The sequence below is a fragment of the Gymnoscopelus braueri genome (genome assembly GCF_963280865.1).
Source record: "Gymnoscopelus braueri genome assembly, chromosome: 7".
NCBI classification, from domain to species: Eukaryota; Metazoa; Chordata; class Actinopteri; order Myctophiformes; family Myctophidae; genus Gymnoscopelus; species Gymnoscopelus braueri.
In genome coordinates, this window is record NC_137608.1 from 19,858,907 (window position 1) to 20,003,085 (window position 144,179).

Here is a 144,179-nt window from a genome sequence, read left to right on the forward strand (position 1 = left end):
AGGCCAATGTCATCTTATAAATCGGTTCTTGCTGGCAAAAAAAAGCATGAACAGGAAATGACTCATTTGTCCTGTAATAATTGCACATTATCTCACTCATGGATGCAGGTAATTGTGCATGTCAGAATGGGATGCAAAATGAACCCTTTGACCTGCTATGTGAAGTAGCCTATATTTGGGTGTAGTTTGGCATATAGGAGACGTTGCTTCAAGTACACAATAAAATACTCAGAGCTAATTTAACTCTGAGAGTGTATAAATGAAACCATGGTTTCATCTGTACACTCTCAGAGTTAAATGAACACGGAGGATTTCACAGTGTACGGGTAGGGACAGCCTCTGGAGTTGAAGGCTATAGAGGGTGAAAGATGCTACTGTACAAATCTGTGTGGAATTGTTATACTTAAGAGTTTTGGTTGATATCGTTGCTGTCAGGCAGAAACCTTATATCTCCATCTTTTTTATGTTTGTAAATTGTAAATTGTGATCTAGTAGATCTGCTATGTTCACTACTTTTGTGCGACAGACAAGCTTGTATGATGAAGTAAGGCATTAAATTACGAAAAGACATAACAAGCAGGGTTTTTGCCAGAGAGTAACCATTTGTTTAGAGTTCTGCCATGCCAAAATGGATCAAATGCAGAGTGTGGGAGGGCCCTGGCAAACTACCACGGAAATCCTTCTTTCTTTTAGTTCTTTAACAAAGAAAAACAAGATACTGTAGCAGTCTGTACAGCATACTTTGAAGCGTGCCATTGTCTATGTCAAACCCTTTCACAATTCTCATGGAAAGCCATTACGGTGTCTGAATGTAGGCTATACACGTTCATGCACAAAACCAGATACTGCTTTGTTGCCTAGCAACTCAAAAGAGGCATGAAGACTGTTTACAGTCGGAGCTTTCTTTCAGAAGTAAAGGTAACTACATTACAACGGTGGAAAACAGACTAGAAAACAATACATGTTACTTTAGCACAGTGGTTCTCAAACCTTTTCATGTCAAGGACCCCCAAATTTATATTTAGCCACGGGCCCCCAACTGAAAATGGACGGACGGACGGACTCACAGGAGTGAAAACAGAATCCCTCGCCTTCCAGCCTCCATAGTGGTATTTTTTCTCTGTTTTTTATGTTGATTTGAACTGTTTGGTTGCCATTATATATGTCTATGAAATTAATCCAAGGACCCCAACGGAAACAAGACCGCAAGGACTTTTTTGGTCGGACCTTTTAGACAAAAGTATTATAAATGTAACTGTTGTTTTACATTCTTTTGCCTAATAAAAATTTCAATCAATCAATCAATCAAAAAGAACAAATCTTAAGACTTATGTGGGCTAAAATATGCACCGCATATTTAGCATATTATGCGATGCAATGTGCATATTATGCGATGCTATACGATGCTATGCGCATATTATGCGATGCCATGTGATGCGCCCTTTTTGAAGAAAAAAAGGACCCCCGCATAATTATGCGCCATTTGCCTGATTATGCGGTAAATTATGCGATCGCATAACTGCGTTTTTCTGGAGGGTCTAAAATCTGAATTTGTCTTGTTTCAAACTCCAAGCCAGAATGAGCTCTGTGGTGCTGGGTTATCACTCTCTTGGAGTGGCACAGTGGTCAAGTACCTGCCCACCACTGTGGAGTCTAGAGGTTCAAATCCACAGTGGTGCATCCGGCTTTGTCAAGCATACTAACACAATTGGGCCGTGTTGGGGGAGGGAAGGGAAGGGTGATGTTTGTTACTGCACGTACCCCTACGGTCTGGGGGGGCGGCAACTGTCAGCAGGGAGTGTAGGGCGGGAGGAGTAGGATGTAAGGCTCTACGTCCTCCCGGTGGGGGCTCCTCACTGGCAGGTGAGCCAGTAGGATACAACAGCAGTGATACAGAAATGTGTTTGGGAAGGAACTAATTGGCACGATGACTAAATTGGGGAGAAAAAAAAGGGGCAAAAAAGAGAAAAGAAATATTTCATATTTCAACTTTTTTAAATGAATACAAGTGTCACACAAAAGTAGTGAAAATTGCCGATCTACAAGGTCACGGCGTGTTGTGAGCTTGTAGATGTAGATACTTTCACAATTTTTAAATATTTTTAGAATAATAAAAACGAAAGGTTTTGGACAAACAAGGTTTCCACCCTGACAGCAACGACGTACATCCATGTATCTAGTTTGTTGCCCTGGATTTGACAAGAACTACATTTAGCCAGGTCTCTCCAGTCAAAAATAAGGCTCTATATTGAACAGTGTTTTATGAATGCTGATTTACTGTACCAATAATCTTTATTCCATGCAGTTAGCTGCATTACACATACTCCTCAAAAGGCTCAATGTAAGCTGTGTATAGTAGTGAGTTCCTGTGACTTACTTCAACCTCTCTGTCTCTCTGGACTGTGTAACATCATAAATGTTTTAGATTTAAAAGCTAGAGCTCTGATGTAACTCAAATGAACCCTCTGTCCTTTCTGAGGTGGCGTAGGAGAGAAGTCATGGGTTACCTCCTTCCCCTGAGGAAATGTATTTTCCTAGATGATATTATAGGTATTATAGACATGGGCATAATAGCAAGTATTACCCAGAATGTAAGACCTAATTGCACAGAGTTCTGTGATTTTCTATTACAAACCACCATCCACCCCATAAAAGAAAGAGATTTTGTGTTGCATTGATTTGCTTCTTAAACCATAACACTGTCTAAAAGTAACGACCAAATAATCATCAAATTCCCAGCTCAAATGTTCCTCCTGATGCTCTGAAGAACCACAGACTGAAGTTGTTTGTTAAGGGTTGAGTATAAATGGGCCATGCAGTGAATTCTTTCTTTTGTGCTACTTTACTGGCTAACACAGTGGGGATAATTGGCAAATACATTTTAGGGAAACATACTTCGCTGGCTTTAATTTGGAGGATGTCGTTGTTTACTGCCATTGTTTACAGATCTTCTCAGGGTTCAATTTGATGGTGGTGATCCACGCCTCTGCTTTTGATAACAACTTTATTCTTTTTTTTTATTAATCAATCAAACAATTCCATTGCGAAATGTTGATCCTGGTGTCGGATAGGACATCTACTGGTTGACAAGTGGTACTGCCAGAAGCTCATAAGCACAAGCAGGGATTCTATCTCGAAAGAGCGGGAGAAGTCCAGGTTAGCGCCGTAGCATATATATATTAAATTGAATTAATATATCTCTGCTTAATGTTTTACCTTGATAAAGATGCTACAAGATAAGTCTCTTCTTGTCTCCCTTGTAAAAAGTGTACAATATCATCATCTGCATTACATAACTGAAGAAAATGTAATTTTCATTTCATTTTTGAAAAACTGATTTTTGAATTTATTATATCATCACAAGACCAAAACAACCCAATAGAGAGTCAACACTGTTGATATACATACAAAAAACATCATAACAATAGAATCCTTGGTGTTAATCCATTTGTATCTTTGAGAGTGTACAAATGTAAGCAAATGGATACTTAGGGCGTCCATTTGGTTACATTTGTACACTCACAGAGTTAAATTAAGACTCAGGATTTTAGTCTACCCAAAGTAAGCCAGTAAAAAAAAAAACGATTTTCAAAAGACAAAATGGTGGGAGTTGAAAGTGTCTGGCTCTACCAGGAGCTGAAGTCAAAGTTAGTTTTGGCTTTGGCCTTCTTGGCGACCACTCCGCTGGTAGAAGGTCCACTTTCCTCCTGAGTAGCTGGGCGCTTTCTGTATGGAAACAATAAGAAACAAGTGAATAGACTGTAAAATTAAGCTCTGGGAGTAGACAAATATAACTAATTGGATCGTTACAGGGCATACAAATGAAATCAAATGGACCCTTAGGGTTAAATGGACACTTATGGGTCCAATTGGTTAAATTTGTTACAAATGGATAAATTAACGATTTTACTGTGTACAGTATACTGTATTTATCCGTGAAATACACATTGGAACAATGACCAGGTTTGATGGCCTGTTCAAAAAAAAATTATGCTCAACATTAACTGCCGTGTGCAGACAGACTGGCATGTTCCTGCACCTTTTGGATCCATTTCCGAAATATGTAATGTTCCTGTTTCAGCTAGCGGGGAAAATTGGAGCCAAAAAAGAAGTAGTACGAATTGTGCCAGAATACAGTAATGTTACATTCTAGTTCGCAATTTATTTAAATTGATAAACTTGGACCCCCCCAAAACAAAAAGTATTGTGTTGTGTTGCATAAGTGCCCCAAATGTATTTTTTACTGTCAGCAAAGGGAACCTGCGAGAGGAACAAAGCAGCGAAGACGATAAATTCTCATCAACCACAGTTGTCTACTAAGTAGCTCATACTGTAGGTACATGGACATATCTGCAAGTGCACAGTCTGAAAGAATATTATACAGATTATTTCATTAACTAACTTCCGATTATGCATATGCAAGCCATTTAGTTTGCGCTGAGGTAAGCATATTTACTCTTTTTTATAATCAGTTTCTGCTTATAAACTAGTACGTTTCTCTCAAGGCTCGTTTCGTGCATATACAACTTTTATAAATGAGGCCCCTGGGTACTGCCTAGGGCACGCAGCAGGACATTTTTAGTTGCGTTACCGTAAAAGCAAAATAAAGGAGAGTTGAGTTTGTAGTGTGTGTGTGTGTGTGTGTGTGTGTGTGTGTGTGTGTGTGTGTGTGTGTGTGTGTGTGTGTGTGTGTTTTTTACGTTGTTGCAGGGTTGATGTATTTCCCAACACCTTCTTTAAAGGTCTTCGGGGCCTGGCCTTCTTTGGCTTTGTTCTGGGCAGCATTCGCCTGCTCTCTCTCCTCCTTCTGCTTCTGAATCTCCTGTTCTCGTTCGGCTGCGATCTGAAACACACACAAGGACAAAATGCAATTTCCCAATAGCACGTAACCGCGTGTATGCATTATAGGGCTGGGCAATTAACTGAAAATATATCAAAACCGACATTTAGAACCAATAAACTACTCAATCTTGTTCATGTAGGTTAACCGAATCATTGAGAAGCAGGGGGGGGAATATTATCATAACCCTTATATATTATATACTAACGAATCGACGCAAATAATTCAAATAGATTTTTTATAATCCACTAAATCTGATTAACAACTTAACCCTGTATTATACGTTGTTGTATAATGGTAGCATACAAAAATAATGAAAATAGCCGATCTACAAGCTCGTTGTATTGTGACACGTTGGGAGCTTGTAGATCGGCTATTTTCAGTATACGCATCTATCTACTTTTAAATAATTGTTCATTACTCATAATCGAGCCAAAAGTTTGAAATAATGGTGGTATTGATTTGAAGTCATATCACCCAGCCCTAAAGCGGAACATGAGCAAAGCTAACATCAAGCCAGAGGGGACGATCACACAGAGACGTGTAGCTGGAAAACATATCGCCAGCAAACACATTGTTTTCCTATGGTACGATGCACCTGCCGTGCGGTCCTCCCTTGCGCTGTGCGTCGCCTTTTTCAAGCAGTAATAGACTCGAATAAAAGTTTCAATATTCTCAACTTTTCAGCGCTATTCAAAAATAGCAGATGTACAAGCTCGCAGTGCGGCACAAAGTGAAGCGCTGTGAGCTTGTATATCTGTTCTAAACCACTGTTCAAATCCTGAGTTTTCTGAAAACTTGTGTTGCTATATATATATATATATATATATATATATACTGTGTAGCTAAAATCTAAAATAGACAGGTGAAAATAGAGCATGCTTGTAGATCTCCTATTTTCTGTTCAGGACACTGTCGTACATCAGAATATAAATTAAGTATACAGTATACATGTGATCAAGTGATACACATGTGGCACACAATGTATTAGTAAACTGAAAGCCTGCTGTTTATGTTCTGTGTGGATATAGAATTACGGCATCATAATTATGATCCAGGCTCCCAGTAATTTTCTACATTCAGAGATGCAGACACAAACCTGGGCATCAGCTTCTTCATAAGGGTCCACAAACACGGTGGCACTCAGGATCTTAAGTTCTGACTATGGATCAAATAATCAGAGAGTTAGACAGTTAGTTATCGTCATTATCGTCCTTAATCAACAATAGAGTACAAATAGAACACAACTGTCCATGTTCGAGGGTGGGTAAACCAGATTCTCTGTCGCTGCACTAGCAATTCCTACAGGTTGGTCAAACTGGTAAAACTCCTCACTGTCAGGTGAAAAGAAGTGGACTGGCGGCCTCACGTGTCTTCGAGGAGACGCGTGCTCTCAGATCAAAAGAAAGTGTTTTAAATTGTGTTCTCTGAGCACAAAGGGGAGAAAAAAAGCGGGTAAAAAAACTCTGTCTGTGGTGGAGGATAGATCTTGAGGTTCACACAGTAACGCTCCAATTTTAACAGGTCAGTTTTATGAGAACAGCAGATGCAGGTGCAGCAATCGGGACAAAGTACCAGGATCAGATTCGCAAAACCTCATGGGAGGAAAAAAACATCCTGTATCCACCCATGATGAAGTTATGAGAGCCAGCCAATCCTCAATGCATTTCTATTGTTTTACTTGGGAGATGTTAGTTGGTATCCTTGCAAATATTGTAGAATTCAAATAGATGATTTAAATTTTTTCATTGGAAATATTATTCCTAATTGAAAAATAAAGACAATAGCAATTTCATAACATAATGCAGGAGCCTGTTCTTTCTTAGTTTTTACATTTAGAAAATGTTTGTGAGGTCGGACCTGGTATTTCCATTAGATATCGACAGTGAAGATTCAACACTTGGAAAATGACACTTGTGTCATCAGTTATGAAGTCTCTTGTTTTCAGAGAGTTTTGCCACAACACCACTACGATGCAAATCCACTCTCACTAATTAAAAGCAATATTAGAAATGGTCTCTAGTGACTGAAATAAACAAAACAAAAAGCCTGCGTTGTTCTGTTGTAAAATATAAAGCTTTAGCCACTTAAAACCCTCTCTGTCCTCTGTCCACTCCATTTTCCCCTTAGACCAAATCTCTTAGCTGAAATATATGATAAAATATTGTGTTGCAACACGTTGTGAGCTTGTAGATTTGCTACTTTGGGCATATGTTCACCTCAGAATAGGGACGCTAGGTTTCAAGTAGTTACACGCAATATAATATCTTGCCCGGACCATAAGTAGCATTATTTCATACCTTGGGTTTGTCAGTTTTCACATCAGCCTCCACATTCTCCAGAGCTGTGATCGTCTCAAATCCACCTACGACCCTGCACAAGAGAGAAACAGATGACAAACTCTCACTCTATCAAGATGACTTGTCGTCTAGACGTCTGATAGCAAAATGACCTGGGTGTCTGATAAAGCCTCCCTTAGCTTTAATCTCCATGAATCAAGATCCGACAGAAGCTATTTTGTCTCGACAATCATGTCTACCCATTAGGGCATGCTGGTATAATCTGCTTTAATGCATGTTATTAGAAATGGCGTGTATGAGCCCTTCAAAAGCAAGTCAACAAAATTGCCTGTTGAAGGCGTGTTGCATTCAATTACTGTGAATTGTTGTTGTTTTTTGTTTTATATTCATGAGCAATAAGCCTTTATTGGTAAGTACCAATTTGCCAGTAGATGAAAAGGGATAGAATCTATTCTGCACATCTCAACAAATCTTGATATAATGGTGCTGGACCAAAAACACATACTGTAAAAAAAAGATAATTATCGTTCCCGGCGTGAAACGTTGTTTGTTTGATTAATGAAGCACAGGACAGCAGACCTTTACCTTTCTTTAATTAACAAGGAATGTGTCATAATTTTCAGCACCAATTCAAAATGAGCAATTTGTTGTGTATTCACTGACTGGTGCACTATTTACTCAGGCAACTTCAGTATATATTCCTGTGGGCAGACGGGACTAAAGATGACTGCTAAAAGCAAATAGCGCACAGGCCTTGATGGGAGGCCCAGCAAACAACTCCTGAAGATATAGAGTTGGTGTCAAATGTTAACGGCCGAGGGGGGCAGGAGGGGGGTTTTGATGGCTTATTGGCTGCCATGGTGAAGAGCAGGTTTAACAACTTGTCAAATTTCTTGACTGAAATGTTTCTATCCAGCCGTTCCCTCGGAGCCCACCGTTACCCCGTGATCAGAACTACAGTGTGTGTGTGTGTGTGTGTGTGTGTACACAGTAAAATCTGCAGTGATCATTTATCCATTTGTAAGTCAGAGAGTGTACATGTTGTACACTCTGAGTTAAAGTAACACTGAGGATTTTACTTTGTATATATACGGTATGTCTTGTCTGTACACCCACTTGCTAGGGGAGGGAGGGGGGGGTGCTGCTCTTTGCACATGTGACCCGTTGCCACGTGTAGCAATCTCTGCTTGTTGTTTGGGCTTGGGGGGGGGGGGGGGGGGGGGTATGAACTGCATGGTAGAACGAGGGCAGTTGATTTCCCTCAAACAAATAGGACCTCAAGTGTGTGAGCTGCTTACTGTCACAACAAGATGTTTTAGTCTAAAACATCTTATAGATCTAATAGATCTATAACAAAAGGGAAAGGTTTCCTTAAAAAATGCATTAAGAATATACATGTAGGTGGTTTAAAAAAACAATATTTCTGTGTGTGTGTGTGTGTGTGTGTGTGTGTGTAAATTAACCTAATTGACTTGATGCGTTTCCAACATGCATGGGATGTCCTGCCATTTGCTATGCCAACTAATATAGCCTGCAATAACAACGTTGTTGTTCAGAGCAACAGAGAATATGAGGACATATTTACATTTTCAACTAATGTTTTTTTCGTAAATAAATGCCATCCTCATGCTATAGTGTCACACAAAAGTGGCAAAAATAGCCGATCTACAAGCTCACAGCGCGTCGCAATGCCAATGAGCTTGTAGATCTGCTGTGTTGTCTATGGGTTTTTATAAATATTGAACCAATGATTAACAAGAGCTTGTGACTAAATAACTACATTGTGGCTCAGGAGGTAGAGCAGGTCGTCCATTGATCCGTGGGTCGGCGGTTCGAATCCCAACTCCTCCTGTCCACATGTCGAAGTGTCCTTGGGCAAGACACTGAACCCTACATTGCCTCCAATGATTCGGTCGGCGCTAGCTTGCCACCATTGGTGTGTGAATGTGGGAAAAGTGGGGACGCTGGCGTCGACTGTTCGCCGCTCCACCTCCCAATGCCCCCCCCTGTATGAATGAATGAACCATTGTAAAGCGCTCTGAGTAAGTTTGAGTACTTAGAAAAGCGCCATATAAATGCAATTCATCATTATTATTATTAAAATTAGTATTTTGAAGAAGGCAATGTCACATGAAGCAGTGGTTCTCAAACTTGTCAAGGACCCCCAAATTGACACTTATTAGCCCACGGACCCCCATTTCAAAAGATATGCCAGGGACCCCCATAAGAGAAGATTTTTTTACGGCTCTAGCAGTGATTCTCAACCATTTTAATTTCAAGGACCCCCAGTTTGACATGCATTAGGGCTACAGACCCCCATTTAATGGCATTTCTATCACTTGGACCGCAATTTATATTGTAAAATCTATGTCAATTTAACTCTGAGAGTGTACAAATGGAACCAAATGGACCCGTTAGGGTCCATTTGGTTCCATTTGTACACTCTCAGAGTTACAGACCCATTAGGGTCCATTTGGTGCCTAATCTATCATTTAGCTGGGGACCCCCTGGAACTCCCTCAAGGACCCCTGGGGGTCCACGGACCCCACTTTGAGAACCAATGACATGAAGGACCAGTTCATATTCACATTTTGAGAAACGTACTTCTCTGGAGAGGTCTTGCACAATTCTCAAGAGGGTCTGAGAAGTGCTACCACCTGTCATTTAGCCAGAGGGCCTAGATTAGTATGGTTTGGAATAACTGGAATAGCTGTTAAAACAGGACTTTTAAGTAGCCCAAACACTGTCAGAATCCTCAAAAGAATACCAATTTGCAAAGAGCAATCAATGTTAGGCCCGTCACATTTATTACATAATCTCCTAATGCAATTATTGGCAAGATCATTTTCATGTTCAATGTTCAACATTTTCAAAACCAGCGGTAATAGCAGATCTACAAGCTCACAGTGCGTTACGATTTTAAAGAACAAAATTATGAAATGTGTTTCGTTTTTCACACAGAACCAGGAGATAGCGCGATCCAAATATTTACTGCTCCATTCACTTCCTGGTTAAAGTATTTGGGAAATATTCTGTATCTCATATCTCATACATATGTTTTACTATGTATTTTTGGCGAAACATGCTATTTTCAACTGGGTATAACAAGCAAACGGGAGGTCGCGATGACATTTTTTTTCACGGAAGCACAGTGAAACCGTCCGTGATTAGCAACCATCAGGGGATCGATCATACTGAAGTGACTATTCTGTGGTTCTTGAAAGATTAGTCAGAATGCTTAAAAATGCTTGCAGAAGCTACAGCCTGTTTTAGAAAACCCCTGGCAGTGAATGTGTTAATATCGGTCATTGTCAGTCATTCAAGTTATTTGTCATATCTGCTCCGTGCAGTTTTTGTTTACAAAGACTGAAAGATAAACTGACATTTTATACATTCAAATGTTCAATGGCAAAAACACAATTTGCATTTATTTGCAGGACAATTAATGGTCAACTAAAATACCATGATTATGAAACCCCTAGGCAACGTTTTAGGCAGCAACAGGACACAGTTATGCTGCTAAATGAAAGCCATCTGTAACCAATAACCAAAGATTTCTCCATGACCAGTTACCTACAAAGTGAAAACTACACCGATCACATTGAAAACAGAGCCCAGACTTACAGTTTAATAGTCTACTAAACTTCCCACTGCTTTGGCCCACATAAATGAGACCAAATGTTCCAATAACCTAATTGTTCAGGCATCTGGGTTTATGCCCTGTGTCACAACTGGGGACCCCATATAACAAGTAAATGACACCTTTGAGAACGGGTGCGTGCCAAATGGCCATGTGACTTAGCAAACGGAGTGCAAAAAAACAAGTGATTATTTCAAATGTCAAAGCATGAAGGTGTTTGTCGTGGCCTGCTTTTCCAAAGCAATCAGATTCACCAGACCGCTATCTGGACAACACCGCTTCTCCCCAATATATTGTAATTAAGCAATAGTGGTTACATTATATGAACCCATTAACACATCCACTGCCAAGGGCTAATCTCATAATGTACTCACCAGTGCCAAGGTGTTTTTGTTGTTTTTTTCATGTCGCCATAGATCTTGTTAAAATCCTTAAGATTGAGCGCTACACGGTCTGTTTACATCCGCGAGATCTCCCTGTATCTCCCAGTGAAAACCACGTGTCAAACGGGGCATCCATGTTTGAGTTAGAGCGGATTACGTTAAACAGTGAAATGCGAGGAGAAAAAACTACAGGAAGAGAATTGAGTTTCAGTTTCGTCTGTAGAATGGGAGCGGGCGTGATCGTGAAAACCGGATCCCAAATAATTCTATTTCCTGTCATCAAACCGGAAACGGAAGTGGTTAAAAAAAATTCCGAAAGTGCACCCGGACCGCGCATGCGCGAAAAGACCGCAGCCCGTAGGGCTACGGTCTCGGCGCTTAACAGTTGGATTTAACGGCCCGTAGGACTACGGTCTTGGCGGTTAATGTGTTAAGACCGGAAACGCATACAGTGTCATTTTAGATTCTTTAGCTATAAGCGTTATTTTATACTTTTGGCTATTCAAAAATAGCAGATATACAAGCTCATAGCGCGGCACTGAGCTTGTAGATCTTGAACATTTGTGCAAATCTTTGAATACATATATTCTTTTGAAACAACATTTTTAACTAAAATCTTTGCTTCTGGAGGTCCCTGGAACACAATATTTGACAAATGTTCGCTTTAAGAAATGTATTCAAAGATTTGCACACATTTTCACGATTTTAAAAAAATAGCAGATCTACAAGCTCACAGCGCTTGTTATATCGGTGCCGTGCTATGAGCTTGTAGATCTGCTATTTTTGAATAGCCAAAGAAATATAAAATGACACAGATACTTTCCCAGTCTAAATGGGTTAGGCCGGCACGTATTCTCACGCTCGCTACTCAGAGGAAAAGGAGACGTACCTTCCAAATATAGTGTGCTTCCTGTCAAGGTAGGGGCATGATCGGAATGTTATGAAGCTGAGAGAAAAAAAAGAAAAAGACAAAGAAAACCCACTTTGTTAGAACACGAGACAATCAAATATACCTGAGGTATGCATTTTCTATACTCATGCTTCCAGGTGGTGGACTATCACTCATTACAAGAACAGTGCCAGCAAAAGCACTCATTTCCTGAACAAAGCCAAGGCTTAAGGCTAATTTATACATACTCAAAAGGACCATGTTGTACTGCAGAAATGCAGAGTTTTACATTTTCAGTTGAAAATTCCTCTTTTGTTGTGCGACAAACTAATAGAGAGCCTCTAGTGGGAAGAACCCTCGTAATACAAAACGCATACAAACGTAACATATACAAAATGTATAATAATCCTGATTAATTATTATTCACATCTCTTACAATTGGGACTTGTTGGTGTTCGGGCCAGAGTTGGCCATGCTGAGGACCCCCCGACCTGTGTGGGACAGGTTGGGCCGGAACTCGTCTTTAAAAGGCTTCCCCCAGAATGACTCCCCACCTGAAGATTTGGAGAGAGAGAGAGAGGAAGGCATGTACAGAGATAGCGGGATGTGACAAAGAAAAGAGTGATGGACAAAGATGAGAATTTTAGAAAATACCACCCCACAGGGTGACCCCTTTAATACTCCTCAGAAATCTAAACATTTTTGTGTCTCAGACGCTCTTATTCAATAGCATTTAACTGATCGTGAGAGTTGGTTAACTGCTACTGAATCGGACAATTCCAACATAAGTGCAACAACCTGCACTCGGGCCAAATCCATCCTGTCAGCTTATTTAGCTCTCAACGGGTAGAGAGGTCTGTTTCACTGCCCCGGGTTCTGCCAGCTGCATGCAGACTTTTGCGTGTCTGCGCATGTATAGACATTGCATACTGCCAGCCTGTCTACCCTTTATGGGCTGTGTGCAGCCATACACTTCCCCCGGTGACATTTCTGCATAATTTATCAACTGGTTGACATTTTGCATCAGTATGACTGGATGTTAGACGGTGGAGTTATGGTGGCTGGTTCACGGTCTTCATATAAGGTCACTTTCTGGGCCCTTATCTTGTTCAACAGTAATGCAATTCATCAGTCAAAGCTTAATTTCCACTGAAGCTTATTTAACTTCTTTTTATTTAACAGTCAAAATGTCAAAAGTAGAACCTTAACTTAAGCTTAACTGGGTATAAAACACAAACAATCTTGAGAATGAGAATATACAACTATAGCTATTAGTGTTTTCTTAAAGACTTTGAATGAGACTTGCTCATTAAAAGGATGACAGGGACTTTGAATCGCTCATTAAAAAAGGATGACAGGGAATACTTAATTGTCAGAACAAAGCATCGCCTTGATACCTATCATCTGTGACTGATGGGGCTCAGAAGATCAAAATCGGAAGGTTCCCGGTTCTAGCCCCGGCTCTACCTGCATTAGTATCAAAGTGTCCTTGAGCAAGACACCAAACCCTTAACTGCTGCTGATGAGCAGGTTGGTGCCTTGTATGGTTGCCTCCGCTGTGTGTGTGAATAAGTGAATGTAATGCACCTTTTAAAGTGCTTTGGATAAAGGCGATCTATAGTAAACGCTCCATTTACCTATCTGTATAGTATACTGTATGAATTAGAACGGATTTGTAGACGGACAAGGGGCAGTTGACCAGCTTGCATCTTTTCAGCATCTGACTGCAACATAGTTTCAGCTCCCTGCTGCACATTTCTTCAGGTGAGACATTTTATAAGGATTTACAGTTTGAGCAGAAACCCCACCATGTTGCCTTAAATGTCACTGATCAATATCTGCTAGCTTGCTTGATGTGTATTATTCTCCTTTACGTTAGCTCTTGAATGTGTCACTGCCATCACTTTTTGTCTTTTTCTTTCATTGTTTCGTGGGCTTTTATTTTGTATCTGTTGATTCTTGTGTAGAACTTGCTGTTTTATGATTGTCTTTGTAAAAAGTAAAATGTTCATTAAACAGATGTTTAAAAGGGGGAGGGCGTATGAGGCAAAATAACAGAGAGGGGCAAAATAGCGATAAGAGAGCAGTGTACCTATGAGCCATCAGAACACAAGAGCTTGAAAACATTCCCGGAAACCATTACCGTAGGGATTATCACTTGTACAATGCACACAATTCTCTCTCTGGTTACACTAAACTAAACAGTGGCCCAGAAAAGTTGCCTGTGAGTGTGTGTGTGTGTGTGTGTGTGTGTGTGTGTGTGTGTGTGTGTGTGTGTGTGTGTGTGTGTGTGTGTGTACGTGGGCATAGTGTGTGCACCCATTTCACACCCAGGTGACTTAAAGATGTTTGCCCAGTGGCCAGGAATTCTGCACTCTCATAAATCTGCCATGGTTGCTTCATTTTGCTGAACGCTCCAAGACACAGACGCTCTGTACAGATGACGGCAAGGACTGAACCAGCCAACCGCAAATTTCTTTTCATCAGCAAGTCCCTCTATAAATCTTCATTAACGTTCCAACATTTACTTCTTTATCAGATAAGTCAGTCCATTCTGACACTGTGAGGCATGTTATGTATGTCTGCACTCTTGTGCCATTAAGGAGTATATTTAGTAACTTTCTTGATTCGTCAAGTTATGAATGCGATCTGCACAAAAATACCAAATGGGAGCTATTAATATTGCAAAAGCACAAGGGTTATGTAAGCGATGTAAGTGCAGGTCTGACCTTACCTGTGCCAGTACCAGTGGGGTCTCCTCCTTGTATCTAGAAACAGAAATCTCACAGTTAAAAAATATTCTTGGGTTAAAGGACCATTGGTCTGCCACACTTATTCCATTGACAACTCATTGAATACTTTATTACAAATCACTGCTGACAATTCTGCACACCATAATGTGGTTTGTTTGACTTAATGCATTTTAAAACACAGATTGATTGAACTAGGTGACTATGGTCCCCGGAGAAAAGTCTGATTTATACAAACAACATTTTCAAATTCTTATCTATCCAATGATGTTTAGCCAACACTGACTCAATTATCCAGGTAAGTTCAATACTTTTTTTTATTATTTTGGACCAAATATAAACTAAGCAAAGTAAAAAAAATACAGCCATCAATGGACAAACTGTCTATAAGGCCGATGCTGTGAATATACAATGACAAGTGCTGATGCTGGTATCGTCCTTTGATTTATGTGCTTTCTTTTTGGCATGAACTTTTCCTTTACCCAGATTTGGCTGTACAAAACACCTGCCTTATCTTAGATAAACGGTGCACACCCACTCTGACTATTTCAGCCTCAGGGTGAGTGGTCTGCTGGGCCTCTCCAGAGTTATGGAACATCCTCGACTAGTTCTTGGAAGTAAAGATTTCATTTCTCACACTCACAGCCTCTTGATGAACTGCTTTAAGGGACTGTTTACAGTCTCCCGTCTGTAAACAGTGCTAATCTGAAGGCTGCCTTGCCGAAAAATGGTTCTCTGTGAGGAAATGATTTCAAAACTCACATAAGCAATATAGCAGCCACCACTAATACATACAGTATGTACGCATCAACAAACAAAACAATAAGTTCAAAGCATCACAGGGTTTCCCACTTCCCAGTCTAGGTGTGGAAGTTTAGCTTAGAAAGAGGTGCTAATTAGAGAAACATTGACTGCAGACTGTGGTAGAGAATGATGGAAATGATATTTCCTGCAATACCATTGAATGGGCGTTACCTGGCAAAGCTGATGCTGATTATTCCCATTATTGCAATGGTAGCGAGGATATAAAAGGAGCATTTGCAACTAGCTTATGTCATTACCATGAAATTGCGTATGGACCGATGGAAGACGGTTCCATCGTAGTAGCCTTTTTTACACAGACGGACGAAGTTCTCTCCAGCTTTCGGAACCTAAAAGGGACAGAGGAAGGGATGGGGGGGAAGGAAAAATAAATAAAATAGATTTGGAATATATTTTATGTGAAAAAACTCAAAAATGTTAGATTAGTCTGGAACACACAAAGACACACCCCACACACACAAAATGCTCTTCTAGATGGCTCGCCTTCTATGTGCTACGCTGCAAGAACCCATAAAGGTTTCCACCCTTGCAGTCAATTTCCTCAAGTCTTCCAAAGAATTTTGTTTCTGCATTCATTCGTAGACTTTTTTGTGAGCTTACTGTTTTTGTTTCCCCCTATCTTAAAGATCATCAACATCCCCTGGAGCGTGATGGCATCGAGCACCATCATGTTTTGTCTTCTGTTGCTGATAGTAGTCATTGTTGCCAGCTTTGATCTCAGACTTCATGTGGCCAAATTTGGGCACCGGTTTCAGCCTGATCAGACTTCAATTATGAAATTTAAGTTAATAAAGCACAAGGACACTTTGGTAGAGGTTTGGGTTGTGTAGTTACCTTGTCATGATGTATAGGCTCCTCACTGACTTCTATTGTACGGTAAAACGGTCCTTGCATCTCCCCTACATGTGTGTTCATTGATATCAGGTTGCTACGGGATGGTTACCCAATATTTCTGAGTATTTGTCGGCAAGTCTGGCGTCATGGACATCCTCCGTATTTGGGCGAGGCTGACATGGAACTCCAACATAGTGACATCATAGTGATGACACGAGTGTCAAGATAGCGCATCTTTAAACCAGACCTCGGAAGAGTGCGAAGCAGTTATCAGGATAGTTCCATGTTCCAGTCTGACTACAACAGTGATCTCTTGGCTGTGTGTTTGTGTGTGAGAATTGTTTAGTTGCATCCTGTTGTTGACAGAAACGATGACCGACAGCAAAGATAATGACCTCTCTGACAACCAGAGTGAACACAGCAACGACGGGGAGGCAGAGGAGGTGGAAGAGAATAATGAGATTGAGGAAGAGACAGCCAGCCCTGTGGGCAGTGATAAGGTAGCAGAAGAAGGGGATGACCTAGAGGATGAGGAAGATGAGTATGATGAAGAGGAGGAGGAAGACGATAGCGAAAGGCCCCGGAAGAAACCCAGACACGGGGGCTTCATCTTGGACGAGGCTGATGTGGATGATGAGTGTGAAGATGAAGATCTATGGGAGGAAGGAGCTGAGGACATTTTGGAAAAGGAAAAGGCAGAAGTGTCCAACAAAGACCCTGCGATTCTGAATGAGGATCACTCTGGATCAAGGAGACTTCAAAACCTCTGGAAAGATTCTAGAGAAGAGGAGCTGGGTGAATATATTATGAAGAAATATGCTAAATCATCTGAGTATGTCCCAGGAGGATCCGAGGAGCTGTCTGATGACATCCAACAGCAGAAACTACTTCCTGGAGTCAAAGATCCTAACCTTTGGACAGTCAAGTGTAAGATTGGAAAGGAGAGGGCCACTGCTATAGCCCTGATGAGGAAGTTCATCGCCTACCAGGTTACTGACACACCGCTCCAGATTAAATCAGTCGTGGTTCCGGAGCATGTCAAAGGCTACATCTATGTGGAGTCATACAAGCAGACCCACGTCAAGGCGGCCATTGAAGGTGTGGGAAACCTGCGCATGGGCTTCTGGACCCAGGAGATGGTCCCCATCAAGGAGATGACAGACGTCCTCAAGGTGGTTAAGGAGGCCACCAACCTCAAGTCCAAGTCGTGGGTCCGCCTCAAGAGAGGTCCGTACAAAGATGACATTGCACAGGTTGATTACGTGGAGCCAAGCCAAAACACCATCTCTCTGAAGATCATGCCTCGGATAGACCGTGACAGGATTAAGGCCAAGATGACCCTGAAAGACTGGTTTGCCAAAAGGAAGAAGTTCAAGAGACCTGCACAGAAGTTGTTTGATGTTGAGAACCTGGGTGAAGTGAGTCAGGATGGTGACTTTATCATCTTTGAGGGGAATCGTTACAGCCGCAAAGGATTCCTTTTCAAGAGCTTTCCAATGTCTGCTGTGATCACAGACGGAGTGAAACCCACACTGTCAGAGCTGGAGAAGTTTGAGGACCAGCCTGATGGGCTTGACCTAGAGATGGTCACCGCGTCATGTAAACAATGTCAACACAACCTCCAGGCTGGTGATAATGTGGAGGTCTGTGAGGGAGAGCTGATTAATCTGCAGGGGAAAATCCTCAGCGTAGACGGGAATAAGATCACCATTATGCCCAAACACAAAGACCTCAAGGACCCGCTGGAGTTCCCTCCCCACGAGTTGAGGAAGTATTTCCAAACGGGAGACCACGTGAAGGTGATCGCTGGGCGTTATGAAGGAGACACTGGCCTCATTGTCAGAGTGGAGGAGAACTTTGTCATCCTGTTCTCTGATCTCACCATGCATGAGTTGAAAGTGTTGCCGAGAGACTTGCAGCTGTGTTCGGAGACGGCATCTGGTGTAGACGCTGGTGGGCAGCATGAGTGGGGAGAACTGGTCCAACTGGACCCTCACACCGTGGGAGTCATCGTCCGATTGGAGAGAGAAACATTCCAGGTGCTGAACATGCATGGTAAAGTGCTGACGTTGCGCCACCAGGCAGTGACCAGGCGGAAGGACAGCCCCTTTGCCGTGGCTCTGGACTCCGAACAGAACAACATCCATGTCAAGGACATTGTCAAAGTCATCGACGGCCGTGAGGGTCGCGAGGGTGAGATCCGCCATCTATTCCGTGGTTTTGCCTTCCTTCACTGTAAGAAGCTTGTGGAGAACGGAGGCATGTTCGTCTGTAAGACACGACACCTAGTACTGGCCGGAGGAGCTAAACCCAGAGATGTGACCAACTTCACAGTAGGAGGCTTTGCTCCCATGAGCCCTCGCATCTGTAGTCCAATGCATCATCCAGGAGAAGGCCAGCAGCATAGAGGAGGAGGTGGAGGAGGAATAATTGGGCGGGGCCGTGGCAGGAGAGACAATGACCTAATTGGACAGACCATCCGTATCTCCCAGGGACCTTACAAAGGGTACATTGGTGTGGTGAAGGATGCCACAGAGTCCACAGCCAGAGTGGAGCTTCACTCTACTTGTCAGACCATCTCTGTAGACAGACAGCGTTTAACCACCACGGGAGGTAAAAGACACAGTGGTAGGACTTCCCTCGACGGTCGCCGCACCCCAATGTATGGCTCCCAGACTCCCATGTACGGCTCCCAGACTCCCATGTACGGAACTGGCTCGAGAACTCCAATGTATGGCTCACAGACACCAATGCACGATGGAACTCGTACACCCCACTATGGTTCACAGACACCATTACATGATGATGGGGCACCAGGACAGAGTGGGGCTTGCTGGGACCCCAATAACCCCAACACACCTTCCAGAAACAATGAGTATGACTGTGAATACGGCAACGAACCTTCACTCTACCCTCAGCCGTACGCAGAGACCCCTAATCCCCAGACCCCTGGGTACCCTGAAGGCCCCTTGCCACAGGTCAACCCTCAGTATAATCCCCAGACCCCTGACACACTTGCTACGTACAACACAGAGCAGCAATATTCTCCATACGCAGCTCCAACTCCGCAGGGCTCCTGTCAGCCCAGTCCCAATCCTCAGATCTACCAGCATGTAGGGCTGGAACAATAACCGCATTACCACGGTTATGTGATGCATACCACGGTATTGAGCTCAGTACCACAATAAAAAAAATATTTTAAACAAATTATAAACTTTTTTTGTATTTTTTTTTGTTCTTGTTCTACTGGTTAAGGTTTCAGGAGTGCATATAGTGTGTGATATGAAATGTCAGCTTAGCTTACAATATAAACAACACTGTCATATCTTCTATCCTATGTCCAAGGGCTTTGGGAAGAAACAAAACTTCAGGATCGTACGAGGGACAGGACTACGGGGGATTTATTTTGTGTGAGTATACATTTTTTTAGGCTTGAGTACTTGATATCTACAGATAACGGTCAACTGAACATAACAGTTGGAGTTTGCGCTACTTGCCTATGTAGTAGAATGCCTTGGATACAGCCGGTACTCAATCTAATGTTAACATTGCAGATTTCAGCCAATTTTGGCCCTTGATCCAGGCAACATGGGGCAGTGGGTGAATTTGTGGGTATAAAATATCCGCTGCAGGAACTATGTCCAATGTAATATCCTATCAGGATTTATATTACCCCTCTGGATTTTATTTGGAGCTGCTGTATTGGAAATAAGAGCAGCTCATTCATTATTCCAGTGAAAAGAAGTGGGTTACAGCTTGTAGCGATAACCCCTTCACTTTGAAACCAAGTGGATAAGTCCACTCCGTCCCACGTGTATGAACACAGACAGCGTGTTTACCCGTTTAGACGTAGCTGCATTGGGAACTCCTTATATGGTTATGGCTGAGTCATGGTGCCAATTTTAATATATAGGATATTATGGATATTATGTGCTATATCTCTGCTGTCTGGCAGAAACCAGCCAACTCCAAAATGTTCATTTATCAGGAAATGACAAAAAGAAAACAAAAAGTGGAGTTAGGAGGTTTTGTTCATCATTGATAAGAACAGCTCAATGGACCTCAAAGCTCACAATGAGGTTGGAGATCAAAAGGGGGTGGAGCCTGAAGTCAGCAAAACCAGCTAACTCCTATGGAAGAAGCTTGCGACACACATTTTGTTTCACAGCCTACTTCCATCTGAGACTCTGGTAGCAGAATCGATGCAAGACGGCGTTTCATTTTTTCAAGCTACTTGGCAGGTGATTGGATGATCCCGACCCTAGCGGCCGCTGATTGGTTCGTACACGCAGCGCCCGGGCAGCTCTACTCCCTGAGCGATCCCAGATCAGGGTGTATTGTGAAACTCAATACCGCCCTCATCTGGCTGAGTCATGTTAGCTAACTCCATCCCCCCCCCATTGGTGAACTGAACTGGTTTGGCAGAAAGTTTGAGGATCCAATATAGTTAGCTGGTTTTGTCAGAAGCGCTTTTTAATACTTTTCATTGGTTCAATATTTTTTTAATCTACACTCAGACGTAAAAGGTGTTCATTAGCACTGATTTATGGGAAAAAAATGCAAAAGCAGAAAAATGGAGTTAACTGGTTTCTACCGGACAGCAACGATTATGCTACACTAACTCCACATTTGTACCAGACAAATCAAAGAGCCAGCTAACGTTACCCCTTCTGATCCTTTGGCAAAACAGGCAAAACCTATCAACATTATACTGGACTGGTGGCTAGTTTTAACTCCCTACCCTGGTTACACACATTTAGACACCTGGGACCTGTTAAGTCCATTTAAATAACTGTTGGGCTCTAAGGAGCAGCTCCCCTCAAACAGGAATTTAAACTACCTTACACTACAGTAACAAATTATTTTCTTGTAGATTGGCTAATTTTGGCAGATTGGCAGAGAGATGTGTAGAGGGTGAAAACAGAGCAGACCTAGTGTAGGGCCAATATGCCTATCGACGCCAGGATACGTCTTTTCAACGCGCTCACACACTTGGACTTGGGCGTCTTGTTACTCACTGTTTGATGTTTGTTGATTGTTGCATCTTGGCGGATTGAACAGGTTGATTTCGAACAGGTCGATGTATGGAATGAGTCGTGTAAAAGTTTCAAATGATAAGGGGGGCGGGGGGCAAACAAGAACAGGCTCCAGACTTAAACTAAAATGGTTTCAAAACAAACAGGCGCAGCATAAGGGTTCAAATAAACTCAAAATAATTCGGTTCAAAGTCTTTCATTCCTAATCTGCGCTGTGTGTGTGTGTGACGAGCGAGCGGTTGAAAATCTGTTTCTCCTCTGGCGTCCTGCTACACACAGCTGTGGCCTGATTAATAGGGAACCATGGTGCCATTTTCCAAGGCGACCAGTGGGGGCGCCATTTAGTCAAAAAATATGAAATCAAATTAAATGGCTCCTACATAACCGGCCCCTATTGTTATGGGCATGCTCTAGTAATAACAATACAAAATCAAAACTGGAGCCATACAAAATTGTTCAAAACAAAATCAAATAAACACTTGTGAGGTGGGAAACAGGCATGGTGTATATAGGCCTGTCTGAATCTTCAGTGCTTAATTTGAGTTTGGCACCAGCAGGCAAATCTTGCTGATGGGCCTTTCAAGTACGCTGGTTTTTGTCTGAAGACGCACACTTCTCACAAGTCCTCTTGAGTCTGGCATCGTTTCCAGGACTCTAGCCAGCATCCAGGATCCTCTTGGTGCATTCGTGTCAGCTATGATCACGATGTCTTCCTTTTCAAAGTTCCTGCGGATGAGGTTCCATTTTTGACGTACATTCATAAGAGGTAGGTATTCTTTTATCCATCTAGTCCAAAATAGATCTGACAGGTACTGTACTTGTCTCCAACGGCGCTTTGCATATACATCAGCGGCCTGGAACACTCCTGGTGGAAGGATCGGCTGCTTTTTAAGTAATAACAGGTGATTCGGTGTTAATGCTTCCAGGTCGTTGGGGTCACTTGAAACTGTAGTGAGTGGGCGGCTGTTGAGCATGGCTTCCACTTCACACATAACTGTATGGAGACTTTCATCGTCCAGCGTTTGTTGTCTGGTGACTGATAGCAAGATCTTTTTGAGCAAACGGATTAATCGTTCCCATACTCCACCATGATGGGCACCAGCGGGTGGATTAAATATCCATTTGACTCCTTTCTGCTGTAGAGTTCTTTCTATTTTGTCCAAATTCCATTCTTTCAAAGATTCTTTCAGTTCCCTTTCAGTGGATATGAAGTTAGTCCCATTGTCTGACCGTATTTCCATCACTTGGCCTCTTCGAGCAATAAAACGCCTGAGCGCATTAATGCACGAGTCTGTATCTAAAGAATGGGCCACTTCTAGGTGTACTGCTCTACTAATTAAGCAGGTGAAAATGACTCCATATCTTTTGACTGTGGTACGGCCTCTTTTCACCTCAATAGGTCCGAAATAGTCTACTCCTACTTGAGTGAAAGGTGGTAGGTCAGGTGTTATTCTATCTCTTGGCAGGTCTGCCATCTTCTGTTCTCCAACAGATACATTGAGACGTCGACATGTCACACATTCAGAAAGAATCTTTCTTGCCAATGAGTTGGCACATGGAATCCAATATTTTTGTCTCAGTAAGGAGAGCATGTGGTTTCTCCCACTGTGTCCTACTTCCTGATGGATCTTTCTAAGAACGAGCTTTGACACATGATGGTCTTTTGGGAGAATGGCAGGGTGCTTTGCATCTTCCGGCATGGCTGCTCTGCTTAATCTCCCACCCACTCTTAATACCTTGTTTTCAAGTTTGGGATCAAGTTTGTAGATTGAACTGTGTTTCTGCACGTTCAAACTTCCTTTCTGTAATGTTTTAACTTCCTCTTGAAATCCTTGTTTTTGACAGAATTGTACAACGGCCATCTCTGCTATGTCCAGTTCATCCAGAGAGAGGTTGTGTACCTTTACAGTGTTTTTGAATTTTGTCATCTCTACTTCAATTGACTGTCCTTGTTTGTCCGTGTCTGATTCTTGAATTCGCATCAGATCTTTCCTTTTTCTACTCAACTGTAAAAGGTGAGTTCTCAAATACAGCATCCATGCCACAGCTCTTTTCAATCTATAGAAACTTGAGTAGTGGTGTATGAGAGTGCTAGTAGGATCTTGATCTGTCATCTGGATGGTATTGACTGTAACTTTCTCTCTTTTGACTTCAGGATCGTCGGCTGTTATGGGGGTGAGATCAGCAGGTAAGTTAGGCCATGTCTCTTCCTTTTCCTGTAGGAAGTCCGGTCCCTTCTTCCAGTTTTCACACTTTAAAAATGCATCAGCTGTAAGACCTCGGGACACATGGTCTGCAGGGTTGATCTTGGTGTTCAAGTATCTCCACTGCTCAATAGAAGAGTGTTCTCTGATAGTGCTGACTCTATTAGCCACGAAAGTCTGAAACCTCTTGGTGTTGTTCCTAATGTATTTCAAGACTGATGTACTGTCTGTCCAAAATACCGCTTTTCTGAGTGGAAGGTGTAGCTCAGCCTCCAGCATCCGGTTTACTTTCACTGCTAGTACTGCGGCAGTAAGTTCCATTCTAGGTATCGTAACCTGTTTCAAGGGGGCGACTCTTGCTTTTGCCATGATTAAAGAGGTGTGAATTTGGTTTTCAGCATTGGTCATTTTAAGGTAGGTCACAGTACCATATCCTGTCTCACTTGCATCACAGAAGTGATGAAGTTGGGCTGACTTGATCTTGCCAAATTCTTTAGATCTAATACATCTTGGAATGTTGAAGTTTTCCATTTGCTGTAGTCCAGTGAGCCATTTATGCCATGATCGACAGAAAGCCTCTGGAATCCTGTCGTCCCATCCATAATTCAGTTGACATAACTGTTGCAAGATGTGCTTTGCAGAGAATATGAAAGGAGCTAAGAACCCCAGAGGGTCGTACACTGAACTTACAGTGGAAAGGATTCCTCTTCTTGTGTAAGGTTGATTTTTCATGTTCACTTGGATTCTGAATGTATCCTCTTCCACGTTCCACTGCACTCCAAGGGCCCGTTCTACCGGTAGGTGCTTCTGATCCAAGTCAATATCTTTTACCTCTGTGGCTCGCTCTTCCTCTGGAATAGAGGCCAGCACTGTGCGGCTGTTGCTTACCCATTTGGTTAGGCGGAAACCTCCTTGAGCACACAGGGTTCTTAATTCTTTAGATAGTGCTATGCAGTCCTTCTCACTTGGCACAGACTTAAGACAATCATCAACATAGAAGTTTTCTTTAACAGTGTTAACTGCCACTGCTGAGAATTTATCCTTATTATCTTCAGCAGTCCTTCTCACGGCGTAACTAGCAACACTGGATGAAGATGTCGCTCCAAATAAATGCACTGTCATTCTGTACTCTACTAGGCTGTGACTGATGTCACCATTTGGCCACCACAAGAATCTAAGAAAGTTTTTGTCAGCTGGTGTGACTTTCACTTGATGGAACATGCCTTCTACGTCTGCCATCATTGCTACTGGTTCTTGTCTAAACCGGATCAAGACGCCCAGCAGTGTGTTGGTTAAGTTTGGGCCTTGAATAAGCTCATCATTTAATGAAGTTCCTTGGAATGATGCAGAACAGTCAAAGACTACACGCAGTTTGCGTTTCTTTGGGTGGCGTACTCCATGGTGAGGTAAGTACCAGGTCCTTCCTTCCTCTGGATTTAACTGCTCTCGTGGTACAGCTTCAGCGTGTCCCTTTTGAATGACACTTTCAAGAAAGTCAGTGTACTCTTTGTGAAACTCCGGATCCTTCTTGAATTTCCTTTTAAGTGACATTACACGCTGCTCTGCCAGATGGCGGTTGTTAGGCATTGCTATAGCAGTCTGCTTGAATGGAAGGTTTATTTGGTAGTGACCATCTTTCATTTCAGTAGAGTCAGACATGATTTGCATGAATCTCTTGTCTTCCATAGACATTTCTGCCTTCTCCTCATAACCCTTTTCTGGGAAATCATAATTGAATTGTTGGATCATGAGGTCATTCAAATTGATTATTGATATGCGATTGCCGAATATATGGGTTGGCTGCTTATGGCTTATTGTGGGTTCGTGTAGAAGCCCATTAACCACCCATCCAAGTCTTGTCTTTACAGCGTAGGGCCCATTACCCTTGCTATTAATTACTGCCCAAGGTTCCATAAACTTAGCTGCATCATTACCAATCAGGAGTCCAATATCTGCATCAATATATGGCAACTTAACCTCTTTTAGGTAGCTCCATTCTTGCACATCAACCTGAGTGGGAATTTGCTCCTTGGTTACAGGAATTTCTGTTTGAGTATAGAGTGGTGGCAGTTTTAGAAAATTATCTTCTTCAAGACTTGACACTTCCAGCCCATTGATTCGGTTAATACTTATGACCTTTTCTTGTCCTAGAGTACGAAGTAGGATTCGAGTTGGTGTCGCTTTGGCATTCAGTTGCTTCCTTAAAGCTTCAGTACAGAAGGTTCCAGTGCTTCCTGGATCAAGGAAAGCGTACGTTTGAAGTACTTCATTGGAATTTGACAATTTAACTTGCACAGGAACAATTGACAGTTTTTGTTGGTCACCGGCCCCAGTATGGATAGGCCTTTTCATGGTGACTAATGCACTGCCTACTGACATGCTGTCAGTGTTTGGAGTCGTTTGACTTGCATCTTTAAATTCAATGTGCAAAACAGTAGGATGCTTCTTTGTACATATTTTACAAGTCATACGTCTTTTACAGTCCTTACTCATGTGACCCTGAGTCACACAACCGAAACATAAACCATTTACTTTAAAGAACTCAACTTTGTCTTTGTGCATTTTCCTTTCCAATTCCTTGCACAGGTCTGTGCTGTGGTTTCCTTTGCAGAAGAAACATGTTTTCTGTTGCATGGCTGTAGAGCTGCTTGTGCTTGGCTGTGACTTTGGCTCTGAGGATTCTGTTACTGTGGCAAAACTGCTTTTATAGTTGCTTTTAGTGTATGATGAAACTGGTACTGATTTCAAATTACTATTTCGGGGAGAAGGGATTGTCCTCTTGTCTTTCGGTTTTGTGTCTTGTATTTCTCCAAAGAGGGGATCGACAGCAATGTTTGCTTGCCTTTCAATGAAATTTACAAGTTGTGGGAACTTAGCTCTTCTGTGTGTACGCTCATAATAATCATATGATACAGTCCTCCACCTCTCTCTGTGCTTGAAAGGCAGTTTTGATAAGACAGATTTCAAGTGTGTAGGATTGTTCATGTCTTGCAGAATTTCATTATTGCTCATAGCATTGCAGCATGTTCTCAAGAAGAGTGAGTATTTATGTAGGGCTTTGCCATCTTCTGATCGGATTGCATCCCAATTCAGAATTTTTTCCTGATAGGTAGCAGCAATAAGAACCTCATTTCCAAAATGTTTGCGTAGCAGTCGTTTTGCTTTCACATAGCCTTTTTGGGAATCCATGTGAAGGCAGCTTCTCACAAGTGTCTTTGGTTGTCCATCTGTAAACTGTTCTAGAAAGAGCAGTCGATCTCTGCTGTTACTTGTCTTACTTTCTACACAATGTTCAAATGTACTAATGAAAGAGACATAACTTAATGGATCACCTTTAAAAACAGGAATTTCTCTAGAAGGCAAGAGTGAGAACCTCTGTTCTTGAATTAACATTTCTGTGATTTCATTTTGTTTTCTCAAAATGTCTATCATGGCTCCGCCTGGTTGAACATTAAACTGAGCACCATCTTGTAAGCTAAGGTTTGGGTTAGGCTGTTGGGGTTGTTGGTGAGCAACAGGCATTCGTGACCTTGTAGGCTGCTGAGCCATTTGTTTCTGTGGCTGCCGTAATTGGCCACTAGGGGCATGCTGAGACCTTTGTCTCAGTGGTGGACGTGAAGCAGCTCCTTCAACTTCATCATCTTCATCACCGTCATCATCATCATAATCCTCATCATCCCTTTCATCCTCATCCTCTTCATATTCATCATCCTCCTCTTCATCATCCAATCCATAATTATCAACCTTCTGGCTGTCCACTGGTAAGGATTGCATTGAGGCAAAATATTCATTGATGTGGAGCAAGGGGTTAATATCAGACTTAGTGTCTACATGTTTAGTGACATCCAATACTTTTAACTTGGCATCAGCAGCTGCAATTTCCACTTCCAATTCAAATGCTTCCCTTTTTGCTTTAAGCTGTGCCTCCTCCAATTCAAATGCTTGCCTTTGCTTAAGAGCAGCAGCACGTGCAAGTAGGGCTGCCCTTTCGGCCTCTGCCTGTCTTAATGCTGCGGTGCTTGTAGTGGTTTTCATTTGCTTTCTACTTATCATGCCAACTGATACATTGCCAAATGATTTGACACTAAGTGCTTGTGTCACTTGTGTCACTTCTGGTGCCACTTCTGCTGGCTTTTGTGCCATAGCTGCAGGGGCGTTATTTATCCATTCTAAAACTTTGTCATGAAATTCACATATGCTTTTGAACTTAGGCCTGTACCACTGATCTTGGTCTTCTGAAGCTTCCTCTTCTGATAATAGCTGCTGTACTGATTTGTGAAGTAATTTGAAGTCATTTGTTTTAGAATTAAATTCATTGTATTCTTGCTTAACAATTTCAACATTTCTGTAATCAACCATAAGTGCTTGTAACACATTTCTTTTGCTTGTGAGTTGTCCAAGTTTTGCTTTTCTTGCATTACATTGCTTTGCATAATTAGCTTCAAGTGCCCTTTGAGTGGGCTTCACTTGTCTTTTTCCCTCAACCACAGGCAATTGACCACTTTTATCAGAAGTGTGAACGGTGGTAACTTCAGTCACTATCACTTCACTAACAGCTTCAGGTTGGCCTAACTCCTCCTTATCATGTGCAGACATCGTTAAGCAGCATTTATTGTCCAAATCCAAACTTATATCAATGCACAGGGTTTATTTAATGGCGACATATATTCATCCAAATCCTCAATAAATGCGCGATTTTCGCGTTCATTTATCCATGTGACGTCGCACATTCCATTAACTTCAATAGCGTGACACATCCATTAGATCCTTTTGATCCATCCAATTCCATTCATTGTGTCCGTATCAGAGAGATTTTCAACTTGAATGTAGGGCCAATATGCCTATCGACGCCAGGATACGTCTTTTCAACGCGCTCACACACTTGGACTTGGGCGTCTTGTTACTCACTGTTTGATGTTTGTTGATTGTTGCATCTTGGCGGATTGAACAGGTTGATTTCGAACAGGTCGATGTATGGAATGAGTCGTGTAAAAGTTTCAAATGATAAGGGGGGCGGGGGGCAAACAAGAACAGGCTCCAGACTTAAACTAAAATGGTTTCAAAACAAACAGGCGCAGCATAAGGGTTCAAATAAACTCAAAATAATTCGGTTCAAAGTCTTTCATTCCTAATCTGCGCTGTGTGTGTGTGTGACGAGCGAGCGGTTGAAAATCTGTTTCTCCTCTGGCGTCCTGCTACACACAGCTGTGGCCTGATTAATAGGGAACCATGGTGCCATTTTCCAAGGCGACCAGTGGGGGCGCCATTTAGTCAAAAAATATGAAATCAAATTAAATGGCTCCTACACCTAGTATAGAGCCCTTGGGGGACTCTGTTCAATGAAGTACATAGGGCGTTCTATATGTTGATTATTGATTTTATTATTACAATTATTACTTATGCTGCTGCAATGTCTGGAAAAAAATAAGATTTACTCAACTTAATGTGTACCTGTTCGTTATACAAGATGTAACAATAAAGACTACCTTGAACTGAGCATCATCGGGTGTCAGTGGGCTCATCCACAGGTAAGGAAATGCACTGTGCATTAGTTATTCCATCACAAAGCTGTTTAATGAAATTAAAAGCCAAAATTTCAGTTGTACTGGTTGCTGGGGAGTGTCTGAGAGGGGTATTTTCTTGATTTCAACTGTCATTTCCTTTTTTTGATTGCCATCAAACATGGTATCTATCACTTCAGTCATACATTCTTTGCACAAGTTGCACAGAATCGAGCATTATTTTCCACCACGGAGTACTGTCCTCCTGACCCCGCCCCTCGCTACTGCAAAGCGATAGGGAAACGCCGGTCGCATTCTGGACAGACTGACGACAGGAAGTGATGCCCATAATTCGAAAAGTAAAATCTTACTTAAAAAAGCTAATCTCCGGGAATAAATTGTTTGTTTGGGGATGAAAGAGGGGGGAAATTACGATATGAAATTATGATAAAGCAGACGTAAAGAAGATGTAAATTGTATCCACAACCTGTAAGTATTTATAGAATGTATTTATAATCTGCGGGAAAAGCACTAATGGAGTTTGTTTACTATACCAATACTGTCGGTGACTCTGCGGGAGGTTTAAACAATCAATGAAGTTAATGCTGCTGTTCCCCGCACAGATTATGCATGGAGCAGTCCTACATTCGGAGCACTGCGTGCAGTGGAGACAACAGAGCATTTTGATGTGTTGCACCACGGTAACGGCTCACAGATCATACAAATAATATAAATTAGAATGAGCTAATTTGCCCATAGTCTAGAGATACTGTCGTTGAGTCCGGACTTTGAGGATCACTGATCTGGGGTTTAAGTGAGGAAAGTAGTTTGTCAGCGCAAATCTTAGAGAAGCCTTGCTGAAGTCAAGACGGTGCATTAGTTGAAGACAGTCAAAGTATTCCTTTATGGACAAGTCTATTGTCTATCATGCTTCTCTTGTTGTTGTTACGGACTAGAATCTTCAGAGATATCCTGTGTGACTCATGCAACGGTGCAAACCTGCGAGTGTATCATCCTCGTCCTTCCAGATTCCACAGACAGTGCACAGTAAGATAACAAGTGTTAATTTAACTCGGAGAGTGTACAAATGTCCAATTCGGTAACATTTGTACACTCTCTAAGTTACAAATAGAGTAAATGAACACTGGATTTTGCTGTGTGGGGCCAATGAGAGCAGGAACGAATGAGACGTAAGCTAGTTGACTAAATGGGAAATTCACAGGGAGGCGGACCCAGGATGTGTGTGACAGAGAGTGTATGTGACAGCGAAATAACACTCATTAATTCATAAACAGCAGGCCACAAATAGAGCTACGCGTCTTCGAGTGGAGCCACTGGGGAGGATGTGGGGAGGAGACACTGGGTCGTCTAATCACTGTAACTTTTCCACATTATCCTGATTCGACAGCTGGGAAGCCAATGAAAAGACAGCACAAATAGAATCTAGTTACCAGGGCAAAGATACCCTGCCAGAACACATGCTGTGTCTGGGTTCAACAGCCTTGATTACTCCCCGAGACACCACATGCTTTTGGCTAGGGGTGTCAAACAACAACAGAACATAAGAAATGCTCCACTTTCCCTTCTTTACTTAACCCATTAAAACCGGGAACGCATTTGTGTAAGCACTTAAACCATTATTTTATACTTTGGCTATTCAAAAATAGGATATATACAAGCTCATAGCGCGGCACTGAGTGCTGTAGATGAGATATGAGCTTGTAGATCTGCTGTTTATGAAAGATCGTGAACATTTTTGCAAATCTTTGAATATATATATTTTTAAAGCAAAAACATTTTACTCAAATCTTTGCTTCCGGGGGTCCGCGGCCCAAATACATATAATTTTGGAGGCCCTTGACATGACAAAGTTTGAGAACCACTGATATAACAACATACGTTTTTCAGAAAACTCTTGTAGGATTTAGAAGACGTTTGTAGAATCGGAACCTCATGCCTTAATGGGTTAAAACTAAATATTTACTAACTATTGTTTCTGAGATAAAAGAATAAGAGTGAGAGAGCGACACAGAGAGAAACCATTGTACTACCGGGAGAAACTGCGATGAAATATGGCACTCTGGAGTGCCGTTGACACTAGTTTCAGCACGTGGGTTGTTTTTGTACCGTTGTTTTTGTAACACTAACGCATAAAAAACACAACATGCTGGCTCCAGTGAAGCTCTATGGAATCTGTATAAAGGTTACCTCTTGCATGTGGTGTCTTATTTGAAGAAAGAACCCATGCATGATCCATACCAAAATCTAAATTTTTAAAAGGGATTATTAATCTTATCTAAAATATACAGTATATACATATAAGTTGAATCATCATATTTTCTATAAATGCTAATTTCTGGGCCTGGTGTTGTTCAGTGCAGCAGTCCTTTTAACAATCAGTTGACCTTGGTTCAAGAACGTGGAAACAGTAGAAATGTACCGTTTTCATCTCTCACAAATTAAATTCAAATGGACTTTTGTCCACCAGTTTAATGACTTCAGTCACCATTCAAAAGGAAATGTTTAATATGTTATGTTAAGGATGTTACATAATCCGTCCTCAATGAGTTTTGTCCTGAATGGACAAAACAATTAAATGTGGTGGAAACGTAATTTTGTCTGGATAGTGAGCATGTGTGTTTCTGTGATTACCTTGTCACAATGTAACTCAAGGTTGACGTCTCCTTTGTTTGTGGTTAGGCGGACGTAACCCTTCTTTTTCACGTACTGGTAGCGAACAGTGTCATCCGCGATGGCCTCTGTAAAGGTCAACAAAGTCTCATCAGAGGCCCCTGCGACAAATGGTCCTTAACACCAAACAGTGTGTACTCCTTTGAAAAAGGGTACCAAGTGAAACAGACAGCAATTGATGTCATCTACTCTGGCCACTCCGGGTAGATTTGTGTTTCATTTAACCTACCTGCTACATGTGTGGTGGCAGGAGTCATGGCGGTGGACGTGAAAGAGGCTGAAACTCTGCCTGTGGAGTAGTGAGCCTGTGAAAAAAAATAAGACAAGAAATATACACTATAAATAACATAACATACACACACAGTATATTAACGGAATGTTAATCAAAGGCTAACATTACACACACACTCCTCCCGCCCAACACTCCCTGCTGACAGGTGCCACCCCAGCCCGTAGGACTATGTGCAGTGACAAATATCACACTCCCTGCCCGGCTTCCCTAGACCACCATGGGTTCCCAAACTTTTCAGCCCGCGACCCCAAAATAATGCGGCCATTGACTCGCGACCCCACCTAACCCTCGAGGTAATTTATGCACATAAACTTGCACGTTCGTGTGCATTTGTAATGTATTAAAATGGTAAAATGTACTGTTTGTAATCATTTTTAGAGTAGATTTCATCCATTCTGTAAAAAAAAAAAAAAAAAAAAAATTATGACCCAAGATAATTTCGCGACCCCACCGTCAGTGTCCCGCGACCCCAAGTGGGGTCGCTACCCCAACTTTGGGAACCCCTGCTTCTAGACACCGCAGATGCACCGCGGTGGATTTGAACTCCTAGACTCCGCGGTGGTGGGCAGGTACTTAACCACTGCATCACCCGAGCGCCAGGCTAAATCATGTCTGTTCACCTTTACATAGCAACATTTGTAGTTTCCAGTAGGGTTTACCTTAACCACACTCACCGCCAAAGGGGAGAATTCTCCCCTTTTCAGTCAATGGTGTTTAACGCCAAAGGGGAGAATTCTCCGCTTTTAATAAAAAAAAATTATTTTGTTTTTGAATTCCTAAAATGTTTCTCAAATTTTTGAGTATAAATGTATAACCCTAACCCTAACGAATTAGGAGATATAAAAAAAACAATTAAAAAAAAACCATTCACTTCAATGTTAAAAAATAAACGGACAAATAATTCAAAATTTTTCTATAAAAAAAAAATTATTAAAAACCCTGGCAGTGGGTGATTTTATTATGAATAAACTTTGGCGGTGAATGTGTTAAGGGATAGTTCACCCCAAAAAAAAGTGTTTTTCCTATCGATTAGGCACCCCATGGAGACTTGAATTCATGGATGTTTTTTGTCTTTGTCGCATTCCTAAGCCAATAATTTGATGACCAGCGGACCATTAGTAGGTAGCGGTTCCGGTAGGAGACACGAAGGAGACTCTTTGTGTCTCCTACCGGAACCACTGCCGGTCATCAAAAAATTGGCTTAGGAATACGACAAAAAAAAAAGAAAAAAACTGTGCATTCTCATCACCACATTTTGGCCATTCCTAATGATGCACATTCATTCATTCAAACCTTTATTTATTCTCGCAGGGACATGAGGTTGCCCTCATTTACAGTGTCGTCGAGATACAGTACAAATTCAATACAATTGAATTCACACATTAACCCATTAAGACCTGAGGCCGATTCTACAAATGCCTTCTAAAATCAGTAGTTTTCACACTTTGAAGATTAAAAAAAATATATATCAAAAATATATCTGATATTTTTGAATAGCCAACACAAACATCTAAAATGACACAGATGCTTTCCTGGTTTTAAATGAGTTAATAATCTCCCTTCCATATGATATATATATATTTTTTAAAGAGTTGCAGACATTTGTGGGTAGGTTTACAATCAAGGTTTTAAATTGACCATATGTTATATGAGAGAACTCATCTTCACTGTGGTCATTCCAAGCGGCTGGGGCACTAAAACAAAAGGCTGTTTTACCCATTTCAGTCTGTACTCGGGGGACCTTTAGCGTGAGGCAATCATTTGAGCGTGCCATATACAGTATGTTCCACGATTCCAATCTAGCAAAGATCTAATATACAGTGGTAGTGGTGTCCCGTCAACAGATGATGCCAGAACCAAATTTGGTGTCAGTAATCCAAAAGTACAGACAGTGCCAGAGTCAAAGCATGAGTCAGCAATCCAAAAGAACAGATGTCAAAGTCAAAACTCCTGTTTTGACTCTAACAAAGACAAATTTACATTCAAACATTTTAAAAAATCCAACTTGTTGACACTTTTGAAAGCTACACCAGAAAACACTGATTGAATCTGAATCCTTCATAATCACAAAAGACCTTTTCAGCTTCACATTCAAATAAATATATTATAAAATAAAATATTGTCTAAAACTAATATACTGTATTATTTTGATATAGGTTCGATTACCGAATTGCATTTTTAAGGCTGATACCGATATGACATTTTAATCGTGCATCCCTACTGCAATCATATGTTTGCTTGATGCTCTAAGAAATTGGTCTCATCCCTTGTATCAAGTGGTTGCAGTAAGCACAGACCAGCTGAATAGTTAAGTGTGATTAGGAACATGTATGGTAATACATTACCTACGACATTACTCATAATGCAGTCGGTCTGAAACAAGTTAAGAGAAAGAAATCTTGGCTAGACGAAAGGGGAAGGGATAAATGAGCTTGCAAAAATCTTCAGCCTTCTCCGCAGACATTCTTGAGTAAATGATGTATTTTTCTGCTCTACTTGTGGTGCTAAACGCTGGATGAAAGAGCAGAATTCACCTTGTGTGCTCCGTCTGACCTATATTCCCTGTTCTCGCGCACGTTACCTCAGCTGTGATGTCTGGGAGTCTCAAAAAGCAGAGAGCATTTAAGGAGAAGCCTTACATGAGAAGAGACATTGGTGCAACATCAAAGGAGAGCTGATAACCAGAGGAAAAGCACTGGAGTAATGAAAAACTGAATCGACCCCGTCATCCAATAAGTGAAGTCAGCGTTTAATACTGGTGCATGAGATATATATATATATATATATATATAGATATATATATATATATATATATATATATATATATATATATACATATATATATAAACACACACACACATATATATATCCGGTCTTTGACACTTTTTTTTCTCTCTATGCAGTAATTAAGCTCACACATTTCGTGTTAGTAGGCCTGAATGTACTAGAATATAATCAACACAAGGGATGTTAACAAACTGAACAAGCCGGTGAGGTAGCCAACTCGGTACTTGGAATTGAACTGGAAGAACCCCTCTCTATCCGGAAGAACCCCTCCCATCCCCTCTACGATATGAGCTGGCGGGGATGAGGAGCACAGTCAGCCACAGACTCATTCCCCCTCAGCACATAGGCTACACAACCGAGCTTGACCCCCATTAAGTCTGTTCTGGTCTATTAGGATTACCGACTACTGCTTTGATGATCTGGCACTGTCTGTTCTTTTGGATTGCTGACTCCTACTTTGACTCTGGTACCGTCTGTAACTTTGGATTACTGACTCCAGTTTTGACACTGGCATCATCCGTTCTTTTGGATTACTGACTCCTGCTTTGAATCTGGCACTGTCTGTAGACTCTTGCATTGACTCTGGCGCCAGCTGTACTTTTGGATTACTGACTCCAGCTTTGACTCTGGTACCCTTGCACATATTACTATATGGATGTGTGTACACCACAGAACCCTGACAGATGCCTGTTGAGAGGCTTAATAATATTTATTGTTGAGAAGACACTTTACATAATATATGCTTCCAGATTCTCACTGTTGAAGGCCTGTTGACAGACACTGTATACTCACTGTTGATAGTCTGCACATTTATACTTACAGTACAATTATTGACAGACTGTACATATGTTAAACATGTATTCAGAGACCCAGTGCAGAGATAAGTCTAACTATTTATTTACATTATTATTATTTTAATGATCTATCTTGATTTGGTTCTTGACTCTAAACTGTACCTCTCCTGTTTCAGAAAGTTTAAAAAGGTGTAGTAAGTGATTTTTCTTTTGTTAAACTATTTGCTAAATAGCTCTATATTGTGATAGCAATCATTGCTATTGACAATCTTATCCATTGCTATAGTTCACTAATTGTATCCAATCAAGAGACAGAACTCATACAGTATACAGGAAATTGGAAGTGATGACACAAAGAAATGAACAAAATTGAAAATGGAACACTATAAAGTTGAAGCTAATGAATGGGTACTCTCTCCTGTACCCATATTTTCTGTTCATTAAAGAGACGGGGAGACGGGGAGATCTCTGTCGTTAATGAACTAACACTCCATATCTGAATGTAGAGCTTTAACCTTTTCACTCTGAATGTAGAGCTTTTCACAGGAATATCTTATTTTAACCAAAATATACCACTTACGCTACATTTAAATGTATACAGACTACAAAATAAGCATAACCAATATTGGAGTGCTTGCAGTAAGAGTTACATGAAATATGTACCGTCTGTCCCCCAGTTGCACTCATGATGGGGATGGAGGATGGGGGGGGGGGTGTAGTGGGTGAGTGAGGATGAATGTTTTAAACCCAACCACTTTTTAAATAAATAACAGAGGACCCTGCTCATTTCACTGTTCTGAGGACACTTCTAGTGCCAGAGCGTACAGTCACTCGTGTGGCTCCCTCGTGTGGCCAGTTTAAGTATCGCACTCCCCTCCAAACTAAGTACCCGCTAAAAGAGATGAGATAATGTAAATGGTCTTACAGCGTTAAGCTTGTCGGTCTTCTTGGCCTCCGGTTCTTTCATGGTCGCGGCCAAGAGCTTGTCTCCCTTGTAGTCCTTGTATAGCTCGGCAAGCGTCTCCTTTGTCTCCAGATTGGTGGTCCTCAGGTGGTATTGCGGATCCAGCTTTGCCTTCTCCTCATCTGCAACATGCCAGGAGGACAAAAAGCAGGAAAGAATTCAAGAAAATAATAATACTAAATCACTCCCCTCTGTCTTTCAATTAAATTAAAGGCTATTGCTAGGCTGGGATGGAGACAACATAAATCCCTTATAGTTACCACAGGCATCTATTAAACTCCTGAGAAAAGGTGGGCATGGACTAATCAACATTCCTAAAAAGGAATCCTCACATTATCAAATTCACACCGAGGGGATTGCGGCCATGTACATGATACCCACCGCTGTTGAGACAGGGGCATGCATACCTGGATCTAACACTTTGAGGTTGTTTTTCACATGAAAGAAGTTGGAGACATTGAACTTGTCCAGGTTTGTGGGATCCTGCAGAGAAACCAAGAAACAAAACCTAAGTTGTCCGTCAGATTTTAAAGCATTTTCCAAATCAATTACTGAGATCATGTTTCTTACAGTAATACAGTTTCAAATTTGCAGGCAAACACAACACGAGAACCCACCTGTAGCACTATGATGTCCTGTCTGGTGAATGGTTCGTCAGTCAGCAGATCTTTGAAACTCTTGGTCTTAATATTGAGTTGCTCAACAGCCTGAGGACAAGCAGACGTACAGTAAAACCAAGGTTGTCTGTGTGTGTGTGTGTGTGTGTGTGTGTGTGTGTGTGTGCTTGATTGTCAGAATTAAAACCTTGAACTGTATCTGTAATGTAAAAGAGTGTGCAGATTTGTGTTGTGCAAGTGCATGAGCTCACCAACCTCGTTAGAAAACACATTGCCAGTGACCTTGTTACAAACAATATGGGAATTGTTTGTGAAGACAGTGTACAGAACTGGGCAATGATATTTTCCTAGAAAAAGAAAAGCATCAAGTACGTAAGAATTTTAAGGACACAGAATCCATATCTAACCAATATTTTTATGGTATGGCTCTGCAGGAGGCTAGCCATCTATGAGGCAAGGCAAGTTTATTTTTAAAGCATATTTCAACAACAATGCTGTTAACCTGAGACCTGATGCTGATTCTATAAGTGCCTTCTAAATCAGTAGTTCTCAAACTTTCAAGATTTTTCAAAAATGTAAAGAAATAGCAGATGTACAAGCTCGCAGTGAGCTTGTATTATCTGCTATTTTTTAATAGCCAACGCAAAAATCTAAAATGACACAGATGCTTTCCTGGTTTTAATTGGTTAATGTAGTGAATTAAAACAAATGCCCACTTACTTACCATCACTGTTCTTGGCGACGCTGAGCTTAATTAGGGACTTTGCTTCAAGCTTCTGTGGGAAATGCAAAATAAACAACCAAAGAAAATGTGTTGAATACATGTGCAACAGCAACTGTTTTAAAAGGGGTTACTTAGGAATATAAATCAATTATTTTCCTTTCAGGGCATAAATAAAATAAAAATAAAACAGTACTAGAGTTTCAAGCCATTTAATTAGTTCATTGTAATTCACTTGCTCACTGTTGATATTTTTAGTCACTTATCTTTCATTCGATTAATAACTGGCTGTTTTGCAGCCACTTTTGTGCATTTCACACCTTTCTTTATTTGTCAAAGAAAATGAAGAATACTAATTCCTTTTGGATGGTTATATGAATTTAACAGGTTTATTATTCTAAATTGAACATACTAATCAATTCATAGCAGTTCATAAGAGATCAGATGTTTTAGTGACAAATAGCAGCGACTAGTAAGAGACTGAAATTGTGAAAGCCACCCTTTTACCAAGATAGCCAATACAGAACCAAGAGAGTTCAAAGCAGGTATAATATAAGAAGTCGGCTTTGCTAACAGGTTCTCTGGTATCTTGAGGTTTCCATACCTCTCCAGAGATGGGGTTGGTGCCATACCTCTTGATCCATGGAACAATGCTCCTGAAACAGAGAATACAATGTATTTGCTGTAGCCTCGCGTGGCCAGACAATATCACACGACACACTGCGTGGATATTAGTCTGGTCCCTATCAACGATAGATTGTTTTCTAAGGGGCGGTTACAAAAAGATCCAAACGGACTCTATTGGTTAGACCTAAACCAATCAGAGCAGTGCTTCCTTGTTCACGAACTAATCAGAGCAGTGCTTCCTTGTACGTCATTGCTCCAAATAAGGTGATAAGCCCGCCCACATTTGGATACTGGGCCCTGGTTGGCTCCACACCACTGCGGAGGGAGAGAAATGGAATCTCTATGGAGGGGGGCCAGACCTAATCTGCCGAGGGCTAAAGTGCGATGCGATTTTGCAAAGGCAGATTCGGCTGGAACCAGGCTATATTTGCTGTAGACTTAAAAAGAATCCACAATACATCGCTGCGTTTTCTTCAAGAGTATGTGTGTTCAAGAATACCAAATCAAAAATTCAGTGTCAGGACACGATACTTTTATCCTGTGGTTTTAGGTCTGTCCCCTCATAGTCGATTAGTTGGACTATTGATAAATCAACGATTAGCTTGGTCTTAGTGGACTCATCAGACTTTATCAGAATTGATATGAATTATCGATACAGATTGTGAGTTGTGACAAAAATAATCGCAATCTTATGCTGAATCAAAACATTTCTGATGGGGTTCCCTTGCTAGCAGACAATTATTTATGGATGCATCAGTTCAAGCAAAGAAAATACAAGTTGCAGTCAATATGTCACATACAGCCAAACACCTTTTTTGGTACCGTCTAAGTGGACATTTGAGATAATAGTCATTAAATGTCGTCAGTGAGCAACACATTACTCACAGCAGGTCAAAGACGACTCCCTCATCAGTACACATAGGATACTCCCATGGCTGCAGCGACAAGCTGAAATATGTAAGGGGCAGAGTTTACTTTAACTCACCAAAGAATATTCTATCAGCGGCATTCTTGTAAAATGCATGATGGTAGCAATGCATTACTGTATCCCGCATACAGCTTTTCACTGTGATGGCAGTCACTCAGCAGCGCGTGATTTGGGAACCACTGACCAAAAACCCCGCCCCCGCAGAGCCGCAGGAATCCAAACCGTGCCCCGGACCGTCTACATTGGCTGGCTATTTCCTGTTGCTGTTAAAATACGCTAGTCTGTTATAGGTTAATAATTGCTTCTCCGCTGGCTTTATTATTAAAATACGGTAGTCTGTTATATAGGTTAATAATTGCTTCTCTGCTGGCTTTATTATAGGATTAGATTAGTGTGTTTTAACAGCGACAGTTGACAAACGGCCGTGCGGCTCCCCAGGGGCGGGCTTTGCCCAAAGCTCCGGTTTGTTCCCAAATCACGCCTCAGCAGCATCTTTCAACTTAACATCACGCGTTTACCTGCAGTGGTCAAATGGAAGCCGTCTGAAATTTGACCGTGGGATCTCTGAAATAGTGAAAGACAATAGGGACTCATAATAAATGTCTGGCACATGTTCATAAACATTGTCTTATTAGAGTAAAGTTAAATGTAGTGCAAGTGATATTTTTTGGTTGAAACAAAAAGGTTTTTGTCTAAAGGTTAAAGCTCCATATTTGATAGTAATCATGACTACTATAGTGTTTGTTCAGTAACAGGGGTCTCCCCATCTCTCCAGATCTTTAATAAACATAAAATGCATTTTCAGGTGGGTTGCCAATTTCAGCCAATCAGGAGAGAGTACCCATTTATTGTTTTATAGTGTTCCAGATCCAATTTTCACACCTGTAGGAGTTCGCTCTCCTGATTGGATAAAAGTTGGTATACCGACCTGAAAATGCATTAGATTCTCTGTACTAAACAGCTGGAGACTGGAGAGAGAATCGAGACTCTGAAAAACCACTCTTTAGCAATGATTAATATCCGATTATAGAGCTATTTAACACTTACTTTAACCAAAAATATCACTTTCTGGCACTTTTAAAGCCTAGTTGAGAGGAACAGAGAGCTATACCTGCTCGTTTCCCTCCATAGAAATGAGTGTACTCCGCACAGGTGATGTACCTGTGAAGAGATGACATCCATTAGTACACAGTAAGGATCCTCAGTGTACATTTAACTCTGAGAGGGGACACATTGTGTACCCTCTCAAGAGTGAACACATCCAATAAGGGTCCAAATAGGTTATTCAACCCATTAACCATTATACCTTTCAGGACGGGTTCCTTGCTATGTACAGTATACTATATAGCAACATACATTTTATTTTATTTTTGAATACATATTTGAAGTTTTTCAGAAAACTTTAGGTCAGGATTTAGAAGGCGTTTTAGAATCGGGCTCAGGTCTAAATGGGTTAAGACCGGGAAAGCATCTGTGTCATTTTAGATTTTAACCACTTTAACCATTATGTCTATACTTTGGCTATTCAAAAATAGCAAATTTACAAGCTCATAGCTTGTCACTTCGTGCCGCGCTATGCGCTTGTAGATCTGCTATTTTTGAAAAAGCATGAACCTTTGTGCAAATCTTTGAAAAAAAGCGAATTTTACTCAAATCTTCTCTTCTGGGGGAGGAAAACTACATGCATTGCTTTGTTTTTAAAAAACTGTAAAGCTAGCCTTGGATCAAGACTATCATTGATGTTTTTTTTTATAGATTTTTACATTTACATAACATAGATACGAAAGTAAAAGTCAGACTCGATAAAAATACATCTATGATCACAACGCCACACATTGTGAGCTTGTAGATCGGCTATCTTCAAATGGCCAAAATGTTTATAGGGCTGAAGTGGTTAATGTATGTTTTTTGGAAAAATTGTCGAAATCTACAAAGTACCTAGTAACTAAAGTATTCAAATAATTGTAGTGGAGCAAAAGTATAATAAATGTCTCTGAGATGTAGTGGAGTAAAAGTATTGAAAATTGGAAATAACCAGTAAAGTAAGAGTACCTCAAAATTGTACTTAAGGTAGGGTAAGTGTTATTGTTTGGTATTATTATTATTTTTGTTAAAAAAGGTTAAAGTACTATATTCTGATAGTAATCATTGCTACAGAGCGTTTGTTCGGTCACATCACATGGGTCTCTCCAGCTCTTTAGTAAACAGAATATAGTACATTTTCAGGTAAGTGACAAAATGTTCTTTCTGTACATTTTCTGTTTAATCAAGAGCTGGACAGACATGGGAGACTCCTTTTACTGAACAAACACTCTATAGCAATGAGTACTATCAGAATATAGAGCAATTTAACACTTATTTTAATCAAAGTAAATCACTTACCCTACCTTTAAGTACAGTACCTGAGTAAATGTACTTAGTTAGTTACTTTCCACCACTGATTAAAACAGACACACACATGGCGTAAACATACATTTAACCGTTAACGTTACTAACGTTGGAAGGATTTAACGTGAACCTGTTCTTAGGAAAATGTCAAGGCAAGCTTTTACTTACATTTTATCTTTCTGGTGTTGACGCTTCCCCATGGTTGCGGTTGTTTAATGTCTATAAATAGAAGAAATAATGTTTGTTTCTTAACTAAATAGCAAAACAATAACGCTAGATAAAGTGCTCCCTACTTTCTCTGCGTTTGTTTTCACAGCTCTGACTTCCGGAAACAACTCTTCTTCTTCCACCTCTTTTAGCTCCAGACTCTACCCTGGAAATCCGTAATGCTGCCCTCTACAGGATATTAAAAAAAAATCTCTCTCTGTCCTAATTGGTCAGTGGTTCTCAACCTGTGGGTCATGATTTGGGGGGGGGGGGGGGGGGGGCAGATGACAGTGGAGTGACAATTTTAAGACATTTCTAATACCTAAAAAAAAAAAAAAGAAAAGAAAAAAGACCATTATTGCATCAAAAGTAATCAACAAACTGTACTATAAAAACGGGTCAAACATTGGCCAAATTGTCAAATAATATAAGAAAGAGGCAAAAATTGTGAAAATAGCTGATCTACAACGCGAGGCGTTCTAAATCGGCTATTTTCACAATTTTTATCTGTGGAACCGAATCAAACCAAATGTAATGCCGCAACTCCTACAATTCCAAGTACTTCTGAGGGTGCGGGGGTCCCAAGTTCAAATATGATTATTTTGGGGGGTCGTGCCCTGAAAAGGTTGAGAACCACTGTATTAGGTAATGCCTATGATGCTGACGGGCAGTAAGGACAGCCAGAGGTCAAAGTGGCTGCTAGGCCACACAAAAAATACATTTTGAGGTGGGTTGCTAATTTTATCCAAGCAGGAGAGAGTACCAACTTACTAGCTTCAAGTTTAGTGTTCCAGTTCCAATTTTGTCTGCTCATCACTTCCAATTTCTGTCTGTTTACTGATGAGCTGAAGAGCTGGGGAGACTCCTGTTACTGAACACTCACTCTATAGCCATGATTACTATCAGAATATAGAGCTATTTAACACTTGGTTTAGCAAAACAAATATCACATACTGCACCTTAACAGTGAGTAGTGTAACTCACAATTATGACACTCAATAAAATTCCTGTTTTTAGTCCATTTAATAAATCCAAAGCAACACTTCCAGCCACTAGGCTGCTATAATCGCCAATCCAAGCAAATCTCCCGTGCTCAATAATAACCCGTCAGATCCTGGTTTAGAGGCGATACCTTGAATAAATGAATGAATGCCTTATAGTTTGATCATACTCATAAACTCCGTTTTGGACATACAATGTTTTCACCGACAATATAAAATGTAGGATATCATCACTACATTACAACACATATGTGTTGCATCTGTTGAATTCATTCTCCTTTTGTCCTGTACAGGATGAATGTCTACATACTTCAAACTATAGTATACTGTGACAAACACACACACACACACAAAATGAGACAAAACTATTCTATTTACAATAAGTTTATTTTGACCGGGCATTTAAATTCAAAGATTATCGTATAAGTATGTCTAATTATATTCTTCTAATGCGAGTGTGGCAGAAACAAAGCTGGTTAAGTTTGAACGATGGTCAGGTGGTGAGTATTGTACAGTAGTAGGTACAGTACATTAATATTGCCTGTTGCACGCATTTCATTCGGAAGTATGAACACACCACACAGGTCTGAGCTGTTTTGTTATTAACTATATCCCCTAAAAAACAAAGTAATCGGGTGGAAATATTGTAAGCAGAAATAATTTCAAATGAATGACACTATGAAGTATTTTTTTATACAAAATTATAGATTCTACATAGAGCAGCAACACTGCTACAATACCTGAGTTACAATTGGTTTTGTTTTCTCTAAGCTGACTAAAGAAACAGACCATTTCAGATAGAGACATACACTATATGACCAAACATCTGTAAGTCTGTATTCTAATGTGTTTCTGATTCGTGCCCTTTGTTCCAGTGAATGTCATCATCATCATCATCATCATTTATTCAACAGATTCATAATTAGACAGTATACATAGCAATGTTCATACAGACGTAGCAAAAGGCATGGCATACATTATTTGAACAGAGGAAGAACTTTTGTGGGGTTGTCACAGCGATAGACCGTGCAGATGTGATAAGAGTTTGATGTGAAGTCATCTTGTTCATGGCCAAGTAGTGAGCAAAGGGCACAGTGGACAAAATGGACAATATGAAAGGGCACAGTGGACAAAGTGGACAATATGGTCAAACTGTCAAACCCCCTTCCCAGTGACAACTAGACAATTGCACGCTTCCAATTGTTTCACTCGTATGGAACTTTGTTGCTGCAATTTACTTCCATTCAGCCACTAATGATGTTGGACGATTAGGCCAGGCTCAAAATGCATTCCAAAGTTGCTTGATAGTTAAGGTCAGGGCGCAGCAGGCCAGTCAAATTCTTCCTCACTCATCTCAACAAACATTTCTTTTTTGAACAAACAAACATTTCTAATATAGAGGAACGTCTGGGGCATGGAAGGATTGACATTCTTAAACACAAAAAAGCCTTCCGCAAAGTATTGCCACAAAATTGGAAGTATACAATTGTCTAGAATGTTATTGTAGCTGTAGCATTAAAGGTATCATGACATTCATGTTTACACCACATTCAGAGTCTTTGTCCTGGTCCTTCAAACGTGTACAAAAAGTTTTAACTGAAAATTCCACTCCAGTGATTCACTGTAGGTGTTTTTGTCTCACATTTCTAAAGCCTTTTCAACTGCAATGAAAAAAGAAATCTTTGCCTGCGGGTGTCGCTGGTGAGGGATTTTGCCTGTCAATCATCGCCTCTGCTCCGCCCCCCCCCAAAGGAAAGGATAGGGAAGGGGAGGGGCGAGGAGGAGAGTGGGCGGGATTAATCGACTGTGACCTCACTGTCGAAGGGCCAAGCTCAGATTACTTTTCAGCCTAATTATTCAGAAAACCCCAGACCACAGAAAATCCACTGAATGTTCAAAGTTCAGATTTTTTGGGTGTAATTGAGGTCATAAAACCCCCAAAAAAACATAAAAAATAAAAAATTTGAAAATGAATGTCATCGAACCTTTAAGGTTTCAATTCCCTGGAACAAGGGGAACTCTAATCAGAAACACATATTAGAAAGGGTGTCCAGCACTGATTTTTGGTCATATAGGGGGTGCTTTCGGATATACACTCTGAGAACGCTGGAGCACACCCACGAGTGCTCTCTGGTCGTTCGGAAAATCAGAGTGCCCAGCACGTTGCCGTTTGAGTGTTGCTCTGGGAGCAGTCACTGCGCACCCTGACCGCGTCGACCCCAAACCGAGGTCGTGCATCTGAACAACTGGAGGAGGAAGTCATTGCAAAATGACATGGTTGTAGCTTGTTTGGTAGTACGCAGTATTCAACACTCATACGTGTAATGAAATGGATAGTAATAATGTTTATACATGGGATGCATTTTAAAAGATGAAAATTATAACGTTAGTTAATGAGTAACTATTCAGTGCTCCATTACATCCACACCAGAGCTCTGAAATCGGAGCAGATTCTCAAAAGTGTATTTCTGAAAGCACCCATAATATACAGTAAATCACTAGATAAAACTATAATTTTTTTATGGAGCTTCATAAACAAAACCACATTGGCACTTGATTGTTAGGCATGCCCAACCCTTCATATAAATCATGAAACAAAAGGTTGAAGGTACCCAGTTGAACCATACATAATGTCAACTAAAGCGAAGTTTCATTGACACGAATGTTACATAGTGGCAAAGGTTAAGATAAAGAAAAAGAGGGGAAGCTATTGCACACACTCACAAAAACAATGGACTTGAATAGCCAGAGGTTTTCCTGCCCATTAAGTGGACTGTAGTTGTTTGCTTGGAAAGTGCTGAATAGGGTTGAAATAGAGAAAAGAAAATCCCAATGCTGTTCTCTTTGAGAACAACTGAGGTCCGTTGAAAATGGTCAAACCCAAAGCCAGTTATTTGCTTGGTACCATCTTGAAAAATGGGTATTTTCTAGAACAGGACAGTTCTATGCGTTTCCTTAGAGTCTGTTAGTGTATAAAATCACCGCAAGTCCAACATGGACACTGTGCCATCAGTGATGGTAATATGATCTGCATGCTGAAAGAGGAAACAGATATGAGTTAATCACTTAAGACATATAATACACCATTCATATACGTATGAGACGGACACACACACACACACACACACACACACACACACAGTATATATTATATTTATATGAAATATATATCCTCACAATTATCAAATGAACATGAAGCATAGCGGATGTTTAAATTAAAGCAGCACTATGCAACTTTTTAACAACTATATAGCATATTATGTCCCACAAAATTATAAAGTTAGATTTTTAAGCAATAACAATCATCCTTCCATAAATGTATAGACTCAGGGGGGTCCCTGCTAGGGGCTTGACTGTATTACTATGTATAGGAGAGACAATTAGTTTCATCCTGGCATTTGCTAAGGCACCAAGGCAGAACTGCCAGTCAAAGCGAAGACTGGCCAATCACAGCGCGTCCTCGCTGGACATGCTTGCAGAGGCTCTTGGGTAATTAAGTCAAAGACGTTGGCTGCCATGTTATTTGTGTCCAAAGTGGCCCCTGATACCCCAAACTTTACCCCAAAGTTTATTTAATCTTTGTTGATATTCACTCCTCTATTTGTTGTGCCAGAGAAACAAATACATCTTAATTATAACAGAAATAACTGTTTAGTCTTTCAGCCCCTTCACACCATCTTTGAATGAGCACAAATTCAATTACACAAATTTATGAAAACGTACTGTATATAACCTCTCACATGACAAAGACTCTTTTTTGCAAATTCCTATTTCAAAAAGCCTTTTAGTAGTAGGTAGCAGGTAGCCTCCTACCTACTACCCACTACCAAAAAAACTCTCACTGCCGTCAGAGAATGCCATCAACAAGGCGAATACCGTCTGATACCGATGTACAGGCCGATATGCCGGTACCTTCCTAGCATAAAAGTGTACTCACTGTAAAAAGGGGAGGGTCTCTGGTGTGAGGATGAAAGCCCTTCTGTTTACATGTGGAGATTTCATCTGTTCCACGATCTGTTAGCCTGAAGTAGCCAATTCTGCAACAGCAATAGAGACAGCAATCCTGTCATGCTTGGAACAACTTTAAGACAGAGACACTCAAGGAAAATATGTTGAGAAATATGTAATAATAATAATACAAAGAACACAGTAAAATCCTCAGAGTTATTTGTAGTGTACAAAACACACTCTCAGAGTTAAATGAACACAGGATTTTACTGTGTAATTGCATGTTGAAAAACATCAATGAAGCATTAATGATTTCGCCCAAACAGACAGGACTTTTCTGCACACAGACTCACTCGTTGAACTTTGGTGAGCAGACGATAGCAATGGCCTCTGGTAGCATCATCTGGTAGGAGCAGTGTGTGTGGAGGTCTACACTAGACAGGAACGCTGTCTGGGTTGGGTGGGTCTGAAAGAACAGTTCAGGCAGTCAGTGCTCAATCTTTACATATAGGTGCAGATGCTTCAAAAATGCCCGGGCAAAACAGCCTGGTGGGCCTGTGGAGTGGGCTTTGCATGTGTAAACGGGTGATCAAATGAATCACAGGGACAAAAAAGTGACTCGCGGTGCAAGAGAGAAGAGCATGTCAGGCACGCTGTTCCATAGGAAAACAAATGTTTTTCCTGGCGATGTGTTTCAAGCAACACATCTCGTGTGATCTCCCCCACAGGGTTATTTTGAGTCAGACACAAATTCCAGACACATGTAGGCATACTTCAGCATATTTACTTCTACATATTCACTATTGTGTCCCCATAATTCCACGCTATGGCGATTATCACAATAGCGATTACGTGGCGTGATATCAGGCTGACAACAGAGCAAGTATGTCTATTTTAACAGTCTCTTTTTAGCCGTTATCAAGCATTGCTTTGCAACCACCAGATGAGAATAAACATCGGCAGTGTCCTAGAAAGCCTGATCAATACCGAAAATAGCCAATCTATAAGCTCTCAACACGTCGCACTGCGACACATTGTAAGCTTGTAAATTGTCTATTTTTGGTGTGCAACACCTTGCGCGACAAAATATAAATCAGCCATGCGGGTGAGTTGGGGTTGTCTTTACTCACATGGATCCAGCCCAGGGTGATGAGATTGTACTCATCCTGGATGAGGAAGAGTTCCTCCTCATTTTCCGTGTCACAGTAGTCAGGTCCACCACTCTGCTTTGGCACTATCACATGGGTAATGGTAAATGCATTTCTGGTCTGTAGAGAACAAACAAAAAATTACTACCAACAATGCAGAACTGCTGTATGTCCCATTTCGGGTTCTGAGTGAAAAGGCCACATCATTTTCACAGACAAAGTAACTTTTACGGGGAAAAAGCTTAAACGGAAAAACACTTTCATGGAAAGCTTTACTTGCATATCTTTTTGCATTTAATTAACACTGAGGATTTTAACGTGTATGAAGTTGCCCAAAAGCTGAAGTTTCTTTTCTTACCAGTTTGCCACACAGGATACCGCACGTTTCTACAGATCTGCTTGTGTTGGACTCTGCCAACCTGAGGAAACTCCGACACAACTCAGCAGGCACTGCCAACTGCCGAATGGCATCCGACATTGTATCTGCAAAAATAATGATAGAGTAACAGACTGATTTTTTTACAGAAACAACGCATGATACAAACTGAATGAATAAAGTAGGTCAAACAACATCAGCTCAGCTGAGAATAAACACTTTGGAGCAGGGGTGGCGTAGGGTTTAACCCATTAAGGCCTGAGGTTCCGATTCTACAAAATGTCTTCTAAATCCCAACAGTTTTTTGAAAAAACGTATGTTGCTATGTCTGTGGTTCTCAAACTTTTTCATGTCAAGGACCCCAAAATGTATATGTATTTGGCATATATCTCAAAATATGTTGTTCCAGGGACCCCCAGAAGCAAAGATTTGAGTAACAAATGTTTGCTTTAAAAGAATATATATTCAAAGATTTGCACACATGTTCATGATTTTTCATAAATAGCAGATCTACAAGCTCGTAGCGCGCTACAAGCTTTTATATCTACTATTTTTGAATAGCCAACGTGTAAAATACTTTTTAGCTCAAATCAAAAAATGACACAGATGCGTTCCAGGTCTTAATGGGTTAAAGCCTGTAGGTCCCCCTCATTTCCGAAGGAGATTAACTCACTGTCGTTCCCCGGGCTGGCCAGAGAGCCTGGTTTGAGCGATCGGTCAAAGGTGGGTGGGCCAGCGGTGGGCGTGCCAGCCGTGGCCGGAGGGCGACTGTGGTCGTGGTTGGTGCCGCCAGACGAGTCCCCCGGGCTGTGCGGGGGCGTCACCGCAAAAGTCCCGACAGGGGGGCCCTGGATGCCCGGGATGAGGGGCGTGTCAGGGGGCGGGGTGCCGGGCGTGGCGAATTCCAGGAGCACACGCTGGCGCTCCTTCTCCAGCTCCTGGCGGCGGATCATCTCCTCGAAGGCACTGAACTGCTCCTGCTCCCGCTGGCGGCGCTGCAGCTCGACTACGCGCTGGCGCTCCACGTCCAGCGCTTTCTGTTTGGACTGCTCGCGGGCCATCGCTTCCTCCTCTGCTTTCTGTATGAATTAAGACAATCACCATGGTATGAGGCCAACTCGACGATACTTCATTTAGGTTATAAACAGTGGACAATCTTTTGTATACAGCTAACAAAGCACCTTTTACTTCAGTGTTAAAACTTGAAATTGAATTAAACCGTCTTACTTTTAGTAAAACATTTAGCTTGCATGTATCGTAATGGACATCACGCAGGAAGCATTAAATAGAGTTAAAGTTCCAGTTTGAAAAGTTGATTAACCTATACTGGTCCTATTGCAATGCCTTGGCCCCATTTAATGTGCAAATGAAACCTCCCACTTTTAGTAAAACTGTGTTCCTAATTGATTTGTTCCTGTACAGTTAATACACATTAGTTTAAAATGTCATATTGCATAATAAATCTCTACTTTTTGGAGTGCTCTATTGTGGTTTTGTGACTGTCCCTACCTTAACCTCATTGCTTGCATTTTTATTGCTCTTGTTGTCTTTTTAATGTCCACTGTAGCATTTTGTTTTAAATGCAGTGAAGTACAATTGTAGTTAACATTCGTAATACATGTGTAACAATGGCAAGACAAAAGAGCTATACCACCGAAATGGGACGTTACATTTTCTACATCCATCTCTAGATCGTGAACATGTGAAAATAGTTGTTGTTGTTTTTTTACTTTAATCAAACCTGATAATGTTATTGCATTCCACCATCCTTTAATGTTATGGAATTTACCTTTTTGACAAGGTACTGTGCATGCTCTTGATCAAATCTCTTCAAAAGAGCTCTCTTTAAGACCTCTGCTTGAGGGAAGGCAATTTCCTTAAGTTTCTGAAAGAGGACACAAAGTAAAGAAATTGTTTATCCTGAAGAAAACGGTTCTACTCAGTTGTGAGGACATATTAACTTTAAACTACTACCTTGAGTGTGTCCTTCTTCTCAGGAATGTTGGCTGTTTTGTAGTCTCTATGCTTGGGAAGTTTCTCAATAAAGAGCCTTGAGAAAGGACAAAAAATAAATAAAACATTAACGCATCAAAACCTTAAAATATCTGTTCTGAGCATGTCCATTTTCATCATGCATGTATTTTTTACATAAGTCAATGACTCAAACAAAAAGCATGTTGTCGGTTAATTCAAAAGAACAGACATTTCAAGTTCAAAACGTTAGACCGTAGTCACACAAAACACTTACGTGATGTACTTATTGTAGAGGACAAACGCATGCTCAATATTGCCCTCTTCTATATAGATATTAGCCATCCGGATCATCTCCATGCCAGAGCGGAAATAACGCCGCGGGGGCACATCGTCGTTGACTTCAACTGAGCTCCCCTTCTTGGTCAGAGTACGGACACGCTCCTCTGGTGACAGACTGACATCGTTGTGGTCTGCCATGATTACACAGTTTGATTCTTTTCACCTCCACCTGACACACTAGGAAGACAGGCACAACATTAGTCAGTTCAATCGACTGTAGTCCAGAGTTATTTGTCATACTGTCGTTGCTGGTGTCATTACGGTGATATCAGTCATATCCATATATGGAGCAAGCCATGTCAGTCGTGCCCAAAGATAAGGTCTATGATGTCATTTCTATGAGAGAGTCTCTGATGTCAGACTTGGGTAGGTCGGTTGTCTCCATATATGGGATCTCCATATACAGTAGGGGGAGGTTGGGATTGAATAGGTCTTTTAAGGTCGGGATTGAATAGGTCATTTATCTCCCAATATGGGGGTTCGGGCATTTATGGCTAGTACCGGCAAGTATGCTATGAAACGTTCTTTACACTTATAAATCGTTATTGTTAATTACTGCTACAACATCAATGTTTTGTAAGCCTGATGTGTCATAGTTGAACCTCAGCTGTAGCAGACTGAGTTTCACATGCCTGCACTGTGCAGTTCACTGCTGTCACTCCCACGAGTGCGTTCACAACAGGCTGTTGTAAGTAACAACATAAGAGCAGTCTTTCAGCCTTGGTCACGTGTTTTTATAACACCGGTTCCTATAACACCAGCCAAAAATCAAGGTTTGAGAAAAAGTTTTGAGGGCAAGTGACATGGGAGTATGAGAGGAAAAGGGAGAGAACGTCTCAGCCGCACAGGCGTGGCAAAAGTGGTTGGCACAAATAGTTTTGTCTTTAAATAAATATTGATAATACTATTTTTTGAATTACCATTGCATCAGATCAGTTCATTTTCTTCACCATGAGGCCAAGGGTAAATTCTTGACTGGTATTCGGCAAATCAAAACTAATGTTCCCGGAAGAAGAGGGCCAGTGGCAAATGGAACTTAAAATGCTAATTAGCCAAACCCTGCAGCATAACTGACACTCTCTCTCCATACTGATCAGCTTAAACTGGCAATACAGCTGTCATTTTTTATCATTTTACGCATGATCAATTATTACAAATCTTACTTCAAATCACAACAGCAGCAGAAGGCTAAGTGGCCTAAGAAACCTTTCCATTCTTAATTTGGATAACCTGAAGGTTATAGCTACTAATCTTGTGTGGAATTCCCCATCTTCAAATCTCTTGTTCACAAGCCACCAAATGTACCTTAGTGACAAAAGCTTATCTTTGTATTGGGGGGAGGGGGAAGACAATATGAAAAGAAATATAGATTCAGTTATTAATTTCCAATCTTACATCTCCCAACAATCAGGACCTAGCTCTTTGAGATTTAAAAGCAGATGTACAAAGCATAGTCACTGATGAAATCTGATTGCAGTCAATCAGGATTTCTCACCATACTGTACTGTACCTCCAGTGACATTGGCATAGATAGAGCCCGTTCAAACTTATAATAATGATAATTTCTCTCAGATATGAAAGAAATTCATTTGTGTTATTTGCAGTGGTGGAAAAAGTACTGACATTTTTTACTTATGTAAAAGTATCAATAACAATCTAGAAATACTCAGCAAAAGTCAGGTATTTAAGATTTACTTGAGTAAAAGTGCAAAAGTATTGGCATCAAAATATACTTAAAGTACCAAAAGTAAAAAGTACTCATTATGCAGATTGTTCTATTGCACAAGTTCAATATGTATACAAATCTTTGGAAAATAGTGTGAGCGAGCTTGTAGATCGGCTATTTTCAAATAGCCAAAGTATATACGGCTAGAGTGGTTAATGCATGTTGTGTCATAATAATCAAAATATACAAAGTAACTAGTAGTAAAAGTTTTCAAATAATTGTAGTGGAGTAAAAGTACAATATTTGCCTCTGAGATGTATTGGAGTAGAAGTAAAAGTACAGAAAATTGGAAATAGTAATAATTTATATTAACAGTAATAATCAAATAAGTAAAGTAAAAAAATACCTAAATAATTGTCCTTAAGTACAGTACTTGAGTAAATGTACTTAGTTACTTTACACCACTGTTTGAAATGAAGATTGTAATCAACCTCTTCAATGGCCTCCAGGGTTGTGTTGGTTGTGTTTAGTTTAAAAGGAATAACATAACATGCGAATCCGTCGTAATGGCGAACAGACATTTTGCTATGAGCCTTTCCTTTATAATGTATCTCTGGTCTCTGATAATTGCTAGTGAATGGCATTGATTTACGACGTTGCGTTTAATAGCTCGTTTGCTAACTCGTATAATAACCTAGTTATCGCTTAAAGCCAGCACGTTCCACTTGTAATACAGTCTGAGTTTATGGTTCGTTTATGTTGAGACGGGTTTGTTTTGCTCTGCTCACCTGATCATTCAGCTGCAGAAAGGGAAGCCTGGCGTACACACACACACACACACACAGAGATACAATAAATACAGCAGACATAAGATGAGTTGCTTATCGAGCAGCTCCTACATTCTGTACACTTCACTTCCGCGATGATAACAACATCCGCTTGACGTCACCATCCCGGATGTAGAGAGGAGAGGCTGTTCTTGGTTCTGCTCATGATGGTACAAAAAGTGAAGGGTTGTCAACTCAAGTTCAGTGGTGGAAAAAGTACTACTTGTTTTACTTAACAAAAGTAAAAGTATCAATACCGCAATGTAGACATATTCTGTTACAAGTCAAAGTCCGGAATTCAAAAATGTACTTGAGTAAATACAAAAGTATTGGTATCAAATTGTACTTAAAGTACCAAAATGCAGAATGCAGAATGTCCCATTTCAAGTTTTCAAATGTATAAAATGTATGAAAATAGCAGTTCTACAAGCTCACAATGCGTCAGATCGTGATGCATTGTGAGCTTATAGATCTGCTATTTTCAAATGGCCGAAATGTAAATAGAGCTGAAGTGGGTAATGTATGTTTTGTTATAATAATCAAACACTACAAAGTAACTAGTAACTAAAGTTTTCAAATAATTGTAGTGGAGTAAAAGCACAATATTTGTCTCTGAGATGTAGTGGAGTGGAAGTAAAAGTATTGAAAATTGGAAATACTCCAGTAAAGTAAAAGTACCTCAAAATTGTACTTAAGTACAGTACTTGAGTAAATGTACTTACTAGTTACTTTCCACCACTGCTCAAGTTTATATCCCTCTTTCTTCAAATGCTCGTCTCATAATTATTTTCTAATGTAGGCCTATTTTCTTTTCCTCACAGTAGTTTGTCAGTCAGTCAGTCAGTCAGTCAATTAAACAAACAAACAAACAAACAAACAAACAATCAATCAATCAATCAATCAATCAATCAATCAATCAATCAATCAATCAATCAATCAATCAACATGCTCTGTTCACTGGAGGATTGCTGTGTAGGTCCAATTCTTTTTCTCTGTTTAGCGATGTCCAGTTATTCCACTAGAGGGAGCCCCAATTTTACACAGATTCAAAAGCTGACTCTTTGATGATGAAGATGATATAAAGTACCCCCGCCAAAATGTTGGTCCCAGTCCAGCCCTGCTAACTAGTACACTCGCACACACACCTACTCCCAAAGGCCCACTAAGCTGGGCTTTATTGTATTTTATCCTTTTGACAAATAGTATTTATTTACAATGTGTGTGTGTGTGTGCGTGCGTGCGTGCGTGCGTGCGTGCGTGCGTGCGCGTGTGTGTGTGTGTGTGTGTGTGTGTGTGTGTGTGTGTGTGTGTGTGTGTGTGTGTGTGTGTGTGTGTGTGTGTGTGTGTGTGTGTGTGTGTGTGTGTGTGTGTGTGTGTGTGTGTGTATGTATGTGTGTGTGTGTGTGTGTGTGTGTGTGTGTGTGTCTTCAGTTTTCTCCCATAAAGTTAAAAAAGCAGTTTCATAATAAGCCTGTGCAGTACCAGTTGGATGGGACATCACATTAGTGCCAAATTATTAAGCTGGGCAAGACCTAGCCTGTTGAGTGTCTAAGCGGTACTGAAATTTGGTAGAAGTACCGCCCAAGGAAATTATATTGAGGCTTTACAGCTTTACATTCCCGTGCATGAAACCAGTGTTGAAAAAGACACTCTCTGCATTTGGTCGTTACCAGGTTTTTCTCATTTGGTCTTTTGAGTCAACTGCCAACAGTTTACAATGTGGCCATTTTGGATTTCTTCAAAAACGTTTCTGGGCACCCCTTCTAGGATGTCTTAGTATCACCCAAGGGACCTGTGTGCCAAATGTCATGCTTGTATCCACTGCGTAACAAATTTTCACATAATTCCCCCTACTAACAGACAGACCCATAGAGAGAGAGAGTTCTGACACTAGCGTTCACTTCTTCGGGCCAGGTCTACTACATAGCCGTCTATTGACGAATAGTGACAAAGCCCTAAACCAGAAGTTCATGGACTGCATTGAAGTCTACGGCTCCTTGTAACTATTTACAGCTTACGTGAACCTCGTGACCGGCGCTGTTTCTGCCCCCTCATTGGCGCAACTCTCTAATACAGGGGTCTGCTAACAGAAATATAGAAATATGGGCACAAAAGGGGGCATGCCCATATATGGGCATTTACTGATGACATCAGGGATCTCCATATATGGGCATAAAAGGGACATGGACTGACAGATACAGAGATCTCCACAATGGTCATATCAGCATGCCCATATATGGGCATATACTGATGACTTCAGGGATCTCCATAATATATGGGCATAAAAGGGACAAGGACTGACAGATACTGAGATCTCCATATATGGGCATATCAGTCACATCGGCAGTGGTTGTTATGTATATATGTGGACAATCAAAATGTGTTAGAAATATGAAGTCTATGAAGTCAGTCATCTATGAAATACAGTACTGTATGTATCTCTGTCGCATGGACTCGAATTTGTGCAAGGTTTAAGCCCAATCCAACACCCATTCACTTACATGATCAAATAAAAAAATATTAAAAAAATATATAAAACCCATTATGTGACAATGAATGCATGGAGGTAGCCTTCCTCCTTGTCCTACTGGAGTGCATTAGGAATAAAGTGTGCATTAGGAATTTGGCACTAATTGGTGTGGTATAGTTTGGTAGATTATCTCCAGAGATTATCTCCAGACAGGCAAACACTAATAATGTCCCTTTTCTAGACGGCTCGCCTCCTACAGAGCGACAGTACGTGGTAAAATAATAATAATACTGTCATTGTGTCAGGAGACATGGCAACCTAATAATCAGGTTTGGCCATGATGGTGAACCCCTCCAGAAACTCCATATTTGGACATGGATAACTCATCATGACCTCATCACGATGACAGGAGCAAACACGCCCAGACGTTATAAAAGCAAGTGCATTCATTGTCAGCAGAGATATTGACCGAGCTTCAAGTCTTACATATAGCTGTCTTCTGTAACTGTAATCGCTGAGTCCTGATCCAAACCAATAGTCAGAAGAAATTACTTTTTAGACTAAAGATTAAAACCATGAGTTACCCTGGATATCCTCCTCAGAAGAAAAGTAGCGGAATTGCAACTCCTGGAGCTGACCCAATGAGGGATGTGGAGATCCTGAGGAAGGCCATGAAGGGCTGTGGAACTGATGAGCAGGCCATTATCGACTTGCTGGGAAGTCGCTCCAACGAGCAACGTGTGCCTATGCTCAAGGCCTACAAAACCGCTTATGGAAAGGATCTCATTAAAGACCTGAAATCAGAACTATCTGGAAACTTTGAGAATCTGGTTCTAGCCATGTTGAAGACCCCTGCTGAGTTTGATGCTTATGAGCTCTACAGTGCCATGAAGGGAGCTGGAACTGATGAAGCTTGCATGATAGAGATCCTGACATCCCGATCCAATGCCGAAATCAACGAGATTAATGAGGTTTTCAAAAGTGAGTACAAGAAGTCACTGGAGGATGCCATCAGTGGTGAAACCTCAGGTCACTTCCGCAGGTTCCTGATCTCACTGTCCCAGGGTAATCGTGATGAAAGTGAACGTGTGGACAATTCTATGGCCTCACAAGATGCTCAGGCCCTCTATGCTGCTGGAGAGGGCAAAGTTGGAACTGATGAGTCTAAATTCAATGCTATTCTGTGTGCCAGGAGCAAACCCCATCTTAGAGCAGTGTTTCATGAGTATCAACAGATGTGTGGCAGGGATATCCAGAACAGCCTTAAAAGAGAAATGTCCGGAGACCTTGAGGGAGGCATGGTAGCAGTGGTGAAGTGTATTAAAAACACACCCGCCTACTTTGCTGAGAGTCTCTACAAAGCCATGAAGGGTGCGGGAACCAAAGACAGGACCCTGATTCGAATCATGGTCACCCGCTCTGAGGTTGACATGTTGGATATCCGTCAGGAATACATGACGAAATATGGGAAGTCACTGTACACACACATCTCCGGAGACACATCGGGTGATTATAAGAAACTGCTACTGAAACTCTGTGGAGGAAGTGATTAGAAAGTAAACAAGACTGGGCGCTCGGGTGGCGCAGTGGTAAAGTCACTGCCCACCACCACGGAGGTTGTGGGTTCGAATCCACCGTGGTGCATCCGGCTTTGTCGAGCGTCTACACAAACACAGTTGGCCCGTGTTCGGGGGAGAGAAGCCGGGCCGGGCCGGGCCGGGCCGGGCCGGGCCGGGCGGGGAGGGTGATATCGGTCATTGCACGTACTTCTACGGGCTGGGGAGGCATCTGCGGGGAGTGTTGGGTGGGAGGAGTAGGACGAATTGGCATAACGACTAAATTGGGGAGAAAAAGGGGTAAAAAATAATTGGCTACTCTAAAAAATATATATATATATTAAAAAAAAAAAAACATTTACTGGCTCACTACGCTATGTCGCGCAATAATCTGCAAGAATGCATACTTTTCAAATGATATCTTGCAGAAAGAATCCCAATAACATTATCATCTCTTCTATATTATATGCAAGAAGTTTTTTTTTTTGAGGCGCCGCCCAGGTGGCACAGTGGTAAAGTCATCCCAGAGAAACTCGTGTTCCTCCGTTACGTCATCCCGGTGAAACTTCTCAACGTCAGGTGAAAAGACGTGGACGGGCAGTATCACATGTGCACCCTCCCTAATGAACCAACCAGTTGGGTCAGCAGTGATAAGGGACAGTACAGTACAGGGGGGGAATTGGCATAATAACTATATTGGGGGGGAAAAAACAAGACCAAGGATCCAATAACGGTGTGGATCTAGGACATCATGTGGCTAGCTATGACACCAGCCCTCTATGATGTCCCCTACACACAGACATGCACACACGTGCACCAAATTAATTTGAGCTACAATAACCTTTACTGTTTATAGATTAGATGCTTGTAGTCGCTGGAAGTACATATGCCACATTGTCCTTTGGGGCGGCCGTAGCTTAGTGGGTAGAGAGGCGGTCTAGTAAGAAGGTCACTGATACTTAATGGCACACATGAGTCAATAGTAATACTAAACAGTAATGATCAAGAAGATGTAGAGTGTAAAATAAATAATTATGCAGAAAGTAAAATAAATAAGAATATGCAAAGATTTTGATCAAATAGATGCAGAGAGTAAAATAAATAAGAAGATGCAGAGTACCAATGTAAACAATATGCAGAGTGCATTAGTAAGGATATGCAGACTTTTTTTTTTGCATTTGGAGTTTCTTCAACATGTCCCTTCCTGCCTTGCAGACACTCTCTGCATTTGGTCGTTACGAGGTTTTTCGCGCTTTGTGTCTTTTAAGTCAACTGCCAACAGTTTATGTGGCCTTTTGAGGCTTTTGTGACTCACCTCCTGTTTAAGATTTTTTTGGGCACTCTATCTAGGTCTTAGGATCACCCAAGGGACCTCTGTGCCGGACGGAAGGACAGGATCAAATCAAATCCTTTCGGCCTGGCGGGGACAATTAACAGCATAGCTAACATGCACAACTAAACAACTTTGTTGATGAATAAAACTCAAAACTATAGGTTCAACAAAGAGGGGATCTTAACTAATGATAATAATTAACTAATTAACAGCAGCCAAAACATCAGTATAACTTTGCAAAGTAAAAAAGTATGCCTACTAACTAGGTTACTCAAAATGGACAGGCCACTTGAATATAATATGTTCATATAATATGGATGGATGGGGGATCTATAGGCCTATACAATATATATATATATACATATATTGATGAGGATGGAGTGTACCAGCATGATAAGAGGATGAAGAGAGAGATTGAAGAGATCAACTTTAGTGATGATGATGATGATGATGATGATGATGATGAAGAAGGTTATAGTAGTAATGATGTGCCAATAGAGAGGATTTCATGAGAAACAGTTTTCTCATATCAATTTTTTTTTTACTCTTTTTTGTTGTTGTCCTGAAGTAGAGACAATATTTGTTTGAACCTTAAAGGAGTAGTTCACCCAAACAATTTCTTATTTCCTATCAATTACATACCCCATGAAGCCTTGGGTGAACTACTCCTTTAACAAATATTTTACTGAATTCTTTTTTTTTCATACTCCCAGTAGGCAAAGGAAGTCACTCCATCCCAATTGTTGTTGCGGTGCCGCTATAGCAGGGCACTTCACGTGCTAGAACAGTAGGTTGTATAATACAATTTTCATTTTCCCTGGATTCCTTGAATCATGAAGCAACTCTCCATATAGGCCACAGGTATTTCTGCCTGTATACATTTCAGCCATTTAGCACTTTCAAAACACACTACATTTGCACCATTGCACAATATTGCACAACCTTTCAGAGATTTGTCCATACAGTTGCAAGCTTGCGAGTCACATGACTATTTACAGTGTTCCTTTGCAGGTTTGGTTTGAAATTCTGGAACAAATGGTATCAATCTCTTCTGGAGAAAATACGGCGTAAGAGTATCTCAAAATCTCAAAAAGAACCGCACCTGATTGGTGGGAATGCTTACTTTCTAAATTGAGTAGAGCAGATCATGCATTTTAAGTGGAATAAAAACAGATCAGCCATTATTTGTTTACCTTTATTCATTAAACCAAACAACCATACATTACATTACATTACATTACAGTCATTTAGCAGAAGCTTTTATCCAAAGCGACTTACAATAAGGTAGGCAAGGAAACTACTAATCACCAGAAGTATTAAGTGCATTCTCTTCTAAAACAAGCAACTAAGAGTATACTAAGGTAAAAGTGCAATATATCAGCTACCTACTTTCTTAAACAGATGAGACAAATAGGAAAATCAAATGAGCAAGAGCTAAAACAAATAAGTGTATCGAATAAACAAGATCCAATAAGACAAGAGCTCGTACAACTAATTGACAACAAGTAGGCAAGGCAAAGAGGAAGGGTAGTGTTTCCTAGTGTTTCCAGGTTTTCAGCCTGCGGCGAAAGATGGGCAGTGACTCTGCTGTCCTGACATCAGTGGGGAGTCCATACTTTGAGACCAAAATGTAGACCGTTCTTGTCGATGCATTTCCATAAATAGTTTATGTTGAATGAAACTACTGTACATAATTCACATGAAAGAATTATATAATCATGAACAATAGTCTGAGTGATCAGATTAGTCTGCTGTGATTCTTGTTTTGCACATTTGTTTCTTATTAAACTTTTGGAGAGTAAGCATTTGAAAACAATGAGAAAATGCAACAACCTGGTCCTGCACCTAGCATCCATAGTTCCCTTGAAACCTGTGGAAATCAAACAACACTGACACAGATGAGGAGTTCTTAACTGAATAAAAATAGGCAATAATAAGCCTTACAGTAAAACAGTAAGGGGATGTGGTCTCCAAGAAGTAAACATACTATGTTTTCTGATGTAGAATGATTAAAAATGCTTTATTAGGTGGCTAAATATGACCAATGTGTATCAGTCTTCATCAGGGTCACAGGGAGTTACGCAATGTTATGCTGTACTCCCAGACTACATGGTTATACTATTCTCTAGTTCGGTAGGGTTTAAGTAGTTGTAAGGCACAGCCAGTCCTGTGTTTCTTGCTGCAATAGCCTCGCTGAGGAAGGAGAGCTCTGCTTGGAATTCCTTGATCATCTGCTTTGGGGCAGGCTCATCAAAGTGTTCATCAGGATATGAACCCAGGGGAATCTGGAAAAGATGGGAAAAACTAGGAAGAAGTTCTACGATTTGTTATTTAAGTAAAAGTAGCAATACCACAATGTAGAAATACTCTGTTTGCAAGTACAAAAAAAGGGGTATTCAAAATGTTACTTGAATAAAAGCGTAAAGTGCATCAAAATATACTTAAAGTACCAAAAGTAAAAGTACTCTAATTCTTTCCAAAATAGCTGATCTAGCTTGTTCATCGGCTATTTTCAAGTATAGTATTGAAACATTTACACACAATACTCAAGTAAAGTAAAAGTGCCTCAAAATTGTACTTTAAGGGATATTTCACTTTCAAGCATACAGTATGTTTGGGGTCATTTTAATGTCTACCCTGGCTTTTGTGAGGACTCCAGACAGTTTTTAAGTGGCTTGATTCAGTGTTTAGATATTTGATATTAATTTGATCTGACTCGCCCCCCTCCTATACAAACCCATTGTAACTGCAAACTCCATTTTAACCATGTTAAATTAATTGAAAACAACCGTCCTTGGTTCTGGTGACTGATATTGTCCTTCTAATGCGTGAGGGCCGTGTTTTTTCAATTAGGCTTTTTTCATTTATTTAATTTAAATATTTACAAATAAATGAAAATAGTAATAAAATAAAATAAACGGCCCCTCACGCATTAAAATATCAGTCACAAGAACCGAGGACGGGTGTTTTCGATGAGACAAATATTACAATGGGTTTGTATTGGAAGGGGGCGTGTCTGATAACATTAATATCAAATATCTAAATATTGAATCAAGCAACTTTTAAACTGTCTGGGGTCCTCACAAAAGCCTGAGTAGACCTTAAAATGACCCCAAACATGTTTGAAAGTGAAATGTCCTGTTAAGTACAGTACTTGAGTAAATGCACTTAGTTACTTTTCGGCCCACTGAAAACAACGATGACGACGGGTTTAGGAACAAGGTCGGACAGCTATTGCTTATCAGTCATGATGGCATGATTCAACCATGCCTAGTAAAACTTACAGAGTCCTTGTATTTCTTGGTGAGTACCCAACCTGACACCATAAATGTGACCGTCTCGCCAACTGTCGGAAGTGTCTCAAACATCGTCTTCATGCTAGACTGTCCCTTAATGGTTGGAGGAGCTTTACGCAGGAGGAGAGGGGAGTTTGGGATCCAACATTCATAGTCAAACTAAAATGAAAGATAAGAGAATGCACAATTAAAACAATCACAATTAAACAGCATTCATCTTCGCCAAGGGGACAACCAACAGACAATCCTTTGTGCCGCTAGCTATGAAGATATATATAACAATTAACGAGACACACGATGGTCACTCAGCTCGCTCAGTAGACTTATTTCTAGGAAACAAGCAGTTAAACAGGCACTGCTGAGGGTGTGTAAAGTTTTTCTTTTGCCAACTTACTTATGGTGTTAATTTGACTTTGATGTCTTTCCATCATGCTGTATCTACAGTGATTTATTTTCTTGCCCTGTAATCTGTATTTTTTAACTGCTGTACTGTCCTTTGAGACTGAATTTCACTTGCGGGATATAATACAGACTTCATGATGGCTCATGCAACCAATGTAGAGAGGCTATTGGAGAAATCTTTGGGAGTGAATACTTTGATTGATTGATTTTGATTGAATACTTAATTAACAGTTTGCAAATAGTACAGTGGTGTGATTATACAATGGTGCTAAAAGTATAACACAAAAAGCCCAAGGGCTTGTTTCCATTGTGGTCCTGTGTATTCAATTCATCGAGACATTTAAAGACATACAATCCTATATTACATTTGGCAGTGGCGTGCATGCGTGGCTGTGCCATAGACAGCCGTCTGTGTGTCTGTGTTGTTCATCCGGGTCCCGCGGCGAGTGCAGCCGACTACAGCCAAGCAAAAACGAAGCGGCGGCCATTGAAATGTGTCCATCTCCAAAACAAAAAAAAGAGGCGAGCCCTTCAACCCCCGCTGTTGCTTTCGCTTTCGGCTTGCACACCGCTGTTGCAATGAACGTGTACACGCTGTACTGTTGAGTTAAAACCGTGCCTGTGCCTCTGCCTGTCTGCAACGGAGCAGCCACGCAGCCACAGGGTTTCCAGGTTTCCAGGTATCGCGCGACTAACAAGCAATGCACACACACAATTCGTTTGGCTACTAGCTCCGTGCGCGGCTAGGGGGCAGGGCGCTCGGACCTCTAGTAATATACAAGACATCATCAACAGTAGTATAATAAAACGTATACTGTATGTATGTATGTATGTAGGCCTACAGTATACAGTTGGGGGGTGGGGGGGGTCATTTCTGGTGTTAAGCTTGGTGTTAAAGGAGAGTTCCAGTCATTTTAGGTATTTGCTTTGATGTGTCGCTAATCACTCACCAACATACCAGGGGCAGTTGACTTTTTTCATAGAAGCCCCTGTTGTTCATTGTGGAGACCCCTTCCACTGGCATAATGGAGAAATGTGGATAAACTAAAATCTATTAAAAAAAAAGCTATTTTAGCACCTCCGTAGTTCGTTTTTCCCACTAATCCTCATTATGCAGTGTCCTGACACTCAAACATGCACTGAATGTCCCTTATGAGCTGTCGTTCATGCAGAACAACATGGAGCTGGTTGCTTGTTTCTCTCACATAATCTGGCAACACTGAGGACTAGCTTCACGTTGTTCTGCATGAACAGCAGCTCATAAGGGACATGCAGTGCATGTTTGAGTGTCAGTACACTGCATAATGAGGATTAGTGGAAAAAAAACTAACTTTGGAGCTGCTAAAATAGGCGATTTTTGTTTATCCGCATTACTCCATTATGCCAGTGGAAGGGGTCTCCACAATGGACAACAGGGGCTTCTATGAAAAAAGTCAACTGCCCCTGGTATGTTGGTGAGTGATTAGTGACACATCAAAGCAAATACCTAAAATGACTGGAACTCTCCTTTAACATATTGTACGTAGTGTAGCATGATGTCATCACTAGTTCAAATTTGACATTACAATGTGTATGTAATGTGACCCAGCCAGCTGACCCTGTTAGTAGATCCTGTGCATCATACTGAACAGATTTCTGTCATTTAATGTGTAATCTGCAATGTGTGATTGTTCTACAAAAAAGCACCCTTCGGGCGTTTGGCACCGAACCATTTTGGATTTCATACATTCTACAATGTCCAGATTAACGCCTGTGTGTATTTTTGCAACAAGGAAGATTTAATTTAACTGATTTCTCATCTTACCTGCCCAAGGTGAACTGCAGCATGTTGACCTGACACATTAAAGATCAGCATGGTTATGAACTTGATCACTTCCTCCACAGTGTGAAAGGCTGCAGGAATCCCTGTTTAGATCAACATCAACAGACATTTTATAATGTTGAAGCTTTGGCATTCATTATTTATTAGCGCTTTGACTTCATAGCAGCTTAAATCACAGCCTTGCATTTTCCAATTGAGAAATATACAACCAACATAGCACTATTATCTTACCAAAGCTTGGGGGAAATCCATTTTTGTAATAATACATACATGTAAAATTGACTTTAAAGTTGTTACTTTACTCGTACAGCATTGGCCTGGCACCACTATCAGTAAATTGCTGACCCTTGATAGAAACGTATAGTCCTTAGTCTCAGATCTTCATGGCCTTTGTCTGTGTCTTGTCAACTACAGTACCTGCAGCAATGTGTGACAGTGTATCACAATCGGTCCTGTCAGCGTCAAAGGTCATGCCATAAGCTATAGAACACGAGATTTCGGTCCACAGACACATTTGTTTAATTCTATTATTTGTATTATTACAGACCGGTAGCCGCTGGGCACCGGCCTACTCAGTAACAAAGCAAGTCTGGAACAATGCAAGTTGTGAATGCAAGACACACCCGGTTATGCAATACCCATTGTATCTTTTGTCAGAGAACCCGTTTGTATCCTTCTGTATTATTGGCTCCACCAGGCCGAAAGGCATGGTGAGAGAGTATGTTTTGCCCCCTGTCCGTCTGTCCGTGTGTCCGTGTGTCCGTCCGTGTGTCTTGTCCGTGTGTTAGCAGCTAATCTCCGGCACCGTTGGCCCGGTCGCTGCGAAACTGTGCACACACACTCCCTGGATGCCAATTCAGAACTTCTGCCCCATTTTTGCCAGACCCAGGGGGTCGGGCCTACATGAGGCTTTGTCGGTCCCCCTCTCCAAACGTTTTCGTCCATACATGGGCATAAAAGACAAAAGCCTACATGAGGCTTTGTCGGTCCCCCTCTCCAAACGTTTTCGTCCATACATGGGCATAAAAGAGGTCTGTCTTCTGTCCTCTTTTTGATTGGCCAAGCTTAGCGTGACGTAGTGCTCTGATCTTTCAACCACTAGGGGTCTGGCAGTACCAGGTCTCCTGGTTCCCTTGTTCACATGGGCCTGTCATAGCGCCACCAGGAGGCCGATTTGTGCAAAATATTTTTTTTCCCATTACTCCTACAGCTTTTAACCAAACGTCATGCAAATCGGTACACAGTATCTCTATAGACAGGTTTCCGCGCGACGTCATCACAGAGCAGAATGCGCAATCTGCGCATGCCCGGGGTAGAACCAACCCGGAAGTGCCCTTCACTCTGTTGTTGTGTTTGGGAGTTAGATGCTGCTATTATAGGCATAATGCTGCTATTATAGGCATAATAGGCATAATGCTGCTATTGTATACAAATAAAAGATGAACAGATCCAACTTCCGACAAATCAAATTTTTATTGAGTAAACAAGATATTACAAACTGCATAATTTAATCTTTCATTAAACCCGGTGAAGACCATTTATTTTATGAATGTAGATTTGACCAGAGCTGCTGCGGGTAATAGCGCCCTCTATAGGCTCACCCCTCCACTGCGCGCGCATATCCTCTCATGTTTACAAACAGGAAACCCGTCTATAGTCATGTGATCAACCCGGATCTGTCCAATTTCCCATATTCCATCCTCATTGGCAAAGGTTGGCTTCTGAAGTTTGCAGGATTGGTCCGTTTTGAACAAAATGCCTCAAATCATGAATGCAGTGTCCAATTGCCGTGAAAGGCCTAAGAATAAATGGCACCCTTCTCACATTGGCCTGTTATAGCACCACCAGGAGGCCACAATAACGTACCTGACCAGGCGGAGACCTGTGCTCCGAGGAGCACTTTTTGCCAGACCCAGGGGGTCGGCCTACATGAGGCTTTGTCGGTCTGTCCCTCTTTTCCTACCTGTCCCTCTTTTCCTACCTGTCCCTCTTTTCCTACCTGTCCCTCTTTTCCTACCTGTCCCCTTGATTGGCCGAGCTTCGCGTGACGTATCTTCAGATTTCAACCACTAGGGGTCTGGCAGTGCTCCGAGGAGCACTTTTTCTAGTTCTAGTTGTCTCCGCCAGGCCGAAGGCATGGTGGCATATATTGGCATAAAAGGGACAAGGACTGACGGATACTGAGATCTCCATATATGGGCATATCAGTCACATGTATTTTATTTGCATGTGCTGTCATGATTAAAATTAATGTTCATATGCCACACTGACTAATAAACAAAACAAAATAAAAACGTGCTACTTCATGTCAGAAAGGTTGCCGACCCCTGCCATATACTCATGTCATCAGAGAACTCCATATATGGGCAATATATTTGGAAATATGTGCTTAACTGGGTGGGGCATGCATTTCCAACTTGCGTCGTTGGGCACTGGTCTAGTTGTTCTATCGTTAGGAATCACAATGTGGATCTCGGATTTCACATGCCCAGTCTATGAAGTCAGTCATCTATGACATACAGTACTGTATCTCTCGCACGGACTCGTATTTGTGCAAGGTTTAAGCCCAATCCAACACCCATTCACTTACATGATCAAATTAAAAACTATTTAAAAAAAATGTAAAACCCATTATATGTGACAATGAATGCATGGAGGTACTTCCTTGTCCTACTGGAGTGCACTAGGAATAAAGTGTGCATTAGGAATTTGGCGCTGATTGGTGTGGTAGTTTGGTAGATTATCTCCAGACAGACAAACACAAGTCCCTTTTCTAGACGGCTCACCCTTTACGGAGCTACATGGTAAAACAAATGAAACACTGTCATTGTGTCAGGAGACATGGAAACCTAGTATCAGGTTTGGGCATGATGGTGAACCCCAGACTCCATATTTGGACATGGATAACTCATCATGACCTCGATGACAGGACCAAACACGCCCAGACGTTATAAAAGCAAGTGCGTTCATTGTCAGCAGAGATATTGACCTCCGAACTTCAAGTCTTACATATAGCCGTCTTCTGTAACTGTAATTGCTGTAGTCACCGTGGGCATTAAGCAGTGAGTCCTGATCCAAACCAGTTGTCAGAAGAGATTACTTTTTAGACTAAAGCTTACAACCATGAGTTACCCTGGATATCCTCCTCAGAAGAAGAGCAGCGGATACCCTCCTCAGCAAGGCTACCCTCCACACCCTGGTGCTTACCCTCTACAGCCCGGTGCTCAACCCGGTGCTTACCCTCTACAGCCTGGTGCTCAGCCTGGTGCTTACCCTCTACAGCCTGGTGCTCAGCCTGGTGCTTACCCTCTACAGCCTGGTGCTCAGCCCGGTGCTTACCCTCTACAGCCTGGTGCTCAGCCTGGTGCTTACCCTCTACAGCCTGGTGCTCAGCCCGGTGCTTACCCTCTACAGCCTGGTGCTCAGCCCGGTGCTTACCCTCTACAGCCTGGTGCTCAGCCCGGTGCTTACCCTCTACAGCCTGGTGCTCAGCCTGGTGCTTACCCTCTACAGCCTGGTGCTCAGCCTGGTGCTTACCCTCCACAACCAGCAGCTTATCCACCCCAGCATGGAGTGTATCCTCCCCAAGCAGTTGGCTACCCCCCTCAGGAGGCAGGGGGTTACGCTCCCCAAGCTGGAGGCTACGCTCCCCAAGCTGGAGGCTACGCTCCCATGCCACCACGAGGTGGCTGGGCCACCGGGCCCACTGGTACTCCCTTCCTTAACCAACAGCCATATGGCCTGTACCAGCAGCCTGGAGGGACCATGCTCCAGCCACACGGCCCAGGAATGGGATTCTCTGGACAGCCAAGCCAGTCCTCTGGTGATAGTTACCCGTCTGCACCACCGTACAACCTGTCCATGCCAGGTTATGGAGGAGAACAAGGGCCTGGCACAGGAGACCCAAAGGTCCCCTCACCAAACCCATACATGGCACCTTTTGGTGGAAGCTTTGGTGGAGGAGCCATGCCTGTAACTACTGCTGTCAATAGAGGATTCAAGGGTACAATCAAGGACTTTCCTGGAACTGACCCAATGAGGGATGTGGAGATCCTGAGGAAAGCCATGAAGGGTTGTGGAACTGATGAGCAGGCCATTATTGACTTGCTGGGAAGTCGCTCCAACAAGCAACGTGTGCCTATGCTCAAGGCCTTCAAAACCGCTTATGGAAAGGATCTCATTAAAGACCTGAAATCAGAACTATCTGGAAACTTTGAGAATCTGGTTCTAGCCATGTTGAAGACCCCTGCTGAGTTTGATGCTTATGAGCTCTACAGTGCCATGAAGGGAGCTGGAACTGATGAAGCTTGCTTGATAGAGATCCTGACATCCCGATCCAATGCCGAAATCAACGAGATTAATGAGGTTTTCAAAAGTGAGTACAAGAAGTCACTGGAGGATGCCATCAGTGGTGATACCTCAGGTCACTTCCGCAGGTTCCTGATCTCACTGTCCCAGGGTAATCGTGATGAAAGTGAACATGTGGACAATTCTATGGCCTCACAAGATGCTCAGGCCCTCTATGCTGCTGGAGAGGGCAAAGTTGGAACTGATGAGTCTAAATTCAATGCTATTCTGTGTGCCAGGAGCAAACCCCATCTTAGAGCAGTGTTTCATGAGTATCAACAGATGTGTGGCAGGGATATTCAGAACAGCCTTAAAAGAGAAATGTCCGGAGACCTTGAGGGTGGCATGGTAGCAGTGGTGAAGTGTATTAAAAACACACCCGCCTACTTTGCTGAGAGGCTCTACAAAGCCATGAAGGGTGCAGGAACCAAAGATAGGACCCTGATTCGAATCATGGTCACCCGCTCTGAGGTTGACATGTTGGATATCCGTCAGGAATACGTGACGAAATATGGGAAGTCACTGTACACACACATCTCCGGAGACACATCTGGTGATTATAAGAAACTGCTACTGAAACTCTGTGGAGGAAGTGATTAGAAAGTAAATGAGACTGGGCGCTCGGGTGGCGCAGTGGTAAAGTCACTGCCCGCCCCCACGGAGGTTGTGGGTTCGAATCCACCGTGGTGCAGCCGGCTTTGTCGAGCGTCTACACGAACACAATTGGCCCGTGTTCGGGGGAGGGAAGCCGGGCAGGGAGGGTGATATCGGTCATTGCACGTACACTCCTACGGGCTGGGGAGGCACCTGTCAGCGGGGAGTGTTGGCGGTAGGAGTAGGACGAAGGCCCTACGTCCTCCTGGAGGGGGCTCCTCACTGGCAGGTGAGTCAGTAGAATACGGCAGCAGTGACAACAACGCAAATGTGTGTGGGGAGGAATCAATTGGCATAACGACTAAATTGGGGAGAAAAAGGGGTACAAAATTATTGGCTACTCTAAATTAGTAAAAAATCACACCCAGTGTGAAGTGGGCGGTGTGGTCATCATAGTGATGGAAGCTCACTTCCAAAAAATTGTTTTTGGAAGTGCATAATCCTATTTATAGGTTATTATTAATGTCATCATGTGTCTCAGTGCTGAATAGAGCCAGCCAATCACAGTACAGCTAGGGGTGTACTAATGAGCCAATCACAATACAGCTAATGAGGTGTCCCAACCCCACTTATAGGGGCGGCTACACCGCCCAAAAATGAAAATAAATAAGATGTGGCACAATAATCTGCAATAATGCATACTTTTCAATGCAATGTTTATCTTGCAGAAAGAATCTCAATAACATTATCATCTCTTCTATATTATATGCGAGACGTTTTTTTATTTAAATGAGGGGGGTGAACCAACCGGTTGGGTCAGCAGTGATAAGGGACGGTACGGTACAGTACAGGAGGGAATTGGCATAATAACTATACTGGGAGAAAAGGGGAAAAGAAACAAGACCAAGGATCCAATAACGGTGTGGATCTAGGTCATCATGTGGCTAGCTATGATGCCAGTCCTCTATGATGACATACAGTATGACTCCATATTTGGGCAAGGTGTCTAGACATATGATGTCATCCGTGCTCAAATTTGGACAATCGGAACCCCTTTGACTTCCATTATAGGTGGATATAAAAAGAAGAAAGTTACAATATTTCAAAAAGTATAGAAAATATGTAAACAACAAAAGTGGGATTCTATGTTAAGCCTAGTAACAGTCTGCTAAAGAAATGTGGTGTTGATTGGTCCAGCAGTTTGCGACATTAGCTACAGACAGACACACAGACAGACTGACGACCCTATTATAGACGGCTACCACCACGCTGTAAAAACTGAATTTAGATTTAAATGTTTTAATCAAATAGTATTACTAGTGCAACACCTAGTTAGTGCAGTTGCTGTTACCAGAGCTCTTGGATGCCACTCTATGACATCAGTCATCATGACTCACCAACCAATCATTGAAGCCGATTGAAACTCGAGAGACACAAAATATTTCACGATCTTTTTTCCTATAATTGCTTAATATCAGCTAAGCTGAATTCCATTGAAAACCGTACAGCAGTACAGTGTAAAAAATAAAAATTGCTTTAAGGTTAACACCTTAAACACCGTTTAGGGACTTTGCATTTTTGTTTTACTATTTTTAAAAACATTTTCGAATAGTTCAACTAGCCAATCTGCATCGACACGTTGTGAACTTGTAGATTGGCTATTTGAACTACCGTATTTGAAAATGTTTTTGGCATTTTTTTTTTGGCAAAGAAGTTTAGGGATAATGGGCAAGGCACCGGCGAAAATAGGGCCTCTAGTGTTTTTTTGTCTGGTCTGGTGTAAGAAGCACAGCCTCTATGAGGCTTTAGCCTGGCTTTTAGACACTCCTCCTAAAAAGATCCTGTGAAGCACTTGCCTTATACTGTAAATGCAACATAAACAAAGCTCTGTTTATAAAGATGATATCAACAGCATACCGTAGGTTTGCTGTTTACTATTAATAGCATTATAATTGATTGAAGGAAAACGAATACCTGAGCTTTTGTTTCCTAAGAAGGCTTTGGTGAATATCTGGTTGATCCAGTTCTGGAGTTCAGAGTCTCTACACACGTCGTTGTCTGACGGGTAATAGTGCTTCACTATTGCCCTCACAAAGCTGAAGATACATTATGACAAATATTTAAATATCACTTATATACATTTCAATGCAGATGAAATAGATAATTATATAAATTTATGTTATAAAACGATAGATATTGGTGTCAACACCAAAACCTCATCACTCTCTTAGGTTTCATTAAATCTCACTTAAAAAAAAGAAAATTTTGTCAGAGAATAAACAACAACGAAGTCAAACAATAAAAGAACATGTTGTTACTATTCCCCAAGGCTTTAACACTTAACCACTGAGCCACAAAAATATAGTACGTTATTTTCAAAATATTTTCGGATTTGTCTCGATTTCTTTCTTCTTTTTTTTGCCTATACCATGCCCAAAATAGAGATACCAGGGTTAAAGTTGTTAAAGGGCCGTAGCAGTGGTTTGGTAAGGACCTGCAATCTAAATGAGTGCAGTCTTTGCCAACGTGCTTGGTTCAATGAGGGTCACACAACAATGGTTAATGATCACCTGTTGATGATGTTCCACAGCTTCAGGCCATCATCTCTGTAGTAGAAGTTTGGGACAGACTCCAGGCCTCGTGCTCTGATGTTCTCTGGCAGACAGAGGGAGCTGTAGGTTGTTTCAGAATGAGCCCTTCCCATGAGCTCAATGAGACCCTCTGGTGTTAGCGAAGTCTAAATAAATAATTTGCATCAGACAAGGTTAGGGACTGTGTAGACCAAGGCGTTTCTTCCTTTTTGTTTTGAATGAATTGTTTTCAATGAGAACGCCGCACTGAACATCTATTCTGCGCATTCACATCTGGTTGAGAGTTTAAATATTTTCAACTCTGGGCGTTTTTGGATGAGAGCACCTTGCTTTTTCAGCTGGGAAAAACACTGTGTTGGACACAGGGCCTTAGTTTGGACAATATCTCTTAATGGTTGACTTTAGAAAAAAAAAATCTATTTAGAAAATCAGCAGCAGTTCAAGTTTGACACAGGTGAATATTATTCTTACTGAATACAAAGGTCCTCCAGGTGAAAGAAGTATTTGGCGGCCAGCAACATTTATTTGGAAGGTGTAGCGGAAGTGTGGGATCAGCAACTGGATAGACAAGAAGGTAGACCATGTCAAAGATTCATCGCAAACAAACCCAGAATCATGTTCTACACGGTGGTACAATATTCAAGTGTATGTTAAATTGTGCAAAACTGTTTGATACAATTTTCTATACAGTTTATGTTTATATAGCCATAGTTGTGACATTTAAAACTCTAAAACCTCTCTCTCTCTATATCTATATCTCTATATATATCATCTCTACCATACCTTGTAGAGAGGATGAATCACTGGAAAGCTTCGCAGAGTTGCAACTGCGAATGCTTCAGCCAAAAAGTGAGTGTTCAATAGATGATACACAAACTGGTGGTACATGCCATCTGCATGTTTCACAAACATCTTGGCCAACAACCAGTCACACTCCGGGTCACTGGGCAGAAAAATTGGATTCTGCTCTGAGGGCTGTTGGGTCAGCTGGGATGTTAAAAGGAAAGCAAAGATCTTTCTTTTACATTTTCATGTAAAAACCTCGGGCTCTAAATGTTCTCTGTGTCTCGTCCTTAGACTGGTCAAGTACAGTAGTAGTCAAACAATGCTCATATTCCTTTGACAGTGTGACTATACAGTAACTGGATGACCTCATCAGTGAAATACCTGAATTGCAATGGGCATCAGTTTATTCTCTGGGTTCATGTAAAACAAGCAGAGACCAGGTGTCAAAGGCAGAACTTCACCATTGTCCACCTTAGTGGACAATCCAACCAATCCCTTGTAGTCACAGAGGAATATATTGCCTTTCTGCGTGAGAGAAGAAACTAGATTATAGATACAACATATTTGTACTTCCTGGATGTCACAGGCATTAACACATTCATTGAAACTGCCCAAATTAATAGTGATACACCGTAAGACACCCCATACCTCCATCTCCCTCTGGAGAGAGCTACCGCTGTCTAAGAAGGGCTTCACCATCTCCTCTGTGACTGGAAAGTTGTGAGGAAGCTCCAAGCAGCGCTGAATCATATTTGGGTTGATTCCATTCAGAAACTGGAATCCATAAAAGTCATCCTCCATCCAATGTTCGGAGACATACTCTACAGGAATGACAATTGGTAAATATTTTGTTTATAATGTATTGTACACTGCATATAAATGCTTCTGTTTCCTAATGGTCAGAGAGTATTTCATTCTCAGATGTGGATGTAATGCAACATGGCTAATTATACCCTACTTGCATGTAAGCAATAATCCTTGTAGTTATTTGTAATCGATTAGAATGTTCCAGTGAGTTACACTACAAACTTTAGAGTCCATTTTTACCTGACATTGGTGTCTTTTTGAACCAGAAAACATTTTTCATGGCCTCAATGTCCTCCCACTGCTTAGTAGAGTTATTCATCCCCTTCAGTTTGAGTTCAAATATACTGGGAAAAAAATAGACAAACGGTACTATTTTCTATCACAATTTAATACTAGGGCTATTTGTCCTTGTTATACAGTACGTAGGGATTCCTCTTACAGTGAACAATATGGACTTACGCAATTTGTTTTTCAAAGGCAAATTCAAAACTTTTAGAGACTGAGAAACGGTCTTCATCAGGGATCTCAGAACTGTCTTTAAAAGTGGAGATGTGTGGCAGCCTTTGAAAATATGTCCCCCACCTGTAAAGAAATGACAGCATGAAAAACATAATATTTGTACCCTGTCGTATGTATGTCGGGGTTAAAATCAGGCTTAAAACTAGAACTCAGACAAGCATTTGACACTATAACAACAACCCTTCCTGCAGTATGTACTTGTGCACACATAAAACTCACTGGTACAAGTCGTTGTGATATGTTAACTCTTTTTTTCGGTGGTCGGTCAGAAGGGAATGGTCATCCTCAAAGGCCTTCATGGCTGAGGACAAAGAAAACTAGTATCATGGAAAACATCAGAGTTATCACATGAAACAGGCGTGAATGTTTGACCACAATTACCGTATATATTATATTATACTATTTGGAACACACCTTTCCCTCCTCTCAGCTCTACCCGTTCTCCATCGGACACCCATCTGTAGCATGGGAAAAGGATGACATCGTCCTCTGGAGTAGTCACCACAATCTTAGAACAGAACCATGCATTATCTAATTTCTTAAGAGTTGTATCTTTCTCCAGTTTGACCAATAGAAGTTGGCCAAGATGTAAACTGGTTTTCACAGTGTAGCTCCCCTTCTGTATATAAAAAAACAAAAAAGAAAATAACAAAACACAAAGTAAAACAAATGGGCAGGGAAACTTGTTCAGGTTCTTTTGAGCAAGGCAGACACCTGACTTCAAAGACAAACCGGTAATTATATTCGTGACAATAAACACAACAAAATTAAGGTAGGGCAAGTGATTTTTTTTAAATCTTATTTTAAAATAAGTGTTAAATAGCTCTATATTCTGATAAAATGTTGCTCATTGTCATTGCTATAGAGTGTTTGTTCAGCAACAGGAGTCTCCCCGTCTCTCCTTCTCTTTAAACAGATAATGCATTTTCAGGTCGGGATACCCATTTCATCCAATCAGGAGAGATTAAGTGAAATTGGAAGTGATGGCGCTAAGAAATGAAAAGACAAAATTGGAACTGGAACACTATAAAATTGAAGCTGATAAATGGTTACTCTTTCCTGATTGGCTGAACATTTTCAACCCACCTGAAAATGTATTTTCTGTTTGTTCAGTAACAGAGGCCTCCCTGTCTCTCCAGCTCTTTGAAAAACACTATTTAACAATGATTACTATCAGGATATAGAGCGTTAACCTTTTAAACAGGATCCTACCTTTAATGATGCATGTATTCCAAACAACATTGCTGACAAATGACCTTTTCTTTCCTTCTTAAAGTAAATGGCAACACTCAAAATAGCAACACTCATCCCTTTAAATGAGCTTACCTTTCCAGCAATAAAATCTATGCCAAAATTGTCCAAATGTGTGCGTTCACTCTCTCCTTCAGTTCCAATTAAGGTGACATATATGCAGTCTAATGTCCCTGCAAATGCCTGGTCACCTGTTGACACCTCAAGCTTGTACTCAGCCATGATCGCTCTGTGTCTGGAATAAAGAAATAAAAAGGCTTCTAATTAATTCTGTCTATTATACAAGTATCCAAGTAGGATTATGACGATTTGGATGACCCCTGCTGTCATCAGGGGTTATATGGCTCCCTGGTTCCTCTGCAGCTGGCTGTTAGAGTAACCAAGGTATATGTAAAGAAGGTAGGGTCATCTACGTAATTTTCGCAATCACGCAATTCCAGATGGCAGATTCGTTGCACCAGGGAGCCAGACTGCAGCCTTGAGCTCGGTGGAATGCATTGGAGTTAATGAGAGCCCAGTGGATCAGCTCATGAACAAAATACATTTCTGAATGACTGAGACCTTTGTAAAGTAATTGCTTCTGGAAAATAAAAGAAGACCTATCACACATTGTTTTCTGCTGTGTTGCTTTTCGATGTGTTTGATTGATTGATTGATTGATTGACATTTTTATTAGACAAAAGAATGTAAAACAACACAGTTACATTTATAATACTTTTGTCTAAAAGGTCCGACCAAAAAAGTCCTTGCGGTCTTGTTTCCGTTGGGGTCCTTGGATTAATTTCATAGACATATATAATAGCAACCAAACAGTTCAAATCAACATAAAAAACAGAGAAAAAAAACACTATGTACAAAAAAAGCATCATGAAAAATAAAAGTAAATGTATATACAAAAAAAGGGGGGAGGGGGGTCATCTGTCTACAGGGAAACTGGTACTACCTCCTCTTATGGCCTCCAGAAAGATGAGTTTTTAGGGCTGTTTTGAATGAGCCCAACAAACTGCATTTTTTGAGGGATGGGGTTAGGCTATTCCACACCTCGGTGGCCGTGGTGTAGAAGGAGAATAAGTGGTGTCCAGTGTATACGTTTATTGAGCAATCTAAAGAGCACAAAGTACGCGATACTGCCGACCCAGAAACCAGTGTTGCCATGTCCACTTATAAGCTACTTTGGGCTTATTTTTCTGTGAAGTTGCTTGTAAATATTGGTAGTTCAAGTTGCGGGTTGCGGTTTTATGGGCTTTTTTCTAAAGTGTAGTTGATTATTTGGACTTCAGCTTCACAATTTTTAAATTATTTTAACCAGTGGTTCTCAATTATGTTTATGTCATGGACCCTCAAATTAATATGTATTTGTCCCTAACCCCCATTTGAAAATGTTTTGTGCCAGGGAGCCCCGTACCAGATTTGTGTTGTTAGTGTTTCAAAAATCCTCAATATTTCACATTTTACTTCAAGTTTTTTTTTAAATAGCAGAGCTTGTAGATCGGCTATTTTCAATGAATATGTAGTGGAACGCAGTGAGCTGGGATTGAACCCGAGGCTCCCACTTGCCAGTCCGACCTGTTAGCCGTCATGCCAATAGGGCTGAGCCCGATTGGCAGGTCTGTTGCGCGCCAGTTCTTGGCGAATTTGACTGTGGGGGCTACAATCACCCCCCCGATCTTTGGAGCGTGTCCTCGCGCTTCACACTTCACGCTGCGGACCACCGTACACGACTTCCCTAATTATTATTATTATTTTTTTAATGAACAGAATCACATTTATTAAGAGTTATAAAAAGAAATTACCGCAAATAACCACCAAAAACTCGGAAATATCCGCCCAAAACCGCAAAAAAAATCGCACGCGTGTTTGTTCACAAGCTGGTCCAGCTGGCTGCCATAGACTTCATAGTATTTCACCAAACTTCCTGTTCCAGTTTTGGCTCCCATGCGCATCAATGGCGTCTGCCCGCCCCCTAGGCCGTCCCTTCCTTCTTTTCTAATTTCCTTGAGAGTAACCAGAAACACCCGAGGGACCCGGATGCCAGCTATTGCCTAATTTATACTCTGTGCAAAAATAGCCGTAAGCTCACAAAGCATTGTGGGCTTGTAGATCAGCTATTCTGAACGTGTTCTCAACGTGGTGTTTTGGGACCACCAAAGGTCCAATGGACCCTTACGGGTTTGTAACTCAAAGAGTGCACAAATGGAACCGACTATTTGGTTCCATCTCAGAGTTAAATTAACACTAAGGATTTACAGTGTAGATTGGGGTCCCATGGACGAATGCTTATCATACTTTTAAATTAAAGATTGCAAATCACTGGCTTAAAATATATAGGATTACATAATGCCCCGCCCCCCACACACACACACTCTCATTATATTTGTGGACAAACCAGTTAATCTGTAAAGCAGATTCGTTACATCACATGTTCTGAAAATGTGCCAAGAAAATTGCGTATAACAAGTAAAGAACCAGATTTCAATCTATTTCCGAATAAGCATATCTACAAGTACCTATACATATTGTAGCATCTAAATAGTCAGACAAAGACGATAAACAAAAAGCAGGGCAGTGCTGAAAAGAGCATGTGTAAAATATTCAGTTCTCAGTACTCAGTTCACCCAACAATGTTGCCATAAAGTTTCATTCATGTGCATCAGTTTGAACAGCATGAAGCAACCTACTGTGACAGCTGGCTGAGCAGAGTGCGGTTTCAGTAGAATGGTCAAGTTTGAATCCTTACAGCTTGGGATAAAAAATGTTATGCTACGAGAGGCGGGGCGAGAGCAGGTTTTAAAGAGTGGGGCTTTAAGTTCTGCAGACCTTGACGTTGGAGGTGGAGAGTTGTTTAATGACTGTAATGACTGTAAGAGGTTTTCAACTGGTGGTCAGGGGACCACTGGTGGTCAGTGAAGGTAATGCATGTGGTCCCTGACCATGCATTCAGTAATGTAGGAAAGTAAAGATTTTTTGTTTCATTTTTTCATTATTGTCTCCGCCAGGCCGAAAGGCATGGCGAGAAAGTATATGTTTTACCCCCTGTCCGTCCGTCCGTGTGTCCTGTCCGTGTGCGAGCAGCTAATCTCCGGCACCGTTGCGTTGGGCAGGTCGCTGCGAAACTGTACACACACACTCCCTGGATGCCAATTCAGAACCTCTGCCCCAATTTTTTCACATGGGCTTGTTATAGCGCCACCACCAGGAGGCCCATTTGTGCAAAACCCATTTTTTTATATTACTCCTACAGATTTTTTCCAAACATCATGCAAATCGGTACACAGTATCTCTATAGTCATGTGATCAACACGGATCTGTACAATTTCCCATATTCCATCCTCATTGGCTAAGGTTGGCTTCCAAAGTTTGCAGGATTGGTCCGTTTTGAACAAAATGCCTAAACTAAGCACGCAGCTTGCGATTTCCGTGAAATTTCACACACATATCCCCACTAGGCAGAGGAAGAAATGCCACCCTTTTCACATTGGCCTGTTATAACGCCACCAGCAGGTCTGATTTAGCAAAACACATTTTTGGAACAAAATGTCTCAAATCATGAATGCAGTGTCCGATTGCTGTGAAAGGCCTAAGAATAAATGGCACCCTTTTCACATTGGCCTATTATAGCGCCACCAGGAGGCCACAATAACGTACCTGACCTGGCGGAGACCTGTACTCCGAGGAGCACTTTTTCTGGTTTATTTTGTTTTATTTTAGAGAAACTTAGTAATTTGGTATTTGTGTGATATCAGGACAGTGACATTAAATACATTAGCATTGAAAAATGTATCCCGCTATAAACAAATGCTCAAAATACAAAGGACTTTAAGTATAATAAAACTGTAAAGAGGAGAAGAGAGTACAAGGATGCACCCCATGGAGTGGTCTGGCTAAGAGAAGAGGAGAAGACAGAATGGCCCAAGACTTAAAAGGCATAACTGTTTGTCTAATTGCCTTCATATCAGCATCATTATCAGTGGTCATTTGAGAAGGGCAGGAGGCTTCCTTCAATTCCAAAAGTACTTCAAGCTCAACTACTACAGAAGAGGATCAGCTCAGAGCTCATTGACATGTCCACAGAACTCTGTAAAGAGACATGTTTGAAACATAGTCTTTTGTGGAGTTGTCAGGCAGAATTCCCAGAGCATTTTTCCTTTTGTAACTAGTACGTATCTCTGTGAGAGTGGTATATCTACGCTGGCATACCTGAAGAATATGTAAAGGACCAGGGTTGGAACCAGGAAATGACATGAGACTCTGTCCCTGTCAACCACTTTAGCCAAGAAGAGACGGACATGGACGTCCTCTTATAATCATGCCACCACTAGTTGAGACACCAGTGATACCCAAACTTTTTTGCTCATTTATCCGCACTCTCTTGAGTAGTTTCTAATGTTCTTTTTATTAGAGGTGTGCACAGCAGCAGCAGCCTATACCTAGAGAAACTAAAATACATCAGATGGAAGTGACATATATTGCTAAGCGGTAGTATACAGCTGTCTCTCTCATGTGGAAAGTAACTACGTACATTTACTTAAGTACTGTACTTAAGTTTACCAATTTGAGGTACGTTTGCTTTACTGGAATATTTCCAATTTGTTATACTTTTAATTTGACTCTACTACATATCTCAGTCAAATATTGTACTTTTACTCTACTATACAATTATTAGAAAGCTTTAGTTACTAGTTTGATTGATTGATTGAATACTTTATTTAGAAGTTTGCAGAAAAAATCACATGAAAGTGCAGTTCAAATACAAGGTCAAATATAGCTGCAAGCAGTGATAAGCGGGGCCAGGGGGGGGGAGAGAGAGAGAGAGAGAGAGAGAGAGAGAGAGACACTAATGAGGAGTGAGTGAGGGCAGGTGTGATTATGGATTGAGAGGGAATGACAGCAGGTGAGGTGGGTAGATCCAATCCATGGGAATAGGCCAGGTGGACTGTTGCTGTTGCTCACTTTCTAAAAGAACATAATTATGAGAGAGAGAGAGAGAGAGAGAGAGAGAGAGAGAGAGAGAGAGAGAGAGAGAGACGGAATAGATTGAAGAGAGAGAGAGATAAACGGAATAGATTGAAGAGAAAGAGAGAGAGAGAAACAGAATATATTGAAGAGAAAGAGAGAGAGAGAAACGGAATAGATTGAAGAGAAAGAGAGAGAGAGAGAGAAACGGAATAGATTGAAGAGAAAGAGAGAGAGAGAGAGAGAGAGAGAGAGAGAATCGGAATAGATTGAAGAGAGAGAGAGAGAGAGAGAGAGAGAGAGAGAGAGAGAGAGAGAGAGAAAAGGAATAGATTGAAGAGAAAGAGAGAGAGAGAGAGAAACTGAATAGATTGAAGAGAAAGAGAGAGAGAGACTTGGAAAAGGAATAGATTGAAGAGAGAGAGAGACATGGAAACGGAATAGATTGAAGAGAGAGAGAGCGAGAGAGACATGGAAACGGAATAGATTGAAGAGAGAGAGAGACATGGAAACATAATAGACTGAAGAGAGAGAGAGATGGAAGCAGAACGGATTGAATGGACATCTCAACCTATTGCCATTAACAGGAATCGAACCCTCAACCTTCGGATTGACAGGCTGCAACACTACCTATAGTGCTATAGCTTTGTACAGATTGAGGTTGTCTGTTGAAGATAAAAGTGAACCAGTGAAAGCAGTCGATCTACAAGCTCAGAAACACGTTGCTATCTGAAAGGTTTTGAGATTGTAGATCGGCTATTTTCAGAATGAAGTATGTCATACATTGCAAAAACATACCTTCTCAGATAAGCATTTCATGTTATCTTTATCAATTGCATATGTATTCATTAATACAGTCTTGTTGTTTGCAATGCACTTTAAATGAAGTCTCCACCAAGTGAGGCTTGAACCGGCAACCTTGATGTTATGAAACATTCACTTAAGCGGGAAGCCATTGGACCAACAGACCTAATCTAGTGAAAACGGAGGTCAGACCGATGATACCATTTCACGCAAATAACTGAAAAATCCTGGGTTTAAGTGTTTTTCAAACTGCTCAAAATTGCGGACAATCTAAGGGCGGAGAGAGAGACATGGAAACGGAATAGATTGAAGAGAGAGAGACATGGAAACAATAGATTGAAGAGAGAGAAAGATGGAAGCAGAATGGATTGATTGGACGTGTCAACCTATTGCCATTAACAGGAATCGAACCCTCAACCTTTGGATTGACAGGCTGCAACACTACCTATAGTGCTATAGCTTTGACCAGGCTGAGGTTGTCTGTTGAAGATAAAACTGAACCAGTGAAAGCAGCCGATCTACAAGCTCAGAAACACGTTGCTATCTGAAAAGTTTTGAGATTGTAGATCGGCTATTTTCAAAATGAAGTATGTCATACATTTCAAAAACAGACCTTCTCAGATAAGCATTTCATGTTATCTTTATCAATTGCATATGTATTCATTAATACAGTCTTGTAGTTTGCAATGCACTTTAAATGAAGTCTCCACCAAGTGAGGCTTGAACCGGCAACCTTGATGTTGTGAAACATTCACTTAAGCGGGAAGCCATTGGACCAACAGACCTGATACAGTGAAAACGGAGGTCAGACAGATACCATTTCACGCAAATAACTGAAAAATCCTGGGTTTAAGTGTTTTTCAAACTGCTCAAAATTGCGAACAATCTAAGGGCGGAGAGAGAGACATGGAAACGGAATAGATTGAAGAGAGAGAGACATGGAAACAATAGATTGAAGAGAGAGAAGGATGGAAGCAGAATGGATTGATTGGACGTGTCAACCTATTGCCATTAACAGGAATCTAACCCTCAACCTTCGGATTGACGGGCTGCAACATTACCTATAGTGCTATAGCTTTGTCCAGGCTGAGGTTGTCTGTTGAAGATAAAAGTGAACCAGTGAAAGCAGCCGATCTACAAACTCAGAAACACGTTGCTATCTGAAAAGTTTTGAGATTGTAGATCGGCTATTTTCAGAATGAAGTATGTCATACATTGCAAAAACATACCCTCTCAAATAAGTATTTCAGGTTATGTTTAACAATTGCACATGTATTAATTGACACAATCATGTTGTGTGCAATGCAACTTTAATGAAGTCCGCATCAAGTGAGGCTTGAACTGGCAACCTTCAGGTTGTGAAGCACACGTTTAAGGCCATTGGACCAACAGACAAGAACTTGTGAAAAAGGAGATCACACAGATGATACAGTTTCACGCAAATAGCTGAAAAATCCTGGGTTTGGACCAACAGACAAGAACTTGTGAAAAAGGAGATCACACAGATGATACAGTTTCACGCAAATAGCTGAAAAATCCTAGCCTGGTAAACACCCCCTCCCTCCGGAAATCTCATGCATTGCATTTGGTTTCAGGAAGGAGGGTCTGGGATTGCTCACAGAGTAAAGCTGCCCGAACCGCTGCGCATACGAACCAATCAGCGGCTGCTAGGGGCGGGATCATCCAATCACCTGCCTAGTAGCTTGAAAAAATGAAACTCCGTCTGTCATCGATTCTGCGCCCGAAGTCTCAGATGCAAGTACGCTGTGAAACAAAATGTGTGTCGCAAGCTTCTTCCATTTGACGGAGTGAGGTTAGAAAAATCCTGGGTTTAAGTGTTTTTCAAACTGCTCAAAATTGCGGACAATCTAAGGGCGGAGCTTACTGGTCAACGTGATACATGTGTTCCTCATGAGTCAAGGCACATGTGTAAACAGGTTTAATGGCTGTCGGCCAAACGAGGCATGACTTTTGCCTGTTTGAAGTTTGCACTTTCAAAAAATCGCTATAGCGCCCCCCTTTGACCAATTGGAGTAAGATTGGTTTCAGTGATATTTGGAATGACCCTCAACATTACCGCAAAGTTTCAAAGAAATGTGAGTCTGCATGTATGTGTTAGGGGCAGATGAATAATTGTCATAAAACTGCAATATTCATTGGCTCATTAAAGCTTCATTTTTTCACTTATGGAAAATCCTCACTGCTTGTTTGTCGGCAAAGGTCCAAAGTTCATGTGTAAAACGTTTCGTGCAGATTACTCAAAAATCCCAGGAGGAGATAGGTTTTAACTGTTTTTCATATAATTCAAAATGGTGGGAGATCTAAAGGTCAGAGGTCAAAAGTCAGAGGGTTAAAGTTGTTCATCATGAGTAGACGCATGTGTGTATTGAAGTTTTATGGCTGTAGGTCAAACAGGGCATGAGTTGTACCTGTTCAAAGTTGGCATTTTCAATTGAGTGCTATAGCGCCACCTTTTGACGAAAGATTGTGAGATTTATTTCTTGATAGTTTTTCATGACCATCTACCATATGGCCGAGTTTCGTAAAAAGCGACAGCACGGTTCAGCCAGAACTGTGAAAAGTGGCAGAAGAAACAGAATAAGGGGAACATTAAAGGAGTAGTTCACCCCCAAAATACCTTTTTTTCTATGGATTACTCACCCCATGGAGCCTTGAATTCATGGATATTTTTTTGTTTTTGTCGCATTCCTTCCTTTATTATTTGATTATAATAAATGTAGCCCCATTGATTCCGGTAGGAGACACAAATGCATTTGTGTCTCCTACCGGAATCAATGGGGACACATTTATTATAATCAAATTATTGGCTTAGGAATGCCACAAAAACAAAAATAAATCCATGAATTCAAGGCTTCATGGGGTGTGCAATTGATAGAAAATAAGTCATTTTTTGGGTGAACTCCTCCTTTAAGACAGGTCCAGAGCTGAGCTCTGGCCCCGTAACTAAATAGGATTAAAAAGCCTTAGAAAGCACAATGGCTTGTTTCAATTGGGGTCCTTTTGTATTCAATTCATAGTGATTCATAATGACAGACAGAACTTTGTAGATTTGGATTATTATTACAAAACAAACATTAACCACTTCAGCTCTATTTAAACTCTAAAGAGATTTCTACAAGCTCACAACGCGTGGCAATGCAATGCGTTGTGAGCTTGTAGATCTGCTATTTTCAAAGCATTTTTATACATTTTGAAACTTGTGAAATGGGACATTCTGCATAATAAGTACTTTTACTTTCAGTACTTAAGTATATTTTAATGTGAATACTTTTGTACTTTTACTCAAGTAAACTTTTAATACCGGACATTTAGTATTTGAGTATTTCTTCTACATTGTGGTATTGGTACTTTTACTTAAGCACAAAATGTGAATACTTCTTCCACCACTGCTCATTAGTGAATATAATTTATAATAGTCATGTTTTCATTCAATGCATCATAAATAGTATTTGTATTTTTCAGTTTCCACAATGACCACAACCAAATAATTTGATTACAAAAAAACTATTCCATAATTCTTCATTCAATCCCCCTGGGAACTCTGCATTTAGGAAATGGATCCAGTATGAGTCTCCCTTTGTAATTGGTCTCTGTCCCCACCTCTTCTTAGTGGGTTGACTACTTCTAAACCTTAAAATCTCAGTGTACAAATGTCATGTTTTACAGTATTATAGTGCCTGGCAACTGGAGACTTCTCATCTTTATTTCTAATATTGCTCTGTGCTCTGTAATTCTGGTTTTCAATTCTATATTGTTTTTTCCCACATAGCAGAAATCACAGGGGCACTTTAAAAGATAAACTACATATTTTGTCTTGCATGTAATTCTCCCTTTCACTTAGATTGTTTTTACCTGTATGTGGGTGTAAGATAGACTCCCGTAATCATGGCATTACAATTAATGCAACCTTTACAAGGGAAATTCTTTAGGTAGATAAAAAGTGTACACATCGTTTTTTATTAATTTGTCACTTATATTGTTTGCTTTCTTAATTGCAAAAATTGGAGGGGTGGAAAAGGTCTTTCCTACCACAGGGTCGCTGATCAAAATGTGGTGTTTCTTCTTTTTTTAAAGATGTTTTGTGGGGCTTTTTTTGATTTTTTTGACAGGACAGTAGGCTGACAGGAAACAGGCAGAGAGATGTGGGGTGACATACATAGATATATATAAAGGCTAGATGGCTCAAGGGGGCGTTGCAAGCGTAGCTCAACCGCGGCCATCTTGCGACGGTCATTCATAACATTATGTCTATGGGGCATATACTTTGAAATAACCATAGCGTGCTCAATTTTCATCCGATTTTCAAACGGTTCGGTGTTTTGTAAACACCAAAGATGTAGTTTTGATACTGCATACTTAATTTTATTAAATAAATAAAAAACATGATTATAATTATAAGTATGCAGTGTCATAACTACATCTTTGGTGTTTACAAAACACCAAACCGTTTGAAAATTGGATGAAAATTGAGCACGCTATGGTTATTTCAAAGTATATGCCCCATAGACATAATGTTATGAATGACCGTCCCAAGATGGCCGCCATGTGGCAACGTTGTACTCCATTGGCCAGCAGCGCGGGTGAGTCATCTAGCCTTTATATATATCTATGGTGACATATAGCAAAGGTCGTGGGACTCGGGAGTCGAACCCGCGACGCGCTGTCAAACTGGATTACCAGCATAAATGGTATGCACCTGGACCGCTAGGCCAGCAACGAACCAATATACAGTATTTCTTGACTACCTCTCTAACAGGATGGGAATTAGGAGAAAATGTGGTTGTTATACAGGTTGACTATTTCAATCAGACGAAGATTTAGGAGTGAGGAGACTGGTTCTATCTAGGTGCTTAAAGAGGTGGTGCCATGGTTTTGCACTTTTTCTGTTTTTCATGTGTCTATGAGGTTGATAGAACTTCATTAAGCCCCCTGGTGGTGTTACAAATAGGCCACAGAACGTTAAAGGAGACAAACAAACATTTCGTACCGTATCGCGCTGATTTGGAGACACGTTGGTGCGTGCTACTGTGTGTCTCTCTCTAGTGAATGGGTCTGTCTCTGTGTGAAGCTAGCATGCCTCAACAAGACCGCAGGAGTAACCGGAAGTGTCAAAATAAAGGTAGCCCAAAACACACAGGAAGTGTCAAAATAAAGTAAACCAAAATAAGCAAAGTAAATAACAAATTAACTTCAAACTAAAGGAAAACAATTGAAGTTAAAAGGAACAAGTGTCACAGACACTTACAATAACCATAATACCTGATGATTATGTTTTAGGGGGGGGGGGGGATCTCTGAAAATCACGGCACCCCGTCTTTAACTTTAGACTTACTTTTAATTAAAATGTTATCATTACAACCTCTTTCCCTGAACCTATTGCACATCTCTGTAGACTGACTCTCAAAATCAGATTCAATATTGCAGATTCTCTTAAATCTTAATTTTTTACTACAGTATATGGTAACCCTCTTTTTAGACCAGAAGGGTGATAGCTAGAAAAATGTAGATAATTGTTTCTGTCAGGTTTTTTTTTACGGTAGGCCTACACTGTTGTCTGAATCCCTCTGGTTGTTTATTTGATTTGTATAGTTTGGAGAGAATGGGCTACCCATTGAGACCATAGCAAACTCAAAGTAGTTTTTTGTAAGGACCACATTGGCCAAGTCCATGATCAGGTCAGTAGGAGGTGACTGATTCTCTCGTGACTCCATGTAGTATTTTAGGGCTTGTAAACCTTATTGGTGAGGTACATTAGTATATAGGAAATATGAAAAATCTCCAATAGACTTTAATTTATTCAAAAAGTCAGACTTGTTTTTTAGATAGGAAGGCAAATTAGTCACCAAATCTTTGATGTGAAAATCAATGTACTATGAAATAGGTTCAGTTAGCCAATACCGGCCACTATGGGGCGCCCAGGGACCGGTGGTTCACAACTCTTATGAATCATCTTCATTGTTGGCCAGGACTTTTCTCATGGCAGCCAGTAGACTACATCCCTAGGACTGCTTCTCAGAGGGATGTACCTCTGAGAAGTGAGAAGCAGGTCAAACCTGGCCAAACCAAGAAATCTGTACATGCCAATATGGTCTGCATTTTTAACTGAATTAGGACCCCTTTGTTTCTGTGTTGCCACTGCCACAAGCATCTGATCCTTGAAAAGTATTGATCGATGATTGATTGAGTACAGTCAAAGGCTATACTAAAAGGATAAATCAAAAAGACCCAGGGGGCTTGTTTCTATTGTGGTCCATAAATTAACAGCATAAATAATAGATGCTGTTGTTGGGAAAGTTGAACTATTACAATAACTAGAAAAAGTGCTCCTCGGAGCACAGGTCTCCGCCAGGTCAGGTAGGTTATTATGGGCCAGCAATGTTCGGAATTGGCCAATCAAGATGGAATGTAAAAAATTGGACAGAACCATCTTGATCACGTGACTATAGAGATAATGTGTACCGATTTGCATGATGTTTGGACACAATTTGTATGAGTAATATAAAAAAGAAAACGGTTGCAAAAATTGGCCTCAAGGTGGCGCTATAATAGGGCAATGTTAAAAGGGTGGCATTTGTTCCTCAACGTAGTGCGAATATGCGTGCAAAGTTTCACTGCAATTGGACGCTGCGTTCATGATTTGCGGCATTTTGTTCAAAACGGGCCACTCCTGCAAATTTGGATAAAATCTGAAGGCTTACAATCAAAAATTTGTTTTACATAAGTCGGCCTCCTGGTGGCGCTATAAAAGGCAAATGTGAAAAATGCAGGGCAAAGGTTTTTCCTTGGCCTCTAGAGAGTGTGCATACAAAGTTTTACACAGATCGGTGCAGTTATAGGCAAAAACACAAATCGGCCTGTTATAGCGCCACCATGAGGCTGATTAAAACATTTCCAAGTGGCATTTCTTCCTTGGCGTAGTGGGAATGTGCGTGCAAAATTTCACGGAAATTGCATGCTGTGTTAATTTTTAGAGGCATTTTGTTCAAAACGGAGCACTCCTGCAAACTTTGGAAGGCAATTTTAGTCAATCAGGATGGAATTCGAAAAATCTGAAAAACCTGTTTCGTTTAATGACTATAGAGATACTGTGTACCGATTTGCGTGATGTTTGGACAAAATCTGTAGGAGTACTGTCAAGAAATGTGTTTTGCGCCCATACCCTAGGTGGGGTTGGCGAAAGGGCCCACTCTGTGTGGAGTTTGCATGTTCTCCCCGTGTCTCTCAGGGTAGTTAATACCCTCACAAAAACATGTAGTAATCCTGGTCACTATAACGCCTCCCCCATGACAGCCGGGGCGCCTGATGGAGGGGAAGGGAACTGGTTGGAATAACGTGTTCCTTCCACGCGCTACGTCCAACCAGGGAAACTCCCCCCTGTCAGGTGACAAGAAGGTCAGTCGGCTCTCATGCATTGAAGGAGGCATGAGCTCGGCCCTGGCCTCCCTAGGCTGGTGAGGGGAGTGTAGTGCCCAGGATCACTTAGAAAATAGGCACTCGGTGAAAAATAAGGGTTACAAAATCGTGGGATGAAAATGTATTTAAAAAAAAAAAATGTGTTTTGCACCAATCGGCCTCCTGGTGGCGCTATAACAGGCCCCTGTGGGGCAGAGGTTCTGCTCTGGCATCCAGGGAGTGTGTGTGCACAGTTTCGCTGCGAGCAAGCCAAAGGTGCCGGAGATTAGCTGTACACAGACAGATAGAATGACGGACACACGGACACACGGACACACGGACGGACGGACGGACGGACAGGGTGTAAAACATACTCTCTTGCCATGCCTTTCGGCCTGGCGGAGACAATAATGTGATGAGATTTCCAACTAGCTCATATCTTGGCTCTCTTAGATCCTTTTTAGTCGCTCCACCAACATGTTTGGCAAAAAAGCTTTCAAATATGTGCCTGCCCTTGATGTTGATATTGTCAATTCTGACAACCACTTTGTAACCTTCTCTATCTCTCTCTGCAATCAACCACTTAAACCAGTCCAACCACATTCTGTCCCCACCTGATGGAATGTGTCTCCATCAGTGCCTGGTTGTCTGAAATGCTTGCAAGCTGGGAGAACACGTCTCAGCAGCCGAAAGGAATGGCGCAAAACTGGCCTATCTGACCACCTACCTTGCAGTCACTCCTCTCTGCCTTATCATCTTACCATTTGTATTATACTTAAAGTCCTTCATATTTTGAACAGTTTATAGCAGGATACATTTTTCCACATCAATGCTAATGTATTTAATGCCACTGTCAGTAACAGGGGTCTCTCTCCAGCTTTTTAATAAACAGAAAATACGTTTTCAGGTGGGTTGCAAATTTCCAACCAATCAGGAGAGAGTGCCCATTCATCAGCTACATTTTTAAGTGTTCCAGTTCCAATTTTGTCTGCAAATTTCTTTATGCCATCACTTCCCATGAGTTCTCTCTCCTGATTGGATAAAATTTGTATCCTGACCTGAAAATGTATTTTTTTAAACAACTGTAGGCTACTACACCCCTCCTCAAGAACTGCTGACCAGAAAGGCTCACTTCTTTAAAACCTGCTCTCTCCCCTCCTCTCGTAGCATTAAATTTTTGCATCCCAAGCTGTAAAGTTTCAAACCTGTCAGACCATTCTACTGAAACCACACTCTGCTAAGGCCAGCTGTCACAGTAAGTTGCTTCATGCTGTTCAAACCGATATACATGAATGAAATATTATTTGTGTGAACTGAGTACTGAATGTTACACATGCTCTTTTTCAGCACTGTCCTGCTTTTTGTTTATTATCTTTGTCTCACTATTTAGATGCTAGGCCTACAATAGATCATTTACTTGTAGATATGCCTGTTCAGAAATAGATTGAAAGAGGTTGTTGTTTACTTGTTGTTTCAGATCATGCCTGTTCAGAAATAGATTGAAAGAGGTTGTTGTTTACTTGTTGTTTCAGATCATGTGATGTGACAAACCTACTTACTGGTTTGTCCACAAATATGAATAGTTAAAGACCAGTAAGGGTCCATTTGGACCCGTGGTGGATCCCAAACCCCACGTTGAGAACCAGTGTTCTAAGCTAAACCTTTCAAAAACCTTTTGTAAATAGGCTAGTTTGTCTTAGTGATGACCCCTGTTGTCATCTGGGTGTAATCTGCTGTACCTCCCTTACAGGTGGCTTGTTAGAGTAACCTGGAACACCTAAGAAGCCGTTTTATATTTGTCACATGACAGGTTTACAGGTGTAAACCAGTGGCTGAAATGTCTTTCATTTTTGTAGTATTCTGTGAAGAAGAGAATGGAAGAGTGAGAGCAAAGGGAAAGAGATAGAAAACAGGTTAAATACATCTAGCTTATGTGATGGCGATATTTAGAGCATCATATGCAGGTGTTAGCTATATTAGGTGTAGCTATATGTTCTTTTAGAAACATTAGCTTAATGCCCTAGACTAGAGCCTGATTTATATTTGGTTGCGAGCTGTGCAAAGTGCTCCGAAAGTAGCCGATCTACAAGCCCACAATGCTTTATGAGCTTGCGGCTATTTTCGCACAGCCAAGTATAAATTAGGCTTAGTATTATAATAGATTTATATGAAAACTACACTGTTGCCTGTATGATTGTAGGTATAACTTCTATGAGCCTTCTACAGAGAGGACATTTGCACACTCTGCTGTTTCCCCTGTGATTATAGTTAGAACATTTGCTCACTTTGTAGGTCTATTTACAACTTTTCAGTAGCAGACAAACCATGTTCGCACCTGTTGGTATCTTGTCAGACTAATACCATTTGTATTATACTTAAAGTCCTTCATATTTTGAACAGTTTATAGCAGGATAAATTTTTCCACATCAATGCTAATGTATTTAATGCCACTGTCAGTAACAGGGGTCTCCCCCTCTCTCCAGCTTTTTAATAAACAGAAAATACATTTTCAGGTAGGTTGCAAATTTTGAACCAATCAGGAGAGAGTGCCCATTCATCAGCTACATTTTTAAGTGTTCCAGTTCCAATTTTGTCTGCAAATTTCTTTATGCCATCACTTCCCATTTCAATTGTTTATCCTGTATGAGTTCTCTCTCCTGATTGGATAAAATTTGTATCCCGACCTGAAAATGTATTTTCTGTTTTTTTAAACAACTGTACTACACCCCTCCTCAAGAACTGCTGACCAGAAAGGCTCATTCTTTAAAACCTGCTCTCTCCCCTCCTCTCGTAGCATTACATTTTTGCATCCCAAGCTGTAAAGTTTCAAACCTGTCAGACCATTCTACTGAAACCACACTCTGCTAAGGCCAGCTGTCACAGTAAGTTGCTTCATGCTGTTCAAACCGATATACATGAATGAAATATTATTTGTGTGAACTGAGTACTGAATGTTACACATGCTCTTTTTCAGCACTGTCCTGCTTTTTGTTTATTATCTTTGTCTCATTATTTAGATGCTAGGCCTACAATAGATCATTTACTTGTAGATATGCCTGTTCAGAAATAGATTGAAAGAGGTTGTTATACAGTAGCAATTTTCTTAGTTTCAGATCATGTGATGTGACAAACCTACTTAATGGTTTGTCCACAAATATGAATAGTTAAAGACCAGTAAGGGTCCATTTGGACCCTTGGTGGGTCCCAAACCCCACGTTGAGAACCAGTGTTTTAAGCTAAACCTTTCAAAAACCTTTTGTAAATAGGATAGTTTGTCTTAGTGATGACCCCTGTTGTCATCTGGGTGTCATCTGCTGTACCTCCCTTACAGGTGGCTTGTTAGAGTAACCTGGAACACCTGAGAATCAGTTTTATATTTGTCACGTGACAGGTTTACAGGTGTAAATCAGTGGCTGAAATGTCTTTCATTTTGTAGTATTCTGTGAAGAAGAGAATGGAAGAGTGCATGAGAGCAAAGAGATAGAAAACAGGTTAAATACATCTAGCTTATGTGATGGCGATATTTAGAGCATCATATGCAGGTGTTAGCTATATTAGGTGTAGCTATGTTCTTTTAGAAACATTAGCTGTTAATGCCCTAGACTAGAGCCTGATTTATATTTGGTTGCGAGCTGTGCCGTGCTCCGAAAATGCTGAAAAAGCTGATCTACAAGCTCACAATGCTTTGTGAGCTTGCGGCTATTTTCGCACAGCCAAGTATAAATTAGGCTTAGTATACAGTAGCTGGCACCAGGTGTTCCTGGTTACTCTAATAAGCCTGCTGCAAAGGAACCAGGGAGCCATAATAACCCCTGATGACAACAGGGGTCATCCAACTGGTCATAAGCCTACTTGGATACTTTTATAATAGAACAGAATTAATTAGAAGCCTTTTTATTTCTTTATTCCAGACACAGAGCGATCATGGCTGAGTACAAGCTTGAGGTGTCAACAGGTGACCGGGCATTTGCAGGGACATTAGACTGCATATATGTCACCTTAATTGGAACTGAAGGAGAGAGTGAACGCACACATTTGGACAATTTTGGCATCGATTTTATTGCTGGAAAGGTAAGCTCATTTAAAGGGATGTGTTGAGTGTTGTCATTTAACTTTATTTAAGAAGGAAAGAAAAGGTCATTTTGTCAGCAATGTTTTTTGGAATGCTTGCATCCTTAATTTGTGTTGAAGTACATTTTAGCATTGAATGCTGCTTTAACATAGATAACACTGGCCAGTCTTTGAAGTCTGGTGTCTGCCTTGCTCAAAAGAACCTCAACAAGTTTCCCTGACCATTTCTCCCCCTTCTTTTTTTCATACAGAAGGGGAGCTACACTGTGAAAACCAGTTTACATCTTGGGCAACTTCTATTGGTCAAACTGGAGAAAGATACAACTTTTAAGAAATTGGATAATGCATGGTTCTGTTCTAAGATTGTGGTGACTACTCCAGAGGGCGATGTCATCCTTTTCCCATGCTACAGATGGGTGTCCGATGGGGAACTGATAGAGCTGAGAGGAGGGAAAGGTGTGTTCCAAATAAAATAGACACTATAGAGCACCAAAGTCTGACATCACTGCCGCCAGAGGGGGCTTTCCCCCTAAGTTATCATTTTTGTATTGGATTTCCCATAGGGGAATCTTAGATAGTCATATAAGAACTGTATTCCAATAAACAAATCAGCCGGGCGATTATCAAATGTGAATCATATCATAAACTACACAGAGTCACATACCTGACACAATCTCCTGGGTGGTTTGTTAATTTTTGGAACACAGTTCTTATGACACGATCTAAGATTCCCCTATGGGAAATCCAATACAAAAAATAACGCCATGACGCAGGGCTAGTGGGAGTGGACTTTGGTATAATATACACGGTAATTGTGGTCAAACATTCACTCCCATTTTATGTGATGATTCTGATGTTTTCTTGATGTTTTCCATGATCTAACTATTAGTCTTGTTTATCCTCAGCCATGAAGGCCTTTGAGGATGACCATCCCCTTCTGACCGACCACCGAAAAAGAGAGTTAATATGTCACAACGACTTGTACCAGTGAGTTTTATGTGTGCACAATTACATACTACAAGAAGGGTTGTTGTTATAGTGCCAAATATACAAATATTACGTTTTTCATGCTGTCATTCCCTACAGGTGGAAGACATTTGGTCAAAGACTGACACACATCTCCACTTTTAAAGACAGTTCTATGATCCCTGATGAAGACCGTTTCTCAGCCTCTAAATCTTTAGAATTTGCTTTTGAAAGAGAAATGACGTGAGTCTATATTGTTCAGGATACTGCATAACAAGGACAAATAGACCTAGTTTAAAATGTTGATGAAAAATAGTAACTTCTTTTTCTTTTTCCAGTAAGGTTGAACTCAAACTGAAGGGAATGAAAAACTCTACTGAGCAGTGGGAGGACATTGAGGCCATGAAAAGGGTTTTCTGGTTCAAAAAGACACCAATGTCAGGTAGAAATGGACTCTAAAGTTTGTAGTGTAACTCACTGGAACATTCCCATTGAAAAACGACAAGGATTATTGCTTACATGCAAGTAGGGTATAATTAGCCATGTTGCATTACAGTACATCCACATCTGAGAATGAAATACTCTCTGACCATTAGGAAACAGAAGCATTTATATGCGGTGTACAATACATTATAAACAGAACATTTACCAATTGTCATTCCTGTAGAGTATGTCTCCGAACATTGGATGGAGGATGACTTTTATGGATTCCAGTTTCTGAATGGAATCAACCCAAATATGATTCAGCGCTGCTTGGAGCTTCCTCACAACTTTCCAGTCACAGAGGAGATGGTGAAGCCCTTCTTAGACAGCGGTAGCTCTCTCCAGAGGGAGATGGAGGTATGGCGTGTCTTACGGTGTATCACTATTAATTTGGGCAGTTTCAATGAATGTGTTAATGCCTGTGACATCCAGGAAGTACAAATATGTTGTATCTATAATCTAGTTTCTTCTCTCACGCAGAAAGGCAATATATTCCTCTGTGACTACAAGGGATTGGTTGGATTGTCCACTAAGGTGGACAATGGTGAAGTTCTGCCGTTGACACCTGGTCTCTGCTTGTTTTACATGAACCCAGAGAATAAACTGATGCCCATTGCAATTCAGGTATTTCACTGATGAGGTCATCCAGCTACTGTATAGTCACACTGTCAAAGGAATATGAGCATTGTTTGACTACTACTGTACTTGACCAGTCTAAGGACGAGACACAGAGAACATTTTGAGCCTGAGGTTTTTACATGAAAATGTAAAATAAAGATCTTTGCTTTCTCTTTAACATCCCAGCTGACCCAACAGCCCTCAGAGCAGAATCCAATTTTTCTGCCCAGTGACCCAGAGTGTGACTGGTTGTTGGCCAAGATGTTTGTGAAACATGCAGATGGCATGTACCACCAGTTTGTGTATCATCTATTGAACACTCACTTTTTGGCAGAACCATTCGCAGTTGCAACTCTGCGAAGCTTTCCAGTGATTCATCCTCTCTACAAGGTATGGTAGAGATGATATATATATATAGAGAGAGAGAGAAAAGTTTCAGAGTTTTAAATGTCACAACTAGGTCATATGGCTATATAAAACATAAACTGTAGAGAAAATTGTGTCAAACTATTTTGCACAATTTAACGTACATTTGAATATTGTACCACCGTGTAGAACATGATTCTGGGTTTGCGATGAATCTTTGACATGGTTCTTCTTCCTTCTTGTCTATCCAGTTGCTGATCCCGCACTTCCGCTACACCTTCCAAATAAATGTTGTTGGCCGCCAAATACTTCTTTCACCTGGAGGACCTTTGTATTCAGTAAGAATAATATTCACCTGTGTCAAACTTGAACTGCTGCTGATTTTCTAATTTGATTTTTATTTTTTAAAGTCAACCAGTAAGAGATATTGTCCAAACTAAGGCTCTGTGTCCAACACAGTGTTTTTCCCAGCTGAAAAAGCAAAGTGCTCTCATCCAAAAACACCCAGAGTTGAAAATATTTCAACTTCTCGACCCGATACAAATGTCAGATGTGAATGCGCAGCGCAGAATAGATGTTCAGCGCGGCGTTCTCATTGAAAACAATTCTAAACGCAACACAAAAAGGAAGAAACGCCTTGGTCTACACAGTCCCTAACCTTGTCTAATGCAAATTATTTATTTAGACTTCGCTAACACCAGAGGGTCTCATGGAATTCATGGGAAGGGCTCATTCTGAAACAACCTACAGCTCCCTCTGTCTGCCAGAGAACATCAGAGCACGAGGACTGGAGTCTGTCCCAAACTTCTACTACAGAGATGATGGACTGAAGCTGTGGAATATCATCAACAGGTGATCATTAACCATTGTTGTGTGACCCTCATTGAACCAAGCACGTTGGAAGACCGCACTCATTTAGATTGCAGGTCCTTACCAGACCACTGCTACGGCCCTTTAACAACTTTAACCCTGGCATCTCTATTTTGGGCATGGCATTAGGCAAAAAAAGGAACGAAAGAAAGAAACAAATCCGAAAATATTTTGAAAATAATGTACTACATTTGTTTCTGCAAGGCCGAAAGGCATGGCGAGAGAGTATGTTTTGCACCCTGTCCGTCCGTCCGTCTGTGAGCAGGTAATCTCCGGCACCGTTGGCTTGATCGCAGCGAAACTGTGCACACACTCCCTGGATGGGCCTGTTATAGCGCCACCAGGAGGTGGCACTTTTTGACAGTACTCCTACAGATTTTGTCCAAACGTCACACGAATCGGTACACAGTATCTCTATAGTCATTACACAAAACGGTCTTTCAGATTGTTTATATTCCATCCTGATTGGCTAAAATGGCTTCCAAAGTTTGCAGGAGTGCTCCGTTTTGAACAAAATGCCTCAATTCATGAACACAGCATGCAATTTCCGTGAAATATTGCACACACATTCCCACTAGGCTGAGGAAGAAATGCCACTTGAAATTTTTCAAATCAGCCTCATGGTGGCGCTATAACAGGCCGATTCGTGTTTTTACCTATAACTGCACCAATCTGTGTAAAACTTTATATGTGTACTCCTTAGAGGCCAGGGAAAAACCTTTGCACTGCATTTTCACATCTGCCTTTTATAGCGCCACCAAAACATTTTTTTGATATTACTCCTTCAGATGTTATCCAAATTTCACACAAATCGGTAGACATTGATCTCTATAGTCATGTGATCAAGACGGATCTGTTCGATTTTTCATATTCCATCCTGATTGTCTAAGATTGAAATCTAAAGTTTACAGGAGTGGCCCGTTTTGAACAAAATGTTGCGAATCATGAACGCCGATTGCGGTGAAACTTTGCACGCACATTTGCACTACGTTGAGGAACAAATGCCACCCTTTCAACATTGCCCTATTACAGCGCCACCAGGAGGCATACTTATATAAAACATTTTTACATATTACTCCTTCAGATTTGATCCAAACATCACGCAAATCGGTTCACATGATCTCTTTAGTCAAAGGATCAAGACGGATCCTTCCAATCCACCTGATTTTTCACATTCCAGCCTGATTGGCGAATTCCGAACATTGCTGGCCCACACTAACCTACCTGACCTGGCGGAGACCTATGCTCCGAGGAGCACTTTTTCTAGTTTTGTGGTATTTTTGTGGTTAAGTGGCTTGGGGAATAGTAGTCTTGTCAATTTGTGGCTTGACCCAAAAGAAATTGAGATTAAGAGATTTTTTAATGATCCTTAGGGTCATCCAAATAACATATTAAAAGTTTTTAGGGGTTGAAATTTGGGTCTTTCATGCCTTCAGCGTCACACAAATTAGGTTAAATTGGCGTCTAAGATGGCTGCCGGGGTCTTTAAATTGCTCACAATTGAAAAAATTGATACAAAAGATTTTTCTAATTATTGTGGTACCTCTATGCATGCTTAAGAACAGACTAAAAACCTAGGAAAATATACCTCCCGGAACGGTGTAATTTAATTGTACTCCCACATGAGCAGTGTGGCACAAACTGTGCCAAATGCGGCAAACAAATGGGTGTTGGGGTATTGGTACCCCAAATACAAGCATAAGACATTCAAATATCCTCTGAAAAAGTGTTTTATTGGAAAGATTGACCCCCAAAACTCAATAAAATACACCAAATATCTTGGATAACTCTACATAAACCCTCCAATATCTAACACCATTTGACCAAGACTGCACCGTTTTAAAACCTCAAAACTTTGCTTTTGACCTTGACAAAAGTAGGTTCCACTAAATCCATGAAGGAAAACTTATGTAGGAGGGTATTGGGACCAGTGGTGGAAAGTAACTAAGTACATTTACTCAAGTACTGTACTTAAGTATGATTTTGAGGTACTTTTACTTTACTGGAGTATTTCCAGTTTTCAGTACTTTTACTTCTACTCCACATCTCAGAGGCAAATATTGTACTTTTACTCCACTACAATTATTTGAAAACTTTAGTTACTTGTTACTTTGTAGATATAAATGATTATATTATAAAACAAACATTAACCCCTTTAGCCCTATTTTATACCTAGGCTATTTGAAAATAGCAGATCTACAAGCGTTGTGAGCTTGTAGATCTGCTATTTTCAAACATTTTAGTACTTTTACTTTTGGTACTTTAAGTATATTTTGGTGCCAATACTTTTGTACTTTTACTCAAGTAACATTCTCAACACAGGCCTTTTACTTGTAAGGGCGCGCTCCCACCAAGAGTTGGCTGGCCGCTGTTTGCAGAATCTGCCAATGCATTGTCAATGCAAATGCGTTGATTCACGCAAGAGCAGATTTTTCCGCCTCTCGCGCAGACCTTGCATTTATCTGCTCTCCGCGACTAAGCATAAAACTGCTGGAGGCAGGCGCTGATTTTCTCCCTCTGTCCAATCGGGTGAGTCGAAGGCGGACCGTCTCAAGACTCAGGAAGCAACATGGTGCTCAAGGCAGCAGGCGTAGGCTCCTGAAAGTGAGTGACAGGCGCGACACTCCCGTTTTTTAGAATCTGCTGGCTGCAAAAAACTGTGGCTGCGCACAACCTGCGTTTAACAGCGGCCAGCCAACTCTTGGTGGGAGCGCGCCCTTACGAAGTATTTCTACATTACAGTATGGATACTTTTACTTAAGTAAAACATTTGAGTACTTTTTCCACCACTGATTGGGACCAATAAAAACATTGCAATCACATTACTATTGCAATTCCTTTTGGTTGGGCCTTTCTTTTGGCTTAGATTGACTGGCCTATAGTTGCAGGGGCAGGAGGATGTGTTACACATGACATACAGTCACACCCAGGAGCCACTTGATGTGATAACATGTTCTTGTTGTTTATTCTCTGAATTGTCCTTTTTGGAAATTTATGAAGTGAGGTTTTATGAAAGCTATTAAAGAGAGTGATGAGCTTTCGGTGTTGACACCAATATCTGTCATTTTATGACATAATGTTATATAATTATCTATTTAATCTGCATAGAAATGTATATAACTATAAGTTTAGGCCAGTGATATTTAAATATTTGTCATGATGTATCTCCAGCTTTGTGAGGGCAATAGTGGAGCACTATTACCCCTCAGACAGTGATGTGTGTAGAGACTCTGAACTCCAGGACTGGATCAACGAGATATTCACCAAAGCCTTCTTAGGAAACAAAAGCTCAGGTATATTACTTTTCCTTCAATCAATGATAATGCTATTTACAGTAAACAGCAAACCCACGGTATGCTGTTGACAAACTAGTTAACATACAGTAGTAAACATAATCTTTAAACAGTTGTAAAGCTTTGTTTAATGTTGCATTTACAGTATATGGCAAGTGCTTCACAGGACCTTTTTACATGTGTCTAAAAGCCGGACTAAAGCCTCTTAGAGGCTGTGCTTCTCCTGACACCGACTGAAGCGTTTGAACCGATTGATATTCATTCTCAGACATGGTCTAATATGGCTTCCAAGTGGATCTCGGAAGTCATGTGGCCAGCATGACATCATCGATTAAGGTTTTAATAAGTGAAAGTCCATAAGTTTCTATCAATGGTCAGCAATTTACTGATAGTGGTGCCAGGCTAATGCCTTGTAAAATGAACTTTCAAGTTTTGACTTGACTTATATTCATATATAATAAAAAAAAATGAAAATGCTATGAAGTCAAGGCTCTAATAAATACTGAATGCCCAAGCTTCAAGATTAAAATGTCTGTTGATGTTGATCTAAACAGGGATTCCTGCAGCCTTTCACACTGTGGAGGAAGTGATCAAGTTCATAACCATGCTGATCTTTACTGTGTCATGTCAACATGCTGCAGTCCACAATGGGCAGGTAAGATGAGAAATTATTTAAATTAAAACTTCCTTGTTGCAAAAAAACACACAGGTGTTAATCCAGCAAACAAAATGGTTCAGGGCCAAACGCCCAAAGGGTGCCTTTTTTTTGTATAGAACAATCACACATTGCAGATTACACATTAAATGATAGAAATCTGTTAAGTATGATGCACAGGATCTACTGACAGGGTCAGTTGGCTGGGTCTCATACACATTGTAATGTCATATTTTGGACTAGTGATAGTATGCAACACTATGTGTTCACTCCCAAAGATGTCTCCTATTAAGCGTGCCAACGTGTCGTCACCATGGGGGGGCGAGGCATTGGGCGTGGCATTAGGCAATGTTAAGTCAACCTGGTTTTTACCCCTCAAAGATGTCCGCAGCTACCAAAAGACACTTGTTGACGCCCCCTTCAGGTTTTTTGGCACGCTCTATAGCCTCTCTACGTTGGTTGCACGCACACAGATTTGTGCTCTACTGAGGGCACCTTAAAATGTGCATAATGACCCCAAAAGACATGTTTGCAGTAGTTGCTAAAAAATTACACCCAGTGTGAGTGCCATATATACAGTATATGCACCTACTTTACAATATACAACACTATCGCACCCTCAGCAGTGCCTGTTGAATGGCTTGTTTCTTGGCAATTAGTCTACTGAGCGAGCTGAGTGACCATTGTGTGCCTTGTTATATACAGTATATATCTTCATAGCTAGCGGCACAAAGGACTATCTGAGTCTGTTTGTTGTCTGTTTAATTGTGATTTGTTTTATTGTGACTTTTAAATATGTGCATTCTCTCATCTCAATTTTAGTTTGACTATGCATTGGTCCCAAACTCCCCTCTCCTACTGCGTAAAGCTCCTCCAACCATTAAGGGACAGTCTAGCATGAAGACGATGTTTGAGACACTTCCGACAGTTGGAGAGACAGTTGGATTTTTGGCAGCAGATTGGGTACTCACCAAGAAATACAAGGACTCTGTAAGTTTTACTAGGCATGGTTGAATCATGTTGCCATCATGACTGATAAGCAGTAGCTGTGAGACTTTGTTTTCAGTGGTGGAAAGTACATTTTCTAAAGTACAGTACTTATTTAAAATTCTGGGGCACTAATACTTTACTTGAGTAGTACTGTATGTTAATTGTTCAATACTCTATACGTGTGCAAATATTGTACTTTTTACTCCACTACAATTATTTGAACACTTTAGTTACTACACTACTGTAGTTACTTTCTAGATTAGATTCTTAATACAAAACATACATTACCCACATAAGCCTATGTTATTTGTTGTGTGATTTGAAACGAGTTTGATCAACAAGCTAGATCGGCTATTTTGGGTACTTTTACTTTTGGTACTTAGGTATATATTGATGCCAATAATTTGAACTTTTATTTAAGTAACATTTTGAATACTCCTTTTACCTGTAACAGAGTATTTCTACTTTTACTTAAGTAACAAATCTGAGAACTTCTTCCACCTCTGGTTGTTTTCCATCTTTTCCAGATTCCCCTGGGTTCATATCCTGATGAGCACTTTGATGAGCCTGCCCCAAAGCAGATGATCAAGGAATTCCAAGCAGAGCTCTCCTTCCTCAGTGAGGCTATTGCAGCAAGAAACACAGGACTGGAAGTGCCCTACAACTACTTAAACCCTACCGAACTAGAGAATAGTATAACCATTTAGTCTTGGGGTTGGCGACATAATCCTGGTCTCTATACTACCTCCCCGTGGTCAGCCGGGGCGCCTGATGGAGGGGAAAGGAACTGGTTGGAATAACGTGTTCCTTCCACGCGCTACGTCCAACCGGGGAAACTCTCCTCTAGCGGCTTGCTAGATCCTCATGCATTGAAGGAGGCATGAGCTGCTCAGTTCTGGGCTCTCCCTAGGCTGGCAGAGGGAGAGTAGCGCCCAGGATTACATAGGAAATTGGCACTGGGTGAAAAAACGGGTTGCAAAATCGTGGGATAAAAATAAATAATAATAATAATAAAAACATTTAGTCTGGGAGTACAGCATAACATTGCTTAACTCCCTGTGACCCTGATGAAGACATTGGTCACATTGGTCATATTTAGCCACCTAATGAAGCATTTTTTATTATTCTACATCAGAAAACAGTATGTTTACTTCTTGGAGACCACATCCCCTTACTGCTTTACTGTAAGGCTGATTATTGCCTATTTTTAAATCTACAGTTAATCATCATTCAGACCATTGTTCATGATTATTATCATTATTTCAGATGAATTATGTAGTTTCATTCAACATATAGGCTACATCAACTATTTATGGAAATGCATCGACAAGAGCGGTCAAAATTTTGGTTTCAAAGTATGGTTGTTTGGTTTAATGAATAAAGGTAAACTAATAATTGTCTAATAATCTTTTTCTATTCCATGTAAAGAAAGTAAGCAAAGTAAGCATTACCACCAATCAGGTGCTGTTCTTTTTTAGATTTTAATGTTTGAGTTTTGACTTGGCCTGTGTGTTTTTTTCATGATATTCTGATGTGTGTGCATGAGGTATATCTTTATGCTATTTGTCTTATTTTGTAACCTTAGAGATACACTTTGGCCGTATTTGCTCCAGAAGAGATTGATACCATTTATTCCATAATTTCAAACTAAACCTGCGAAGGAACATTGCAAATAATCATGTGACTCGCAAGCTTGTATGTTGAAAATTTTAAGTTGATTATACAACCTGCTGTTTTAAAATGTGAAGGAGTACTTCTGGGAGTATGAAAACAAAGGAATTCAGTAAAATTTGAGGTTCAAACAAATATTGTCTCTATAAAAACAGCAAAAGATTAAACCGCTAAATAAAATATGTACTAGATATTAACTGCTTCCCATGAAATCCTCTCTATCCTTTGAGACACTGTCACAGCTTGGCTCTATAGGCCGTGACAAACATTGGGGAGAAGACCAGGTTGAAGTTGTAAAGCAAGTACATATTTATTAAACAAAACCTAATAACAAAGAACTAAGGAAGTATGAACAGAACATAGTAAGGATCCTATGGGGTGTGAAGTCAGTAATCAGTAGTGTAGACGTGGATGTGTGGAGCATGGTGTGGTGCGAGGTGTGTGGATGGAAAGGAAGTACATAATAATAAGGGCATGGAGAACAGGGGTTGGAGCTGGTGGAGACAAGTCTGCTTCTCTCAGGCTTCTCTAGACCTAGACACTGGCCAGGGCGGAGGTTATAGCCTCCTGGAGGCACAGGGCCCAGGTGCTTTCCAATGAGCAATCAGCCCCACCCTGCTCCCCTATTAAGCGTGCCAACGTGTCGTCACCAGCAGAAGGGGCAAATCAGCCTGCGGGGGCGAGGCATTGGGCGTGGCATTGGGCAATGTTAAGTCAACCTGGTTTTTACCCCTCAAAGATGTCCGCAGCTACAAAAAGACACTTGTTGACGCCCCCTTCAGGATTTTTTGGTACACCTAATAGGACAAGAGTTAATGCAGGGCATTCACACCCACAATCACCCAGACTATAGAGCGTCGCAGTTCCCGCCCACTTCCTGTTTTTTTTGGTGCTGGAAGAAAAAACTCAATGCATTTTTCCATTGACATTTCCAAAAATATTTATATCTATTAATTTAAGCCTCGAATCAAGCCATCATGACATGACATGAATCATGACCATAAACGTTTGATTCTGTGATTTTTTTTTTGTTGAAAACGGCAAAACAAAGGGTATTTATTAAATATAGTATATCATATAATTAAATATAAAATAAAAAAAAATCACAGAAAAAAACGTTTTATGGTCATGATTCATGTCATCTCGTGATGGCTTGATTCGAGGCTTAAATTAATAGATATAAATATTTTTGGAAATGTCAAAGGAAAAATGCATTGAGTTTTTTCTTCCGGCACCAAAAAAAACAGGAAGTGGGCGGGAACTGCGACGCTCTATAATATGGGGCATCACAACACACATCCGGGTATTTGATGTCCATCTCCATCATCCTCCATCTCCATCTCTTCATCCTCTTATCACGCCAGTACTCTCCATCCTCATCAAAAAAATATACATTTAAATCTATAGGCCCATTAAATATATCCCCCATCCCTCCATATAATATTAACTGTTTTCAAGTGGCCTGTCCATTTTTAGTAACCAAGTTAGTAGGCATACTTTTTTTTGACTTGTAGCAAAGTTATACCGATGTTTTGGCTGCTGTTAATCGGTTAAGATCCCCTTTTAGTTGAACCTAGTCTTGAGTTTTATGTATCAACAAAGTTGTTTAGTTGTGCATGTTAGCTATAGCTGCTGTTAATTGCATCATCATTTTCATAAGATCCCCTTTTAGTTAAAACTAACAGTTGCCTTGTTGGCTATCATTATTAAAACTGCATCATTTGTAATTATCCATTTACATCAATTCGAGTTTATCATCACAAAGGACTTCCCCTATAATTAGTCACAATAATATAAAAATATGTATACATCATGTTTATAAATTAGTTTTGGTCAATCCTGCTTACTGACCTATCATAGAGGAGTGTGTCTAACTTCTGTATCACACATATTTTTATAGCATTGCCTGAGGCACTGAGCCTGCTGAGTTAGGAAACACTACAGTAAGACTACATTTATTCCTATGGTGGTGGATGTCTGTGTACATAGCACCACCTAGTGGTTCATGCCATATGCTGGCATAACCATGAAAAAGCCCTGTCGTCTGCTCTCATGAGCAATATCACCTTTTGAATATGACTATATTTGAGAAGACCTGTATAACATAAGTTATACTTTATACTGTAGCTATAATATACATATCTACAAAAAGTGCCATAATAGGGGTTAACTCAATAAAAAGGAAAAGATGTAGTGCAAAAGTATAATCGAATACAATTGAAAGAATTGCTGGCACCCAAGATAAGAGAATAGACAACGGGAATTTGTTTCAGGCAAATACATTTCAAAACTAAGAGCATCGCAATCACAATAATCAAAGGGCCAAGTAGGCCTACTGCACTGCCAGTTTTTCTGTTGGGTGCATGCCAGACAGCACTGACCTTGACCACCAACATGTCAGATATTTACAAGCAGTCTAAAAGTTTGTTTCATGGTCTTGTGGTGTGCTTTGATGAGTGTATCGAGTCTTTATGAACAGTAACATAGCCTCACTACAACAGTATTACAGTTACTTCTTGGCTCAACTGATGACCAGATTATAGAAATAAATACAACATAGGTATTCTGTAAGAGTAACCACACAGAGTCCAAGAATAGTCCTTTTTAATTTTTTATCAAAATTGTAATCCCGGTTTAATTCCCCGAAGAGAGCACTGTGTGAAAATAAGCATTATTGAATTTTCTAAACAACATTGAATCATAGTGTTCTGTGAAACACAACACAAAGTAAGACTACCAATATTTGTACATTTTACCAAATGAGTATGTAGTATCTGGACACTGGTGACACACACTGTCTTTAGCAGAAGGCCTCACGATGCACAGAAAGTAGCCTACGTTCCAGCCAGAGTAGAACATTGTGACAGGTACAATTAATGGCTGGCTCAGACTCACTTACAAACATCTGGAGTTTTCAATTCATTCAAACCCTCCCGTACCATTGTTTATGTTACAGTACATGCATAGCACCAGGCATGCAATGCTCATTTGGTATGTTCTTGCACTCTATTTCAATGACGTGACGGGCACGTCGCTTAACACCTACACTGCAAGTCACACAATGGACAATTGATATGCATCTAGGCTTATTCCTACGTTAATTCGCTAGGTGTGAGTCGGGAGCCTTTGAAAACTTTGTTGAGGAGCGAATTTAAAGTAGTTTTAAATCTATGCGTGTGCCTGCGTGTGCTCCTGGTCAAATAGGTTCCGGCACGGCGTGCAAGGCCGTCCCATGAGCAATGCAACCCTGGTTACTTCGACTATATTACTATATTATAGCCGTTGAAATACATAGACGCTCGGAGCACAGGTCTCCGCCAGGTCAGGTAGGTTATTGTGGCCTCCTGGTGGCGCTATAATAGGCCAATGTGAAAAGGGTGCCATTTCTTCTTAGTGTCACGGTGCGAGGCAGAGAGTTGTAGGACCCAAGCGCAGACAGTGACGCGGAGACAGAGCGATTCAGATGCAGGGGGTTTTATTAACTAAACAGGGAATACAAGGCAACACTAGGTAACAGACAGAACACTGCAACAACATTAATGAACCAACACAGACTGAATACAGAGGGGCACTGGGGCATATAAATAAACAGGGACTAACTAGGCACAGGTGAGAACACAGGACAATTAACACAAGATTGGCTGTAACAGAACAAGGACACAGGTGAACTACAATTGCAAAGACATACTGGTGAGACAAGACAGGAAGCAACAACTAGGGCAGACAGGAAACACCACGACAACACTACAAAATAAAGGTACAAGGAGAACAGGGAACAATACAACAGAAAGAGTGGCCAAAAGGGTCCAATACCATATAAGGTCAGACAAGGGCTAAATAATAAAGTCACAGTCCACGGTCCGAGGAGCGGACCGTGACACTTAGGCCTTTCACGGCAATCGGACACTGCATTCATAGTTTGAGGCATTTTGTTCCAAAAATGTGTTTTGCTAAATTAGACCTGCTGGTGGCGCTATAACAGGCCAATGTGAAAAGGGTGGCATTTCTTCCTCTGTCTAGTGGGAATATGCGTGCGAAACTTCACAGAAATCACACGCTGCGTTCATGATTTGAGGTATTTTGTTCAAAAGGGACCTATCCTGCAAACTTTGGAAGCCAATGTTAGCCAATTACGATGGAATATGAAATATCGGACATAGTCTCGGCCATGCCTTTCGGCCTGGCGGAGACAATAATACAAGCTTAAAGGTAGGGTAAGTGATATTTTTTGGTCAAAACTAAAATATTTTTGTTAAAAGGTTGAAGCACTATATTCTGATAGCATTCATTGTGTTTTTTCAGTAACAGGGGTCTCCCCATCACTCCAGCTCTTTAATAAACAGAAAATACATTTTCAGGTGCATGGGTTGCAAATTTCCAACCAATCAGGAGAGAGTGCCCATTCATCAGCTACATCTTTAAGTGTTCCAGTTCCAATTTTGTCTGCTAATTTCTTTATGCCATCACTTCCCATTTCAATTGTTTATCCTGTATGAGTTCTCTCTCCTGATTGGATATGATTGGAAAAAAATTGGTATCCCGACCTGAAAATGTATTTTCTGTTTTTTAACAACTGTACTCCACCCCTCCTCAAGAACTGCTGACCAGAAAGGCTCATTCTTTAAAACCTGTTCTCTCCCCGCCTCTCGTAGCATTACATTTTTGAATCCCAAGCTGTAAAGTTTCTGTAGAATAATCCATTACTATGATGTAACGGTGGCGTTTGTATTGGCATGTTACCTGCACATGTGTTCTTCTAGCGCCTTCCTGTATCTTATTTTCAGAATGTTTCAGGATATTTAGCCATAATAAGTACAAATATATGCAAAAAGTACAAATATACACTGTTGAAACCAGGGGACTTTGCACATGTCACATAAGAGTGTTGAGAGAGCTGATTGATTAGATCAGATAAGGACAGTAGCCACTGTTAGAGAACAGTGCTGGAGCCTGAGTTGCGTCATTTAAGACAGTACCAAGTCACATGATTAATCAACAGAAGGATTCACCCACATGGGTAGACCAACCCATATAAATAGAGTGGATGCTCACTAGTCAGTACGAAGTGTCCTGCAGGCATCAGTGTTACTAGTTGACAAGGTGTTATTGCTGCGTTCGTCATTTTCCATTGCGAGCTCCGAGAGACTGACGGTAAGAATTGAGAGTGTTTACACAACGATGAATGCATGTGTTTCTGATATGTTTTACAGTGTTGTGTGTGTATATTTCATGAGAAAAAAAGAAGAGAGTCCGCACACCGATTGAGCTCCCAATGGAAGAGTCTGGTTTATTAATTTGTTAGGCAACGTTTTGACCACTGTCGGTCTTCATCAGGTCTTGATACATTACAAGGCAAGGCAGTTTAAATACAGGAAGGAGAGGCACAATACAATCAGCGGCAGCTTCAGCTTGCGACTGCAAACTGTTCCTGTTCGCAGATGACTCGGCTCTGCTGGTCTCGGACAGGGACAGGCTGCAGGTTGAGAAAACTCTGAGCTCTGAACTCGACACGATCCGTATCTGGCTCTCCGACAACAAACTATCATTACACCTGGGTAAAACTGAATCCATCCTCTTTGGGTCCAGCCGTCTAATCAGTAAGAATACTTTGAAGATTGTTGCAGGGGCCCTCATACAAGGTTAGTACGATTACGCATGCTCCTCATGGTATCACAACACCACCAAGGCCTTAAAAACAAGGCTCCAAACATCCCAAAACAAACTAGTAAGGCTACTTCTTGGCCTCAATCACAAAACCCACCCATCTAAACCCTGCTCATTTTGCTAGGATTGGATGGCTTAGGGTTGAGGACAGAGTACAGCAACTTACAATGGGCCTAGTCTTCAAGATACACCACAACATTGGGATCCCCCTGTATTTGTCAAAAATACTTCCAAAACGTTAATGAAGTCCACGATCATAACACCAGAAGCAGCTCCACGAATCATGTTCAGCTCAGATTTGGCTCAACAAAGGGAATGAACTCGTTCTCATGCTATAATACAAAAATGTGGAATGCCCTACCAAAAATGAGTAAAGGAGTGTAAAACCCTACTCACTTTCAAAACTGCCCTAAAGATACACCTTCAGGAGGCTGCAATTCAAAAATGGCCTCTGTCAAAGAACCTACCCCCCTCCCAACCCCCCCTCCCTGATTTTTTCTTCTCTTGTACATATTTTTCATTTTTCATACCAGTAACCTAAACTGATTGTATGACGTTCTGTATAGTAGTGTGTATATCTGTCTGTCTCTTATAATTATGTCATCATGATTTGTGTGCATGGGGATACATTACAAGGCAAGGCTATTTTAGTATGGACTTTTAGCCTGTCCACCCTGAATGCCCTAATTTGGAAATGTGTTTTTCCTTTTTTTGTGATGGCGTCACCGCCCCCGTAGGCTATAGCTCTTCCCTAGATCTACAAGCTCTCTATATGGCAACACTATATTCAGCCTGAGCCTGTATATCTGGTGGGTGTGTTTTTCAGGTTAACACCACAGCTGCCGCTGATTGTATTGTGCCTCTCCTTCCTGTATTTAAACTGCCTTGCCTTGTAATGTATCAAGACTTGATGAAGACCGACAGTGGTCGAAACGTTGCCTAACAAATAGGCTCTATGCACAGCAGCCATATTATCACTTCATTAACAGGTGTTTCCAATGATACTAATGAAGGCTCTGTTCCATTTAGTGTAGCACAGTGGTTCTCAGATTTTTCCATTTCCACGACCCCCATAACTCTGAGAGTGTACAAATGTCATTTGGTAACATTTGTACACTCTCAGAGTTACACACCCACTAGGGGCCATTGGGAAATCTCTTAAGGAACCATGAGGGTCCCTGGACCCACATTTTAGTCCTACTGGTGTAGCAGAGTGTTTCCAGTGAGCCAACGTGCACAATATCAGCACCCTGACTCTGTTTGATCAGAATGGAACAGAGCCTTCATTAATATCATTGGTAACACCTGTGAATGTCTTCACAAAATGGCTGCTGTGCATAGAGCCTATTAATAAACCAGACTCTTCCATTGGCAGCTCAATCGGTGTGCGGACTTCCCTTCTTTTTTTCTCATCTCAGGTATTGATGTCCAGCACCTGACTTACTATTGGATGGATGTGCGTGCTTACCCCTCGTTCCTGTGTGTATATTTCATGTCAGTAATTTGTTGTTGTGTTGTTGTTTATGTTTCCTTTCCTAGGGTTATAACCTATTGGCCTAGAAGTGTTAGAGTATGTTTGTATTGTAATGTTAGTATAATAACATCATCAAAGACAGGGGTCTGAGTTGTGTCCGCTAACTCTGTTGCTCCAATATCCTTTACAAGGGGAGATCTAATTAGTTGCATTACTTGTGTGACTGGCTAGATAAATTGTACAGTTTCAAACCTAGACCATTCTACTGAAACCACACTCTGCTAAGGCCAGCTGTCACAGTAAGTTGCTTCATGCTGTTCAAACGGATATACATGAATGAAACTTTATTTGTGTGAACTGAGTACTGAATGTTACACATGCTCTTTTTCAGCACTGTCCTGCTTTTAGTTGATTATCTTTGTCTCACTATTTAAATGCTAGGCCTACAATAGATCATTTACTTGTAGATATGCCTGTTCAGAAATAGATTGAAAGAGGTTGTTGTTTACTTGTTATACAGTAGCAATTTTCTTAGTTTCAGATAATGTGATGTGACAAACCATGTGACAAACCTACTTAATGGTTTGTCCACAAATATGAATAGTTAAAGACCAGTAAGGGTCCATTTGGACCCTTGGTGGGTCCCAAACCCCACGTTGAGAACCAGTGTTTTAAGCTAAACCTTTCAAAAACCTTTTGTAAATAGGCTAGTTTGTCTTAGTGATGACCCCTGTTGTCATCTGGGTGTCATCTGCTGTACCTCCCTTACAGGTGGCTTGTTAGAGTAACCTGGAACACCTGAGAAGCCGTTTTATATTTGTCACATGACAGGTTTACAGGTATAAACCAGTGGCTGAAATGTCTTTCATTTTGTAGTATTCTGTGAAGAAGAGAATGGAAGAGTGCATGAGAGCAAAGAGATAGAAAACAGGTTAAATACATCTAGCTTATGTGATGGCGATATTTAGAGCATAATATGCAGGTGTGTAGCTATATGTTCTTTTAGAAACATTAGCTGTTAATGCCCTAGAGCCTGATTTAAATTTGGTTGCGAGCTGTGCCGTGCTCCGAAAATAGCCGATCTACAAGCCCACAATGCTTTGTGAGCACAGCCAAGTATAAATTAGGCTTTGTATACAGTAGTTGGCACCAGGTGTTCCTGGTTACTCTAATAAGCCTGCTGCAAAGGAACCAGGGAGCCATAATAACCCCTGATGACAACGGGGGTCATCCAACTGGTCATAAGCCTACTTGGATACATTACATTACAGTCATTTAGCAGACGCTTTTATCCAAAGCGACTTACAATAAGTGCATTCAACATAGGTAGGGAACAAAACAACTAATCACCAGAAGTCTTAAGTGCATTTTCTGCTAAAACAAGCAGCCAAGAGTATACCTAGCTAGCGCTAAGGTAAAAGTGCAATATATCAGCTACCTACTTTCTTAAACAGATGAGACAAATAGCAAAATCAAATGAGCAAGAGCTGAAACAAATAAGTGTATCGACTAAACAAGATCCAATAAAACAATACAACAATAAAACAAGAGTTCGTACAACAAATAGGCAAGGTGAATACTTTTATAATAGACAGAATTAATTTGAAGCCCTTTATTTCTTTATTCCAGACACAGAGCGATCATGGCTGAGTACAAGCTTGAGGTGTCAACAGGTGACCGGGCATTTGCAGGGACAATAAACTGTATATATGTCACCTTAATTGGAACTAAAGGAGAGAGTGAACGCACACCTTTGAACACTTTTGGCATACCTATTATTGCTGGAACGGTAAGCTCATTTAAAGGGATGTGTTGAGTGTTGCCATTTACTTTATTTAAGAAGGAAAGAAAGGTCATTTTTCAGCAATGTTTTTTGGAACGCATGCATCCTTAATTTGTGTTGAAGTAAATTTTAGCATTGAATACTACTTTAACATAGATAACACTGGCCAGTCTCTGAAGTCTGGTGTCTGCCTTGCTCAAAAGAACCTCAACAAGTTTCCCTGACCATTTTTACCCCTTTTTTTTTCATACAGACTAAGGGCTACCCTGTGAAAACCAGTTTACATCTTGGGCAACTTCTATTGGTCAAACTGGAGAAAGAATCTTTTTTATTAAAGAAAGCAGATGTTGCATGGTTCTGTTCTAAGATTGTGGTGACTACTCCAGAGGGCGATGTCATCCTTTTCCCATGCTACAGATGGGTGTCCAATGGGAAACTGATAGAGCTGAGAGGAGGGAAAGGTGTGTTCCAAATAAAATTGACACTATAGAGCACCAAAGTCTGACATCACTGCCGCCAGAGGGCGCTATCCCCCTAAGTTATTATTTTTATATTGGATTTCCCATAGTAGTCAGGGGATATTAGCAGAATATTTTCCAATCTTGGAATAAATTCCTTACCAAAAAAAATCTTCGCCAATGTGTTTGTAAAGGTGTCTAGTAACACATCTCACAAAGACTGAAATGCAGTCCCCCTAGGAGAATTTGACAGCTCCTTAAAGTTGGGGTACCCACCATAAACTTGGTTAAAAAAAAATCAAAATTTAATTCAGTTTTAAGTAGCATGTGAGGGGTCAAACTAGGGTGTTTTTATGATTCTGAATCCATTGCAAGCATTTGTTTTGCACCAAAACCACTCCTTGGGCTAAAAACGGCCATAGCCATCCTTTTCCAGGTATACTTTTTGTGTAAAAAGCCCATTGAGATTGGGGGAGATTTTGGTAAGGAATTTATTCCGAGATTTTTTTAATATCCCCTGACTATAGGGGAATCTTAGATCGTCATATAAGAACTGTATTCCAGAAATAAACAAATCAGCCGGGCGATTATCAAATGTGACTCGATATCATAAACGACACAGAGTCACATACCTGACAAAATCTCCTGGGTGGTTTGTTTATTTTTGGAACACAGTTCTTATGACACGATCTAAGATTCCCCTATGGGAAATCCAATACAAAAAATAACGCCATGACCCAGGGGTAGTGGGAGGAGTGGACTTTGGTACTCTATAATATACACGGTAATTGTGGTCAAACATTCACTCCCATTTTATGTGATGACTCTGATGTTTTCTTGATGTTTTCCATGATCTAACTATTAGTCTTCTTTATCCTCAGCCATGAAGGCCTTTGAGGATGACCGTCCCCTTCTGACCGACCACCGAAAAAGAGAGTTAACGTGTCACAAGGACTTGTACCAGTGAGTTTTATGTGTGCACAATTACATACTGCAAGAAGGGTTGTCGTTATAGTGTCAAATGTACAAATATTACGTTTTTCATGCTGTCATTCCCTACAGGTGGGAGACATTTGGTGAAAGACTGCCACACGTCACCACTTTTAAAGACAGTTCTGAGATCCCTGATGAAGACCGTTTCTCAGCCTCTAAATCTTTAGAATTTGCTTTTGCAAATAAAAGGACGTGAGTCTATATTGTTCAGGATCCCTACAGTACATACTGCATAACAAGGACAAATAGACCTAGTATAAAATGTTGATGAAAAATAGTGACTTATTTTTCTTTTTCCAGTAAGGTTGAACTCAAACTGAAGGGAATGATAAACTCTACTGAGCAGTGGAAGGACATTGAGGCCATAAAAAATGTTTTCTGGTTCAAAAAGACACCAATGTCAGGTAGAAATGGACTCTAACGTTGGTAGTATAACTCACTGGAACATTCCCATTGAATAACTACAAGGATTATTGCTTACATGCAAGTAGGGTATAATTAGCCATGTTGCATTACATCCACATCTGAGAATGAAATACTCTCTGACCATTAGGAAACAGAAGCATTTATATGCGGTGTACAATACATTATAAACAAAACATTTACCAATTGTCATTCCTGTAGAGTATGTCTCCGAACATTGGATGGAGGATGACTTTTATGGATTCCAGTTTCTGAATGGAATCAACCCAAATATGATTCAGTGCTGCTTGGAGCTTCCTCACAACTTTCCAGTCACAGAAGAGATGGTGAAGCCCTTCTTAGACAGCGGTAGCTCTCTCCAGAGGGAGATGGAGGTATGGTGTGGCTTACGGTGTATCACTATTAATTTGAGCAGTTTCAATGAATGTGTTAATGCTTGTGACATCCAGGAGGTACAAATATGTTGTATCTATAATCTAGTTTCTTCTCTCACACAGAAAGGCAATATATTCCTCTGTGACTACAAGGGAATGGTTGGATTGTCCACTAAGGTGGACAATGGTGAAGTTCTGCCTTTGACACCTGGTCTCTGCTTGTTTTACATGAACCCAGAGAATAAACTGATGCCCATTGCAATTCAGGTATTTCACTGATGAGGTCATCCAGTTACTGTATAGTCACACTGTCAAAGGAATATGAGCATTGTTTGACTACTACTATACTTGACCAGTCTAAGGACGAGACACAAAACATTTCGAGCCCGAGGTTTTTACATGAAAATGTAAAAGAAAGATCTTTGCTTTCCTTTTATCATCCCAGCTGACCCAACAGCCCTCAGAGCAGAATCCAATTTTTCTGCCCAGTGACCCAGAGTGTGACTGGTTGCTGGCCAAGATGTTTGTGAAACATGCAGATACCATCTACCACCAGTTTGTGTGTCATCTATTGAACACTCACTTTTTGGCAGAAGCATTCGCAGTTGCAACTCTGCGAAGCTTTCCAGTGATTCATCCTCTCTACAAGGTGAGAGAGAGAGAGCGAGAGATCACAACTAGGTCATATTATGGCTATGACCTATGGCTATATAAATTGTATAGAAAATTTAACGTACATTTGAATATTGTACCACTGTGTAGAACATGATTCTGGGTTTGCGATGAATCTTTGACATGGTTCTTCTTCCTTCTTGTCTATCCAGTTGCTGATCCCGCACTTCCGCTACACCTCCCAAATAAATGTTGTTGGCCGCCAAATACTTCCTTCACCTGGAGGACCTTTGCATAATGTAAGAATAATATTCACCTGTGTCAAACTTGAACTGCTGATTTTCTAAATTGATTTTTAGTTTTTAAAGTCAACAGTAAGAGATATTGTCCAAACTAAGGCCCTGTGTCCAACACAGTGTTTTTCCCAGCTGATAAAGCAAAGTGCTCTCATCCAAAACGCCCAGAGTTGAAAATATTTCAACTCTCGAGCCGATACAAATGCCAGATGTGAATGCGCAGCGCAGAATAGATGTTCAGCGCGGCGTTCTCATTGAAAACAATTCGAAACATAACACAAAAAGGAAGAAACACCTTTGTCTACACAGTCCCTAACCTTGTCTAATGCTCATTATTTATTTAGAGTTCGCTAACACAAGAGGGTCTCATTGAGCTCATGGGAAGGGGTCATTCTGAAACAACCTACAGCTCCCTCTGTCTGCCAGAGAACATCAGAGCACGAGGACTGGAGTCTGTCCCAAACTTCTACTACAGAGATGATGGACTGAAGCTGTGGAACATCATCAACAGGTGATCATTAACCATTGTTGTGTGACCCTCATTGAACCAAGCACGTTGGCAAAGACCGCACTCATTTAGATTGCAGGTCCTTACCAGACTACTGCTACGGCCCTTTAACAACTTTAACCCTGGCATTTCTATTTTGGGAATGTCATTAGGCAAAAAAAGGAACGAAAGAAATAAACTAATCCGAAAATGTTTTGAAAATGATGTACATGATGTACTATATTTGTCTCTGCAAGGCCAAAAGACATGGTGAGAGAGTATGTTTTGCACCCCGTCCGTCCGTGTGTGTGCAGGTAATCTCCGGCACCGTTGGCTTGATCGCAGCGAAACCGTTTTTTGCCTTTTATAGTGCCACCAGAAGGCCGACTTATATAAAATAAAATAAAAGATATTACTCCTTCAGATTGTATCCAAATTTCACACAAATCGGTAGACATTGATCTCTATAGTCATGTGATCGAGACGGATCTGTTCAATTTTTCATATTCCATCTTGATTGTCTAAGATTGACTAAAGTTTGCAGGAGTGGCCCGTTTTGAACAAAATGTTGCAAATCATGAACGCAGCGTCCGATTGCGGTGAAACTTGCACATTTGCACTACGTTGAGGAACAAATGCCACCCTTTCAACATTGCCCTATTACAGCGCCACCAGGAGGTCGACTTATATTTAAAAAAAAATGTATATAACTCCTTCAGATTTGATCCAAACATCACGCAAATCGGTTCACATGATCTCTTTAGTTAAAGGTAGGGTAAGTGATTTGCAATTATTCAAATAATTGCAAAATGGGTCTATGTTCTGATAGTGCTCGTTACTATAGAGTGTCCTGTCCAAATAAGGAGTCTCCAATGTCTCTCCAGCTCTTTATTAAACAGAAAATGCATTTTCAATGCTCTCTCCTGATTGGCTTAAAATGTGTCACCTACCTGAAAATGTACTATATTCTGTTTACTAAAGAGCTGGAGAGACCCCTGTGACCGAGCAAACGCTCTGTAGCAATGATTACTATCAGAATATAGTACTTTAACCTTTTTCTTTTTTTTTATAAAAAAAATCACTTACCCTACCTTTAAGTGATCAAGACGGATCCGTCCGATCCGCCAGATTTTTCACATTCCAGCCTGATTGGCGAATTCCAAACATTGCTGGCCCACACTAACCTACCTGACCTGGCGGAGACCTGTGCTCCGAGGAGCACTTTTTCTAGTTTTGTGGTATTTTTGTGGTTAAGTGGAATAGTAGTCTTGGCAATTTGTGGCTTGACCCAAAATAAATTGCAATAGTATCATTCAGGATTTTTTTAATGATCCTTAGGGTCATCCAAATAACTTATTAAAAGTTTTCTAATACAGTACTTAGTGGATCAAGGTAAATTTAGGGGTTGAAATTTTGGGCTTTCATGCCTTCAGCGTCTCATTAGGTTAAATTGGCATCCAAGATGGCTGCCGGGGTCTTTAAATTGCTATATCTCAATTGAAAAAAATTATACAAAATATTTTTCTATTTATTGTGGTATCTCTATGCATGCTTAAGAACAGACTAAAAACCTAGGAAAATATACCTCCCGGAACGGTGTAATTTCATTTTACTCCCACATGAGCAGTGTGGCACAAACTAAGTGCCAAATGCGGCAAACAAATGGGTGTTGGGGTATTGGTACCCCAAATACAAGCAGAAGACATTAAAATATCCTCTCAAAAAGTGTTTTATTGGAAAGATTGACCCCCAAAACTCAATAAAATACACCAAATATGTTGGATAACTCTACATAAACCCTCCAATATTTAACACCATTTGACCAAGACTGCACAGTTTTTAAAACCTCAACTTTGCTTTTGACCTTGACAAAAGTAGGTTCCACTAAATCCATGAAGGAAAACTTTTAATATATGATGTACTGTAGGAAGGTATTGGGACCAATAAAAACTTTGCAATCACATTACTATTGCAATTTCTTTTGGTTGGACCTTTCTTTTGGCTTAGATTGACTGGCCTATAGTTGCAGGGGCAGGAGGATGTGTTACACATGACATACAGTCACACCCAGGAGCCACTTGATGTGATAACATGTTCTTGTATCGTTTGACTTCCTTGTTGTTTATTCTCTGAATTGTCTTTTTTGGAAATTTATGAAGTGAGGTTTTATGAAAGCTATTAAAGAGAGTGATGAGCTTTCGGTGTTGACACCAATATCTGTCATTTTATGACATAATGTTGTATAATTATCTATTTAATCTGCATAGAAATGTATATAACTATAAGTTTAGGCCAGTGATATTTAAATATTTGTCATAATGTATCTCCAGCTTTGTGAGGGCAATAGTGGAGCACTATTACCCCTCAGACAGTGATGTGTGTAGAGACTCTGAACTCCAGGACTGGATCAACGAGATATTCACCCAAGCCTTCTTAGGAAACAAAAGCTCAGGTATATTACTTTTCCTTCAATCAATGATAATGCTATTTACAGTAAACAGAAAACCGACGGTATGCTGTTGACAAACTAGTTAACATACAGTAGTAAACATAATCTTTAAACAGTTGTAAAGCTTTGTTTAATGTTGCATTTACAGTATATGGCAAGTGTTCACAGGACCTTTTTACATGTGTCTAAAAGCCGGACTAAAGCCTCCTAGAGGCTGTGCTTCTCCTGACACAGACGGAAGCGTTTGAACCGATTGATATTCATTCTCAGACATGGTCTAATATGGCTTCCAAGTGGATCTCGGAAGTCATGTGGCCAGCCTATGACATCATCGATTAAAGTTTTAAAAAGTAAATAGAAAAAGAAAAACTTCCCAGTAGACAGGAAATAGTGTCCATGTTGTGCGTTGAACTGTGCACAAAGCATTTCATGGGCACTAACTTTTCCATCTGTGCCACGATTGTCATATTGGGGACATGAGGGGCACTCAGGTGGTCCAGTGATAAAGTAGGTGCCCACTGTGGTACCACTGTGGTACATCTAGCTTTGTCTATACGAACACAATTGGCCCGTGTTCGGGGGAGGGAAGCCGGGTGGGGAGGGTGAATGGGAAATAAAAAAGAGCCCAGAGTGGCATCTTCTGCATCCCTCGCCTCCAAATGCACACAGCCAGTAGGCCAAGGAAGTAGGCTACCTTATTTTTCACATAATAGGTTTTATATTCTTTGAAATATGTTTTTATTTGATGTAAGTGAATGGGTGTTGGATTGGGCTCTACCCATTTAGCCCTGGAACCCCATTACGTAACTATACCTTTCAAGTCGGGAACCCCTTTATGTACAGTATATAGCAACATCATTTTTTTGCTTTTTTTTTTAGATAAATATTTGTTTTTCAGAAAACTTAGGTCAGGATTTAGAAGGCGTTTTTAGAATCGGCCTCAGGTCTTAATGGGTTAAACCTTACACAAATATGAGTCCATGTGACATAGATACAGTATTCAACTTGATTATTGCCTTGAACTTTGACCTTTTCATCCCCATAGTTAATCATCTTCAAGGCGGCCTGCTAAGCATTCCCTTCATGTTTCTTGATAGTTTTCAAACAAACACACAAACTTACAGGACCGATTACAATACACTGTCACGCATTGCTGCAGGTACTGAACTGTAGGGTGTAAGGTCCTGAAGATCTGAGAGACCATAAGTTTCTATCAAGGGTCAGCAATTTACTGATAGTGGTGCCAGGCTAATGCCTTGTAAAATTAACTTTCAAGTTTTTACTTTACTTATATTCATAAATTATCAAAAAAAAACATGGATTTGTGAATAGTGCAATGTTGGTGGTATTTCTCAATTGGAAAATGCAAGGCTGTGATTTAACCTGCTATGAAGTCAAAGCTCCAATAAATAATGAATGCCCAAGCTTCAAGATATTATAATGTCTGTTGATGTTGCTCTAAACAGGGATTCCTGCAGCCTTTCACACTGTGGAGGAAGTGATCAAGTTCATAACCATGATGATCTTTACTGTGTCATGTCAACATGCTGCAGTCCACAATGGGGTGGTAAGATGAGAAATTATTTAAATTATGCAAAATACACACCAGTGTTAATCGAGCAAACAAAATGGTTCAGGGCCAACGCCCAAAGAGTGCTTTTTTTTATATGGAACAATCACACATGGCAGATTACACATTACATGACAGAAATCTGTTAAGTATGATGCACAGGATCTACTGACGAGGTCAGTTGGCTGGGTCACATACAAACACTATGGGTTCACTCCAAAATATGTCTCCTATAGCCTCTACATTGGTTGCACGCACCATCACCCAGAGTCCTGTATTATATCTCTTTGCCACATGAATGACAGAATTATGGCGGACGGTATTAGATCCTGGCAGATTTGTGCTCTACTGAGGGCACCTTAAAATGTGCATAATGACCCCAAAAGACATGTTTGCAGTAGTTGTTGAAGCATACTTTTATATGCTGCTTTAGTTTGGCTGGTTTTGTCAACTTAGCCACCAAGCGGCTATTTATAAGTAGATTTCACTTCACCACATCTCACAACCCAATGCAATGGCTAAGACAAGACCTTCAGTGATCCCGTGAGGGAAATTAAGTCGCCATGGACAGTACAGCAGCTAAAAAAATCACCCAGTGTGACGTGAGTGGTGCCATATATATATATATATATATACACACACACACACACACACACACACACACACACTCACACCCTCAGCAGTGCCTGTTGAACTGCTTGTTTCTTGGCAATTAGTCTACTGAGTGACCATTGTGTGCCTTGTTATATATCTTCATAGCTAGCGGCACAAAGGACTGTCTGAGTCTGTTTGTTGTCTGTTTAATTGTGATTTGTTTTATTGTGACTTTTAAATATGTGCATTCTCTCATCTCAATTTTAGTTTGACTATGCATTGTGGGTCCCAAACTGCCCTCTCCTACTGCGTAAAGCTCCTCCAACCATTAAGGGACGGTCTAGCATGAAGACTATGTTTGAGACACTTCCGAGAGTTGGAGAGACAGTCAGACTTTTGGCATTTGATTGGGCACTCAACCAGAAATACACGGACTCTGTAAGTTTTACTAGGCATGGTTGAATCATGTTGCCATCATGACTGATGAGCAATAGCTGTGAGACTTTGTTTTCAGTGGTGGAAAGTGACTAAGTACATTTACTAAAGTACTGTACTTATTAAAAATTCTGAGGCACTTATACTTTACTTGAGTAATACTGTATGTTAATTTTTCAATACTCTATACGTGTGCAAATATTGTACTTTTTACTCCTTGTTACTACAGTAGTTACTTTCTAGATTAGATTCTTAATGCAAAACAAACATTGATTGATTGAAATTTTTATTAGGCAAAAATAATGTAAAACATAATTTATAATACTTTTGTCTAAAAGGTCCGTCCAAAAAAGTCCTTGCGGACTTGTTTCCGTTGAGGTCCTTGGTATTTATTTCATAGACATATATATAGTAGCAACCAAACAGTTCAAATAACACCAAAATACAGAGAAAATAACACTGTACAAAATATATATAGATATATATATATACACACACACACACACACACACACACACTACCCTACTTTTACTTTTGGTACTTAGGTATTTTTTTAATACCCCTTTTACTTGTAATAGAGATTTCTACTTTTACTTACAGTAAGTAACAAATCTGTGAACTTCTTCCACCTCTGGTTGTTTTCCATCTTTTCCAGATTCCCCTGGGTTCATATCCTGATGAACACTTTGATGAGCCTGCCCCAAAGCAGATGATCAAGGAATTCCAAGCAGAGCTCTCCTTCCTCAGTGACGCTATTGCAGCAAGAAACACAGGACTGGTAGTGCCTTACAACTACTTAAACCCTACCGAACTAGAGAATAGTATAACCATTTAGTCTGGGAGTACAGCATAACATTGCTTAACTCCCTCCCTGTGACCCTGATGAAGGCATTGGTCATATTTAGCCACCTAATGAAGCATTTTTAATCATTCTACATCAGAAAACAGTATGTTTACTTCTTGGAGGCCACATCCCCTTACTGCTTTATTGTAAGACTGATTATTGCCTATTTTTAAATCTACAGTTAATCATCATTCAGACTATTGTTCATGATTATATCATTCTTTCAGATGAATTATGTAGTTTCATTCAACATATAGGCTACATCAACTATTTATGGAAATGCAAGATTTTGGTTTCAAAGTATGATTGTTTGGTTTAATGAATAAAGGTAAACTAATAATGGTCAATCTTTTTCTATTCTACGTAAAATGCATGATATGCTCTACTCAATTAAGTAAGCATTGCCACTAATCAGGTGCAGTTCTTTTTTTAGATTTTAATGTTTGAGTTTTGACTTGGCCTGTGTTTTTCATGATATTCTGATGTGTGTGCACTAGGTATATCTTTATGCTATTTGTCTTATTTTGTAAGCTTATAGAGATACACTTTGGCCGTATTTGCTCCAGAAGAGATTGATAACATTTGTTCCAGAATTTCAAACTAAACCTGCCAAGAACACCGCAAATAATCATGTGACTCGCAAGCTTGTAACTGTGGACACATTTCTGAAAGGTTGTGCAATATGGTGCAAATGTAGTGTGTTCTGAAGAAAATGCAAACTGGCTGAAATTAGACAGGCAGAAATGCCTGTAGATATTAACTGTTTCTCATGAAATCCTCTATTCTTTGAGACACACATCCGGGTATTTGACCCACAAGCACCTTTGATTCCATTCCCCTATTCGTACATACTAGGACATGACGTCACTGTAGCTAAAATAATTGGCACACTATTACTACTACTTAATCATCACTAATAGTGCAGCAGTTAAGCTCATTATATGGAAGGTATTGTGCATTTTAGGAAAGAAGCATGAAACTTTCAGCATATCATCTACATACCCCAAGGTTTGATTTCAGACGTGGAAGCACTTTCAGATTGACCTCTGGTGACCTTGAGTGGTCATTGACCTCAGAATTGCATTTTTGGCACTTTTTGCCCCATTTTTCTCCATTATAATAATATATGCTTGATAAATTGTCAGTTTTGTTCTAATAAATGAAAAATGAAACCTAATAGTCACTCTACAGAAATGGTGATTATTACTATTATGATAGTTCTGTTATGACATGTTATAACATTAAAAACATCTAGGAGAGAGAGAGCAGCAGTAAAATAAAGAAAAACAAGAAAGAAAGTGCTAATGCATTCAAAGTGCAATATAGGTACAATGCTATTCAAAGGTGCTATTCATCTCATGTTGGTTTTGGTTTTGGGGGCAGTATATGGTGAGCGTTCAAGGTTCTGATGGTTTGGGGAAGAAACTGTTGGACAGCATGCTGGTGCTTTTTTATTGTCTCCGCCAGGCCGAAAGGCATGGCGAGAGAGTATGTTTTGCCCCCTGTCCGTCCGGCCGTGTGTCCGTCCGTGTGTCCGTGTGTCCGTCATTCTGTCATTTTGTGTACAGCTAATCTCCGGCACCGTTGGCAGCGAAACTGTGCACACACACTCCCTGGATGCCAGAGCAGAACCTCTGCCCTAAATTTTTCAAATTAGCCTTTTATAGCGCCACCAGGAGGCCGCTTTTTGCAAAACACATTTCTTGACAGTACTCCTACAGATTTTATCCAAACATCACGCAAATCAGTACACAGTATCTCTATAGTCATGTGATCAACACGGATCTGTCCAATTTTCCATATTTCATCCTGATTGGCTAAGGTTGGCTTCCAAAGTTTGCTGGATTGCTCCGCTTTCAACAAAATGCCTCAAATCATGAACGCAGCTTGCGATTTCCGTGAGATTTCACACGCACATTCCCGCTAGGCCGAGGAAGAAATGTCACTTGAAAATGTTCAAATCAGCCTCATGGTGGCGCTATAAATGGACGATTTGTGTTTTTAACTATAACTGCACCGATCTGCATGAAACTTTGCACGCACACTCCCTAGAGGCCAAGGAAAAACAACTGACCTGCATTTTTCACATTTGCCTTTCATAGCGCCACCAGGGGGCCGACTTATGTAAAACACATTTTTTGATATTAAGCCTTCAGAATTTATCCAAATTTCACGCACATCGGTGCACTTGATCTCTATAATCATGTGATCACGATGGATCTTTTAAAATTTTCATATTCCATCCTGATTGGCTAATATTGACATCTAAAGTTTGCAGGAGTGGCCCGTTTTGAACAAAATGCCACAAATCATGAATGCAGCGTCCGATTGTGGTGACACTTTGCACGCACATTCGCACTACATTGAAGAACAAATGCCACCCTTTTAACATTGCCCTATTATAGCGCCACCAGGAGGCCAATTTTGCAACACTTTTCTTTTTTATATTACTCCTACAAATTCAAACATCATGCAAATCGGTACACATATAGTCAAGTGATCAAGATGGTTCCGTCCAATTTTTCATATTCCATCCTGATTGGCTAATTCCGAACATTGCTGCCCCACAATAACCTACCTGACCTGGCGGAGACCTGTGCTCCGAGGAGCACTTTTTCTAGTTTTTTATTTTTTTACTTAAATTTTTATCCAACCCTTATTTTTCACCCGGTGCCAATTTTCTAAGTGATCCTGGGCATTATACTCCCCTCACCAGCCCGACGCTCTTAAACCTCCTATCAGATGGCAGTAGTTCAAGGATATGGTGGGAGATAATATGGTACCATTTCTGTCAGAAACCTGTCTACGACTACCAGTGACATCGATGGGGAATCCAAGCTAATATAAACTGCAGGCTTTATATTCCTGGAAAGTTTGCATGCTATAATAGAAGCCATTGTTCTCGCATTAATAAAGAAATAAATGAAAAAAATTAAAGGCAACTGTCCACAGCCCTCCTCTGAGACACAGAATGAGTAGATAAAAATGGTACCATAATGAGCATGAGTGAGTACACTTGGAACCATAATCTAAGACTCAATGGTCTTTTTCACTCTCTTCATCTTCTCTCTCCTTATTCCCTTCAGCCTCCTCATCTTCGTTGTCTTCATCTTAGACCATGGCAAAATTCAGACTTCTGCTTCTGTAAGGTTATTGCTGCTCAAGTGGTCAGACATGAGGTCGTTAGGGATTAAGGGTCTTGCTTATGTACACCGACATATTGTCAGGGCTGGGAATCGAACCTGGTACCTTCTGTTTCCCAGGTGGCCTCTCTACAGCTATGGCCCCCCTTCTTCTTAATGGGTTGTAGTGGACCTCTCCTCCTTCACACTTACATAGTCAGTCTTACAGAATGGTATCTGCAGTTTATTTCACTGCATGCCTTCAATGCTCTACAGCTGCAGCTGGAGCCATTGCCTGGGAGTAAACATTGGGCATGACAGCCCCTCCTTTAGCAACGTCCCACCCGGATGTAGTGATGTCTCTTTCCTCTGCAGGTGGCTCGATCCGATCTGCAGCCTTCCACAACATGACCTGCAGATGAACATGCAGTATACTGTGTGCAGAATCATATTTGTCTGTCAATACAATGCGAAGAAGAACTCTGCACCGGTATCTTTTAGGTCACTGTGCGTGGCATCAAGTTCCCCAAGCACTGTATTGAGACTAGTCATGGTACTTTCTAGGAGTACTTTAAGCACATACCTTGCCCTTCTCACAGGGTAGGAGACAGTATCACATCCTAACAGGTTCTTGGAGGAGGACAACCACAAGCATCCGATAAGCACAGTGTATTTTGTCTAGGATTTACCATTGAGAATGAAGGCGATGCCACCGCAAGCAATGCTTTTATCCCAGAAATGTTCATCAATGTTCCACTGCAACCAGGGAATGACATCAGAGTGCCAGTGGGCATCATGCGGGGATCGATGATGGTAAATGGACTGCATTTAAATAGCACCTTAGTCTTCCTGACTCTTCAAAGCACTTTACAATGTACTTCACATTCACCCATACTTTCACACCAATGGTAGAGGAAACACAAATACAATACCCCTACCTGCTCATTGGGAGCAGGTAAGGGTTCAGTGTCTTGCTCAAAGACAGGAGGAGCCAGGGATGGAACCTGGAATCTTTGGATTCCAAGACGGCCGCTCTACCTCATGAGCCACTGCCACCCCGCATGATGACAGACTTATATCGCACTTCCAGTCACTCAAATGGATTATACATGTCATGACGCTTGAGGTCCAGTGTGGGGTTCATACGCTTTTCAGTGATTTCTCAAGGTGTACAAGGGTTGTGAGCACAGGATCCAGGTGAGAAGGTGGAGAATCGATACATGGACATGGATCCAGATAAATTGCTTTTTTTTTGGCAAGATTAATTTCTGGACATTCAAAAATAGACTTAGTCTCTAAGAGCACCTTTCTAAATTGACTACCATCTAAAACAAGACTTTTTCCTGGTCTTGGGCCTAATTATTACATACTTTATGCAAATTGTGCAAATGAGGAAAGGTTGCATGACTTCACCATGATAATAGATGAATTTCTGCACATCACAAACATGGGCTTTGACTCTTAAGTCACCTTTCTAAGTTAACTGGACGCAAAATGTTAGCCGCAAAATGTTAGCTATTTCCAGGTAATTTGCTCATTAAGCGATACATTTGCTGATTATGATTATTACTCAAATTGCCCAATATGCAACTTTTAGGAAGCTTAAACTCATCTGCTAAGCCTATATATGACATTTTAATCATAAAGGTTTACAGGAAACAACATTTCTGGTTTTAACATGGGTTTGACAGCCCAAAATGTGTACAGCCTCTGACAAGTCTCAGAGGTCAATTGAGAAATGCTTCCACGTCTGAAAACAGACTTCATGACATATAGAAACACTGTAGGAAGTTTCATGCTTCTTTCATAAAAAGCACAATACCTTCCATATATGAGATTATCTTCTCATTAGAACCCTGAACGCTCACCATATACTGCCCCCAAAACCAAAACCAACATGAGATGAATAGCACCTTTGAATAGCATTGTACCTATATTGCACTTTGAATGCATTAGCACTTTCTTTCTTGTTTTTCTTTATTTTACTGCTGCTCTCTCTCTCCTAGATGTTTTTAATGTTATAACATGTCATAACAGAACTATCATAATAGTAATAATCACCATTTCTGTAGAGTGACTATTAGGTTTCATTTTTTATTTATTAGAACAAAACTGACATTTTAACAATTATTATAATGGAGAAAAATGGGGCAAAAAGTGCCAAAAATGCAATTCTGAGGTCAATGACCACTCAAGGTCACCAGAGGTCAATCTGAAAGTGCTTCCACGTCTGAAATCAAACCTTGGGGTATGTAGATGATATGCTGAAAGTTTCATGCTTCTTTCCTAAAATGCACAATTGGTTTGCTTAACTGCTGCACTATAAAGTTTATCTCTTAAATCTCCATCTCTTCATCCTCTTATCACGCTGGTACTCTCCATCCTCATCAAAAAAATACATAAAGGCCTATTAAATAGATCCCCCATCCCTCCATATTATATGAACTGTTTTCAAGTGGCCTGTCCATTTTGAGTAACCTATCCATTTTGAGTAACCTAGTTAGTAGGCATACTTTTTTGTACTTGCTAGCAAAGTTATACTGATGTTTTGGCTGCTGTTAATTAGTTAAGATCCCCTTTTTAGTTGAACCTAGTTTTGAGTTTTATGTATCAACAAAGTTTAGTTGTGCATGTTAGCTATAGCTGCTGTTAATTGCATCATTATTTTCATAAGATCCCTTTTTTTGTTGAACCTAACAGTTGCATTGTTGGCTATCTATTAAAACTGCATTATTTGTAATTCTCCATTTACATCAATTCGAGTTTATCATCACAAAGAACTTCACCTATAATTAGTCACAATAATATACGAATATGTATACATGTTTATAAATTAGTTTTGGCCAATCCTGCTTACTTAACTATTATAGGAGTGTCTAACTTCTGTATCACACATATTTTATAGCATTGTCTGAGGCACTGACACACTGTACAGTAGGACTACATTTATTCCTATGGTGGTGGATGTCTCTGTACATAGCACCACCTAGTGGTTCTTGGCATAACCATGAAAAAGCCCTGTCATCTGCTCTCATGAGCAACAGCACCTTTTGAATATGACTATATTTGAGGAGACCTGTATAAAGTTATACTTTAGGTATAATATACATCTACAAAATGCCACAATAGGGGGTTAACTCAATAAAAAGGAAAACATTTAGTGCAAAAGTATTATCTAATACAATTGAAAGAATTGCTGGCACCCAAGATAAGAGAATAGACAACAGGATTTTTTTCAGGTAATACATTTAAAAACTAGGATCATAGCGATCAAAGGGCGAAGTACTGCGCTGCCCGTTATTCTGTTGGGTGTATGCCAGACAGCACTGACCTTAACCACCAACCTGCAACATCAGATATCAGATATTACAAGCAGTCTAAAAGTTTGTTTCATGGTCTTGTGGTGTGCTTTGATGTGTATAGTCTTTATGAACAGTGATAGCCTCACTACAACAGTATTGCAGTCACTTCTCGGCTCAACTAATGACCAGATTATCAAAATAAATACAACATACGTATTCTGTAAGAGTAAGAGTCCAAGAATAGTCCTTTTTAATTTTTATCAAAATTGTAATCCCGGTTTAATTCCCCGAAGAGAGCACTGTGTGAAAATTAACATTATTAAATTTTCTAAACAACATTGAATCATAGAGAAGTGTTCTGTGAAACACTAAGCAAAGTAAGACTACCGATATTTGTACATTTTACCAAATGAGTACAAACGTCAAGATCAACTACAGTAAATGCTTTGTACACCTGACCAAGGATAATACCACAACTGATAAGCAGAAATAGAAGACAAAATGAAAAAAATGGCATTTGTTTTATAATTCCTTCAGGAGAACATTTATGATATTGCTGGCGTAGAACATGTCAGAACTCCTCTTCAGCGTTCCGACTCCTGCAAGACTTCAGCTGCTGCAGACGCTCCATGCACTCCTTCACGCTGCGCTCGCCGTGAACTTTGTTGTCCCGTGTGCGCACGTTGACTGTGTCACTCGTCTTCTCCTTCTCTCCCACCACTGCAAACACGCCAGAGGAAGAGACGCAAATAAATAAACATCTTCATTTTAGAATGATGCTTCATTCATACTCTTGTCTTTTGACAGTGTCGCTCGCCTAAAGTTGTTGTTAGCCTGTAGATCGGCTACTTCGGTGAGCTAAACCTCGTATGATGAAATATAATTCAGGCTTTCATTTGAGATGGAGGAAAGAGACAGATATTGACACTAACCCAGGATGAAGTTGTACTGGGCCAGCTGTGCATTTCGGATCTTTTTATTAAGGGTGCAGCCAGAGTCCACATCCACATCTACCATGAACCCACTACTGTGGAATTCCTGCCGGACCTGCCACGTTGGAAGGGACAAAACAATTATCAAATATAGATTTTAAAAATAAAAATGTAAAATACATTTTTAGTGGTAGTGATTAAGAACCAATACATGTGTCATTTAGGAGCTGAATACCTTCTGGGCGTACTCTTCACACGTGGGTCCCACCGGCACAACCATCACTTGACGGGGTGAGAGCCATAGAGGCCTGAGGAAGAACACTTGGTCAGTATGGGTCCAAAATAGATAGTATACTCTAGGAACCAGCATTAACATTTACTCTTTTACTTACCTTGAAGACATTTAGAGATTGTAAATAATGTTTTGAACACTCAGTTCCTCATTAATTAAAGGACAGTACCGGAGTAAATACACATATACATGTTTTATTTATTCACATCTCCAGCCATATATTGTACATAACCTTTTCCTCATAATGACCTCAGATTTAGCAATTGTTTAGACATTAAAAATTTTATGGACGTATCAGTGCCCTGTTAATAAATCATGGATATGATTTTTTTTGTACAGTAATTGTTTTTTCATTTTCTCCCAACAAAGTGGTTATGCCAATTCCCCCATGTAATCCCTGTCACTGCTGACCCCTACAAATTGGTCTTGAGGAGGGGGTAGAAAACCATGACTCGTCCCGATATAAATTACATAATCGCAAGCCACTTCTTTTCATCTGAACGCCTGTGACACCCGCACGGCCCCCTCCACAAACTATTGATTTTGTCAATATATGACATGTATATGACATATCGTTTTAGGATTACCTCTCAAGCATATTTTAAGTGTCTGCAATTTTGTGTACTTACTGTAGCAACATTAGTGTGTGGCACTGAAATGAAGCACCAAAAATTTGGTACAGCAGATATCAGATGTATCGGTATCCAACCCTACCGGTATGGTAATTTAATAGTTAGAAAAGTCTTCAAACTCTGAAAGTAAGTGATGTATGCTGCATTGCCACCAACCATTTGCCTCCATAGTTTTCAGTCAGGATGGCGATCATCCTCTCCAATGATCCCAGGATGGCTCTGTGGATGATCACTGGCCTCTTCTTGTCATCCCCTTCATGGCTGCTGCACACATGAGAGGGGGATCACGTCAACATTTTATTAAGAGAGTGAATAGGCTAAAACCTGACTTTACACAGCATATATCAACAGAATCCTCATTTCTGCAACGGCATCAATGCCAGTGTCATAATACCAGGCTGCAAGTGAATAAAGAGTCATAAGTACCTGACGTAGGTGAGATTGAAGCGGATGGGGAGCTGAAAGTCTAGCTGAATAGTGGCACACTGGTGGTATCGACCAATGGCATCATGGATCTCAATGTCAATCTAGTGAACCAGACGACACACTGTAAATGAAACCAGTCTTGTAGCCGTCCTGTATTCCAGAGGAATCAACAGGCCATGTACCTGATGGGGTAGGCTTCAAAGTGGTCGCTGTGTGAATAATGGTCAATTGCTTCACTACATTGTACTGCTCACCTTTGGTCCGTAGAAAGCTCCATCACCGGGGTTGAGAACCCACTTCTCTCCAAATTCATTCAGGCTGTTCTCCAGTTTCTGTAAACATAAACAAATGATTGGTATCTATCTAGATGGTTGTGCTCTATGATGAGCTCACTCAACCAAGTCAGCAGACGAAGATCTCCTTTTAAAGATGATTTTTTTTAAATTTAGGCTTATTATTAGTTTTTCCCATTTGCGAAACGGGCAAATGAGGGACTGAACAGACACTGAATAAAAGCTTGTGGATGTGAAAATGAAAACTATCATGGTGATTGTGAATTATCACTTTAAATGTATTTTTTTTTGCATCAATTTGTGTTGATTTAAGGGTTTAGAATCACTCTGTGGTTTGATTAGTGAAAATAACTGTCAGGTAAAGAAACGTCTTTCTTGAAATAGTTTTTTTGTGTTCCTCAGACTCATATTCAGATATTCTATACAGAAAATAGTACAATAAACATTCTGAGGGCCCTCATATTAAACCTCGTACCTTCTCTGCCTGGTCCCAGAGCTCAGGCTCTCCTAGGAACTTCTCTGGTCTCGTGGACAATTTGAGTTTGAATGTGAATCCAAACACATTGTACACGGTCCGCAGGAAGTCCAGGCAGCCTTTGATCTCATCCTCAATCTGGTTTCAAAGATTAAAACAAATCCATTGACTCTTTTGGGCTTCATGACACCGACTAAAATATCACTGCAATAATTCTGCCAAGTACTATGACTATTAAAGAGTTGACAATTTTGATATTGAAAATATCAAATATGGGCTCAATTATTGACTCACTACAGTACACTTTAACAAACTATTTGAAAAAGCATGACTCCTAGATCTCAACAATTGTTGAAATATGTTTGTGTCAATATTAGTGACAGTGTTTATTTAACAAGTGAACTTTCAATGTATTATGCAACTCCAGCAGCCCCAGGCTGTGCATTTCTCCCACCATCAGAGCTTATGGCAGGACAGTCAATGAGAACACGCTGTAAAACAGTCATTCAGTTATTGGACCCACACTGTTGAAATATGACATTTATGATCCAAAATTTTGCCAGGAAAACATAGAAGTAATGTTAAAGACCTGACGGAGAAGTTTTAAACTGGTTACGTTTGCTGACAGTAGCAGATATGAAGCAACTGAAAAGCTATAATCTGACATGGTGTTGAACATGTGACCGATCGCAACACTACGTTGTGGGCCTCACCTGGTCCATGGAGCAGAAGATGTGGGCGTCGTCCTGCTGGAAGCGGCGAACGCGGGTCAGACCAGTCAGGGCTCCTGACAGCTCATTCCTGTGTAGGACGCCAAAGTCGGCAAAGCGGATGGGCAACTCTCTCCAGGAGCGGGGCCGATGGTCAAACATCAGACTGAATGGGACAGAGTCAGGGAGTCTTACTGAGTTTGCACAGATTAGAAGATGAAACATCGAGTCTGCAAATATCTTAAATCGGGTTAAGGCTTTGAAATAGAGCCTTCATAGAAGGTGTCCGTTTTATTTGCATTTAAAGTGCACTTGAGAGCAGTTATTACAGGGTCCATTGAACGAACGATGTATTAGAAAGGAGGCTTTACCAGTGACCGGGGCAGTTCATGGGTTTGAGGGCAAAAGTCTCCTTCTCCGACTCAAAGGAGAACATGTTCTCGCTGTAGTGCTCCCAGTGGCCGGATGTCTGCCATAACTTGGCGTTGTAGATGTTGGGTGTGACCACCTCCTCGAAACCCCTCTTCCTGTATTCACTCTGACAAGAGTAGGATACATTAAATTAAAATAATATCTCCTTAAATTAAATTCTCCTCAAAAGCTACAGTAGACACTTAATGGTCTTAATGAACTCACTTTTGAGTAACTTGCTATTTGTTGGCTTCATTGTATTTACTGACCCACCAACTTCAACTGTTTAGGTGTACCGTTTTTTTGTTTGTTGTTTTGTTTTTAACGGTTCTCGATATATGTGAACTACACATGCAGACAGAGATTATAGTATGTGACTCACTCTGATGAACTCCACCAGGGTGTTATAAATGAAGGATCCATTAGGCAGGAAGAAGCAGCTCCCTGGGCTCAGGTCATGGAAAAAGAACAGGTCCTGCTCCTGGAAGAAATCCACAAAGACAGAGTATGTTGGTGAGTGCAAAACAAGTCATGCTTTTCTGTGGCAACATTAAAATAGCTGATCCTGTGAATATTACTAGCATCTCTTTTATTGAGATTCTTATTTCCATCTCCCTCATACCAGGACCCCCACACACACACACACACACACACACACACACACACACACACACACACACACACACACACACACACACACACACACACACACACACACACACACACACACACACACACACACACACACACACACACACACACACACACACACGGGTTATGATACTGTAGAAATGTCAAATCAGTGAAGTCATCAAGAGGCATTTTCTGAAGCTGTTCCATTCATTACAAATTAAATACATTTTTTTACAGGGCAGGCAGTGTTTGTTTGAGCATAAATTAGCTTTTATATATCGGTACTAACAATTCCCAACAAGAAAACCTAACCATATTGCTTTAAAATAAATATTAAACACTTTGATAATTGCATTGTTCCATTATGACGGCTCCAAAATTGGTTTTCTATTCATCATCAGTAGAGAAAGTGTACCTTCATAATAACATAGCCTTGAATGGTTTATTAATTTCTGTGTAAGGGGTTACATCTTAATTTTTACATAGTCTTTTACAAACACAGCACAAATGAAGTGAGTTGCTTTGATCATATTTTATAGCTACAGAATGTCATGGTAGTCCATACCCGTCCCAGTTTGCGATGGTCTCTGTTCTTTGCCTCCTCCTGGAACTTCTCCCAGTCTTTGAGCATCTTGGTGTCAGGGAAAGAGATTCCATAGAGTCTCTGGAGGCTTTCCATGTCAGCCTTTCCCTCCCAATAGGTGGATGAATTCTGGAAAAACACACAGGTTCAAAGGATGGTTCTCTTTTATTCTTTTTAGGTGTAATTACCACATGACAAGAACGCATAAGATGTCTTTGCTCTAGAAGTGGCACACGGTGTGCTTGCTATCAAGATGTTTGGGGTAGAACTTGGAAATATCTCTTGTATTGGTGTGAAAAAACAACATTAGTTCGTCACCTTGTGGATCTTCAGGACCTTAATCTTTCCGGTGTGTCTCACATGAGGTCCTCTGCACAGGTCGATCAATGGACCACACCTAGAATACACAGCATGTTTTACACAAGCCATATCTGCTGCAAAAAAATATATATATAGCTGGCTAAAAGAAACACTACTACCCTCTGTGTACATGTTCAACATGAGCAATAATCAATATGTATTTATTCATCAGTCTATATTACAATATACCATCCTCTATAGGCTACACTATAGACTCTACAGTGTACATGTTACTGTATACTGCATATCATAGTTTCTAGTTTATAATATTTTGAGTAAACAGCTGTAAATAACTTGTAAATCTTTCTATTATGTTGCTTCCCTGTGATGCACCAACCTCAACAAGACTATTTTGTCATATACAGTATGCAAACATATCTGGTAATAAAAATGAATTTCAAACTTTTAAAATATACAAACCGACGGCTTACCTGTAAACCGTAGTAGTAGGGGTGGTGACTTTCTCGTTCAGAATACGACACTTAAACTTGTTGTACTGTGAAAAGCAAGAGTAGTTTGAGAACGGTAAGTGGTGGTAACCAAGTTACAACTCCTACTGTAAAGGGGTGCACACGCTTTTCTCTGTAGACCACTGCAGTGCAGATGTGCAACTACCGAATGCCCTACACAACTTTGTTTGCACCTGGCATCTGTTTCCGAAGCACTAACAGATGACATCGCACCAGGACAAATACAGTGATGCTATTCAGATCTGGCAAAAAGATATATATATATATATATATATATATATATATATATATATATATATATATATATATATATAAAAATCACAATAACCATTGCCTAATGTCTAATTTCACAATGCCATGACCAGGGCAATGAAACAGTGCACAGCTGTACTGGACAGTGCCTTGTGAAATCCAAAATGAAGAATTATACTGATATACTGAACCCTAAATAAAAGATAATTCCCCAAAACGCCAGTCTTTTTCTATGACTAACAGACACGTGATCATAAGCAGTCATCACATTTGTAACGTTTCTTTTATTTATTTATGTTAAAGCATCAAGAACAGTTGTTTGATAGCCCGAATATGGACAATAGATGAATAGCAGTTGCCTAAATGATACATTGAGTGACATAACTGGTAGCCTGACAACCCCACAAATAGCATAATATGATGATATAAACCTAAATAAATATACAATAAATTGTGTCCTCTCAACTTGAAACAATTTTGTGGATGCAGACAAAAATAGAAAACAGGGTTTTTCAACAGCTTGCATAATGTAGGCTATAGCGTACATTATGCAGGACAGGTAATAATAATTGCTACTCTATCAGGTAATAATAAATTATATGCATATCTAGGGCTACCATTTCTGCGACGTATGCTTTATTTAAATATCTTGGTCCATAGCTTTGTGGAAAATAAATTACATATCCGTAATCTATGTACAGAGTAGACTTAACATAAAATATAATAATGAATGTCAGGGGAAAATTACCTATAAAACTATTTTCGAACTAATTCGTTCTTTTAGACAAGTACTCGTTTACTCGAATATACATTTGCACCCCTACTACTGTACAGCTTTTTGTTTTGTTTGGTAGTTCGGGGTGGGTAGGTACCTTGAACATTTCCAGGAGGGTCTCCTTCTTTATCTCCAGCCTCTCGAAGGGCTGCTTCTCCTTGATGATCTTCTTGCACAAGGTCTCCAGACCTGGAAAGTCATTGCTTGACACGCACCTATCAAACGACAAGTGGGGATAAGAACTCAAAACACAAGCCGTGGCAACTTTTGGGGCCTACATTCACGCTCAATTACCAAGTGCTTATAACTCTTAAGTTGGTTTGTTGAAGTCCTTCTACCAAATATTTTACCATATGTTCAGACATTTCGTCCAATAACACAATTCAGTTATGGCCAAACCCTCTAAAACCCCTGGGTGAACCCTACAAGAACAGGCGTTAGTTGTCCCTTAAAGCTGGCTCCAGACCAATCCAAATCGGCCCGACTTTGGGCCGATTTGGCTTCGGGAAGCGTCGGCCAGTCGGTTAGGGGTCCGTCGGGGGGTCCGTCGGGACCTTTTCGGCCGACCCAGAGCCGACCGAACATGTTCAGCTTTTTAGCCGACTGGCAGAGCAGTGGCAGTGACAACAAAGGGCTGTCGGTGTTGCCAGATTATGTGAGAGAAACAAGCGACCATGTCTATGAATTCACATTCACTGTTTCTCGTTGTTGCTCCCAGAGAGAGAGAGAGATTGATTGATTTGACCTACTTTCGCGCAGTTTTGGTGTGCAACACAACCCTCGTTTAAGTGAATTGCTTTCACCTGCTGCTGCTGTGTGGAGCGCAGTGGTGGAAAAAGTACTCAAATGTTTTACTTAAGTAAAAGTATCAATACTGCAATGTAGAAGTACTTGAGTAAAAGTACAAAAGTATTGGTATCAAAATGTACTTAAAGTACCAAAAGTAAAAGTACTCAAATGTTTGAAAATAGCAGATCTACAAGCTCACAACGCGTCGCTTCGCGACGTGTTGTGAGCTTGTAGATCGGCTATTTTCAAATAGCCTAGGTATAAAATAGAGCTAAAGTGGTTACTGTATGTTTTATAATGTAATAATTTATATCTGCAAAGTAACTAATAACTAAAGTTTTCAAATAATTGTAGTGGTGTAAAAGTAGAATATTTTCCTCAGAGATGTATGGAGTAGAAGTAAAAGTACTGAAAATTAGAAATACTCCAGTAAAGTAAAAAATCCTCAAAAGTGTACTTAAGTACAGTACTTGAGTAAATGTACTTAGTTACTTTACATCACTGGCGGAGTGTGCGCTACAGGGCATATCTCCGCCAAGCCAGGGTGACCTACCCAGGCTCATGAAATTCATATGCAGGCATAGTAGCCAATTAGAATGAAATCTGCAAAAACGGACTCATATACTGATACAGAACCATATATTGGCTATATATTATGGCTGTCGGGTGGAAATCTTGTATGTTCCTTTTTTATTATTATTTAAAAACAATAAAAAAATCGTGAAAAAAAAAAAAGCTGTAATTATTAATAATTAAGAAATACTATATTTTAAAGAGTGAAAAATCAACTAAAGTCATTATTAGTGCAAGTTCATTAACATTTCATTTGAATGAAAATTAATTGTGGGTAAAATACATTATGTGAATCTAATGTGATTAATGTGACCCCTACTTCAGTCAGTGAAGTCCAGGGCTGAATGTGACATATTGAGACCTATATAACTAAATATTGGTCATTTGCCAACACATTATTTTGTGAAATAAACGGGTTATATTTCACAGATAGTTATACTATTCTTATAATATATTAAAATACAATGATCCTTAACCTTCAAGTTAAATGCATTATTTCCGTGGACTTAAAAATCATTTTTGGACTTAAAAATCATTATTATTTTTTTGGATGGCCTTCCTGCCCTGGCAGGAAGACCGGGCAGGGCCTTTCCAAAAAATTACAACACCAAAGGCCAAGTGGCCTTGCCCCTAAAATGACGAAATTCCAGGCTTGAATGCAATAGATGTACTCTGAGTCTGTTACAAGTAAAAGTCCAGAATTCAACATTTACTTGAGTAAAAGTACTAAAGTATTGGTATAAAAATGTACTTAAAGTACCAAAAGTAAAAGTACAAAAATGTTTGAAAATAGCAGATCTACAAGCTCAGAACGCGTGCATCGCAACACGTTGTGAGCTTGTAGATCTGCTATTTTCAAATAGCTTATAGGTATAAAATAGGGCAAAAGAGGTTAATGTATGTTTCATAATGATTTATATCTGCAAAGTAACTAGTAACTAAACATTTCAAATAATTGTTGTGGAGTACAAGTATAGACAATTGGAAATACTCCAGTAAAGTAAAAGTACCTCAAAATTATACTTAAGTACAGTACTTGAGTAAATGTACTAGTTACTTTACACCACTGCACGTCAGTGAAGAAAAAACGCTGGGAACATCCCTAAGTGGCTTTGCAGGGAAACAAGCCCAAAGTCGCTTATAATAAGCAGACCTGGCAACGCTGGCACGCTAAAAGTCAAATTAGCACATGAATGGCCAGTCGGCTGACAGACTTAAATGGTAACTTTTGCCAACCGAATACCAGTCTGTTGCAGTCTGGAGTAGTCTGCAATAGTCTGGACGAGTCTGTTTGGTGCGGAGTTGCCTTAACTCTTAAACTGCCAGAGTTTTTTTTTTTACCCTCACAGACTGCCAGTCTTTTCTAAGCTAGTACTTAGAAAAAATGTTATTTTTTTGTCTGTTTATTTTTTAACATTGAAGTGAATGGAGCAGCAACTTTTTGGAAAATGTTATCTCCTGGTTCTTTGTGACAAACGGGAAAAAAGAAAAACCCCAAAAATAATATATATATATATATTTTTTTTCCAAAAACGTTTATAAACGTTTTTTTTGGCAATAGCTAAATTCTTAAAAACGTTTATAAACGTTTTTGACAGGTAAATGTGAGAATGACCTGGCAACAACAGCCTCCCCCCACCCCCGCCCCAAGCATTAATGTAACTTCAATATAGAAGCTGTGGAATTAATTGACAGCCTTCTTACATGCCTGCAAGCGTGAGAGAGAAAACAAATTCATCAGTTTCAATTAAAGGTCAAAAGAAAATGTGGTAAAGTTGCTTACTAATGTGGCATATTCAGGCTTGCCAAAGCCTCAGTTATACTTGGTCATGCTCCAGTGTATGACATCTGTATGAGTGTTGTCTTTCGCGTTGCGAGTTACATCGTTGTGCAATGGAGAAGAAATTTGTATGCAATGTATGTACTGTATTTGTCCACTGATAAATAGGCTCAACTATGCACATAGACTGTATATTTTGCCTTGTTATTGCTTATTGGTATTAAGAAAAGAACCAGAATGACTGCTCCCAAGCCTTGAAGTGCGAACAAAGCACTACAGAGAACAGATGCAACAACTCAGGCACTGAAGACATTTTGTCCACACTTACTCATCCTCGAGGTGCATGTCATAGTAGAAACCGTTCTCGATGGGTGGACCGTAGCAGAGGCAGCCTCCGTACACCCGCTCCATGGCTTCACCCATGATATGGGCACTGGAGTGCCAGTATACCTGAAGAATAGGCAAATAAATCATGTGTAATTATGAGAAAGTACTGGGGGGGCATGGCCTTTTGGTAAGGTTGCCATACAAGAAGTCAAGAACCCAGATGAACGCATTGGACGAAATGTTGATCTATTCAATTCGGCTGGCATCTAGCACTGGTGTACAGCTTTTCCTTTTGTAATAGTTGGGAAATCATTGTTCTGAGCTTGGACATCGGCTATTTTTGGCAAAGAGATTTGGTGTAAAAAAAAAAGAGTGGTTCAAGAAAGAAGTACAGAGCCAACCCCCGTGTCAAGTTTACCAACTATATAGAGGATTTAAGTGGCTAGTTGGTCAGAGTTGGCGCGGGACAGACTTACTGCTTGGGCTTCCTCATCGTCAAACTTGAGTAGCTGCAGACTACAGTCATTCTCCAGTGGTCTATCCAAGTCCCATACACAGTTGTTCACTTTAGCAATCACTGTGCTGTCAGCCAGACCTTGGCTGAAAAGTAAAAAGAAGAGGACCTCAAACTCCTGGGATTCAGAGATCGTAGAAAGGTACCAGGTAGGTACCAGTACAGTAATGACAAAAAATATATATCTCTGCCGCTGCCATCTTTTAACCCACCCGGGAACGCATCTGTGTCATTTTAGATTTGAGCTATAACCATTGTTTTATACTTTGGCTATTCAAAAATAGCCGATCTACAAGCTCGTAGAGCTATGAGCTTGTAGATCTGCTATTTTTGAAAAATCGTGAAAAGTTTTGCAAATCTTTGAGTATTATATTTTTTAATGCGAACATTGTGAACTCAAATCTTTGCTCCTGGGGGTCTCTGGAACAAAATATTTTACAAATGTATAAATATAAAATATATATTCAAAGATTTTGAACACATTTTCCACGATTTAAAAAAGAAAATAGCAGATCTACAAGCGGCTATGAGCTTGTATATCTGCTATTTTTTAATAGCCAAAGAAATCTTAAAATGACACAGATGCGTTCCCGGTCTTATGGGTTGACTACACAACAGCAAGGTGCTGACCAATGACAACAGGAAAAAAGGGAAGTAAGTAGTCTGTCGTAGCACTAACCTGATCCCGCATGCCACCTGGTACGGTGTGGTCTTCCAGGACTCGCCGTCCACCACCTTCCCATCAGGCAGGGTCACCTTGATGGGGCGAGCGTCATTCGCAGCCCTCTCGGCCAACAGGGCGTCGTGTTCCGCTTTCAGCGTTGTGTAGAGAGACAGGCGCTCCTCAATGTACTGAGGTGGTGGGGTCAGCTGGAATGTAGCAAGACATACTGTAGGTTATGAGACAACATTGGGAGGGGCGGCAAATCTATCAGGCGCTACGCCTTACGAACACTTTTTTCCACATTGCCCGACTCAAGTACCTCTTCCAATGGCCACACAACAGCTCATGTCCGTTCTTTGGGTTTGTGCTTGCAGAGGCAATAAAGTAGATTGGAGGTTTGTACACAATGTAATCGTCCGTGTTCATTCAACTGCGAGTGTAGCGTGCAAATGGACCCGTACGGGTCCAGTTGCTTTGATTTGTACACTCTCAAGAGTTGAATTAAAGGGCATGAAACTCTAGTCTATGCTCATTTTGTCGTTTTTTTTCCAGTTCAGGTTAAAAACGTGAGCAGATTACAAACACGGCAGGCTAGTAAAGCAATGCAGCTAATAGAATTAATAATGGGTGCGTTAGGATTTAGGTCAGGTGTGCTCAGAGCCATGGGTGGGTCACGGGTGTGCCACTGGTCAATGCTTGCGCACACATCTAATCTCACACATCCATTATTATCTTTTTCTGCAGCTGCATTGCTTACATCACAGAGTACTATAAGGATACGGCAGGAGAATTCACCAAAGATTTATCAAACTGACATTTAGAACCTCTCATTGTCTTTATTTTTCTTTTCTTTTTTAACCTTATTTAATATACAGAAAAGGGAGTTAGAATCTCAAGAGGGGAAAGTGTACCGGACTGCCTGGTTGAGTCATCATTATTAGGAAATGTGCTCATTTAATTTGCTCACTCATAAATGTTCAGTCACAGTCAAATCAGTATAGCCTATCAGTTAACATGAGTTTAATATGGAAGGTTGGATAAAGTATGCGGAATAGATCAGTGGTTGGTTCTCAACCTTTTTTGAGCACTGGGCCACTAGCAGCATATTTCAAGCAATCTTCAAGGGCCACCCCACCTTTTAATTTCGAGCTTTTGGACTTAAGAAATATTATTCAAACATATTACATTTACCAATTTACATTTTAAAACGTTTTCCCACGGACCACCCGTAATTATTCCATGGGCCACTAGAAGTCCATGGAACACACAGTGTTATAAGCAGATTGTAATGAATTATAAGTATGTTTATAACGCATTATTACATGACATGGGATACCAAAAACAAATCTTAGCCCACATATCCCTGAGTGGTCCCCAGGTTGATTCTTAGTCAGGGGTGGTGGTCCCTGGTTCACAATCGGTTGAAAACCCCATGTCTAATAAAATTGTTGAATTCGGTTAATTTGCCTGACAACCACAGTAAAAAACAAGGCAGAGGAATTGAGTTGGAGTGAACGGAATTGTTGCCACTTGCCAGTCTGTTTACATCGCTCTGGTAGAAATCTGTGTTTCATGCCAAAAAGAACAGAAAGCTATCAATGATTATGTGCTGCATCAGACCGCTTCGTGTTAACATGTAGATCTACGCGGTCAGCTTCACCTATAAATGACATCATCAAATCTAGATATATTCATTTCAGTTTCATTTGATGTACTGTGTAGTATGCTTTGGTTTCAAACTGATCAAATTATTCAATAGCCATAAATAGCTCATCCGTGTTTACTTTAATTATTTTCAAATCACAAAAGGTATGCAGTTATGCACCTCATCATCATTAGACAAAATTAACCCAGCTTTTACAGTAGAAGGTCTTGGAGAACTCTGAGAGCAGTGTAATGTTGTTTTGTTTTTTTAAATAGCAAATAAAATAATTGTTCAAAAATTGTAATCGAGGTAAAAGTTAGAAATAATTGTGATATTGATTTGAATTGATATCTCCCTGCCCTACTACTGTATAAGGTCAGTCTTATGAAGACCCTCATGTTTTGACCCTGCTGTAGTTTTTAAACCTGAACAGGAAAACAAACAAACTACAAAAAAAAACATAGGGTTTCATCCCCTTTTAACACTCAGGATTTTACAGTGTTTTCCAGATTTTCTGTTGCCAGTTACACGACCGACTAAATAGACCTCCCAATCTAAAACAAGCAACTTAGTACTAGTGCATCTTATCTTGATTGTACAGTACAGTACACAAGTCCTTTCCATTACCTGTCCTGACCATACGTAGGTAATGTTCCCCTGCCACAGCCTCAGAACTCATTTCGAAAAATTATGCTTCTACTAGGTCTGTGTGAGCATGCATGGGCAAACGCCCGGACCCATACACAGCACTGTCTTGGCATGTTAAAACATGCTAGTAGCATGCCCTTCTAAAACTAACAGTGGCATCTTTGTACAGTAGCTTCCGACAACATGATTTAGCATCTCACCTCTGTCCTGCCTGCAGAGTCTCCTGTAGCAGCAACTTTGGCCTTCTTCTTGCCTTCTTTACCACCTCCACCCTTGACAGAAACCACAGGCATCAGGTTAGTTACATTTTGTTTTCCATTAATAGATGGGAACTACACATTAAAAAGAACAAGTGTCGCAGACACTTACAACACACATTACATACTATAGATACCTTGGGCTGAAATACAATTATGATCTTGTGCCACATCCATGAATCAAAACTAAACATGGAGATGCAGCCACATATCTGGAACATACTCTCAGTTCTTTAAGATGAAAGCTGAATACTTTTCTGTTTACGGCCGCCTTTTACTGAGGTTTTTGATTGATTTCTTGTGGTGCACTCATACCGTGTTCTCTTATTTTTCTGTTCTCTTATCTCTTTAACTATTTTAATTGAATAATGACCTTTTATAATGTGTTATTGCTCTTGATGTTTTGTCTTTTGTGTAAAGCACTTTTAATTGCCTTGTTGAAATGTGCTAAACGAATATACATTGAATTCACCTGCATACCCATTCACATCCAGTATACAAATACTGTATGTAGCACACACACACACACACACACACACACACACACACACACACACACACACACACACACACACACACACACACACACACACACACACACACACACACACACACACACACACACACACACACACACACACACACACACACACACACACACACACACAATCCATGACTAAAGTGACAGCTACCTTCAACAGGCTATTCAACCACTATTTTTTTGACACCTTATGTTTCACAGTGCACTGACTAATATCTGACCTGTTTTCTGTTTCTTTCTTTCTCTATCTCCTTCCAAATTTCCTGAAACTGCAATAATGGATCTTGTATGACAAATATTACCCCCACCTTTTAAGACCTTCTGTAAATCTAGCCCTGGACCACAAGACGGTCATGATGACAGTCTTGTATGTATCAAGGCTACCTGTAAACCTTGAGTTGAACCAGACTCATTACAGATAGCTAGTAGCTACACAGGCTTAATGACAGTGAAGCACAATGCTACAGCTAGCATGACATGCTATCAGTTAAACCTTTCTTTAGTTAGTTTAGTTTACAACCTTTTTGCCTTCGTCCACTTGCATTTCGCTCATTTTATCCGCCACACCGTCTTCTGCCATTAGAAGAACAAGGCTCTCCCTCTGGGTTGAGTTAACTCAGATGAATGTGTTGTTATATATAGCAGGTCTGTTTCTACCACGAGAGAGCCGGCTCAGAGATGATGATGATGTGACGTTACCCGGATATCGTAAATCTGATGCAACATCAGAAGGCGGAGCTTAGTGGTGGAAAGTAGCGGAGTACATTTACTTAACTTAAGTACTGTACTTAGCACAATTTTGAGGTATTTGTACTTTACTTGAGTATTTCCAATTTCCAGTACTTTTACTACTTGTACTTTTACTCCACAACATTTATTTGAAAACGTTGGTTATATAGGTATACATTTTGATTATTATTACAAAACGTATTAACCACTTCAAATATACATTTCAGCCATTTGAAAATAGCCGTAGATCTGCTATTTTCAAAATATTTGTATACGTTTGGAAACTTGAAATGGGACATTCTGCACATTGAGTACTTACTTTTAATAGCAATTTAAGTACATTTTGATGCCAATACTTTTCTACTTTTACTCAAGTGCATTTTGAATTCAGGACTTTTACTTGTAACAGCGTATTTCTATATTGCAGTATTGATACTTTTACTTAAGTAAAAAAAATGTGAGTACTTTTTCCACCACTGAGCTGATACTGTGAATTCGTCGTACAACGGTGCAATGCAGCTTTGGTGACGTAGATGGTGTTGGACTTTGTGCAGGGTGATGTCTCTACATAAGAATGTAAACTATCTACGTTTTGAAACGGAGTAAAACTTATTTTTTTATTAATCTTGATAATATCCTACACTAGTGCTTCTCAAACTTTTCAAGCACCCCCAGTTGACCCCCATAATTCTGAGTGTAGGCTACAAATGGAACCAAATGGACCCCTAAAGACCTGTCCACACCAATGCAACTCCTTGCAACAAGTTTGCATGATGCAAGGAGTTGCAAGGAGTTGCATTGAGGTTGACTGGCCTTTTTCAGGAAGAATCTCATATTCATCCATTTGGTTCCTAATCCTAACAATGAATCATTTAGCTGGGGACCCTCTCAAGGACCACTTGGGTTCCCCTGACACCACTTTGATAAGCACTGACTTAGAGAATTATTGTCTGAATTAGGCTTAGGCTACTGATTTTTAAAGATTGAGATGAAGAACATAATGGCAGCATTTGGTACAGACAACATATAAAAGTCCTGTGACTGTGACCACAAAGAGTAGGCTACTATCCTTCACTCCTCTGTGAATTTTACAGGGTGGGAGAAACCCAAGTATTGCCTTGTATATTAAGTATACCAGTGTGTGTGCCTGCAGGTTGCCTGGCCATC

The 144,179-nt window shown here is 40.5% G+C and overlaps 9 protein-coding genes across 11 annotated transcripts; 5 read left to right on the forward strand and 4 right to left on the reverse strand.

The window, feature by feature from the left end:
* Positions 1-2,633: 2,633 nt before the first annotated feature.
* On the reverse strand, positions 2,634-42,323 carry ppil2 (peptidylprolyl isomerase (cyclophilin)-like 2). Its single transcript, XM_080432751.1, has 20 exons — positions 42,177-42,323; positions 40,732-40,781; positions 40,139-40,184; positions 39,578-39,640; positions 38,670-38,721; positions 38,069-38,120; positions 37,600-37,691; positions 37,345-37,434; positions 37,135-37,210; positions 36,689-36,849; positions 32,120-32,195; positions 31,852-31,958; positions 15,864-15,953; positions 14,787-14,820; positions 12,489-12,606; positions 12,053-12,109; positions 7,141-7,213; positions 5,940-6,002; positions 4,701-4,843; positions 2,634-3,726 (listed from the first exon to the last, which is right to left on the reverse strand). The coding sequence occupies exons 1-20, from the start codon at positions 42,206-42,208 to the stop codon at positions 3,627-3,629; spliced, it is 1,575 nt and encodes a 524-aa protein (XP_080288877.1). The 5' UTR covers positions 42,209-42,323; the 3' UTR covers positions 2,634-3,626.
* On the forward strand, positions 16,830-19,589 carry LOC308088223 (transcription elongation factor SPT5-like; the record flags this gene model as incomplete). Its single annotated transcript, XM_080432630.1, has 1 exon — positions 16,830-19,589. The coding sequence occupies one exon, from the start codon at positions 16,830-16,832 to the stop codon at positions 19,587-19,589; it is 2,760 nt and encodes a 919-aa protein (XP_080288756.1).
* A 1,269-nt stretch (positions 42,324-43,592) lies between the features above and the next one.
* On the reverse strand, positions 43,593-53,582 carry LOC308088427 (STAM-binding protein-like A). The gene is made up of 10 exons (XM_080432883.1): positions 53,456-53,582; positions 50,937-51,178; positions 50,663-50,738; positions 50,478-50,573; positions 49,362-49,767; positions 48,671-48,795; positions 48,295-48,432; positions 47,518-47,630; positions 47,154-47,253; positions 43,593-46,251 (listed from the first exon to the last, which is right to left on the reverse strand). The coding sequence occupies exons 2-10, from the start codon at positions 51,137-51,139 to the stop codon at positions 46,195-46,197; spliced, it is 1,314 nt and encodes a 437-aa protein (XP_080289009.1). The 5' UTR covers positions 51,140-51,178; positions 53,456-53,582; the 3' UTR covers positions 43,593-46,194.
* A 2,957-nt stretch (positions 53,583-56,539) lies between these two features.
* LOC308088932 (annexin A11-like) lies at positions 56,540-57,540 on the forward strand (the record flags this gene model as incomplete). The annotated part of the gene is made up of 1 exon (XM_080433514.1): positions 56,540-57,540. One exon carries the CDS (start codon positions 56,540-56,542, stop codon positions 57,515-57,517), a length of 978 nt encoding a protein of 325 aa, XP_080289640.1. The 3' UTR covers positions 57,518-57,540.
* Positions 57,541-60,032: 2,492 nt separating this feature from the next.
* LOC308089437 (hydroperoxide isomerase ALOXE3-like) lies at positions 60,033-78,060 on the reverse strand. 2 transcript variants are annotated; one of them, XM_080434155.1, is made up of 15 exons: positions 77,947-78,060; positions 75,344-75,503; positions 74,432-74,525; positions 74,237-74,318; positions 73,958-74,080; positions 73,739-73,842; positions 73,340-73,512; positions 73,073-73,216; positions 72,689-72,892; positions 72,377-72,463; positions 71,885-72,051; positions 71,289-71,410; positions 64,356-64,456; positions 62,138-62,308; positions 60,033-61,138 (listed from the first exon to the last, which is right to left on the reverse strand). In XM_080434155.1, exons 2-15 carry the CDS (start codon positions 75,488-75,490, stop codon positions 60,959-60,961), a joined length of 1,899 nt encoding a protein of 632 aa, XP_080290281.1. In that variant the 5' UTR covers positions 75,491-75,503; positions 77,947-78,060; the 3' UTR covers positions 60,033-60,958. The 2 variants fall into 2 exon arrangements, with proteins under 2 accessions (XP_080290281.1, XP_080290280.1); XM_080434154.1 differs by having other exon boundaries at positions 74,432-74,636.
* On the forward strand, positions 64,466-71,222 carry LOC308089438 (annexin A4-like). The gene is made up of 2 exons (XM_080434156.1): positions 64,466-70,505; positions 70,569-71,222. Exon 1 carries the CDS (start codon positions 67,497-67,499, stop codon positions 69,318-69,320), a length of 1,824 nt encoding a protein of 607 aa, XP_080290282.1. The 5' UTR covers positions 64,466-67,496; the 3' UTR covers positions 69,321-70,505; positions 70,569-71,222.
* A 13,119-nt stretch (positions 78,061-91,179) lies between the features above and the next one.
* LOC308088097 (hydroperoxide isomerase ALOXE3-like) lies at positions 91,180-101,468 on the forward strand. The gene is made up of 15 exons (XM_080432448.1): positions 91,180-91,320; positions 92,350-92,509; positions 92,761-92,965; positions 93,415-93,496; positions 93,596-93,718; positions 93,814-93,917; positions 94,143-94,315; positions 94,439-94,582; positions 94,763-94,966; positions 95,194-95,280; positions 95,628-95,794; positions 98,984-99,105; positions 99,660-99,760; positions 100,583-100,750; positions 101,278-101,468. Exons 2-15 carry the CDS (start codon positions 92,363-92,365, stop codon positions 101,455-101,457), a joined length of 2,007 nt encoding a protein of 668 aa, XP_080288574.1. The 5' UTR covers positions 91,180-91,320; positions 92,350-92,362; the 3' UTR covers positions 101,458-101,468.
* Positions 101,469-111,201: 9,733 nt separating this feature from the next.
* On the forward strand, positions 111,202-120,868 carry LOC308088933 (hydroperoxide isomerase ALOXE3-like; the record flags this gene model as incomplete). The annotated part of the gene is made up of 13 exons (XM_080433515.1): positions 111,202-111,222; positions 111,596-111,803; positions 112,682-112,763; positions 113,094-113,197; positions 113,418-113,590; positions 113,714-113,857; positions 114,036-114,239; positions 114,415-114,501; positions 114,843-115,009; positions 117,316-117,437; positions 118,901-119,001; positions 119,866-120,036; positions 120,689-120,868. 13 exons carry the CDS (start codon positions 111,202-111,204, stop codon positions 120,866-120,868), a joined length of 1,764 nt encoding a protein of 587 aa, XP_080289641.1.
* A 6,649-nt stretch (positions 120,869-127,517) lies between these two features.
* tars1 (threonyl-tRNA synthetase 1) lies at positions 127,518-142,972 on the reverse strand. Of its 2 annotated transcripts, none has more exons than XM_080433345.1 (19): positions 142,804-142,972; positions 141,686-141,757; positions 139,208-139,398; positions 138,491-138,614; positions 138,016-138,137; positions 134,643-134,760; positions 133,480-133,544; positions 133,007-133,085; positions 132,671-132,817; positions 131,855-131,953; positions 131,433-131,599; positions 131,065-131,227; positions 130,352-130,489; positions 129,838-129,915; positions 129,584-129,684; positions 129,314-129,418; positions 128,469-128,541; positions 128,234-128,348; positions 127,518-128,021 (listed from the first exon to the last, which is right to left on the reverse strand). In XM_080433345.1, exons 1-19 carry the CDS (start codon positions 142,861-142,863, stop codon positions 127,873-127,875), a joined length of 2,166 nt encoding a protein of 721 aa, XP_080289471.1. In that variant the 5' UTR covers positions 142,864-142,972; the 3' UTR covers positions 127,518-127,872. The 2 variants fall into 2 exon arrangements, with proteins under 2 accessions (XP_080289471.1, XP_080289472.1); XM_080433346.1 differs by having other exon boundaries at positions 129,314-129,421.
* Between the last annotated feature and the right edge of the window lie 1,207 nt (positions 142,973-144,179).

Excerpts from the sequence above, each read along its gene's own strand:
- ppil2 (XM_080432751.1), bottom strand. The coding sequence starts at position 42,208 with ATGGGGAAGCGTCAACACCAGAAAGATAAAAT. Across the intron at positions 15,954-31,851 it reads TTGAGTTACATTGTGACAAG|GTTCCGAAAGCTGGAGAGAA; the intron begins GTAATCACAGAA and ends TGTCCCTTTTAG. Across the intron at positions 14,821-15,863 it reads GGTCCATACGCAATTTCATG|ATACAAGGAGGAGACCCCAC; the intron begins GTAATGACATAA and ends TTCTGTTTCTAG.
- LOC308088427 (XM_080432883.1), bottom strand. The coding sequence starts at position 51,139 with ATGGCAGACCACAACGATGTCAGTCTGTCACCAGAGGAGCGTGTCCGT. Across the intron at positions 48,796-49,361 it reads GGCCAGCCCGGGGAACGACA|ATACAATGTCGGATGCCATT; the intron begins GTGAGTTAATCT and ends TTATTTTTGCAG. Across the intron at positions 47,254-47,517 it reads TGCTCACCAAAGTTCAACGA|AATTGGCTACTTCAGGCTAA; the intron begins GTGAGTCTGTGT and ends TTGCTGTTGCAG.
- LOC308089438 (XM_080434156.1), top strand. The coding sequence starts at position 67,497 with ATGAGTTACCCTGGATATCCTCCTCAGAAGAAGAGCAGCGGATACCCT.
- LOC308089437 (XM_080434154.1), bottom strand. The coding sequence starts at position 75,490 with ATGGCTGAGTACAAGCTTGAGGTGTCAACAGGTGACCAGGCATTTGCA. Across the intron at positions 73,843-73,957 it reads GCCTTTGAAAAACAAATTGC|TATATTTGAACTCAAACTGA; the intron begins GTAAGTCCATAT and ends TTTTTTTCCCAG. Across the intron at positions 72,893-73,072 it reads TGATGCCCATTGCAATTCAG|CTGACCCAACAGCCCTCAGA; the intron begins GTATTTCACTGA and ends TTAACATCCCAG.
- LOC308088097 (XM_080432448.1), top strand. The coding sequence starts at position 92,363 with ATGGCTGAGTACAAGCTTGAGGTGTCAACAGGTGACCGGGCATTTGCA. Across the intron at positions 92,510-92,760 it reads TCGATTTTATTGCTGGAAAG|AAGGGGAGCTACACTGTGAA; the intron begins GTAAGCTCATTT and ends TTTTTCATACAG. Across the intron at positions 92,966-93,414 it reads AGAGCTGAGAGGAGGGAAAG|CCATGAAGGCCTTTGAGGAT; the intron begins GTGTGTTCCAAA and ends GTTTATCCTCAG.
- tars1 (XM_080433346.1), bottom strand. The coding sequence starts at position 142,863 with ATGGCAGAAGACGGTGTGGCGGATAAAATGAGCGAAATGCAAGTGGAC. Across the intron at positions 130,490-131,064 it reads TCTTCTGCTCCATGGACCAG|ATTGAGGATGAGATCAAAGG; the intron begins GTGAGGCCCACA and ends CTTTGAAACCAG. Across the intron at positions 129,916-130,351 it reads TCTGGGACCAGGCAGAGAAG|AAACTGGAGAACAGCCTGAA; the intron begins GTACGAGGTTTA and ends TTATGTTTACAG.